The sequence below is a fragment of the Oncorhynchus tshawytscha genome, linkage group LG17 (genome assembly GCF_018296145.1).
Source record: "Oncorhynchus tshawytscha isolate Ot180627B linkage group LG17, Otsh_v2.0, whole genome shotgun sequence".
Lineage (NCBI taxonomy): Eukaryota > Metazoa > Chordata > Actinopteri > Salmoniformes > Salmonidae > Oncorhynchus > Oncorhynchus tshawytscha.
This window is the reverse complement of record NC_056445.1, coordinates 1,422,008-1,542,500: the sequence shown is the minus strand read 5'-3', so window position 1 is coordinate 1,542,500 and position 120,493 is coordinate 1,422,008. Positions and strand designations below refer to the sequence as shown.

Below are 120,493 nucleotides of genomic sequence, written 5' to 3'. Positions count from 1 at the left end.
GGTGAAGATCTCCCTCACACGGATTGCCTCCCGTGCTTCGTTGTTGGCCCCACATCCTTGAAAGATCCTGCAGAGAAGCAGACCTCTCCTCTGACACATGATGACAAGATGCAGATCCCCTCCTGGTCCTCGTGTCCATCCTCATGAAGTTATGCAGGACACAGGTGGTCTTCACACACGCCTGAATTCCACCACGAGGAAGTCCCAGATGGCCCTGGTCACCCAACCATGCAGTGCCCTACACGTTAACTGTAGGTAATCTTTTTGAAGGAATCTCCAGTTGCAAGGTATCTGTAGGAATATGGAAGACAATGTCATTATTAGACTTTTACATCACCAGGTCATTGTGGATTACTAAAGTATAATATCTCTTGTAACAAATCATGATAACATTTGATAGATAGATGCGTGTGAATGTGTAGTATGTGACAACAGCAGGATCATATCAAGGATAACATCACAAATGAATACATAAATACCACTTGAAACTTGATGATGAGTTGATCATCTGAATCAGCTGTGTAGTGCTAAGCCAAAAACTCAAATATGCACCCCTTTGAGTCCCCAGGACCAGGACTGAGAACCACTGATCTTCAGCTGCATCTGCTTTCACAGCTCTCTGTATCTGAGGACATTAAACATCACTAGAAACAGACTTCTTTATACTCAAATTAGACAGCACTGTATATTATGTTACTATTATCTCGGTCCTCACGTTTTAGGGACTGGAACTACACAAAACAACCTGCCCTGTCCAGAATAGCCTACTCTCTCCCTTCTTTGACAGTTGGGGCTTTTATCCTTTCACCCTCCTCCATGGCTGTTAGCTAGTTACCAACAAATTTGGAGTTTTTTTTACAGTGATAAATACATAAAGATAGCTAGCTAATATGAAGTTAGGTAGCTGGTGATATTTAATTAACTTAGCTAGCTAGCTATACGTATGTATAGTTGGCTAGATAGCTAGCTAGCTACGTTAGCAGCTCATTTGAGTTAGCCTGCACTGTAGCTAGTTAGCTAATAATAAAAATGTTTTTTTTTTACATTTTCAAAATGTACTTACTTGAATACAGTAGGTTCTCGCAGCCATGTGGACGATTGGAAACAGGGCAGCAACGTTTGTTTGTCACCAGAGCGGTTTCGAGCATATTAATATTTACCTGTGAATAAATTCATGAAATAGAGAATGGATCAAACTATTTACCCATTTAATAAGCAGACCTTCACAAACACTTCCTATGCTGAATTCTTGATGCACAACCAGACTGCTGCTATATCCTGCCATATGCTCCTAGCACGCTCACAAGTGAGCCGTTCTGGGCGGCCCGAAGCAGCACGCAGCAATTTACCGTATTATTGTACTCAAGCCATAAAGCATTTCGTATCACAGTGCAATGATAAAACTGGTGGGGACAAAAATGCAATTTCAGAATGTGGAGGGGGCATGTCAGGACACCTGAGTGGCGCAGCTGTCTAAGTCACTGCATTTCAGTGCAAGAGCTGTCACTTCAGTCCCAGGTTCCAGACCAGGCTGCATCACATCCAGCTGTGATTAGGAGTCCCATAGGGTGGTCCACAATTGGCCCAGTGTCGTCTGGGGTAGGTCATTTTAAATAAGAATTTGTTCTCAACTGATTTGCCTAGTTAAATAAAGGTCAAATAAAACATGTAAAATGTCCCCAGTGAAAGTTGCACCCCTACTATCCACAGTTACCAGTAGCCCAATACCAGCACATCAATTTCTCAGCAAATGTTAAGAAGAGGAGGATGGACCAGGCAGGTTGTACAATGGAGCAGGCAACATCATCCCTGAATATCTATCTGTTGTGAGTAGATGACCGAACAAAATTACTAATAAAACAATCTCAAACAAAATGCTCCAAAAATCGTTGCTTTATTATTCTTAATTGAACTTTGTCCCTAGTGGATATATTTGCCCATTCTAATTGTCAAAAATGCAACAGCAAGCATTTGATATGTTCCGCTTTGAGGCCAGATTTCATGGATTACATACGGTAACGTGATAAAATGTAGGCCTACATTACACAGGCTTTGTGCCCAAGTCAACAACAGAAGCACTTCGACCCTCCATTATGGGCTGTGCAGTTGATGACTCTACTACTGTCGACAACCTATAACATCGATTCTGCACAATATAATAATAATAGATTTATTTTATATAGCGCTTTCCATTATACAGATCATCTCAAAGACGCAAGTACATGCAGTGCTTGGGTTGGACGATGGTCTTCAACAGAGGCTGGAGCGTCCAGGTCACATCCAACTCTGGTGGGCTGCACATAGGCCACACAGTCTCCTGAAAGTCAGTCAAGAGCCTTCACTCTCCACTCTCAGCACTCTACTCTGCCACGCTGTTCTCTGCTCCTCTGATGCTCTAAAGCAGGCTTGAGTAGGGGGAATCAGTGGTCACATCCAGCAGGGTGGGGTGGGGGGTGGGGGGATGACAAGTCAGTAAGACGGGTCCAGATGATCACCCTAGCCCTTGCCATCCCCAGCTTCTCTGCAGACTCAGTGGGTAGATACTTCTCCAACAACATGTACTGTAGTACCCCCTGGGTGAAGCTGGCATTCGCTAGATTTCGCTAGGGTGACAGAGGCTCACTACACATCAATTATTAGGATAGTCCACCTTGGAGTGAGAGATCCACTCAAAACTACAACAAGCCTCTGTGATGTCCAAGCCTGTGCCATCTCCAGTTTCAAATAAAAACTAACGCTAGCTAGCAATCTAAATGACTTGTCGGATTATCTAAACTAAATTACTGAAAACAAAATCAATGCACTAGAGGAGACAAGAAGCCAGTCCAAGTCCAAAACAGCAAGCCAGAAACACCACTGCCTCCAAACTGAAGTAATGATAATGATACTAACAACTCATCCAAGAGTCTGTTAAACAGCATCTGCAACCCAGAGGCACATAGGTTCTCCACAGTAAGAATCAATTGATAGATTGATAGATCTCCTGAATGTACTGAAGTGGAGTAAATCCTAAAATCAGTTGCATTTGTTAAAATATGTCCCTGGAAGTCTCTTTTTAAAAGTGAAGAACTTTGATGATTGCTTTTTATGTTGTGCTTATTGTAGATATGGTTGCAGACATCAAATCAAATCAAATCAAATGTTATTTGTCACATACCTCTCAGTCTCAGCCTCCAGTATTTATGCTGCAGTAGTTTATGTGTCGGGGGGCTGGGGTCAGTTTGTTATATCTGGAGTACTTCTCCTGTCCTATTCGGTGTCCTGTGTGAATCTAAGTGTGCGTTCTCTAATTCTCTCCTTCTCTCTTTCTTTCTCTCTCTCGGAGGACCTGAGCCCTAGGACCATGCCCCAGGACTACCTGACATGATGACTCCTTGCTGTCCCCAGTCCACCTGGCCATGCTGCTGTTCCAGTTTCAACTGACCTGAGCCCTAGGACCATGCCCCAGGACTACCTGACATGATAACTCCTTGCTGTCCCCAGTCCACCTGGCCATGCTGCTGCTCCAGTTTCAACTTCCACCTGACTGTGCTGCTGCTCCAGTTTCAACTGTTCTGCATTATTATTATTCGACCATGCTGGTCATTTATGAACATTTGAACATCTTGGCCATGTTCTGTTATAATCTCCACCCGGCACAGCCAGAAGAGGACTGGCCACCCCACATAGCCTGGTTCCTCTCTAGGTTTCTTCCTAGGTTTTGGCCTTTCTAGGGAGTTTTTCCTAGCCACCGTGCTTCTACACCTGCATTGCTTGCTGTTTGGGGTTTTAGGCTGGGTTTCTGTACAGCACTTTGAGATATCAGCTGATGTACGAAGGGCTATATAAATAAATTTGATTTGATTTGATTTGACATACACAGGGTTAGCAGATGTTAATGCGAGTGTAGCGAAATGCTTGTGCTTCTAGTTCCGACAATGCAGTAATAACCAACGTGAAATTGTTAGGTTAGATTACTCAACAACTACCTTATACACACAAGTGTAAAGGAAGAATATGTACATAAAAGTATATGAATGAGTTATGGTACAGAACAGCAAGATGCAGTAGATGGTATCGAGTACAGTATATACATATGAGATGAGTAATGTAGGGTATGTAAACATTATATGAAGTGGCATTGTTTAAAGTGGCTAGTGATATATTATTTTCAATAATTTTTACATTGTTCAAGTGGCTGGAGTTGAGTCAGTATGTTGGCAGCAGCCACTCAATGTTAGTGGTGACTGTTTAACAGTCTGATGGCCTTGAGATAGAAGCTGTTTTTCAGTCTCTCGGTCCCTGCTTTGATGCACCTGTACTGACCTCGCCTTCTGGATGATAGCGGGGTGAACAGGCAGTGGCTCGGATGGTTGTTGTCCTTGATGATCTTTATGGCATTCCTGTGACATCGGGTGGTGTAGGTGTCCTGGAGGGAAGGTAGTTTGCCCCCGGTGATGCGTTGTGCAGACCTCACTACTCTCAGCACCCGGGGGTGGCCCGTCAGGAAGTCCAGTACCCAGTTACATAGGGCAGGGTCGAGACCCAGGGTCTCGAGCTTGATGACGAGTTTGGAGGGTACTATGGTGTTAAATACTGAGCTGTAGTCGGTGAACAGCATTCACATAGGAATTCCTCTTGTCCAGATGGGTTAGGGCAGTGTGCAGTGTGGTTGCGATTGCGTCGCCTGTGGACCTATTGGGGCGGTAAGCAAATTTGAGTGGGTCTAGGGTGACAGGTAGGGTGGAGGTGATATGGTCCTTGACTAGTCTCTCAAAGCACTTCATGATGACGGAAGTGAGTGCTACGGGGCGGTAGTCGTTTAGCTCAGTTACCTTAGCTTTCTTGTGAACAGGAACAATGGTGGCCCTCTTGAAGCATGTGGGGACTGGGATAAGGATGGATTGAATATGTCTGTAAAACACACCAGCCAGCTGGTCTGCACATGCTCTGAGGACAAGGCTGGGGATGCCGTCTTGGCCTGCAGCCTTGCGAGGGTTAACACGTTTAAATGTTTTACTCACGTCGGCTGCAGTGAAGGAGAGTCCGCAGGTTTTGGTAGCGGCCGTGTCAGTGGCACTGTATTGTCCTCATAGCGGGCAAAGAAGTTGTTTAGTCTGTCTGGGAGCAAGACATCCTGGTCCGCGATGGGGCTGGTTTTCTTTTTGTAATCCGTGATTGACTGTAGACCCTGCCACATACCTCTTGTGTCTAAGCCGTTGAATTGCGACTCTACTTTGTCTCTATGCTGATGCTTAGCTTGTTTGATTGCCTTGCAGAGGTAATAGCTACACTCTTTGTATTCGGTCATGTTTCCGGTCACCTTGCCCTGATTAAAAGCAGTGGTTCGCACTTTCAGTTTCACGCGAATGGTGCCATCAATCCATGGTTTCTGGTTTGGGAATGTTTTAATAGTTGCTGTGGGTACGACATCGACGATGCACTTGCTAATAAACTCGCTCACCGAATCAGTGTATTCGTCAATGTTGTTGTTTGACGCAATGCGGAACATATCCCAGTCCATGTGATCGCAGCAATCTTGAAGAGTGGAATCAGATTGGTCGGACCAGCGTTGAACAGACCTGAGCGCGGGAGCTTCTTGTTTTAGTTTCTGTCTATAGGCTGGAAGCAACAAAAAGTAGTCGTGGTCAGCTTTTCCGAAAGGAGGGCGGGGGAGGACATTGCAACTCTCATGGAATTGCCTTCATTTCTCAGAACAAGAATAGACTGACGAGTTTCAGAAGAAAGGTCTTTGCTTCTGATCATTTTGAGCCTGTAATTGAACCCACAATGCTGATGCTCCAGATACTCATCCAGTCTAAAGAAGGCCAGTTTTATTGCTTCTTTAATCAGAAAAACAGTTTTCAGCTGTGCTAACATAATTGCAAAAGGGTTTTCTAATTATCAATTAGCCTTTTAAAATGATAAACATGGATTAGCTAACACAACATGCCATTGGAACACAGGAGTGATGGTTGCTGATAATGGGCCTCTGTACGCCTATGCACGTAGATATTCCATAAAAAATCTGCTGTTTCCAGCTACTGTAGTCATTTACTTAACTATGTCTACACTGTATTTCTGATCAATTTGATGTTATTTTAATGGACAACAAATGTGCTTTTCTTTCAAAAACAAGGACATTTCTAAGTGATCCCAAACTTTTGAATGGTAGTGTATGTGTATTAAAGTAATCAAAAGTTTAGTATTTGGACCCATATTGTCACGTTCTGACCATCGTTCGTGTGTGTTTTCCTTGTTTTAGTGTTGGTCAGGACGTGAGCTGGGTGGGCATTCTATGTTGTGTGTCTGGTTTGTCTATTTCTATGTTTTGGCCTGATATGGTTCTCAATCAGAGGCAGGTGTTAGTCATTGTCTCTGATTGGGAACCATATTTAGGTAGCCTGTTTTGTGTTGGGTTTTGTGGGTTATTGTTCCTGTCTTTGTGTTTGTGGCACCAGATAGGACTGTTTCGGTTTTTTCCTGGTTCTTGTTTTGTAGATTGTTGTATTTTCATCTTTATTAAAGATGGACAAAACTAACCACGCTGCATTTTGGTCCACCTCTCTTTCCCCAGAAGAAAACCGTTCCACATATTCCTAGCACGCAATGATTACATTGAGCTTCTGATTCTACCAACTTGTTGGATGCATTTAATGTTCGTTTTGGTTGTGTTTCAAATTATTTTGTGCCCAATAGAAATGAATGATAAATAATGTATTTAGTCATTTTGGAGTCATTTTTATTGCAAATAAGAATATAATAGGTTTCTAAACAATTCTACATTATTGTGTATGAATTGTGAATAATGATGAGGTGAGAAAGTTACAGACGCACAAATATCATACCTCCAAAACATTCTAACCTTTCAGCATTACAAAAACGGGACGTTAGCATTTTTGGGGTGGTATGATATTTATGCCTCTGTAACTTCCTCGCTGCATCATTTGTGTGGGATGACATGTTTACTCTTGCCTTGTTGTCCAAGAGATTAGTTGGTCACCAGTGTGATAGATTTGTGGTCAGAGTCCTACTGCCCGTTTTTGCTCATGAGTGCTGCTTTCGAAACCACTGGCTGAAATTATACGAAGTCTCTCATCACTTTAATTAATAATAATAATAATACATTTAATTTGTATAGCACTTTTCAAAACAGAGGAAAGCAAAAACCAGAAAAGACAAAAAAAATATACAACGAATCAATAACAGTGCTGAAAAAAGTCTTTGCAGCTGGGTTAGTCTGTATCACAATGGTCTTAACTGACTGACAGTCTTTAAACTTTTACCCAATTACAGTCTTGCATAATAACATTTTAGCAGAAAAGCTTAAAATACCTATCTTTGTTGAGTGAACCCACATTCAGAGTGACATTTTCAATTCTCAATATCAAATCTAGCATCAAAGGCCAGCCATTTACCTTCACCAGAATTATGAGGGATCAAAAAGGACTTATTTGAAAAAGCATTGTGGCGAGTTTCTGCACACATATTGACATAATGCAGCGGCAGCTTACAAAAGAGGATCGCGGTTACAGTGCCGTATAGCTGTAGAACACAGTACATTATAACTGCAGTTAGGCTCCAAGTACGGCGGACAAAACACCAGTTATTTGTAGTGCAGTAACTAAGTACTGCATACAAAATAACACAGTACACTGCAGTTACTGCACTACTGTAATATTTTCTGTAAGGGAATGCTGGGAAAGAATCCACGGTTTAACCCTATTACGAGATCTCATGGCATGTTCAGGACTCTTTTCATTGTAAAGGTGAAGGGGGTGGGTATGAAAAAGAATACACATTGATATCCACTAGAGAGTGCTGTTTGCCAATATCAACAGTTTAAAATATATATATATATATTTAACTAGGTAAATCAGTTAAGAACAACTTCCTATCTACAATGAAGGCCTATACCAGCCATATCCAGACAACTCTGGGTCAATTGTGCACGCCCTATGGGACTACCAAATAATACTGGTTGATGATACATCCTGGATTTGAACCAGGATGGCTAGAGTGACTCTAGCACTGAGATGCATTGCCTTAAACCACTTCGCCATTCAGGAGCCCAGATGACCACTGTCTAGTCAGCCCGAGCCAAATAGAGAGGGTGGACTGTGGACAGACTCACGCAAAACTGAAAGCACGAAGCACCGCATTTAACCATGGCAAAGGGACGGGGAATATGGCAGGATAAAAACAGAGTAGTCGTTCCCTCTGCAAGGCAATCAAACAGGCAAAACGTCAATAGTGAGACGAAGTGGAGTTGCAATTCAACGGCTCAGATTCAAGACGTATGTGGCAGGGTTTACAGACAATCATGGACTACAAAAGGAAAACCAGCCATGTCGTGGACACCTGCATCTTGCTGCCAAACAAGCTAAACACGTTCTTTTCCCACTTCGAGGATAACACAGTGCCAGCGACGCGGCCAGCTCCCAAGGACTGTGGGATCTCCTTCTCCGTGGCCAAAGTGAGTAAGACATTTAAACGTGTTAACCCTCGTAAGGCTGCCGGCCCAGACAATATTCCTAGCCGCGTCCTCAGATCATTCGCAGACCAGCTGGCTGGTGTATTTACGGACATATTCAATTTATTTATTTTTATTTCACCTTTACTTAACCAGGTAGGCCAGTTGAGAACAAGTTCTCATTTCCAATTGAGACCTGGCCAAGATCAAAGCAGTGTGACAAAAACAACAACACAGAGTTACACAAAAACAAACGTACAGTCAATAACACAAAAGAAATATATATATATTTTTCAAAAAATATATGTACAGTGTGTGCAAATGTAGAAGAGTAGAGGGGTAGGCAATAGATAGGCCATAGATTGATAGATGTGCAGATGATGATGTGCAAGTAGAGATACTGGGGAGCAAAAAAGCAAGAAGGTAAGTAATAATATGAGGATGAGGTAGTCGGGTGTGCTATTTACAGATTGGCTGTGTACAGGTACAGTGATCGGTAAGCTGCTCTGACAGCTGATGCTTAAAGTTAGAGAGGGAGATATAAGACTCCAGCTTCAGAGATTTTTGTAATTCGTTCCAGTCATTGGCAGCAGAGAACTGGAAGGAAAGGCGGCCAGAGCAAGTGTTGGCTTTGGGGATGACCAGTGCAATATACCTGCTGGAGCGCATGCTATGGGTGGGTGTTGCTATGGTGATCAGTGAGCCTAGATAAGGCGGGGCTTTACCTAGCAAAGACTTATAGGTGACCTGGAGCCAGTGGGTTTGGCGACGGATATGTAGTGAGGGCCATCCAACGAGAGCATACAGGTCGCAGTGGTGGGTAGTATATGGGGCTTTGGTGATAAAACGGATGACACTGTTATAGACTACATCCAGTTTGCTGAGGAGAGTGTTGGGGGCTATTTGGTAAATGACATCGCCAAAGTCAAGGATCAATAGGATCAGTTTTATGAGGATATGTTTGGTGGCATGAGTGCAGGAGTCTTTGTTGCGAAATAGGAAGCCAATTCTTAATTTAATTTTGGATTGGAGATGCTTAATGTGAGTTTTGAAAGTGTGGTTACAGTCTAGGGTGGGTGCGGGCAGCAATCAGTTGAAGAGCACGCACTTAGTTTTACTAGCATTTAAAAGCAGTTGGAGTCCACGGAAAAAGTGTTGTATGGCGTTGAAGCTCGTTTGGAGGTTTGTTAGCACAGTGTCCAAAGTAGGGCCAGATGTATACAGAATGGTGTCGTCGGATCAGAGAATCACCAGCGCCTTGCTGCTGCAAGAGTGACATCATTGATATATACAGAGAAAAGAGTCGGCCCGAAAATTAAACACTGTGGCACTCCCATAGAGACTGCCAGAGGTCCGGACAATAGGCCCTCTGATTTGACACACTGAACTCTATCTGAGAAGTAGTTGGTGAACCAGGCGAGGCAATCAATTGAGAAGCGTAGGCTATTGAGTCTACCAATAAGAATGCAGTGATTGATAGAGTTGAAAGCCTTGGCCAGGTTGATGAAGACGGCTGCACAGTACTGTCTTTTATCGATGGCTGTTTTGACACCGTTTAGGACCTTGAGCATGGCTGAGGTGCATCCATGACCAGCTCGGAAACCAGATTGCATAGTGGAGAAGGTACAGTGGGATTCGAAATGGTCGGTGATCTGTTTATTAACTTGGCTTTTAAGATTTTAGAAATGCAGGGCAGAATGAATGTAGGTCTACAACAGTTTGGGTCTGGAGTGTCTCCCCCTTTGAACAGGGGAATGACCGCGGCAGCTTTCCATTCTTTGGGTATCTCAGACTATACGAAAGAGAGGTTGAATAGGCTAGTAATAGGGGTTACAACAATTTCAATGGATAATTTTAGAAAGAGATGGTCCAGATTGTCTAGCCCAGCTGATTTGTAGGGATCCAGATTTTGCACCTCTTTCAGAACATCAGCTGTCAGGATTTGGGAGAAGGAGAATTGGTTGGGGGGGGATTAGTGCTACAGGAAGTACATTTCTGTTCGAAAAAGCTAGCTTTCCTAACTGACGGAGTATATTGGTTTCTGACTTCCCTGAAAAGTTGCATATCGCGTGGGCTATTCGATGCTAATGCAGAACGCCACATGATGTTTTTGTGCTGGTCAAGGCCAGTCAAGTCTGGGGTGAACCAAGGGCTAAATCTGTTCTTAGTAGTTTTTTTTTTTGAATGGGGCATGCTTATTTAAGATGGAGAGGAAAGCACTTTGAAGAGCAAACAGTCATCTTCTACTGACGGGATGATGTCAATATTCTTCCAGGATACATGTTCCAGGTCGATTAGAAAGGCCTGCTATCTGAATTGTTTTAAGGAGCGTTTGACAGTGATGAGGGGTGGTCGTTTGACCACGGACTCATTACGCACGCAGGCAATGAGTCCGTGATCGCTGAGATCCTGGTTGAAGACATCAGAGGTGTATTTAGAGGGCAAGTTGGTCAGGATGATATCTAAGAGGGTGCCCATGGTTACAGATTTAGGGTTGTACCTGGTAGATTGAGGGCATCTAACTTAGATTGCCTGTTCACCCTGCTACCATCCAGAAGGCGAGGTCAGTACAAGTGCATCAAAGCTGGGACTGAGAGACTGAAAACAGCTTCTATCTGAAAGCCATCACTGTTAAACAGCCATCACTAGCTCAGAGATACTGCTGCGTACATAAATGCAACATTAGTCACCTTAATGTTTGCATATCTTGCATTACTCATCTCATATGTATATACTGTCTTCTATCCTATCTTTTGCATCTTAGCCTATGCACCCTGATATTGCTCTTCCATGTATTTATATATTCTTATTCCATTCCTTTACATGTGTGTAGTAGGTATTTGTTGCGGAATTGTTAGAAATTGCTGCACTGTCGGAACTACAAGCACAAGCATTTCACTACACTCCCAATAAAATCTGCTAACCATGTGTATATGACCAATAAAATTTTATTTTTACCACTGATAAGCAAATTGATCATCAACTTGAACAAGAAGTGTGAATGGAATATAAATGGCTGTATCATACTGCAGACTGTTGAGGAAGTTGCATGTAGTATAAAATTGTATAATAAATTGATGTAGTTTAGCCATGAATGTTTTACAAAAGAAATGTATATACCCTCGAGATAAGGTTGTTTTACATGTAGACCTATACAAATGTTTTGTTTTTCCTCACTATAGATTGTACAGTACCTTAATACATGCAATAATGTTAAACTTTGCCACCAACCAAACTCAAATATAGGTAGGTCAATTATATATATATATCAGAGGTAAAACCATTATTTTGTTTCCCGCAGTAGTTTATGGCACTTAAGGGTTGTCTGTGTTTTTAATAATACAACATGCAAAGCCATGGAGGCTGAATGATTGACAGGACTGCAATTTGTGACATTTGGGATTGGCTGCTGGCAAACGTTGGCTTCAATACTTTACTGTAAACCCCAAGAAATTACAGAGAGCAGTAGCCTTACAGGAGAGAGCCTGTAATTATGAATAAATAAAAAACAAAAAATTGTGTTTTAAAAACATTGAACACCACATTATATTGAATTGCATTCAAGTAGTCAATCAAATGTATTTATACAGCCCTTTTCACATCAGCAGATGTCACACAGTGCTATACAGAAACCTAGTCTAAAACCCCAAACCACAAGCAATGCAGATGTAGAAACACGGTGGCTAGGAAAAACTCCCTAGAAAGGCAGGATCTAGGAAGAAACAGGCTCTGAGGGTTGGCCACTCTTCTGGCTATGCTGGGTGGAGATTATAAGAGTACATGGCCATTTAATGCCAGATTGATCTTCAAGATGTTCTAACAGTCATAGATGACCAGCAGGGTCAAATAATAATCACAGTGGTTGTAGAGGCTGCAACAGGTCAGTAACTCAGGAGTAAATGTCAGTCGGCTTCTCATAGGCGAGCATTCAGAGGTCGAGACAGCAGGTGCGGGAGGGAGAGAGTTGAAAACAGCAGGTCTGAGACAAGGTAGCACATCTGGTGAACAGGTCAAGGTTCCCTAGCCACAAGCAGAACAGTTGAAACTGGAGCAGCAGCACGAACAGGTGGACTGGGGACAGCCAGGAGTCATCAGGCCAGGTAGTCCTGAGGCATGATCCTAGGGTTCAGGTCCTCCGGGAGGGGAGGGAGAGAGGGAAAGAGAATTAGAGGGAGCGTACTTAGATTCACACAGGACACCAGATAAGATAGAAGAATTACTCCAGATATAAGACTGACCCTAGACCCCCGGCACATAGACCATTGCAGTATAGATACTGGAGACTGAGACAGGGGTGGGTCAGGGGACACTCTGGCCCTGTCCGACGATACCCCTGGACAGAGCCAGCCATTTAGGATATCACCCCACCCACTTTGTCAAAGCACAGCCCCCACACAACTAGAGGGATATCAACAGACCACCAACTTACTACCCTGAGACAAGGCTGAGTATTGCCCACAAAGATCTCCTCCACCTCACGAGCCCGAGGGGGCGTAAAACTAGGGACGGCATGGAAGAGCACCAGGAAGCCAGTAACTCAGCCCCCTAAATAGGGTCAGACGCAGAGCATGTCAGTGGAGAGAGGGGAACCGGCCAGGCAGAAACAGCAAGGACAGTTCCTCACTCCAGTGCCTTACCGTTCACTTGAGTCTTCAGTATGGACTTAAAGGTCAAGACTGAGTCTGCGTCTCTCACATGGATATACAGATCATTCCATAAAAATGGATCTCTAGAGGAGAAAGCCCTGCCTCCAACTGTTTGCTTAGAAATTCTAGGGTCAATAAGGAGGCCTGCGTCGTGACCGTAGCATACGTGTATGTATGTATGTATATATGGCAGGACTAATTCGGAGAGATAGGTAGGAGCAAGCTCATGTAATGTTTTGTAGGTTAGCAGTAAAACCTTGACATCAGCCCTTGCCTTAACAGGAAGACACATTTTTTGGGTTCTAGTCAGGATTCTAGCAGCCGTGTTTAGCACTAACTGAAGTTTGTTACGCACGCCTCTTGGAGGGAACAACACCCTGCTACACTCAACTCCCCGTGGAGTGAAAAGGGTATGTGACTGTAGGTGTGGGTAAGGATGACAGTTGCAGAGAATATTACCTCTAACAGGGAATTTATTTTTCCTTCACACGGTAATTTGGGGAAAGGGTCTGGACGGAACCAAAGCAAAGAACGTAAATGTTAAAGAGCCCCCTCTCCTACCTTACCTACCCAATGCCTACTTATTTGTAACGCCACCTGGCGCGCTAAACAAATGCAGGGGGTGATCCGCCCAGGTCTTACCTAGTGTGCATAGACAGAGTACATACTACGGGTATATGTATGCCTGCAGGCCTCTTGCCTAAACACTCCCAAGGTGCCTTCCCCTTCTCCCCTGGGAACAAAAACAGACTAATTACTAACTTCAAGTGAACAATTTCAATAACCCCAAACACAGTCCTTTTAGCATACACATACCTCAGCAGGACCAGCTACAAAATACTTTACAAAAACTGTCTCTGCGCAACAACCAACACAGGACATCAAAGAAGCTCTCTCTTCCTCAAAGAAACACTGGCTTGTCAAGCTGTAGAAGGAGTTTGTAATTGAAAACAGCTGTTTCCCCTGATGAGAGGGAGGGTTCAGAGCTCCAATTGTTGATGGGGCCGACCAATCAGCTGCTTAGAATCCAGGAAGCCATTTCCTAAAATACACACATACAACCCCAAAACAACGCAGAAACGGGGGAAGGTAACATTTAATTAACACTTTATCCAGGTAGCCGGAGAGTAGAGCATTGCAGTAGTCTAATCTAGAAGTGACAAAAGCATGGATTAACTTTTCTGCATCATTTTTGGGCAAAACGTTTCACATTTTTGCAATGTTACAAAGATGGAAAAAAAGCTGTCCTCGTCAAAAGAGAGGTCAGGCTCCAGAGTAACGAAGTAGGTTCATCACAGTTTTATTGGAGACGACTGTACAACCATCAGGATTCATTGGCAGATCCAACAGCAGATCTCTTTATTTCTTGGGACCAAGAACTAGCATCTCTGTTTTGTCCAAGTTTAAAAGTAAAACATTTGCACCCATCCACTTCTTTATGTCTGAAACACAGACTTCCAGGGTAGGCAATTTGGGGGCTTCACCATGTTTCATCGAAATGTACAGCTGTGTGTCGTTCGCATAGCAGTGAAAGTTGACATTGTGTTTCCGAATGACATCCCCAAGAGGTAGAATATATAGTGAAAACAATAGTGGTCCTAACACGGAAACTTGAGGAATGCCGAAACTTACAATTGATTTGTCAGAGGACAAACCATCCACAGAGACGAATTGATATCTTTCTGACAGATAAGATCAATTAGGGTTTCTAATCTTTCCAAAAGAATGTGGTAATCGATGGTGTCAAAAGCAGAACTAAGGTCAAGGAGCACGAGGACAGATGCAGCCTTGGTCTGACACCATTAAAAGGTAATTTACCACCTTCATGAGTGCAGTCTCAGTGGTATGATGGGTTCTAAAACCAGACTGAATCATTTCATATACATCATTTGTCTTCAGGAAGGCAGTGAGTTGCTGAGCAACAGCTTTTTCTAAAATGTTTGAGAGGAATGGGAGATTCACTATATTATAAACTGAAATTTGCTGTCATAAATGTAAGCAACACCTCCGCATTTGCGGAATGTGCAGGGAATATGGCCACTACTGTAACCTGGAGGAGATGCCTCATTTAACGTGCCAAATTCAAAAACAAAAATACTCATAATAAAAATTCACAAAACATACACATCAAAATAAAGCTTAACTTCTTGTTAACCAAGCCGCAGTGTCAGATTTCAAAAAGGCTTTACGGCAAAAGCAGACCATGCGATTATCTGAGGACAGCACCCCGCATACAAACACATGAAAATCTGATTTCAACCAGCCAGGTGCGACACAGAACTCAGAAGTAACTATATAATTCATGCCTTACCTTTGAAGATCTCCTTCTGTTGGCACTCCAAAAATGTCCCAGAAACATCACAAATGGTCCTTTTGTTCGTTAAATTTCTTCTTTATATCCCCAAAATGTCAATTTATTTGGTACGTTTGATTCAGAAAATACACCGGTTCCAAATCACCCAACATGACTACAAAGTATCTAATACATTTCCTGTAAACTTGGTCCAAACATTTCAAACAACGTTCCTAATCCAAACATAGGTATTGTAAAACATAAATAATCGATACAATTTAAGACGAGATAAACTGTGTTCAATACCGGACGGAAACAAAGTGAAGCGCGGTCCACCTGGAGAGACACATGGAAAGAACAGGGCTACTTCTTCATTTCTCAAAAGAAAAACATCAACCAATTTCTAAGACGGTTGACATCTAGTGGTAATAATAGGAACTGCAACCAGATTCCTATTAAAAAGGGATTACCATGGAAAACTAATGGAAAACAGATTGACCTCAAAAATGTTTTTCCTGGATGGATTGTGCTCTGGGTTTCACCTGTCAAATCAGTTCTGTTATACTCACAGACATTATTCAAACGGTTTTAGAAACTTCAGAGTGTTTTCTATCCATATCTACTAATAATATGCATATCCTAGCTTCTGGGCAGTTTACTTTGGACACGCTTTTCATCCGGGCGTGAAAATACTGCCCCCTATCCCTAAGAATTAACACAATAAATGTATCAGGCTTGAGCCATGTTTCAGTCAGGTCAATCACGTCAAGATTATGATCAGTGATTAGTTCATTGACAATGACTGCCTTGGAAGTGAGGGATCTAACGTCAACTAACCCTATTTTGAGATGTGAGATATCACAATCTTTTTCAATAATGACAGGAATGGAGGATGTCTTTATTCCAGTGAGATTGCTAAAGTGAACACCACCATGATTTGTTTTGCTCAACCTAGATCGAGGTACAGACACGGACTCAATGGGGATACCTGAGCTGACTACATTGACTGTACTAGTGGCACACTCCACTGAGCTGTCAGGCTGGCTAACAGCCTGCTGCCTGGCCTGCACCCCATCTCATTGTGGAGCTAGAGGAGTTAGAGCCCTGTCTATGTTCATAGATAAGATGAGAGCACCCCTCCAGCTAGGATGGAGTCCGTCACTCCTCAGCAGGCCAGGCTTGGTCCTGTTTGTGGGTGAGTCCCAGAAAGAGGGTTAATTATCTACAAATTATTTTGGGAGGGGCAGAAAACAGTTTTCAACCAGCGATTGAGTTGTGAGACTGCTGTAGAGCTCATGACTCCCCCTAACTGGGAGGGGCCCAGAGACAATTACTCTATGCTGACACATCTTTGTAGCTGATTTACGCTAAAGCTATGTTGCGCTTGGTGACCTCTGACTGTTTCATCCTAACATCGTTGGTGCTGACGTGGATAACAACATCCCTATACTCTCTACACTTGCCAGTTTTAGCCTTAACCAGCACCATCTTCAGATCAGCCTTTACGTAGCCCTGCCTCCAGGTAAACAGTGTATGATTGCTGGATGATTCTTTTTATATTGTGAGCAATGGAGTCGCCAATGACTAGGGTATTCAATTTGTCAGAGCTAATATTGTGAGGCTTCGGCGGCTCATACCCTGTAACGGGCAGAGGAGAGACCTGAGAAGGCTCGGCCTCTGACTCCGACTTGTTGCTTAGTGGGGAGAAATGGTTGAAAGTGTCTGTAGGCTGAACGAGCAACACCGGTTGAGCATGTTGACAGCATTTCTTTCCAGAAGCCTTTGTCTGTCTGTGGGGACTGTCAAGGCTCAGGCCTAGAAGACCCAGACAGTTTCTAATTCACAAAAGTGTATTAAAAAGATAAAGCACAGGGGGGTAAATGTATTAAAAGTAAAAACTGAAAAGTTAGCAGGCAAACAACAGGTCAAAGGCAGGCAGCGGTCAGTAGTCCAGAACAGAGTCCGAAAGGTACAGAACGGCAGGCAGGCAGAGGTCAGTTAACAAGGGTTGTATAACAAGTTACAGAATGACAGGCAGGTTCAAGGCAGGCAGAACGGTCAAAAAGGATGGAGCGGGGCGGCAGGGTAGCCTAGTGGTTGCAACCCCGTTCCATAATCAAGTCAGATCATTATCTCCGTTCAGTCAGTCACCACTACCTCATGACCGAGGTAGCAGTGCCCTAGGTCCAGGACGACATGCGCCATTTTCATTGCACCTCGAGGAGGGCCCGGGCTGCTCTTCTTCGTGCCTCCACCAGGACCCAACCCCAAGCTGTGGAGAAGGTTTTGTCCTCCACAAAAGAACACTGCAACGGCACGGGAGTCGGAAGGATGGATACACCCTGTAGCTAGGGTGTCGTCGATGTCGGTCTCCAGCGTGTGACTAGTAACCGGAAGGTTGCGAGTTCAAAACCCCGAGCTGACAAGGTACAAATCTGTCGTTCTGCCCCTGAACAGGCAGTTAACCCACTGTTTCTAGGCCGTCATTGAAAATAAGAATTTGTTCTTAACTGACTTGCCTGGTTAAATAAAGGTAAAATAAAAAAATAAAAAAATAAAAACTGGAAGCTAGAAAACAGGAACAGGACAGACAGGTGCTCAGGAAAAACCACTGATAAGCTTAACGAAATAAAACAAACTGGCAACAGGCAAACAGAGAACATAAGTACAATGGGGAAAATGGGCGACACCTGGAGGGGGTGGAGACAAGCACAACGGCAGGTGAAACAGATCAGGGTGTAACAACTATAGGGGATAGGGTGTGATTTGGACACAGATGGTTTTTAATTAATGCAGAATTTATACATACAGTGCCTTGCGAAAGTATTCGGCCCCCTTGAACTTTGCGACCTTTTGCCACATTTCAGGCTTCAAACATAAAGATATAAAACTGTATTTTTTTGTGAAGAATCAACAACAAGTGGGACACAATCATGAAGTGGAACGACATTTATTGGATATTTCAAACTTTTTTAACAAATCAAAAACTGAAAAATTGGGCGTGCAAAATTATTCAGCCCCTTTACTTTCAGTGCAGCAAACTCTCTCCAGAAGTTCAGTGAGGATCTCTGAATGATCCAATGTTGAACTAAATGACTAATGATGATAAATACAATCCACCTGTGTGTAATCAAGTCTCCGTATAAATGCACCTGCACTGTGATAGTCTCAGAGGTCCGTTAAAAGCGCAGAGAGCATCATGAAGAACAAGGAACACACCAGGCAGGTCCGAAATACTGTTGTGGAGAAGTTTAAAGCTGGATTTGGATACAAAAAGATTTCCCAAGCTTTAAACATCCCAAGGAGCACTGTGCAAGCGATAATATTGAAATGGAAGGAGTATCAGACCACTGCAAATCTACCAAGACCTGGCCGTCCCTCTAAACTTTCAGCTCATACAAGGAGAAGACTGATCAGAGATGCAGCCAAGAGGCCCATGATCACTCTGGATGAACTGCAGAGATCTACAGCTGAGGTGGGAGACTCTGTCCATAGGACAACAATAAGTCATATATTGCACAAATCTGGCCTTTATGGAAGAGTGGCAAGAAGAAAGCCATTTCTTAAAGATATCCATAAAAAGTGTCGTTTAAAGTTTGCCACAAGCCACCTGGGAGACACACCAAACATGTGGAAGAAGGTGCTCTGGTCAGATGAAACCAAAATTGAACTTTTTGGCAACAATGCAAAACGTTATGTTTGGCGTAAAAGCAACACAGCTCATCACCCTGAACACACCATCCCCACTGTCAAACATGTTGGTGGCAGCATCATGGTTTGCGGCCTGCTTTTCTTCAGCAGGGACAGGGAAGATGGTTAAAATTGATGGGAAGATGGATGGAGCCAAATACAGGACCATTCTGGAAGAAAACCTGATGGAGTCTGCAAAAGACCTGAGACTGGGACGGAGATTTGTCTTCCAACAAGACAATGATCCAAAACATAAAGCAAAATCTACAATGGAATGGTTCAAAAATAAACATATCCAGGTGTTAGAATGGCCAAGTCAAAGTCCAGACCTGAATCCAATCGAGAATCTGTGGAAAGAACTGAAAACTGCTGTTCACAAATGCTCTCCATCTAACCTCACTGAGCTCGAGCTGTTTTGCAAGGAGGAATGGGAAAAAATTTCAGTCTCTCGATGTGCAAAACTGATAGAGACATACCCCAAGCGACTTACAGCTGTAATCGCAGCAAAAGGTGGCGCTACAAAGTATTAACTTAAGGGGGCTGAATAATTTTGCACGCCCAATTTTTCAGTTTTTGATTTGTTAAAAAAGTTTGAAATATCCAATAAATGTCGTTCCACCTCAAGATTGTGTCCCACTTGTTGTTGATTCTTCACAAAAAAATACAGTTTTATATCTTTATGTTTGAAGCCTGAAATGTGGCAAAAGGTCGCAAAGTTCAAGGGGGCCGAATACTTTCGCAAGGCACTGTATATATGTAATGACCTCCTAATGTTGATCATCTGTGACTTGTCACCCAATGCATTATTTCTGGACTACAAAACTGCAGCAATTTCAGAGGTTCTTCAATTCACTACAGCTGTGTGCTGGTCTGAAGCCAGACAATGCATCTTTGTTTTGGTTTGTAGCCATTGCAGCACTCTTCAATTACTGGCCAGCCACTTACAATATTTGACTGATGCAGTGTATAAATGCTAAAATGTGAGACAGACAGACACACAAGCAAGTTAACAATCGAACATACACACCTCTGATATTTTGTAGCCTACACTAATTGGAGATGTGCAAGTAGGCCTACTTGAGCCCCAGTAAAATCAAACTTTTTCTACAGGATGTGTAATCAGGTGCATTTCTGTAAGTATTAAAAATATTAGGGTGAAGCCAGTATTTCTTATCTTGGCACACATCTGTTGCCCTTCCCTGTGTAGACTATCTCACCACAGTTCTCTTTCCTAGAATTACCCTTCAGCACCCCAACCCGATGCCTAGCCTACAATACATGTTTTTGTCTTGGCAACGGAAGGCATGTGTGTGTGTGTGTGTGTGTGTGAGAGAGAGCGATTTATTGGTTTTCACTTTTGTTTATTATCTATTTCACTTGCTTTGACAATGTAAACATATGTTTCCCATGTCAGTTAAGCTCTTAAATGTAAATGTAATTGAGAGAGAGGAAGGGGTAGAAGGAGGGCGGGGTGTAGTCTGCAGGGTGATTGCGATCTTCCTTCTCGTTCATCCCAGGGTTAGCCGACTGCACGCGTGAAAGGGCTTTTTCTCCCAACGATGGAACATTTTGCTGTAGGCCTATTCTGCTTGCTTTCGAGAGGCACTAGCTTTGGCATTAGGTAATGTTATGCTCTGGCGGGCACAGTCCATTGCGGTCCTAGAGCAACACGGATAGATATGTGTGAGAAAGGTTTAGTATATGTCCTTTTGTTGTTCCGCAGGATTTGAGAGAGCGGGAGAGAGATGGCTTCGCGATCCAGCCACTGGAATCGTCAACAGCAGTGGTAAAGAGTCTGTCGCGCTCGCCCCGCCGTCGATGTTGCTGTCTGTTGCACGATGAGCGTAGCTCTGCAAGATTTGCGGAACAACGTAAGTCTGGTAATGATCATATTTGATCATCTTCTCAAACATAATGTTACTCTTCTCATAATGTATTAGGAGAGAGAGAGCGCAGCGAACTCGCGTACTGTATGTGATCGAAACCCATTGCAATCAATCACCATATTTATTTGATCGGGTTTCTTACAGCTAAAACAATTTACCAGTCATGATTCGAATATGCCTTGTTTATATTCTGCACATGTTATAGGCTATGCGGACAATAATGCTCGAGCAGATTCCCAGGTAGGCTTTGGTCCTCCTCATATCCATCATAAAATACTGTGTTCGGTGCTCACTGCACATGATGGAATTAGTGCGCTTGCTCTTTCCATACAAACGTCGGTATTTTTTCATAATTTATCAAAATGATTTCATAAGAGAAGGTGCAGCCTCAGACACTCATGCTTTTTCCCTGCATAGGACTACATGTTATTTACGTTTAATAATTTGATTGTATATATTTGAAGTTGTTAGAGCACATTGCTTAGTCCAAGGCCCATGGGCTGACACTACCAGTAAATAGTCATAGAAAGGTTGAGGTTTTATTCAGTGTCATCTTGGTGTGGGGCCCTAGGCTTGATCAAACACGGATGGTGTTTGCTACCTCTGTCTACATTATTTAGCCTAGATTAATTGTATTGTGGGCAATTGTAAACAGAGGTGTTTCAGAACCACATTTGCATGGGCTTTAGTGCTGCAGGCTCACACAGTTGTGGAGCTTAGGAGACCCTCGGTCTGAACCTCAGTCGGTTGCACTAGCTTATAACTAACCTAGGCCTGACTTGTTTATTTTTAACTTTTCCATTTTGCTTTTTCATTTGTGCTTGGTTTTGAACATAATGTATATGTTTTTTGTCTCGCTACTGGATCTTGTATTTTGTTGACTGGGTGTGCCTTGCCCAGACACTGTTGCCTATGTAGGCATGGACATGATATGGAACTAGCGTAAAGCCATGTAGGCCGTCATTTTAAATAAGAATTTGTTCTTAATTGACTTGCCTAGTTAAATAGAGGTTAAATAAATAAAATGTATTCTACCATGATAACCAACACACAGCTGTTGACCGGTAACACAGGATAGGTTATGTAGCGATTCCAGTCTGACAGGCTGTACCTGTTGTTGGTGATGTTGCATTGTGTCGTCACCTAAATATTATCGATGTAAAAATGCAAAAAATGTGCATCTGTTAAGTATTGAAACAGTATTATGATAACAAAGTGAAATGTGTGTTGTGATCCAACAGATAAGGCTATCTCGGTCAAATATGGGCTGGATAGTCTCTGTCTGTCTGTCTGTCTGTCTGTCTGTCTGTCTGTCTGTCTGTCTGTCTGTCTGTCTGTCTGTCTGTCTGTCTGTCTGTCTGTCATCAAACTGAGAACAGGTAAAGTAGGCCTACTGTATGGGTTCGGTATGGAGGCATATGGCTCTTTATAGGCCTGTCTGTAATGTAGGCCTAAGGAGCTGGAAGAGCGGTCCCCGACCACTGTCCAATATGCCGTGAATCAATTAGTGCCCTGTAGTCCCCGGGGTGATTTCTGAATATCTTCATGATCTCTCTAATGAACATCATTAATAATGCAATCTGTGCACTGGGTCACAGTCGAGCAGGCTGTCACCCGCTAGACACACCGTGCACTAACTCAAAATTAGCTGAAAAAACTGTTACGAGGCCTCTACTGTTCCCAGTACCTGTGTTAAGAAGACCAATGGTATTTACACTGCCTCAAAGGGCTGATCTTATCACACTTTAGAATGTAGGACATCAAAGCACCTCAGGTCTGTCCCGCATAGTAACATGCATAGACATGCACACGTGTGTGTATGTCATGATATGCTTACTCGCACAGGAGTGAGTAACATACGTTTACATACACTGAACAAAAATATAAATACAACATATAAAGTGTTTCATGAGCTGAAATAAAGGATCCCAGAAGTTTTCCATATGCACATAAAGCTTATTTCTCTTAAACAATGTGCACAAATGTGTTTACATCCTTGTTAGTGAGCATTTCCCCTTTGCCAAGATAATGCATCCACCTGACAGGTTTGGCATATCAATAAGCTGATTAAACGGCATGATCATTACACAGGTGCATCTTGTGCTGTGGACAATAAAAGGCTGCCCATAATGTGCAGTTTTGTCAGACAATGCAATACTACAGATGCCTCAAGTTTTGAGGGAGTGTGCAATTGGCATGCTGACTGCAGGAATGTCCTCCAGAGCTGTTGCCAGAGAATTGAATGTTTATTTCTCTACCGTAAATTGGCTCCAACGTTGTTTTAGAGAATTTGGCAGTACGTCCAACCGGCCTCACAACCACAGACCATGTGTAACCACTCCAGCCCAGGACCTCCACATCCGGCTTCTTCACCTGCAGGATTGTCTGAGACCAGCCACCCAGACAGCTGATGAGACTGTCTCAGTCAGGGAAGCTCATCTGCGTCCTCACAAGGGTCTTGACCTGATTGCAGTTCGGCGTCGTAACTGACTTCAGTAGGCAAATGCTCACCTTCGATGGCCACTGGCAGGCTGGAGAAGTGTGCTCTTTGTGGATGAATCTCGGTTTTAGCTGTACTGGGCAGATGGCAGATGGTGTGTATGCCGTCGTGTGGGTGAGCAGTTTGCTGATATCAATGTTGTGAACACAGTGCCCCATGGTGGCAGTGGGGTTATGGTATGGGCAGGCATAAGCTAAGGACAATGACCGCAATTGCATTTTATTGATGGCAATTTGAATGCACAGAGATACTGTGACAAGATCCTGAAGCCCATTTTAGTGCCATTCATCCGCCGCCATCACCTCATGTTTCAGTATAATAATGCACGGCCCCGTGTTGTAAAGATCTGTACCCAATTCCTGGAAGCTGAAAATGTCCAAATTCTTCCATGGCCTGCATTCTCACCAGACATTGAGCATGTTTGGGATGCTCTGGATCGACGTGTACAATAGTGTGTTCCAGTTCCCGCCAATGTCCAGCAGTTTCGCACAGCCGTTGAAGAGGAGAGGACAACATTCCACAGCCCACAATCAACAGCCTAACCAATTCTATGTTAAGGAGATGTGTCGCGCTGCATGAGGCAAATGGTGGTCACACCAGATACTGACGGATTTTCTAATCCACACCCCTACCTTTTTTGTTAACGTATTTGTGACCAACAGATGCATATCTGTATTTCCAGTCATGTGAAATCCCTAGATTAGGTCCTAATTTATTTATTTAAATTGACTGATTTCCTTATGAACTGTAACTCAGTAAATTCTTTGAAATTCTTGCATTTATATAACTTATTATAAGGCTTATGATAATAATATCTCTGTCTAGCAAATTTAACTGATTTAATTCAGGATCATTATGAGATGATGCTATACTATACATGCTTACAAGGTGGAGGAAATGCACCCCAAAAGCATTAAAGGGAACAATCCAAGCTTCGAAAAGCAACAAAGCCGTCACCCAAACACTTGTTTTGTTGAACAGCTGAGGGGGCTGGAGAAATGTTAGCACTCTGAAATTTATAGACAGTTGTATATTGCCTGTATCCGCTACGGATCCGCAGTCAAACGACCACCCCTCATCACTGTCAAACGCTCCCTAAAACACTTCTGCGAGCAGGCCTTTCTAATCGACCTGGCCCGGGTATCCTGGAAGGATATTGACCTCATCCCGTCAGTTGAGGATGCCTGGTCATTCTTTAAAAGTAACTTCCTCACCATTTTAGATAAGCATGCTCCGTTCAAAAAATGCATAACTAAGAACAGATATAGCCCTTGGTTCACTCCAGACCTGACTGCCCTCGACCAGCACAAAAACATCCTGTGGCGGACTGCAATAGCATCGAATAGTCCCCGCGATATGCAACTGTTCAGGGAAGTCAGGAACCAATACACGCAGTCAGTCAGGAAAGCAAAGGCCAACTTCTTCAGGCAGAAATTTGCATCCTGTAGCTCTAACTCCAAAAAGTTCTGGGACACTGAAGTCCATGGAGAACAAGAGCACCTCCTCCCAGCTGCCCACTGCACTGAGGCTAGGTAACACGGTCACCACTGATAAATCCATGATTATCGAAAACTTCAACAAGCATTTCTCAATGGCTGGCCATGCCTTCCTCCTGGCAACTCCAACCTCGGCCAACAGCTCCGCCCCCCCCGCAGCTACTCGCCCAAGCCTCTCCAGGTTCTCCTTTACCCAAATCCAGATAGCAGATGTTCTGCAAGAGCTGCAAAACCTGGACCCGTACAAATCAGCTGGGCTTGACAATCTGGACCCTCTATTTCTGAAACTATCCGCCGCCATTGTCGCAACCCCTGTTACCAGCCTGTTCAACCTCTCTTTCATATCGTCTGAGATCCCCAAGGATTGGAAAGCTGCCGCAGTCATCCCCCTCTTCAAAGGGGGAGACACCCTGGACCCAAACTGTTACAGACCTATATCCATCCTGCCCTGCCTATCTAAGGTCTTCAAAAGCCAAGTCAACAAACCGGTCACTGACCATCTCGAATCCCACCGTACCTTCTCCGCTGTGCAATCTGGTTTCCGGTCCCGGGTGCACCTCAGCTACGCTCAAGGTACTAAACGATATCATAACCGCCATCGATAAAAGACAGTACTGTGCAGCCATCTTCATCGACCTTGCCAAGGCTTTCGACTCTGTCAATCACCATATTCTTATCGGCAGACTCAGTACCCTCGGTTTTTCTGATAACTGCCTTGCCTGGTTCACCAACTACTTTGCAGACAGAGTTCAGTGTGTCAAATCGGAGGGCATGCTGTCCGGTCCTCTGGCAGTCTCTATGGGGGTGCCACAGGGTTCAATTCTCGGGCCGACTATTTTCTCTGTATATATCAATGATGTTGCTCTTGCTGCGGGTGATTCCCTGATCCACCTCTACGCAGACGACACCATTCTGTATACTTCCGGCCCGTCCTTGGACACTGTGCTATCTAACCTCCAAACGAGCTTAAATGCCATACAACACTCCTTCCGTGGCCTCCAACTGCTCTTAAACGCTAGTAAAACCAAATGCATGCTTTTCAACCGTTCGCTGCCTGCACCCGCACGCCCGACTAGCATCACCACCCTGGATGGTTCCGACCTAGAATATGTGGACATCTATAAGTACCTAGGTGTCTGGCTAGACTGTAAACTCTCCTTCCAGACTCATATCAAACATCTCCAATCGAAAATCAAATCTAGAGTCGGCTTTCTATTCCGCAACAAAGCCTCCTTCACTCACGCCGCCAAACTTACCCTAGTAAAACTGACTATCCTACCGATCCTAGACTTCGGCGATGTCATCTACAAAATAGCTTCCAATACTCTACTCAGCAAACTGGATGCAGTTTCACAGTGCCATCCGTTTTGTTACTAAAGCACCTTATACCACCCACCACTGCGACCTGTATGCTCTAGTCGGCTGGCCCTCGCTACATATTCGTCGCCAGACCCACTGGCTCCAGGTCATCTACAAGTCCATGCTAGGTAAAGCTCCACCTTATCTCAGTTCACTGGTCACGATGGCAACACCCACCCGTAGCACGTGCTCCAGCAGGTGTATCTCACTGATCATCCCTAAAGCCAAACCTCATTTGGCTGCATTTCGTTCCAGTTCTCTGCTGCCTGTGACTGGAACAAATTGCAAAAATCGCTGAAGTTGGAGACTTTTATCTCCCTCACCAACTTCAAACATCTGCTATCTGAGCAGCTAACCGATCGCTGCAGCTGTACATAGTCTATCGGTAAATAGCCCACCCAATTTTACCTACCTCATCCCCATACTGTTTTTATTTATTTACTTTTCTGCTCTTTTGCACACCAATATTTCTACCTGTACATGACCATCTGATCATTTATCACTCCAGTGTTAATCTGCAAAATTGTAATTATTCGCCTACCTCCTCATGCCTTTTGCACACAATCTATATAGACCCTCTTTTTTTCTACTGTGTTATTGACTTGTTAATTGTTTACTCCATGTGTAACTCTGTGTTGTCTGTTCACACTGCTATGCTTTATCTTGGTCAGGTCGCAGTTGCAAATGAGAACTTGTTCTCAACTAGCCTACCTGGTTAAATAAAGGTGAAATAATAAAAAAATAAAAAATAGATGCAAGGACTGACCATCCCTGTCATGAGATCAAAATGCTATAATTTTAAACCATGTTTTTGAAGCAAAACGCGTATACATTGTCATACGTCTCTGTGTGGCCTCAGCCTCAAATAAAGTGTTAGCATTTGCTTTGCTGTGGCCAGTTGAGGGTGTGATGGGAAAGACCAAGACTGAGTGATGGCTGGAGAAGGAGGCCCTTGAGTGACCTGAACCCGGGGTTTATTAGGGCTGGGTATCCTGTGTGTGCGTGTGTGTCCTGCCTTAGGGCGGTGGGGTGAGCTCCTTCCTGTCTGAAGCAAGACTCTCCATCTGTCCTGGATCCATCGGTAGGGCTGGGGAGGTCATTGGCCTTGTTCTAAATAGCACCCTATTTCCTACAAAGGCTGGCCAAAAGTAGTGCACTATCTAGAGAAAAGGGTGCCATAATTTGAGATTTTACACAAAAAAAAATGTAAGAACCCTATGCAGGCTCATCATCAAGACTTGCAAAACACTTCACTTTTGTCGCTGACTCTCATCCACTTTAGCATGTATCCTAAAGTGGGATGGGGTCTGTTTTCTTTTCCTCTGTTTACTGCTTTTTATTTACATTCTCTCTGACATATTTTAAGTCCTCTTCACTCTCTTCCTCCATAACATCTCTCTTGGCAAATCTTACTCCTTCCTTGTCATCTGACAACATCTCTCTCTCTCTCTCGTTCGTTCGTTGTTTAACATTCTGCAAGCTCTGCACTGTAGTGCCTGTGATGGACATGAGAGGAGGGGTGAATAGGCATGAGGGGGTAGTTGTAGGTATGAGCAGGGCCCAAAGTTTGATATTGACCACATGACCTGACCAGAAACAACTCTGGGCCTCAGTTATACACTATAAGCTTAGGCCCCTGTAAGGTCACATACTCAGGGCCCCATAGAAATGAGGTTAAGAAGTCAATTTTTTTGTGACTGGTTTGTCTAGGCTAGTGGAAAACACCATCACCTTTTAGCACTTACCTGCTGGTCTGCATGGGATGGAATCCTCATCCAGCTTTGTCTCACAAATGTCTCCTCAATTCTTTGTCTATCTACACTATCCTGCCTGTGCAATATAATACCTAAAACATACCTAAGGGGAATTACACTTCTCGCCTATGTGTGTTGTCGTCCAATATGTATTGTACATGCTACTGAGTATTTAATGTAAGTATATGTTCATACACTACCGTTCAAAAGTTTGGGGTCACCAAGAAATGTCCTTGTTTTTTTTAAAGAAAAGCACTTTATTTTTTGTCCATTAAAATGACGTCATCAAATTGATCAGAAATACATTGTAGACATTGTTCATCTTGAAAATGACTATTATAGCTGGAAACGGATGATTTTTAATGGAATATCTACATAGGCGTACATAGGCCCATTATCAGCAATCATCACTCCTGTGTTCCAAAGGCACGTTGTGTTAGCTAATCCAAGTTTATAATTTTAAAAGGCTAATTGAGCATTAGAAATCCTTTTGTAATTATGTTAGCACAGCTGAAAACTTTTGTTTTGATTAAAGAAGCAATAAAACTGGCCTTTAGACTAGTTGAGTATGTGGAGCTTCAGCATTGCTGGCCTTCTAGGAGTTGCAAAGAAAAAGCCATATCTCAGACTGGCCAATAAAAATAAAAGATTACAAGATGGGCAAAAGAACACAGACACTGGACAGAGGAACTCTGCCAAGAAGGCCAGCATCCCGGAGTCGCCTCTTCACTGCTGACGTTGAGTCTGGTGTTTTGTGGGTACTATTTAATGAAGCTGCCAGTTGAGGACTTGTAAGACGTCTGTTTCTCAAACCAGACACTCTAATGTACTTGTCGTCTTGCTCAGTTGTGGACCGGGGCCTCCCACTCCTCTTTCTATTCTGGTTAGAGCCAGTTTGCGCTGTATTTCTGATCATTTTGATGTTATTTTAATGGACAAAAAAAAGGGCTTTTCTTTCAAAAACAAGGACATTTCTAAGTGACCCCAAACTTTCGAACGGTGGTGTATAGCCCTTCACATTATTGGATTTGGCTATTTCAGCTATACCAGTTGCTGACAGGTGTATAACATCAAGCACACAGCCATGCAATCTCCATAGACAAACATTGGCAGTGGAATGGCCTTACTGAAGAGCTCAGTGACTTTCAATGTGGCACCATCATACAATGCCACCTTTCCAACAAGTCAGGTAATCAAATTTCTGCCCTACTAGAGCTGTCCCGGTCAACTGTAAGTGCTGTTATTGTGAAGTGGAAATGTCTAGGAGCAACAATGGCTCAGCCGCAAAGTGGTAGGCCACACAAGCTCACAGAATGGGACAGCCGAGTGCTGAAGCGCAAACAAATTGTCTGTCCTCAATTGCAACACTCACGACTGAGTTCCAAACTGTCTCTGGAATCAACGTCAGCATAAGTACTGTTCGTCGGGAGCTTCATGAAATGGGTTTCCATGGATGAGCAGCCGCACACAAGCCTAAGATCACATGCGCAATGTCAAGCGTTGGCTGGAGTGGTGTAAAGCTCGCCGCCATTCGACTCTGGAGGAGTGGAAACACTTTCTCTGGAGTGATGAATCATGCTTCACCATCTGGCAGTCCGACGGACGAATCTGGGTTTGGCGGATGCCAAGAGAACCCTACCTGCCCAATGCATAATACCAACTGTAAAGTCTGGTGAAATGGAATAATGATCTGGGGCTGTTTTTCATGGTTCTGGCTAGGCCCTTTAATTCCAGTGAAGGGAAATCTTAATGCTACAACATACAATGATGTTCTAGATTATTTTGTTCTTCCAATTTTGTGGCAACAGTTTGGGGAATGCCCTTTCCTGTTGACAAAGCATGACAATGCCCCCGTTCACAAAGCGAGGTCCATACAGAAATGGTTTGTCGATATCGGTGTGGAAAATTGACTGGCCTGCACAGAGCCCTGACCTCAACCCCATCAAACACCTTTTGGATGAATTGGAATGCCGACTGCGAGCCAGGCCTAATCGCCCATTATCAGTGCCCGACCTCACTGATGCTCTTGTGGCTGAATGGAAGCACGTCCTCGCAGCAATGTTCCAACATCTAGTGGAAAACCTTCCTGGAAGAGTGGAAGCTGTTTTTGCAGCAAAGGGCGGAACAACTCCATATTGATGCCCATGATTTTGGAATGAGATGTTCAACGAGCAGGTGTCCACATACTTTTGGTCATGTAGTGTATCACTACATGTAGTTCCCTTAATCTTGTAGACTTGCGGACTGTGTACAGTGTGTTTGTACAAGACACCTGGAGAATTGAACACTGTTATTGCACTCACACAGTGGTGGAAAAAGTACTAAATTGTCATATTGAGTAAAAGTAAAGATACCTTAACAGAAAATGACTCATGTAAAAGTCACCCAGTAAAATACTATTTGAGTAAAAATCTTAAAGTATCTGGTTTTAAATGTACTTAAATACAGTGGTGGAAAAAGTACTCAATTGTCATACTTGAGTAAAAGTAAATGCTTTACATCAAATTCCTTATATTAAGCAAACCAGACAGCACAATTTTGTTATTTCATATGTTTTACGGACAGACTGGCACCCTCCAACACTCAGACATTGCAAACACAGTACCCCACCCACCAAAACTACTTAAGGAGTATTTTTATGAAGTACTTTACACCACTGTAAAGGGGCACGAGGGCCTTGAAATTTTCTGTAGAGACGGACATGGTCCTTTTTTCTTATCCGGAATATTCTTCTGATGTCCTCCCCTTTGTCTTTCTTTCACTCTTTCCTCCAGCCTTCTCTCCTTCCTCCCTGTTGTCTTCCCTCCTTCCTCTCTGTAGAGGATAGAGAGAGAAGAGAAAGAGGAGTAACCTTGAGGCCTAGATCAGTGACGTTATTCTCTCCCCATTGGGAGGACCCTACTGTCTCACTCCCTCTCCCCGTCTGCCCCTCCCTCTCTTAAACTCTCACTCTGCTGTTCTCTTTAATTGATGACGCACTGAAGGGGATGCGTAGGGGTCAGGGGAGGAGAGAAACAGGAGAGAGAGATTAACAGAGAGCGTGTATTTTTTTTCAGTGTACACACACTAACAAACAGAGGAATGACATCTGTAATGTGTGTTTGTTGGACTGAGACGGAGAGAGGAAAGAGGGAAATGTGTACGTTTGTTAGTTTGAGCTTGTGTCTCTGTGTGTGTGCATACGTGTGCATTCGCACCAAATTCGTCAGCCTTTTACAGATGCACATCAATTAAAGCATGATAAGCTTAGTGTTCAAACAATACTGGACTACTGTTGCTTATGTAAGATTTTCATAAGAGTTGTGGCAGCCTCCCTGGTTTTGTTTGTTGTGCTTGTTCATTTACAGCGCTCGTAGTGTGCTCAAGTGGCTAGCTTAATTAGGTCAGCCTTTTGTTGTCAGCAGAGAAGAGAATATCCTTTCTGTGCGCGAACAACAACAGTCATGCAGGCTCTGGCTTAACAGTGCATTATATATGGAATAGCGGTCCGTTTGGAATGCAACCTCTCTGTGGTGGCTGACTGTAACCAGGGAGGGGAGGGGGCGGAGGCCGCCCTCTATGGGTAGAGGTATGTAAATGCAAGATGACTGGCCACTGAACAGATGAATGGCTTGGTACACTCTTAGAAAAAAGGTTTCCTAAAGGGTTCTTCGGCTGTTCACATAGGAAAATCCTTTTTGGTTCCAGGCAGAACTCTTTTGGGTTCCATGTAGAACTGAAGAAAAGGGTTCTACCTGGAACCAAAAAGAGTTTTCCTATGTGGACAGCCGAAGAACCCTTTTAGCTTCTAGATGGCACTGTTTTTTTTTTCTAAGAGTGTTGCGCTCCATGGATGAATGGGCATGTTATTATTGTCAGTACAGATACCAAATCTAGGTTTAATATACTCCACAATTTGTAAAATGTTTTCAAGAACAGGAAAACACTGACGAAAAGATGAATTAGCCTTTCTCTTGCCAGGCTTCTATGTATGTCTGTCCTTTTCTCTCTCTCTACCTGTCTGTCTCTCTCACTCTTGGAACATTTATTTACTTTAATTTTTTTATAATAATGCACACAGAAGCAAGCTTTCCAAAGAAAATGGACCCCCTCCCTTTCCCCTCTATGGGCTAAAATGACCCATCCATCTTTCTCTGCTTTCTCGACTTCACCTCTCTATCTCATCGTCAATGCTTGTTTCTGTGTAATTCCCCTTTTCTTACACTTGTTCCTCTCCTTTTCTAAGAAGTATATCAAAATCAGTTTTCATCTCACACTGTCAATCCCTATCCTTTCTTTCTTTGTTTGTCCTCCCCACCCCCACCTCCTTAGCAGAATCCCGCCTTTCCTCGTTCACTTTCTCCCTCTGTTTTTCATTCGCTCTGTCTCGCTCTTGCTGTCTGTCTGCTTTCTCTTACTCTGTAACTCACCCTCTTTCACTCCCACTGTCTTCCTCCTACCCTCCTTCACTCTTCAATTGCTTTGTGCTCAGTGTTTATAGTCATTCACTAACTGCATAGAGAAGGAGAGAGTGGGAGAGGGAGACAGAGAGAACAAGTGTAAGGACTAACTCTTGAATACTTTATTAAAGGTAAGTAAAGTGGAAATGTTCTCATTTATCCTTCCATCTCTTTTTTTTCTTTTTCTCTCCTTTCTTTTTTTCTCTCCTTCTATCTCCCTACTTCTTTCGTATGATTGTTCTAACCTGAGAGAATAAGCTTATTGCGCTTAAACCAGCTGTTGACAGCTGTGCCGGGGTGTGTGTTAGGCTGTTGCTAGGGGCAATAAAAAGTGTGTGTTTGTGTGGGAGGGAGTTGTTGTGACTCTTTGGCGGACTCATTTTCAGAGAGAAGAGAGAGAGGTCACGAATTGAAGAAAAGAGGAAAGGGAGATTGCTGAACCCTGACTTCCGTTTCTAAGTCGCTAGTGAGCAGCGTGCGTGTGTGTGTTTGTGAGCAGCGCTCTGCCCTCCAGTCCTCATAGATAAAGGGGTTTGAAAAGGTACAGGATATGGATCCTCACACACGCACGTGCACACACACACACACATACATATATGCACATCCACACAGAAACACACAGTACCTTTTGAGGGTCCAGTGTGAGTGTCTGTGAAGGTCAAACACTAAAGTGGTGAGAGAGGGACAGGGAGTGTGTTTGCTCTGAGATGTAAGCAAAGAGAGGGACATTATTTACTAATTGCTTCTAAGGATAAAATCGGCCCACAGCTGGCTGCAGGTGTGTGTGTATTTATGTTGGTGATGCAAGGGACAGATTGTTTCGTGCTGATGTTTGTTGCAATATAACTGTTTACACTAAAATATTGACAAAACCATCAACTTGAAGTCGGGGCAAGAAATAATCGATCCTAAAGTTTAAGACAGATTCTAAAGCATTTTTGTTTATTTATGTTAGAGTTCCTGTTTTGTGCTGCTTTGTTTATGTCTGATGTATTTGCCGTTCTCACTATTGACTTTAAACGTCTTATTTAGATAAGCTGAAAGAGACATTTTTGGCATGTTGTCATATAATGTGGGTTGTTACAGATCCAATATCAGAGGTAAAAGGTCAGTTTCCTGACAGTGTTTCTAATTCAATGGCCCTGCCTGTTTCCCCTAGGTACAGATCAGCAACCGTTCAGATGTTCCCAGGGTGCAGTGTCTGTTTGGTTTGTTATCTCACTGTAGCAGAGGCTAGTGTGTGTGTCTTTTCCTTTACTTGTGGAGACCAGAAGTCACCACAAGAATAGTAAAAAAATACAAATTGGACCAGCTGAGGACATTTTGTTAGTCCCCACAAGGTCAAATGCTATTCCTTAGGGTTAAGGTTAGAATTACAGTACCAGTCAAAAGTTTGGACACACCTACTCATTGGGCTCCCGAGTGGCGCAGCGGTCTAAGGCACTGCATCTCAGTGCTTGAGACGCCACTACATACACCCTGGTTCGATTCTAGGCTGTATCACAACTGGCCGTGATTGGGAGTCCCGTAGGGCGGCACACGATTGGCCCAGCATCATCTGGGTTTACAATTTAAAAAAAATAGTGAAGACATCAAAACTATGAAATAACACATGGAATAATGTCGTAACAAAAATGTGTTAAACATAAAAATATATTTCAGATTCTTCAAAGTAGCCAACCTTTTCCCTGATGACAGCTTTGCACACTCTTAGCATTCCAACTAACAGGTGTGCCTTGTTAAAAGTACATTTGTGGAATTTCTTTCCTTAATGCGTTTCAGCCAATCAATTGTGTTGTGACAATGTAAGGGAGTTATACAGAAGATGGTCTTTTACCAAATAGGACTAAGTCCATATTATAGCAAGAACAGCTCAAATAAGCAAGTGCAGTCGTAAAACCAATGCAATGTTGGAACTGGCTCTCATGACGACCACCACAGGAAAGGAAGACCCAGAGTTACTTCTGCTGCATAGGATAAGTTAGTTACCAGCCTCAGAAATTGCAGCCCAAATAAATGCTTCACAGAGTTCAAGTAACAGACACATCTTAACATCAACTGTTCAGAGAAGACTGAGTGAATCAGGCCTTCATGGTCGAATTGCTGCAAATAAACCACTATTAAAGGGCACCAATTATAAGAAGCGACTCGCTTGGCGTAGGGACAGGAGGAACACGGACATTAGACTTGTGGAAATCGGTCCTTTTCGTCTGATGAGTCCAAACTTGAGATTTTTGGATCCAACTGCATGTCTTTGTGAGACAAGTAGGTGAACGGATGATCTCCGCTTGTGTGGTTCCCACCATGAAGTATGGAGGAGGAGGTGTGATGGTGTGCTTTGCTGGTGACACTGTCAGTGATTTATTTAGAATTCAAGGCAGACTTAACCAGCATGGCTACCACAGCATTCGGTATGGTTTGGGATGAGTTGGACCAAATATTGCTACTCTGAGGAATCTAAAATATATTTTGATTTGTTTAACACTTTTTTTGGTCACTACATGATTACATATGTGTTATTTCATAGTTGTCTTCACAACTATTATGATGTCTTCACTATTATTTGACATAGTAGAAAAACCATTGAATTAGTAAGTGTGTCCTAACTTTTGACTGGTACTGTAGGGTTAGGAGCTAGGGTTAATTTTAGGGTTCGGGCAAGGGTACGGGTTAGGGTTATGGAAAAATAGGATTTTGAATGGGGCTGAATTGTGTCCCCACAAGGTTAGTTGGTCAAGACTTTGTGTGTGTGCATGCGCTGTGACCCCAGAGACCTAGAGTTGCATCCTAAATGACTCCCTAGTAGTGCGTGCTCTGGTCAAAAGTAGTGTACTAAGTAGAGAATAGGGTGCCATTTGGGACGCATTCCCGGTCTCTGCTGATTAAGGAAGATCACCTGACCTCTGATCTCAGCTTTCAAGACACCTCGAGGGACAGTGAAACACACCCTGGTGACAGGAATTTATCTGTGGACTTTTTTAACTATTCCTGTGGGGACCAGTTGTAAACAAACAAAAATTTGACCAACTCGAGGTCAAATTCTATTTCTAGAGGGTTTAGGGTTAAAGTTAGAATTAGTGTTAGGGTTTGAATTACATTAAGGTTTAGGACCTGGGTTAGGTTTTTGGGTTAAGGCTAGGGTTAGGGGCTAGGAAAAATAGGATTTTGAATGGGATTGAATTGTGTGTGTGGGCGCTGAGTAATCCCCAGATGCAGCACTGACCCTCTCCATTCACAGCTGACAGGGATGAGCATCTGGAAAATGTCACTCACTACTTCCTTTAATGAGCAAACTGTGTCAATGTGGATCTGTGTGTGTGACTATTTTATCATTGTGTGCATGTGTGGGACTATATATCCTCTTAGATTTAAAGTCCCCTGTTTTCGGGACCATCAAGGTTCTGGTACCGGTTCTGACTTACATTTTCGCTTATAAACTGGTATTTGGATACCATAGATCAAAATGGCTTGCATTGAGCGATGCAGCCCTGATTCTCACGGACACTGCCTGTGTGAAGCAGGATGTGAAATCTGACACCATTTTAAGCTGGGATGTCCCTCCTAGCATTTAATTAGCTATTCTGACTGTCTATCAACTCCTGGCTGATCCATACATACAGCCGGATAGAGTGGTTTCAACACTGTAGCACATTCAGAGATTGATTTGTAGCCAGTAATCAAAAATAATTAATAGATTTTTAACAAATAGAAAGTGCTATGTGCCATAGATGGACAATATTATTATGAGATGAAAGATGAGTTCCTAACGAGTTCAGTGATCCAAGCTAGAGCTCTGTGAGACATTCACAGCGATGAGAACAGATGTTTTGATCAAGAGGGACCTTTAGAAAATATGCACATTTTCTCTAAAGCAAAATATATATATAAATACAGTGCCTTGCGAAAGTATTCGGCCCCCTTGAACTTTGCAACCTTTTGCCACATTTCAGGCTTCAAACATAAAGATATAAAACTGTATTTTTTTGTGAAGATTCAACAACAAGTGGGACACAATCATGAAGTGGAACGACATTTATTGGATATTTCAAACGTTTTTAACAAATCAAAAACTGAAAAATTGGGCGTGCAAAATTATTCAGCCCCCTTAAGTTAATACTTTGTAGCTCCACCTTTTGCTGCGATTACAGCTGTAAGTCGCTTGGGGTATGTCTCTATCAGTTTTGCACATCGAGAGACTGACATTTTTTCCCATTCCTCCTTGCAAAACAGCTCGAGCTCAGTGAGGTTGGATGGAGAGCATTTGTGAACAGCAGTTTTCAGTTCTTTCCACAGATTCTCGATTGGATTCAGGTCTGGACTTTGACTTGGCCATTCTAACACCTGGATATGTTTATTTTTGAACCATTCCATTGTAGATTTTGCTTTATGTTTTGGATCATTGTCTTGTTGGAAGACAAATCTCCGTCCCAGTCTCAGGTCTTTTGCAGACTCCATCAGGTTTTCTTCCAGAATGGTCCTGTATTTGGCTCCATCCATCTTCCCATCAATTTTAACCATCTTCCCTGTCCCTGCTGAAGAAAAGCAGGCCCAAACCATGATGCTGCCACCACCATGTTTGACATTGGGGATGGTGTGTTTAGGGTGATGAGCTGTGTTGCTTTTACGCCAAACATAACGTTTTGCATTGTTGCCAAAAAGATCAATTTTGGTTTCATCTGACCAGAGCACCTTCTTCCACATGTTTGGTGTGTCTCCCAGGTGGCTTGTGGCAAACTTTAAACTACACTTTTTATGGATATCTTTAAGAAATGGCTTTCTTCTTGCCACTGTTCCATGAAGACCAGATTTGTGCAATATACGACTGATTGTTGTCCTATGGACAGAGTCTCCCACCTCAGCTGTAGATCTCTGCAGTTCATCCAGAGTGATCATGGGCCTCTTGGCTGCATCTCTGATCAGTCTTCTCCTTGATTTGCAGTGGTCTGATACTCCTTCCATTTCAATATTATCGCTTGCACAGTGCTCCTTGGGATGTTTAAAGCTTGGGAAATCTTTTTGTATCCAAATCCGGCTTTAAACTTCTTCACAACAGTATCTCGGACCTGCCTGGTGTGTTCCTTGTTCTTCATGATGCTCTCTGCGCTTTTAACGGACCTCTGAGACTATCACAGTGCAGGTGCATTTATACGGAGACTTGATTACACACAGGTGGATTGTATTTATTCGTCATTAGTCATTTAGGTCAACATTGGATCATTCAGAGATCCTCACTGAACTTCTGGAGAGAGTTTGCTGCACTGAAAGTAAAGGGGCTGAATAATTTTGCACGCCCAATTTTTCAGTTTTTGATTTGTTAAAAAAGTTTGAAATATCCAATAAATGTCGTTCCACTTCATGATTGTGTCCCACTTGTTGTTGATTCTTCACAAAAAAATACAGTTTTATATCTTTATGTTTGAAGCCTGAAATGTGGCAAAAGGTCGCAAAGTTCAAGGGGGCCGAATACTTTCGCAAGGCACTGTATGTATTTTACAGTAATAAGGAAGGTAAAATCTTATAGTTAATCATTTAGAAAAAATATTAGTCATTTCAAGCCATATTCATATAGTATTTCATATTGTGTACTATGTTCTTGAGCTTGTGTCCTTCCTCAAAAGTGACTACACCTCAGCAGTTTAACAATTTTTACCAGAAAAGTTAGATTTCAACCTTAGAGTATGCAACATTACTAGTTGTTGTTTATGGCCCTCTCATGATAAATCATTACTTTGGGGAATACGTAGATTACATTTAGTTAAATGTAAGACTTTTGTGACATCTATTGGTTACATTTCCCCAGACAACTTGGCAAGTCACAGTGAAACACAGCTTTAGTATTTGTTTGTGTGTGCCTTTACTGTGTGTGTGCTTGAGAGTGATGCTGGTGATTATTTGTGTTTAGTGAGTTGGACCTCGCCCATGTCTCATGGCGTCTGTGTGTCTGAGCACCTACACTCGGGGAATCAGGGTCCTGTAGTAAACTGCCCCCTCCCTCCCCTTCTCTCTCTCTCTCTCTCTCTCTCTCTCTGTCCCTCTCTTTCCCCCCTTTGTCTATCTCTCTCCCTTTTCTCTTTCTTTACTTCTCCCTCTCTCCTTTTCTCTCTGTCCCCCTTTCTATCTTTCTGTCTGTCCCTCTCTCTTTCTATACTTCTCTCTGTCACCCTCTCTCCTCTCTCCCATAGTCCTCCTTATCTCTCTCTCACGCAGTCCCTCAGTAATTTTCTCTTGCTTAGTATTCTAGTCAGAGAGTCCTCATCTCACCCAGTCAAAGAAGGTTTTGTTTCCGTGAGAGTATGTATAACATGATAACTGTATATGTGTTTATACAACAGAATGTGTATCATCTCTATATGTGTGCGTGTGTATGTGCATGTATGTGTGCCTGCATATGTGTGTGGGGGACTGTGGAGACCTCTGTGGCGATACAGTGGTGAGATGGGGGGTTGACTGTATTTCCAGCTCTTGGGGGCAGAAGGCTGAACTGTGCCAGGGTGAACTCCACCAATGTCGCTTTCCTTCAAAAACACTCCTCAGGAAACCACTTCAAACAATCACATTCCGCACAGTGAAAGTCCCGCACCACTCCTGCAGCTCGGGAAAACCTCTCCCTTCCCTTCGCCTCCCTCAGCACGGGTACTCCCTCTCTCTCTTCTCTCTCTCCTCTCTCACTCACACACACACACGCGCGCACACACACAGGCAAGCACAGGCAAGCACGCATGCAGATTCACTCTTACCCATTTATGTACATAGACACACACTCACACGTGCAGATATACACACAAATACGGAAACTTATACTCTCTGGATCCCGTTTAGGTATAGGTGGAAGAACACCCTGTGGATTTAGCCCCAAGAAGTAGACCTGGTTGTGTCTGTGTGTGTGTGTACAGTACAAGTTTGGACACCTACTCATTGCAGGGTTTTTATTTATTTTTTACTATTTTCTACATTGTAGAATAATAGTGAAGATGTCAACTATTAAATAACACATACGGAATCATGTAGTAACCAAAAAAAGTGTTAAACAAATCAAAATATTTTTAGATTCTTCAAAGTAGCCACCCTTTTCCTTGATGACAGCTTTGCACACTCCTGATCTTCTCTCTAACAGATTCATGAGGTAGTCACCTGGAATGCATTTCAATTAACAGGTGTGACTTGTTAAAAGTAAAAAAAATTGCAATATCAAATCACATTTTATTTGTCACATGCGCTGAATACAACATTAAACCTAGAACCTTACTACAGTGAAGTGCTTACTTACAAGCCCTTAACCAACAATGCAGTTTTAAGAAAAATACAAAAAAGTAACAAATAATTAAAGAGCAGCAGTAAAATAATAGCATGGCTATATACAGGGGGTACAAGTACAGAGTCAATGTGCGGGGGCACTGGTTAGTCGAGGTAATTGAGGTAATATGTACATGTAGGTAGAGTTATTAAAGTGACTATGCATAGATAACAGAGTAGCAGCAGCGTAAAGGGGGGGCAAATGCAGATAGTCTGGGTAGCCATTTGATTAGATGTTCTGGAGTCTTATGGATTGGGGGTAGAAGCTGTTTCGAAGCCTCTTGGACCTAGACTTGGCGCTCCGGTACCGCTTGCTGTGTGGTAGCAGAGAGAACAGTCTGACTAGGGTGGCTGGAGACAATTTTTAGGGCCTTCCTCTGACACCACCTGGTATAGAGGTCCTGGATGGCAGCAAGCTTGGCCCCAGTGATTTATTGGGCCGTTCGCCCTACTGTCACGATCGTTTGCATAAACGGACCAAGGCGCAGCGTACGTAGAGTTCCACATTATTTATTAGAAAGTGAAACTTAGAAAAAACAAAACAATAACGAATAAACGAACCGTGACGACAATGCAGTGCTAACAGGCAACTAAACATAAACAATATCCCATAACCCACAGGTGGAAAATGACTTAAGTATGATCCCCAATTAGAGACAACAATTACCAGCTGCCTCTAATTGGGAATCATACACAAACCCCAACATAGAAAATTAAACCTAGAACCCCACATAGAAATAATAAACTCAACTAAAACCCCTAGTCACGCCCTGACCTACTCTACCATAGAAAATACAGGCTTTCTATGGTCAGGACGTGAGACCTACCTTGCCATTGAAGGCCGAGCAGTTGCCTTACCAGGCAGTGATGCAACCCGTCAGGATGCTCTCGTTGGTGCAGCTGTAGAACCTTCTGAGGACCCATGCCAAATCTTTTGAGTCTCCTGAGGGTGAATAGGTTTTGCCATGCCCTCTTCACGACTGTCTTGGTGTGCTTGGACCATTTTAGTTTGTTGATGATGTGGACGCCAAGGAACTTGAAGCTCTCAACCTGTGCCACTACAGCCCGTCAATGAGAATGGGGGCATGCTCAGACCTTCTTTTCCTGTAGTCCACAATCATCTCCTTTGTCTTGATCACGTTGAGGGATAGGTTGTTGTCCTGGCACCACATGGTCAGGTCATTGAACTCCTCCCTATAGACTGTCTCATCGTTGTCAGTGATCAGGTTCTACCACTGTTGTGTCATCGGCAAACTTAATGATGGTGTTGGAGTCGTGCCTGGCCGTGCAGTCATGAGTGAGCAGGGAGTACAGGAGGGGACAGAGCACGCACCCCTGAGGGGTTTTCTTTCCTTCTTAATATGTTTGAGACAATCTGTTGTGTTGTGACAAGGTAGGGGTGGTATACAGACGATAGCCCTATTTGGTAAAAGACCAAAGAGAAACGACAGTCCATTACTTTAAGACATGAAGTTCAGTCGATCCTGAACATTTCGAGAACTTTGAAAGTTTCTTCAAGTGCGGTCGCAAAAAGCATGAAACGCTGTGATGAAACTGGCTCTCATGACAACCACCACAGGAAAGGAAGACCCAGAGTTACCTCTGCTTCAGAGGATAAGTTACCAGCCCTCAGAAATTGCAGCCCAAATAAATGCTTCACAGAGTTCAAGTAACAGACAAATCTCAACATCAACTGTTCAGAGGAGACTGAGTGAATCAGGCATTCATGGTCGAAGTGCTGCAAATAAACCACTACTAAAGAACACCAATAATAATAAGAGACTTGCTTGGGTCAAGAAACACAAGCAATGGACATTAGACCAGTAGAAATCTGTCCTTTTGGTCTGATGAGTCCCAATTTGAGATTTTTGGTTCCAACGCATTATCTCTGCATGTGTGGTTCCCACCGTGAAGCATAGAGGAGGAGGTGTGATGGTGTGGGGGTGCTTTGCTGGTGACACCACTGTCAATGATTTATTTAGAATTCAAAGTACACTTAAACAGCAAGGCTACCACAGCATTCTGTAGCGATATGCCATCCATCTGGTTTGCGCTTAGTGGGATTATCAAATGTTTTTCAACAAGACAATGACCCAAAACACACTTCCAGGCCGTATAAGAGCTATTTGACCAAGAAGGAGTGTGATGGAGTGCTGCATCAGATGACCTGGCCTCCACAATCAACCGACCTCATCCCAATTGAGATGGTTTGAGTTGGACCACAGAGTGAAGGAAAAGCAGTGCTCAGCATATGTGGGAACTCTTTTCTGGTGGAAGACTGGTGGAAAAGCATTCCAGGTGTAGTTGGTTGAGAGAATGCCAAGAGTGGGCAAAGCTGTCATCAAGTCAAAGGGTGGCCACATTGAAGAATCTAAAATATATTTTGATTTGTGTAACTTTTGGTTACTACATGATTCCCTATGTGTTATTTCATAGTTATGTCTTCACTTACTATTCTATAATGTAGAAAATAGTAGAAATTAAGATAAACCCTTGAATGAGTAGGTGTCAAATTTTGACTGGTACTGAATCTGTGTGTGTGTGAACATTGCAACTCCTAAATGTAACTCTAACCTCTACCATAGTAATTTGTTGCACATACTCTAACCAATGGAGGCTGCTGAGGGGAGGACGGACATTCACTCCATTCCAGACATTATTATGAGCAGTTCTCCCCTCAGCAGCTTCCACTGACTCTAATTTCAGTGCAGGCCTCTCTCTGTGTTGTTCAGCCTAACTTTACTTCACTGAGTTTCTGTTCTATGTACTAGTTACTCCTCATACACTAGATTAAAACGTTAGTAAGTAAGCCTTGTCCGAGCCAGAATTGCCCATAGCGCATTATATACAACATTTATCTCAGGGAAATTGTCATCAACATTTTACTGGAATAACGAAATATAATAACAATAATAGACTTTTACAACTTTTCTTTTACAACATTTCTTCTGTATATACTGTACATTCGACTAGTAAGGATCCTGCCTGGCTATCTCCTGTTTCTGCAGAGTGAGGTAGCTTGATATACAGTTATCCCCCCCTGGACAAGATACTGGTCTATTATGTAGTTACTCTGCATACAGAGTTCGGGAAATGTTTAGAAACGGTTTACTTCTCATACAGAGTTCTGGGGATTGTTTCTCTGGTGCTGTCCTACTGGCACCGTTGCGTTCTAATTTCCAGTAAAGCAACCACACATGTTCAGCGTCATCCCCGTTCCTATGACCCCACCTGAACCCTCCAGCTGTTCCCGCAACAGCCTATGCAATTGGCTGCTCCACATTCATGATTCATATAATAGCCTCGGTGAAAAGACTGCTTGTCCTTCCTGGCCATACAGAGTTCGGGAAATGTTTAGAAACTGTTTACTTCTCATACAGAGTTCTGGGGATCCAGAAATAAATGATAATGGTGGTAATAATAATCACAAAACAGGATCACTTTTCACTACAAATGGCTGTGGGTATTTACTGCATTTCTTTGTTTGTGGTTACTTCCAAAATGGTACCCTACTGTATATCTTACATAGTGTTTTGACCAGACTAGAGGTCGACCGATTAATTGGCATGGCCGATTTAATTAGGGCCGATTTTTCAAGTTTTCATAACAATCGGTAATCAGCATTTTTGGACGCCGATTATGGCCAATTAAATTGCACTCCACGAGGAAACTATGTGGCAGGCTGACCACCTGTTATGTGAGTGCCGCAAGGAGCCAAGTTAAGTTGCTAGCTAGCATTAAATGTATCTTATAAAAAACAATCAATCTTAACATAATCACTAGTTAACTACACATGGTTGTGTGATATTACTAGTTTAACTAGCTTGTCCTGCGTTGCAAATAATCAATGTGGTGCCTGTTAATTTACCATTGAATCACAGCCTACTTCGCCAAACGGGTGATGATTTAACACACGCATTCGCGAAAAAAGCACTGTCGTCGCACCAATGTTCTTAACCATAAACATCAATGCCTTTCTTAAAATCAATGCCTTTCTTAAAATATACACAAGTATAGTATTTTTTAAACCTGCATATTTAGCTAAAATAAATTAATGTTAGCAGGCAATATTAACTAGGGAAATTGTGCCACTTCTCTTGAATTCTGTGCAAGCAGAGTAAGGGTATATGCAGCAGTTTGGGCTGCTTGGCTCGTTACAAGTGTGAACTGTGTGAAGACCATTTCTTCCTAACAAAGATCGTAATTAATTTGCCAGAATTTTACATAATGATTACATAACATTGAAGGTTGTGCAATGTAACAGCAATATTTAGACTTATGGATGTCACCCGTTCGATAAAATACGTAACGGTTCCGTATTTCACTGAAAGAATAAACATTTTGTTTTCGAAATTGTAGTTTCCGGATTTGACCATGTTACTGACCTAAGGCTCGTATTTCTGTGTATTTTATTATATTATAATTAAGTCTGATGATTTGATATTTGATAGAGCAGTCTGACTGCGTGGTGGTTGGCAGCAGCAGGCTCGTAAGCATTCATTCAAACCGCACTTTCCTGTGTTTGCCAGCAGCTCTTCGCAATGGTTGGAGCACAGCGCTTTGCACTTTTACTTTCAGCTCTAACACTGTCTTTGCATTATTTAAACCAAATTGAACATGTTTCAATATTTATTTGAGACTAAATAGATTTTATTTATATATTATATTAAGTTAATTAAGTGTTCATTCAGTATTGTTGTAATTGTCATTATTACAAATATATAAATAAAAATCAGCCGATTTTTAATCGGTATCTGCTTTTTTTGGTCCTCCAATAATCGGTATCGGCGTTGACTGATTATGATTTTTCAATCTCTAAACCAGACCCCTATAGGCTCTGGTCAAAGTAGTGCACTAAATAGATAAAAGGGTGTAATTTGGTACGTAGCCTGGGTCTTATACCAAGTCACAGTTTAAGATGTGATAACAATATACCCACTAGCTAGGGACATGAAGTGTGCTCAGTATCTATAGTATGGTAGTATGGGGTTTTGTTTATGGACTCATAGAGGAAGTGGCTGTTGGAAGAGACCAAGGTTTACCAGGCATACATCCTTTTCCTAGCTGGGTCGTGATCAGGAGATCGCAGCGTACTGAATATTGTAGATAGAAATGCCATGAATAGAGCTCACATGATTCCTAGAAAGCTAGTCTATTTTGTGGTGATGGCTTTGGATTGGATAGGAGGAAACGAGTAGTGGGGGGTGTAAAGGAGAGAGGAACATGGTCAATGGGTGTGATGTGGGTGGATGAAAGGAAGATTTTGAGAGTAGCCTATTAGAAAGGTCATACAGAGAGTACTTTGCGTGCAAGTGTGTGTGTGGGTCTGTTAGTGTGCAAGCGTGTGTCTCAAGGGATTTTCCCACGTTGTTTATATGGTTTCTTTTCAACCAGAAAATGTTGTCATGAAGACATCACGTTCCAAATTCTGCCAGCTGGAATGGTTCTTACAGGGAAGTGTTTCCAAACTGCCTTCTGAAGGGACACGTTGTGCTTATGTCAGTGTGCTCTTTCTGAGGCTTGTTGATGAGTAATGTTCTCATGGAGACAACGGCCCATTACGACCCTCCCCACTGTAGGATCTAAAAGGGTTGGAAGTTGGAACAGGTCACAGATGGAACCTAACATTTACCTTTAGAGAGAATGTTGTTTAGATGAGTCGGGAAGTTCATTGTTTGGAATGTCATCCCCGAGCTCGTCTTCCAGACAAGCCAGTCTAGCATGAGGGCATTCTTAGAATTAGTGTCATACAGAGACTGTTATGGAGTTATCTGTGATGAGGAGAGTGCTTTTAACTGGCAGAGGTATGTGGTATGTTAAGGGCTTTGGTGAGGAGCGCGCTGGTGTTTCTATGCAACGATGTTTGTATTCACAGAAGACCGTTAATGTAGTTGAGGGAAGGTTGAAGAACTGATTCTTTCCCATGGATCTAGGTTTAAAATAATGAAGGTTAACGCAACGTAATAATTCCATGCTGAGCATTCGAAAACAAACACATTCATTAGACCAGTGCATTAGACCATTCAACACATTTAAATAAATAGAATGGCAGTAAAACAGTTATGCTATGTGTTTGAGTAGTTAGCTGAAATACACTACGGTTGTGTTTTCTTTTCTACTTTGATGGCGAACTTTCTGTATGGCTACCATTCACTCCGTCATTTTCGCTCCGGCGCTGGTCCAATGAATTTGTTTCATTTCTAACACTTCTGCTTTGAATTATTATGTTGTCTTAACTTTAGTTGTTTTTAACCTCTGGGTTATGTGGGACGCTAGCGTCCCACCTGGCCAAAAGCCGGTGAAAATGCAGAGCGCCAAATTCAAATAAATTACTATAAAAATCTGACTTTCATGAAATCACACACGTAAGAATCCAAATCCAGCCCAACATGTCAGATTTCAAAAAGGCTTTTCAGGCGAAAGCAAACGTTGCTATTATCTGAGGGTAGCACCTCCGTAAACAAAGAGAGAAAGCATATTTCAACCCTGCTGGCGCGACGCAAAACACAGAAATAAAAATAAATCATGCCTTACCTTTGACGAGCTTCTTTTGTTGGCACTCCAATATGTCCCATAAACATCACAAATGGTCCTTTTGTTCGATTAATTCCTTCGATATATATCCAAAATGTCCATTTATTTGGCACGTTTGATCCAGCAAAACACCGGTTCCAACTTGCGCAACGTGACTACAAAATATCTCAAAAGTTACCTGTAAACTTTGCCAAAACATTTCAAACTACTTTTGTAATACAACTTTCGGTATTTTTTAACGTAAATAATCAAAAAAATTGAAGACTGGAAGATCTGTGAAAATACTGCCCCCTGTCACCATGAAATGAACCTAACCATGCATGAGGAAGTTATTTAGATTTGCCTGTGTAACTCAAACATTACTGTAGTTATCCATTGTTAAATAAACACTGTGTGTATGTCGTGCTTGTGTGTGTGTGGTATATTATAACCTGAGAAGGTTAATTAAACACAAGGATTTGGATCCATCCCCTGACGCTCCTGTATTTAGTCTGCAGCTCTGTTCTGAGTGGGGGGTGTCTGGCTCAGCTCAGGGGCCACTCATAAGGGGGCCATGTTACAAAGACGTAGTAGTCACATGATGATCATTCTACAAAGGACAGAAATGATGATCATCAAAGTTTCACAAAACGCATCAAGATCAGGACACACAAACACATACTCCTGTGTTCTGTTTTCCATCACTAAACACACACACACCTTAGTGTGTGAAGAGGGGGTAATGCAGTGTGACGGAATGGCAGGGATGAGAAACCCAAGGGGGATCTCTCTCCTTTTTCCATTCTTCTCCCTCTCTCTCTCATGTGTGGCCTGGTTGTTTTCTCTAATACATTCCTTCATTCCAAGTCGGTACTGCTGTGATGTCCTGTAACTTCTCTGTACTGCTTACTCTCTTTCTCTTATTTTTTAAATTGATCTATTATTATTATTGATGCAAACTCTTTTCTTCCTTTCTTCCCCATGCAGATGTCCAGCTACAAGCGCGCAACATTTGAGGAGGAGGAGGCGGCAGAAAACCCAGACGATGGAGGGATGTCTCCGGACAGTGTGGAGGTCAGTCTGAGCTCATTGGTTGATGTGTGGGGGTAAGAGGTCAATGAAAATGGAGAGGCCACACAATGTCAGTGTGTTATTATAGGACTAGGGTGAATTCGACTTGTACGCCGATCATGGGTCAGTTTTTCATTTTCCCCACTAATGGTTAAGGTACCTAGGGGAAACTTCACCCCGGAGCATTATTACACAGAATCTGGGCTTAAACTCCTGTTCTATTAGCCCAACAATAAGTATTTTCTGTTTCTCAATCAAAGTATGATGTTATGTGGGAAACCATAAAAAAGGAAGAACAATGGATTTGTGAACAATGGATTTGTCATGTCTGTCTCTTGCTTTCTTTTGAATTTGGTCCCTGAAATGTCATTGTAAACAGTCAGAACTAAGTGTCATCATAGATGACAGAGCCCAGTGACACATAGATGTACAGTACTGATTTTAAAGAGGACATTATTGTCTGAGGAAAAGTGTATAGAAGGTTCAGTTGATTATTTCTGCAGATGAACAGTAGTAGCACATTACCTTTAGACATGTAATGTGTGCAGAGCCTGTTGTCCAGCGGTATCGCTCCTGGCTTGTAACAGGGATTGCCATTGAGGGTTGCCTTATTGCCCGTAGCAATTGACCTTGAGCAGTTGAGCAAGTTGAGCCTGCTCTGTGGTTGTCCCATTGGGCAGGTAATAAAACAAGTTAAAACCAAACGGCAAAGAATTCCAATAGCCTTAAACTGACATTTCTGGTTCCTCCTCATTGTTTAAGTGAAACAATTCGTAGCATTTATGGCAGTTGGGAAAGTTGAGTCTGCTCTGAGAATTGTTTTACTGATAACAACCAAAATACAAATACAATTCCAAAACATTAAGAACACGTGCTCTTTCCATGACAGACTGACCAGGTGAATCAAGGTGAAAGCTATAATCCCTTATTTATGTCACTTGTCAAATCCTCTTCCATCAGTGTAGATAAAGGGGAGGAGACAGGTTAAAGAATGATTTTTTTTTTTAGCCTTCAGACAATTGAGACATGGATTGTGGAACCCAATATTAGGAATGTGGTCTTAATGTTTGGTATACTTAGTGTATATGGCACTTCTGGGTGTAAATAGCTCATTTACATTTTCAGGCAAGTGATCATAATGTTCGTGCAACCAAAAAAATACTCCTGGCTTATGCGATTAGGAGGTGTCTTTCAGACTCTAATGTCAGTCTCTGAGTCACATACTGTATGCTACCCCATTTTAAATGGACATTTTAGTAATTTAGCAGACACTCTTATCCAGAGAAGCTTACAGTTAGTGCATTCTTCTTAAGACGGCCAGGTTATCAGAACTCACGATAAGACCCAGATGCAGACAGCTAGAATCACAGATGGTTATTGACCCAAACAGGGAGAAGGCAAAAGAGAGGTCAAGGGCAGGCAGAGGTCCGTAATCCAGGGCAGAGTCAGTAAGGTACAGAACGGCAGGCAGGCTCGGGGTCAGGGCAGGCAAAATAGTCAGAACCGGGGAAACTAGGAAACAGAAACTTGAGAAAATGGGAAACACACTGGTAAGACCTGACAAGACGAACTAGCAACAGAGAACACAGATATAAATGAAAGGGGATAATGGGGAAGATGGGCGACACCTGGGGGGTTGGAGACAAGCACAAAGATAGGTGAAACCGATCAGGGTGTGACATAGGTGGGACAACTACATAGCTCAGTTATAGTAAGTTAATTGTTCCTCAATAAAGTAGCTATCAGCAAAGTTAGTGTTAGTAATTTCATATTTATTTTTAATCCCCACCCGAGACCGGGGTTCAACCCCCACATCCTCCCTTACTAAGTGCAAAACAATGTTATTGTTTACATTTTTTTTAAACTACACTAAATTGATACTTCATAGTAGTGCCTCGTGACAGAGTGAATGCCAAATCGAGAGCTGGCCAATGATCATGCGAAATTGGGTTCTCGGTTCCGAGACTAACCTCATAGCGGTATTTAATTCATTAGAAAGTCACTCGGAAAGAGGAATGGAGGCTTAAAATGTGTGTATATATATTTTTTATATATATTCAGGCAGGTGGGAAAAAACTGTAGGAAGGGTGAACACAGGAGTCAAACCCCGGTCTCCAATGGGGATTTTTGTATATGCGACATGTGCAGGGAGTGTTAGAACTCCACCACAGTTCTGCATGAATGGAGGCCCTCTTGGCTATGTATGTGGTACTTGTGATGTGATGTGATGTCATCCCATCCCATCCTCTCTTCTGTCTCTGACTCATGTATTTCCACAGGTTGGCTTCCGGAAGGGCGGCATCCAGCTCCTCAGTCCCCTGGGCAGGAGGACGCAGATGGAGGTGGTGCTGGCTGGCGTGCTGCTTGCCTCTCTCCTCGCCCTGTTCGGATGTGCCGTCACACTGGGCATACGCTACAACAAAGGTGAGAGGCTTTTGGTTACATGCACTCACGCATGAGCACACACACACGTGTTACGTCTTTATAATACGGCTTATAATATGTTATGGTCTCTCTGTGTATCAACATTTCAACTGGCTGGTGTTTAGCAGTATCGTGATGAATGATTATTAAGACATTATGGAGCCATACATGCTTGTGACAAAAGTCTTGTGACAATGCATTATAACAACATCATGAAGCATTATACCAGCAGGCTTTATAAAGCATTACATAATTCTGTTTTTCTACCTTGACACCAGACCCAGCGCGGAGCCTGTGTCTGACCGAGGCCTGTATTACGGTGGCCAGTAAGATCGTAGAGGCCCTGGACCGCAGCGCCGACCCCTGCCAAGACTTCTACCAGTATGCCTGCGGGGGCTGGGTCCGCAAGAACCCCCTCCCTGATGGACGCTCTCGCTGGAGCACCTTTAACAGCATCTGGGACCAGAACCAGGCTGTCCTTAAACACCTGCTGGGTGAGTTGGAACCAAACACATGCACAAACATACCGTATTACCATATCAAAATATGGAAGTAATCTACTGATTAGTGGTACAATTTGGTGACAGTTGAGTGTCTAAACGTGTCTGAACAGGATTGTTGTCTGAAAAGCATCGAAACAATGTTTTGTATTGATGGGGAAATGAAGGTGTTGTAATGTAAAAGATACATGCGAACTTCATCTTAACATCACACAGAAAACATCCACGGCCAAACTCATTTCATAAACCAGTCAAAATAGCAGGTTGTGCTGACAAAAAAACAAAATGTAAGTTAGCGACCTAACAGCTAGACTTGTTTATAATGTACCACATCTCTGGTGAGCACAAGGAAATATAATATTGTTTCGAAAAGAGGTAAGCTAACAGCAGATATGTTCTTTATTATGGCAGCCACGTTTGTTTATGTTTGACAAGTGAAAACTCCCTAATCCCAGAATGCCATTCACTATAAGATGCAAATAAACAAAGTCAAAGTTGAAGAAGGCAGCGCCCATTGCCCGAAAAATATGAACTTAGTTTGGCCACTTTTCAGCATATTACAATATTCGATTTACTTGTTACATTGTAGACAAGAACTGGAGCACATGACTTAACAAGTCATTTACAGTTTTTGATAAATCACAAAGCAAATAAAACGTTATCACCTCAAAGATCATCAACCCACATACAAGCCTACTGCATAGCCTAACCATAGTGCGAAAGCTAAACAGGGTTGCCAGATTTGGTGACACTATTTTAGGGGAGTTTGTGGGGGATTTCAAGTCCATGGGGGGTAGAAATGGGGGAAGGTATCGTGGGGGGATATAAAGCAGAAAATATTACTATAATAGAGGATTTATCAATACATGGGGGCCAAACACAGGAAAAGTTTATAAGCTAAATAAAACCCCTGGAAAGGGGGTCTGAGCTGTCAACCCTGAGTAACGAAAGTTACAATTTAAGTCAGTTGAGTGAATTATCCCTTCACCTCGTTTTGTTGTAACATATTTGGTCTGATAAATGTTCACATGACAACCAGAATGCATTGTATGGTGTCAACAAACATAGCTAGAATTTGGCTTAGCGAACCATCAAACAGGCAAAGTGTCAACACAGGACTAAGATCTGGCTCCGACGCTCATCGGATGTGGCAGGGCTTGCAAACCATTACAGACTACAAAGGGAAGCACAGCCGAGAGCAGCCCAGTGACACAGACCTACCAGACGAGCTAAACCACTTATATTCTCGCTTCGAGGCAAATAACACTGGAACATGCATGAGAGCACCTGCTGTTTTGGACGACTGTGTGATATCACACTCTGTACACACTCTGCAGCCGATGTGAGTAAGACCTTTAAACAGGTCAACATTTTACAAGGCCGCAGGGCCAGACGGATTATAGCAGGACGTGTACTGCGAGCATGCACTGACCAACTGGCAAGTGTCTTCACTGACGTTTTCAAACTCTCCCTGTCTGAGTCTGTAATACCAACATGTTTTAAGTAGATCACCATAGTCCCTGTGCCCAAGAACGTCATGGCACACATCAACACCATTATCCCAGAAACCCTAGACACACACCAATTTGCATACCGCCCTAACAGATCCACAGATGATGCAATCTCTATTGCACTCCACACTGCCCTTTCCCACCTGGACAAAAGGAACACCTATGTGAGAATGCTATTCATTGACTACAGCTCAGCGTTCAACACCATAGTGCCCTCAAAGCTCATCAATAAGCTACGGCCCCGGGAACTAAACAGCTCCCTCTGCAACTGGATCCTGGACTTCCTGACAAGGCTGCCATGCTGATGGCACATCCGCCATGCTGATCCTCAACACAGGAGCCCCTCCACATTGCATGCTCAGTTCTTTCCTCTACTCCCACGACTCCAATCATTAAGTTTGCCGATGACACAACAGTGGTAGGCCTGATCACTGACAACGACGAGACAGCCTATAGGGAGGGGTTCAGAGACCTGGCCGTGTGGTTCCAGAACAACAACCTCTCCCTCAACTACATCAAGAAAAAGGAGATGATTGTGGACTACAGGAAAATGAGGACCGAGCATGCTCCCATTCTAATCGACGGGCTGCAGTGGAGCAGGTTGAGAGCTTCAAGTTCCTTGGTGTCCACATCACCAACAAACTAACATGGTCCAAGCACACCAAGACAGTCGTGTAGAGGGCACGACCAAACCTATTCCCCCTCAGGAAACTGAAAATATTTGGCATGGGTCCTCAGATCCTCAAAAGGTTCTACAGCTGCACCATGAAGAGCATCCTGGCTGGTTGCATCACTGCCTGGAATGGCAACTGCTCGGCAAGGCACTACAGAGGGTAGTGTGTACGGCCGAAGCTTCCTGCCATCCAGGACCTCTATACAAGGTGGTGTCAGGAAGGCCCTAAAAAATGTCAAAGAATCCGGCCACCCTATTCATAGACTGTTCTCTCTGCTACCGCACGGCAAGCGGTACCAGAGCTTGGTACCGAAAGTCTAGTTCCAAGAGGCTTCTAAACAGCTTCTACCCCCAAGCCATAAGACTCCTGAGCATCTAATCAAATGGCTACCCAGACTATTTATATTGCCCCCCCTCCTTTTACTCTTCTGCTACTATCTGTTGTTATCTATGCATAGTCACTTTAAAAACTCTACATTCATGTACATATTACCTCAATTCATTTGTCAGTATCAGCAGATTAGGCCTACCCTGTAATTTTTGTAGTATGCCTATTAATTAAGGATTCTGATGATGATTCCATACATGTAATACGTCATAGAATTGCATGAAATGTGTTTTATAAAAGGCATATTTTTTCCAGGATCCTCTTAAAATGTTTTCCTCTAGTGGGGGCTAAGCTGCTTCCCCTAACATGGATCTCACGCAGCACCTCTGATGTTGTGTAGCCTATTTCATTATGTTTGTGTTTTTAGTGTTTGCCTCGGACAGTAAAGTTTTAATGTCACATGCGCAAGTACAGTGAAATGTCTTTCTTGCAAACTCAGAAGGCAACAATGCAATAATCAATAACAATGTATTACTTAAAAAAAAACATGAGAAATAAGAAATCTGAAATGCACAATAAAGTAAGTAAGCATACCATATACAGGAAATAGTCCGTTCCAATACCATACTTAAATGTGCAGGGCTACTGGAGTGATGGAGGTAGGGTAAGGGGACTAGGCAACAGAATATAAGAAACAGAGTAGCAAGAGCTTGCATGTGAGTGGGTGTACAGGTGTGTAGAGTCAGTATAAATGTATGTGCATATTATGTGTGAGTGAGGAAATTATGGACTGAGTGTTTGTGTATGTTGGAGTGACAGTGTGTGTGAGTGTGTAGGGCCATGTGAGAGTGCATAGAGACAGTGCAAATGTTTTAATTAAAGGTCAATAAAGATACAAGGTAATCTTGTTCCATGTAGCAATTTGCTATTTATCAGTTGTATTGCTTGGGGATAGAAGCTGTTCAAGAGCCTGTTGGTGTCAGACTTGATGCATCGGTACTCGTAGCGATTTTAGTATGTAAATGTTGATGAGGCAAACTCCCCCAATTTTTTGGATTGATGCCAGCAAAATCACTAGACAAAACAACACTAAACAATACATTCATTCCACTATAACGGTGACAAACGGTGCCCACAAACTGTTAGGGCCTACGTAAAGCTGTCCCAACAGCAGAGCTTTCTTTTCAGCACCATGGAGTGAATCCTACTCCTGGCTATCAGCGGAGCCTTGTCTTGCAGTGAAACAGTTCATTCAGCCTCATGTACTGCCTTTAAAAAAAACAGCTGATATGGTTGACTTGCTTAAACAAATGTTATTTCGACTGACAATTGAGATGTACAAACTATGGCATAAGGGAACGGCGAGCGGATAAGAGGCACTCCTTGATTTCGATTTAAGACATTAATGAGAGAGAGGACGGACGTAGTCAATATATAATAATTTGTTCAGCATTTATTTAAATCTACAGCGACAGAACATTCAGAACATGGGCCGTTCTTACAGTATTCTCCCTGTACACCAAGTCAGAACCGTAGGATAATTAAAGGGGGCATATAAGCAGACAATGAAAGCTCTTACAAAATGCAATGATTACCTTTCTCTAAAACAGACTATAGGCTACATGTGCACCACCATGTCAGGAAAGTAGGCTAAGTTAAGAGGGGAGAAAGGGGCCAAATTATTAAGGTGAGGCACATGGGCTACTAACAGCTCACTACACAACATACACTTAGTATTACTTTCTTAGCTACAGCATATATATCTCCCTGGCATATTACATGATTATGCAGCAGCATTTTTGGACACGGCGGGCCTTCTTGTGGGCAAATGTTGTCATGAAACTTTGTCATCAAAGTCTAGCATTCTCTGGATTTATGGTGCTTTCAAGACAACTGGGAACTCTGGGGGAAAAAACTATATAGAATCATGATGTTAGTGATCTTCAGGTTGCAGCTCTAGAAAGAGGTCCGAGTTCCCGACTTGGAATTCCGAGTTGGATGACCGTTCAAAATGTATTTTCCCAGTCGGAGCAAATTTTTTTCAGACTTCCCAGTTGTCTTGGAACTCACTGAAGTCTGAGATTTCCCAGTTCAGAGTTTCCAGTTGTTTTGAACGCGGCAGAAGTCATGCTGAATTGACTTCATTGTCCAATATATTCAACCTTTTCTGGCCCATGGTGTTGTATGTTAATGTTTAGCCTTTTAAGCTTGAAAAGAAAGAGGCCCGTAAACACAGAAGTGGGCCACAGACCCACTCCACCGAAGCAGGCTTGTGATTGCTTTGCAAGCTTAGTTAGCAACCGATTCCTTCCAAACCACTCATTGTTGAATTTGTGATTTCTTTGTGTAATGTGAATGGCCAATGAGCACCGATACATTTTATCTAGAATTTCTCTTCATATGACAAGGATTGAACAGGATTTGCCAGTAAATTGTCGACATGATTCATGATGACGACTGCTTGTCTAGCTTGCTAGCTAAGGTTTAGAGAGTGATGTTGACATGATCAGTCCAATCAAAGCTATGGTAGGTATAACGTGATTTCACATTGCCAATGACCTTGAGCTTTCCTGGATGGGCACTTCTAATGTAACCATGGCAGCACCCAAGGGGCTTGAATTTTCAAGCTTTCCCCATAGATGTTGCCGTTACGTAATGACAGAACACGGATCCAATCACGGTGCAACTAGAGAACATTACCAACCCCTATGCTCAGTATTTTCCGCTGCCTGCCCCACCACCACAGAAAGCACTGAGCTAGGCTGAAACATCTGCATTTTGGAGCTTCCTTACTCAAGAAAGCAAAAAAGAGACCATGTTTGTATTGTATTAACTTTAATAACTCAATATATATATTTTTTACATTGTTTGCAAACTAATGTGAGACACCATACCAAAATAACATACAAGACAGACAACAAAGAAACCAATTATATTGATTTATTTATATTTAGCTAAACAGATGGGGCCCAAACAGGCCCTGAATGACAGGTCACCACTGACCGGTACTTCTTGCCGTGTGGCAGCACAGAAAATAGTGCATGGCTTGGGTGGTTGGGGTCTTTGACAATTTTCTGGGCCTTCTTTTCACACCGCCTGATATAGAGGTCCTGGATGGCAGGGAACTCGGCCCCAGTGATGTACAAGGCTGTCCGCACAACTCTCTATAGCATAGCGCCATGCGATCCAGGGTGGTGCTATTGCCATACCAAGCAGTGATGCAGCCAGTCAATATGCTCTGTGGTACAGCTGTAGAACCTTTTCAGGATTTGAGGGACCATGACAAACTTTTTCAACCTCCTGAGGGGGAGAGGCCCTGTCGAGCCTTCTTCACGACTGTGCGTGTGTGTTTGGATCATTTTAAGTCTTTAGTGATTTGGACATAGAGGAACTTTAAGCTGTCTACCTGCTCCACTGCCACCCCGTTGATGTGGATGGGGATGTGCTTGCCCCCCGTTTCCTGTAGTCCACGATCAGCTCCTTGGTCTTGCTGATGTTGAGGGAGAAGTTGTTGCTCTGGCACCACACTGCTAGGTCACAGACCTCCCTGTAGGCTGACTCACCATTGCCGGTGATCAGGCCTACCACCGTCGTGTCGTCAGCAAACTTGATGATGTTGGAATCGTGCATGTCCACACAGTCGTAAACAGGGAGTACAGGAGGGGACTAAGAACACACCCATGTGGGGCCCTTGTGTTAAGGGTCAGCATGGTGGAGGGGATGTTGCCTACCCTCACCACCTGGGGTTGACCCGTCAGGTAGTCCAGGATCCAGTTGCAGAGGGAAGTGTTCAGAGTCCTAAACTTGGAGGGGATAATGGTGTTGAACACTAAGCTGTAGTCAATGAACAGCATTCTCGCATAAGAGGAATGCCTATCTAGGTGGGTGAGGGCAGTGTGGAGAGATATTGAGATTGCATAATCTATGGATCTATTGGGGCGGTATGCAAATGGGAGTTGGTCTAGGGTGGTTGGGATGGTGGAGTTAATGTTTATGATTACCAGCCACTCAAAGCACTTCAGATGACAGAAGTGAGTGCTACAGGGCGGTAATTATTGTGGCATGAACCCTTAGAGTTCTTAGGAACAGGGATGATTGTGGTCATTTTAAAACATGTGGGTATAACAGACTGGGACAAGGAGAGGTTGAAAAACGTGAATATGCCTGCCAGCTGATCTGCTCATGCTGGACTACTGTCGGGGCCCACGGCCTTGCGGTTGTTGACCTGATTTAAAGACCCTTCTCACATCGGCCTCGGAGAGCGAGATCACCCAGTCCTCTGGGTCGGTCACAGCCCTCACATCCGGCTCAATGTTGTCAAAGCGTGCATTGAGTTTGTCTGGTAGAGAGACATCGTTGGGCAGATCATGGTTGGGTCTTCCTTTGTAATCAGTAATGGACTCTAGCCCCTGCCACATGCGTTGGGCGTCGGAGCCTGTGGAATATAATTCCACTTTATTCCTGTATTGTCCTTTTGCTCGTTTGGTGACTCTGCGGAGGTCATAGCGGGCCTTCTTGTAGTTATTCCTGTCTTCGGTCATAGCATCAGGGTTGTCTATGATAGCTCTGTGTGCGGTAGTCCTGCTCTTTAGTTTAGCTCCAAACTCTGTTAATCCAGGGCTTTTGATTGGGGAAGCTCCCCCCCTGCATTTGCTAATGAAGCTGGTGATGGAGGTGGTTAGCTCGTCAATGTTATCGGCAGAGTCTTGGAACATATTCCAATCAACGCTAGCAAAGCAGTCCTGTAGCATACCCTCTGATTCTGGTGACCATTTCTCAACGGAGCGAATTGCGGGTACTTCCTGTTCCAGCTTCTGCTTGTAAACAGGAAGCAAGAGTACGGAGTCATGATCTGATTTGCCGAATGGCGGATGAGGGGGGGCCTTGTATGCTTGCTTGGGGGTAGAGTAGCAGTTGTCTAGGACTTTATCGCCCCTAGTGGCATTGGAGACGTGTTGATGGAAGTTGGGCATCACGTGTCTTAGGGACGCCAAATTAAAATCACTGGCAACCAGAAAGGCAGCCTCTGGATGTAGGGTTTCCTGCTTGTTTATAGCCATGTACAGTTCATTAAGCGTCAGCTTGTTATTTTTATTGTCCTGAGGTAGAATGTATACAGCAGTCACGATAACAGCTGAAAACTCCCTCGGGAGGTAGAAGGTTCGGCATTTGACCACCAGGTATTCCAAGAAGGGTGAACAGTGAGTCGACACTTCCAACGTGCTGGAATTAGTACACCAGTTGAAGTTGATGAAGAGGCAAACCCCTCCCTCCTTCAATTTCCACAACTCCACTGTCCTGTCCACCCGGTGAATGGAGAATCCATAGCCGTATCTTGTCTGAGAGACATGTTTCCGAAAAGCAAAGAATAATGCTGTTCCAAGAGTCCCCTTGCAAGCAAATCCACGATCGGAGGTCATCCATCTTATTGTCAAGTGACTTAGCCAGTAGAATGGAGGGAAGAGGTGGCCGGTTTTCCCTTTGCCTTAATCTCACCAGGATGTCCCCCCTCTTGCATCTGTAATGCCGGCATTTCCTCTTGGGTAGCCCGAGAATTGGGTTGGAATTACAGAAAGAGCCCAGGGCAGATGAGTCTAAGTAGAAGCCGGATTTGGGGTAAGTAACTGCCGATCTGATGGTCAAGATTTGTTGTTGGTTGTAAGAAATAATAGCAGATACATTTTGTGAAAAAAAGAGTAAAAATAAACAATAAAATAATCACAAAATAGCAAAGTTGGGTCTGAGCTTACAAAATGGAAGCCATCCAGTTTTGTCAGCGGGGTTGTAAGCGGTTGTAACTTGTGTAGTTGTGCTGCCTACTTGGCAAATGGCCTAATAACGGGCTTGTTTTCCAAGGGAAATTTGTGGTGTTTCTTGGTCGCATTTATTCTGCGTTGTGTTAAATGATGCAATGTGATTGCACTAATTTTCACTTAAATATGTTGGGGTATTTTTACTGGAAAATGTTGGTCCAGCCATTTTTACTCATGCCCAGCCACACAGCAATTTTTGCCTACGCCACTGGAGCAGGCTAGTCAGCATTTACAGTACGTTGTGTTTTTTTAGGCCAGCTGATTCAGCTTGTCTTGCTAAGTGGGCAGAACAGGGATGAATACCAAATGGCACCCTATTCCCTTTATAGTGCTTTTTACTAGGGCCCTTGTGTACTATAAATGGAATAGAGTGCCATTTGGGACACAACCCAGACCTGGGAATGCAGGCCACTCACAGTGCAGTTCTGATGAATACCTGGCTACCTCTGGTGCCAGTTATTGTAAATGTAAATTTTCACTTGTCTGACCGCTTGCATGCTGACGAGTTTCTCACACAACTGGCCTATCTGGGTGATTGTTTTTTCTCGCCTGAATGATCTGAATCTAGGAACTATATTCAATGTGCGGGACAAAATTGAGGATATGATTAAGAAGTTGGAGCTCCCCTCTGTCTGCATTACGAAGAACAACACAGAGGTCTTTCCATCATTGTATGATTTTTTTGTGTGCAAATGAACTCAAGATTACATACAATGTCAAATGTGATATAGCAAAGCACCTGAGTGAGTTGGGTGTGCTGTTACGCAGGTACTTTCCCAAAACGGATGACACAAACAACTGGATTCGTTATCCCTTTCATGCCCCTCCTCCAGTCCACTTACCGATATCTGAACAGGAGAGTCTCATTGAAATTGCAACAAGCGGTTCTATGAAAACTTAATTTAATCAGAAGCCACTGCCAGATTTCTGGATCAGACTGCACTCAGAGTATCCTGCCTTGGCAAATCGCACTGTTAAGACACGGATGCCCTTTGCAACCACGTACCTACACTACCGTTCAAAAGTTTGAGGTCACTTAGAAATGTCCTTGTTTTTGAAAGAAAATATACATTTTTGTTCATTAAAATAACATCAAATTGATCAGAAATAAAGTGTAGACATTGTTAATGCTGTAAATGACTATTGTAGCTGGAAATGGCAGATTCTTTTTTTCTTCTGGAATATCTACATAGGTGTACACTAACCATCACTCCTGTGTTCCAATGGCACGTTGTGTTAGCTTATCCAAGTTTATCATTTTAAAAGGCTAATTGATCGTCAGAAAACCCTTTAGTCATTTACAACATTAACAATGTCTACACTGTATTTCTGATCCATTTGATGTTATTTTAATGGATAAAAAAGGACATTTCTAAGTGACCCCAAACTTTTGAACGGTAGTGTATGTGAGAGTGGATTCTCGACTTTCACTGGCATGAAAACTAAATACAGGCACAGGCTGTGTGGAAAATGATTTAAGACTGAGAATCTCTCCAATACAACCCAACATTGCAGAGTTATGTACATCCTTTGAAACACACCCTTCTCATTAACCCGTGGTGATTTATTCGCAATTTTAAATAAATAGCAAAATTATTGATTATTAATTGTGCCCTGGTCCTATAAAATCTTTGTCACGTCCCACAAGCCAGGTAGTGACAAACTCACGCTCATTCTTATGTTTAATAAATGTATAGTGTGGGTGTGGCAGGCTTACAATGATGGCAAAAAAAACAACATTTGAGAGTGCGCTGGCCCTGGTGCTAGAGGGGGTACGCAGCTGGAGGTTGAATGTTTGAAAGGGTACGGGACTATAAAACATTTGGGAACCACTGCTCCAGACCACCGCAAGGGGGAGTTAGAGGGATGATTTTGGGTCCCAAGGCGCTAATGTATCTCTACTTAAATGAATGAATTGTGCACGACTTCAAGCCGAGCTGTTATCCAACAATTATTATTATTATTAACCCTGCATTATACTTATATAAAGGCCCCCTAGGGGCTTACATTTTGCATGTAAGGTTTTACATTTCTAACTCAATACCACCGAGCAGATTTGCCCTAACGAAAAATGTATCAACCCCTACAAATATGTTCATTCATTATTAACCCTGCATTATAATTGTATAAAAGTCCCTTTAGATATTAATTTAGAATCCTCCAATCCTCTACATTTTTATTAGATCTACAGGGACATTTTATTGATCTGCAAGTATTTGCATTTAGTGAGTTCCGAGAGCCATGTCATACCAATTATTATTGGATTATTCACCATGACAACCACCTGTTAGTATACAATTGAAAGTTAGGCGTTTAAAAAAAATCTAATTCAATCATATATTTGTACCACCTATAGATGCTGTTTTATTATTTACAGTAGGGATGGACAGCTGGAGGCATTTTGTTTTTCACAAGCGTAGCAGGCTGTGAATTCTGCAAACAAGGTTACCATGATGAGCTATTAACAGGACAATAGACTCTTCATACCTCCATTTATTTAAAAAAGGATGGTCTAATAGCTCGGCTAGGTGTAAAACAAAAAAGCCCCCCAACTTGCAATGTATCAAGTGCTCTAAAGTAACATTTCTAATTCCAAACCTCATGCAACCTCACAATGTTGGATAAGCATATACTGTACAGTATTTGTTCATCAACATCTTTATGGTTTTGTTAATAAAGTAATGATAAAAATACTCTTTCAAAATGCAGATGTTTATTTCAACTACTGTACATCTCAGCTACATTTTAGTTCCACTTCCCTCCAGCTCCGCAATCACGGGTAAAACATTGCTAAGATGATCAATGTATTCGTTGCATTGTTGTATCCTCCCTCAAATACACAAGCATTGAGCATGTTGCTCTACCAAGGAGAGAAGGTAGCATCGAGACCAGAGAATGTCCCAAAACCTTGTACCATGTCCAAGTGAGAGGGTATAGACTCCACAGGGCTAGAGATGTATAAAAGATTGTCTACGTGAGTTATGTTGCCCCTTAATATTCCCTTAATCCTCTCCTCCGCCCACAGGGCGATAGCAAGAGGCTCAATAGCCATATCAAATAGGAAAGGGGATAAACAGCAACCCTGCCTGGCCCCCCTGTGGAGAGGGAAGTAGATGTAGGTAACATTGTTGATGCGAACAGAAGCCGCTGTGGACGAGTACAAAATCTTATTTGAGGAAAGGAATGAGAGGCCAAACCCAAATCTTTCTAGGTACTGTAAATAGATATTCCCACTCAACCCAGTCGAAAGCCTTTTCAGCATCAAGAGAGATGACAACCTCTGGCTGTAGAGTTGTGTGCAGAATAAATAATGTTAAATAGCCAGTGCATATTGTATAAAGATTGCCTACCTGAGATAAATCTGGTTTGGTCAGAGCTAATTATATATTAGGCATCACTGTCTCTAATGTCCTCTTGCACCCTTTAGTGAGCATTTTATAATCGCAGCACAAAAGGCTTATACGGCATTGTGAGCCACAGTCTAGGGATTCTTGTTTTTTTTAAGCAAAACCAAAATAGCTTTACCGCTCTGCATGGACTGGATTGCCAGATTAGCTTCATCACTTGAGGCATCCATGTTGGTTTGTTCAGCTGAGTTGAGATGTCCACATTGTCTAGAAATGCATGCATAGGAGATGTGTCAGGAAGAGCCTCTGACGAGTAAAGAGCAGAATAGAATTGCTTAAGTTGATTTCTTTGGGATTAGTAGAAGTTAAATCAGCTGCAACACAGATTTCAGGTATGGTGGTGCTCGCAGCAGATTGTCGAACCTGGTGAGATAACAACTTGCCAGCTTTCTCTCCGTGTTTATAGAATTTTTGCCTCGACTTCAACAGAAGCTGCTCTGTTTGTTTGAAAGATTGTCAAATTCCAATTGGTGTATCAGTAGTTGAAGAGGAATATCTAGAATGAGTTGAGATACACTGCCGTGCCAAAGTTTGGAGCCACATAGAAATGTCCTTGTTTTTAAAGAAAATAAATGTTGGTCCGTTAACATAATATCAAATTGAAATACAGTGTCGACATTGTTAATGTTGTAAATGACTATTGTACCTGTGTCACACCCTGACCATAGTATGTTTCTATGTTTTGGTTGGTCAGGGTGTGATCTGAGTGGGCATTCTATGTTGGTTGTCTTGTTTGTCTATTTCTATGTCTGGCCTGACATGGTTCTCAGAGGCAGGTGTTAGTCATTGTCTCTGATTGGGAACCATATTTAGGTAGCCTGGGTTTCAGTGTGTTTGTGGGTGATTGTTCCGGTGATTGTTCCACGCAGCGCTTTGGTCCGCCTCTCCTTCAGATGAAGAAAACCGTTACAACCTGGAAACGACTGATTTAATGGAATATCTACATAGGTGTACAGAGGCCCATTATCAGCAAGCATCACTCCTGTGTTCCAATGGCACGCTGTGTTAGCTAATCCAAGTTCATCATTTTAAAAGGCTAATTGATCATTAGAAAACCCTTTTGCAATTATGTTAGCACAGCTGAAAACCTTTGTTTTGATTAAAGAAGCAATAATTATAATTTGATTAAAGCAATAAAATAATTTGATTAAAGAAGCAATTGCTGTCACGTTCGTCATAGTGAGGAGACCAAGGTGCAGCGTGTTATGAACACATTTTTTAATTAACGAAGAACACTAAAACAAAACGAACGTGAAGCTAATACAACGAGTGCTGACATGCAACTACACAGACAAAAACCCACAAAACCAAAATGGAAATGGCAACCTAAATAGGATCCCCAATTAGAGACAACGATAAACAGCTGTCTCTGATTGGGATCCAATTCAGGCCACCATAGACCTATAATAAACCTAGACTAACAAAACCCCTAGATATACAAAAAACCCTAGATAGGACAAACAAGCATACCCACCCTCGTCACACCCTGACCTGACCAAAATAAAGGTCAGGGCGTGACACTTGCCTTCTTTAGACTAGTTGAGTATCTGGAGCATCAGCATTTGTGGGTTTGATTACAGGATCAAAATGGACAGAAACAGCCCTTTCTTTCAAAACTTGTCAGTCTATTCTTGTACTGAGAAATGAAAGCTATTCCATGCGAGAAATTGCCAAGAAACTGAAGATCCAGGACAATGCTGTGTACTACTCCCTTCAAAGAACAGCGCAAACTGGATGGACAAAGAATGTGCTTTTCTTTCAAAAACAAGGACATTTCGAAGTGACGCCAAACTTTTGAATGGTAGTGTGGCTCCGATAAGTGTTTGGTGTGCTGTTTGTTGTCATACGCTGTGTATGAAATAATTCAGCCCCTTAGAAATGCTTTTAACGACTCCCACACAGTAGAGTGAGACACGTCAGGGGTGCAGTTGATCTGATATGTATTTTCTAAAGGCACTACAGGATAGTAGTTTGTCAAGTCCCCACGTGCTTTGGGACACAGTTCTGTCTGGAAAGCGAATATCTAGCTGAACAGGGCTATGGTCTGAGATAATGATGCTGTGATATTGGCTATTAGTTACAAAAGGAAGAATTCTATTGTCCAGCAGGGAAAAGTCAAGCCTAGAGTATGAGCGGTGTACTGGAGAGAAAAATGAGTACTGTTTAGCAGTGGGATTGCTCCTCCGGCATTGATCCCCAAAGTTATGATTCTAGATATTAGTTGATTATTGCACCCGATTTTGAAATCATATTGTTGGGCTTCGGTCTAGATCTGTCTCGACTTGGATGCAATACTGTTACGAATCCCTTTTGGCCCGACAGTCTAGGGGGGATGGTAATGAGACCCGTAACATAACTCATGCAAATAATAGTGACAAAGTAAAAGTGTGAACGAAATAACCACGACAACTGAAATCTACCGTCAAACTCAAGGTTTATTTATAATCACACGGTAATGGGGGGAGCAGGAAAAGGGGCTGAGCTGGACCCAAGGAAAGAAACAATAAGTATTCAAAAAACACCCCTAAGCTAGACTACTTTATCAGCTAACTAACCAAAAATACAGTGGGTGGTCCGCTCAGTTCTATAACTAGTGTATTTAACAAAGTCTACCTACGGGTAGTGTATGCCCATGGGCGACTTGTCTTGGTTTCCCCACCAGCAAACAAACACCATAACCAAAAACAATACTCAAAGGTGATGAGAAAGTGCTATGGAGGTGCTCAAACAAAAGAGAGGTTAATACACAAAGAGAGAGTGAAACAGAGACCTACAGAGAGATTGCGCTCTAGAGCAAACAACTGACAGGGTTTTTAAACCAAGGGAAAGGAACTGTGATTGGGTAGGAAACAGGAGGAGGTGTGTCTTCTGATTGATGATTGATTGTTGACTGATTGGGGAGTGATGATTTTCACCTGTGAGGGGAGAAGGAGAGAAAAGAAACACACACACAGGATACACACACAGGATACTTGTATCCATAACAAATACACATTTGAAATCTCCGCCCACAATAAAATGATGAGTTAAGGTCAGGAAGTGTTGCGATGAGGTCAGAGAAAAATTGTGTTTCATCCCAATTAGGACCATAGAGGTTAGCCAGAATAACCTGTGTGCTAAACAATTTCCTCATCACTATAATATATCTGCCATTAGTATCTGAAATTACTTTGGAGGAGAAAACTGGGTGCATTTTCTGATAAGGATGGCTGCCCCTCTGGCCTTAGCACCAAAGTTGGAGTGAAATATTTGGTCTACCCATCCTCTCTTTAGTTTATCATGGTCGCCAGACCAAAAATGGGTCTCTTGGAGATAAACTATGTCTGAACTTAAGGACTTAAGATGAGCGTAACACTCGGCTACACTTGACCACCTGGTTAATTCATTTCACATTCCAGCTGATAAAGCATGTGGAGCCTAGAGTATATAGTAATCAGAAATGAATGTTAGTGCAATCACATGGCCAGTGTGCTGAAAGGTCAAAGTAATAAAATATAAAGAAAATAAAAAACTGCTAAGAACAACAAAATACTCAGAAAAGCTTGGACACCTATGCTGGCCTTCCCCCTGTTGGAAGGCTGCTATATTTACCTCTCCTAGACTAGAGCAAAATGCTACCATGTTAAACTGAACCTCTGTAGAGCTCTATCCAGGGTGAACATTATAAAGTTTAAACCGACGGAAGGGATTCATTCTGGAGGGAACCACCTCAGTTATCTAAGATAACTTATGCATATTTAAAGTATAGTAAAACAATATATAAAAAATGTGGTATATGCTGTCCCCCCTAGTGATATACACTGCTCAAAAAAATAAAGGAAACACTTAAACAACACAATGTAACTCCAAGTCAATCACACTTCTGTGAAATCAAACTGTCCATTTAGGAAGCAACACTGATTGACAATAAATGTCACATGCTGTTGTGCAAATGATATAGATAACAGGTGGAAATTATAGGCAATTAGCAAGACACCCCCAATAAAGGAGTGGTTCTGCAGGTGGTGACCACAGACCACTTCTCAGTTCCTATGCTTCCTGGCTGATGTTTTGGTCACTTTTGAATTCTGGCAGTGCTTACAGCTTACACTCTAGTGGTAGTATGAGACGGAGTCTACAACCCACACAAGTGGCTCCGTTAGTGCAGCTCATCTAGGATGGCACATCAATGTGAGCTGTGGCAAGAAGGTTTGCTGTGTCTGTCAGCGTAGTGTCCAGAGCATGGAGGCGCTACCAGGAGACAGGCCAGTACATCAGGAGACGTGGAGGAGGCCGTAGGAGGGCAACAACCCAGCAGCAGGACACTACCTCCGCCTTTGTGCAAGGAGGAGCAGGAGGAGCACTGACAGAGCCCTGCAAAATGACCTCCAGCAGGCCACAAATGTGCATGTGTCTGCTCAAATGGTCAGAAACAGACTCCATGAGGGTGGTATGAGGGCCCGACATCCACAGGTGGGGGTTGTGCTTACAGCCCAACACCGTGCAGGACGTTTGGCATTTGCCAGAGAACACCAAGATTGGCAAATTCGCCACTGGCGCCCTGTGCTCTTCACAGATGAAAGCAGGTTCACACTGAGCACATGTGACAGACGTGACAGAGTCTGGAGATGCCGTGGAGAACGTTCTGCTGCCTGCAACATCCTCCAGCATGACCGGTTTAGCGGTGGGTCAGTCATGGTGTGGGGTGGCATTTCTTTGGGAGGCCGCACAGCCTTCCATGTGCTCGCCAGAGGTAGCCTGACTGCCATTAGGTACCGAGATGAGCTCCTCAGACCCCTTGTGAGACCATATGCTGGTGCGGTAGGCCCTGGGTTCCTCCTAATGCAAGACAATGCTAGACCTCATGTGGCTGGAGTGTGTCGACAGTTCCTGCAAGAGGAAGGCATTGATGCTATGGACTGGCCCGCCCGTTCCCCAGACCTGAATCCAATTGAGCACATCTGGGACATCATGTCTCGCTCCATCCACCAACGCCACATTGCACCACAGACTGTCCAGGAGTTGGCGGATGCTTTAGTCCAGGTCTGGGAGGAGATCCCTCAGGAGATCATCTGCCACCTCATCAGGAGCATGCCCAGGCGTTGTAGGGAGGTCATACAGGCATGTGGAGGCCACACACACTACTGAGCCTCATTTTGACCTGTTTTAAGGACATTACATCAAAGTTGGTTCAGCCTGTAGTGTGGTTTTCCACTTTAATTTTGAGTGTGACTCCAAATCCAGACCTCCATGGGTTGATAAATTTGATTTCCATTGATAATTTTTGTGTGATTTTGTTGTCAGCACATTCCACTACGTAAAGAAAAAAGTATTTAATAAGAATATTTCATTAATTCAGATCTAGGATGTGTTATTTTAGTGTTCCCTTTATTTTTTTGAGCAGTGTATGTCCCACCCTTAGGTAGCAACTTGGTTAATTATTACCCTGCCACCTAGCACCGTTGCTGTACAGCGCCAGCTAGTTGGTAAAAGCTAATTGTGCCATGTATTGTAAATAAAATGCTATTCAAACTATATTGTCCTTGTGAGAATGTCACCCTATACATACCATCCTTGTTCATAACGTTAAGTTACTGGATAAATTTTTTTGGGAGGGCAGCAGGGTGGAGGCACGTTTCTAATCAAGATATGAATTCACTAGTTGGTCCTTGGTCGCGTTAGCATGTCTAGAGCAGGGTCACAGTATGTGCCCACAATGGCTAGTTAGTATTATGTTGCCTGTCCTCCTGTGGATGTAGGTGCGCGACAATGTATTCTTTGGCCTTGGTTGGGTCTAAGAAGGGAGCAATGATCTTCAGTACAGCTGGGTAAAGAATGCCGAACTTGGTGTCCAGACAGCGGTGTAGGAGCCCCCTCACCTCGTTGACTGACCTCTTCTTCATGACTGCCGCTGTGTGAATATGTGAATATTTTGGCCGTTGTGGGTGATGGGAGCCGCTCGCACTGTCTTACGGAAGACATCCTCCTTCTCCTGAAGGTAATGGAATTTAACTACTATGGGTCTGGGCGGATACCCATTCTTCGGTGCAGACTGTATGCTTCTGTGCGCACAGTCAAGGGTGGGGGCATAATCGAGGCCTTGAATTTCCTGTAGCAGTTTAGCCATGAACAGCGTAAGCCGCATTCCTCCTATGGTTTCGAGTCCATCTCTCACGCCGAAAATGCGACCTTTCCACCAGCGCTGTCTGTTCTCAAGGTCCTCAACCTTGGAAGTGAGTTTGACGACATCTAATGATAGCTGGGTGACTTGCTCTTCCAGTGTCACCACTTTGTCTGAGTAAATATTTGCCCCATCTACCATGCTATTCAGATGGGTGTCATGTCGCGCCAAGTATTCGTTAACGGAGTCGAACTTTATGTAGACCTCGGTGGCAAGAATAGCTATTTGTGCTGATAGGTCAGTGGATAATGACTCCACCTTAGACAGCACAGTCTGTTCAGATTTAATGATAGCTGCATTCCCATGGATAGTTCGGGGGGGATCAGAGTCTGTGTCAGCTGAGCCCGAGGCTTCAGCAGAGGCCTGCTCCTTTTTGACCCACGGCCGTTGTCTCGACATTTTACGATTAGAAAGCCAAATATTTCAGGAAAAAAAGACAAATTAGTAATTAGTGGGTTAGTGGGTTTGATTCCAAATTGTTACAAAATGAACATGGTGGGGAGGTATTAATAGTAAATTGTTCGCCCTGGATCAGAGCACGGAGAAAACGCGTCTTTACATGTTGCTGCTCACCAGCGCCCCCCGGTTTACCGTTTATCTCTGGATTAATTGTTGGAGTAGAGGACATTGTGCATTTCACGGAAAATACCAACCTAATGTTTATATTCCAGGACATATTAGCTAGAAACAGCAAGCTAGCTAGCTAAATTGCAATAAATGTTTAATGCTTTTCAACTTGTCCCCAAATTAATATAATTGGTTCAGAGTTTGTTTTGATATTTCAACCTGAGTGTCCTGATCGTGTCTGGTGTGGGGGTACAAAATCAACATGCATGTGTCCGGTTTGATCAGCATGTCACATAATCACATTAACCTCTTCTCCTCCTCCTCATCCATCTTTCCATCTTCTTCCCTCCCCCTCTTTTTCTCTACTACTTTAGAGAACGGCACGTTCAACTCCAGCAGTGACGCCGAGAGGAAGACCCAGTTCTACTACCTGTCCTGTCTCAACGAGCAGCACATCGAGGAGCTGGGAGCCACGCCCCTCATTGACCTCATCGCAAAGGTCAGCTTCGCTTCAGACACCGCCCCCTTCACACACACACACACACACACACACACACTGCATCCCAATAAACTCTCATTTCTCCAAAAGTGTGTATACTTCAAGGATTTGAAAGGGAATGGTTTGTACATGGAAACTCCCTCTAGGCCAGTGGCCAGAGTCAAGATACAAGCCTATGCAACATTAATAAATGAAAAACAGTTCTGTAGTAATGAGGTTTGTGCAGTAGGCTATAGACACAGTACATTTTCACTCCGTATTGGCTATGCTTGAATTGCCCTGCCAATATTGATCTTCTCAGACCACTGTATATGATCACATTGGTAACAGATAACAGATTGTACTACTTGTGAGGCACAGCTAAGTGAGCACAATATATATATACAGTGGGGCAAAAAAGTATTTAGTCAGCCAACAATTGTGCAAGTTCTCCCATTTAAAAAGATGAGAGGCCTGTAATTTTCTTCATAGGTACACTTCAACTATGACAGACAAAATGAGAAAAAAAAATCCAGAAAATCACATAGGATTTTTAATGAATTTATTTGCAAATTATGGTGGAAAATAAGGTGACCAATAGTAACAACGCAAGCTTATCGGAAACACTTTGCAATACTCATTCATTCCAGCTGCAGTGCTGGTTGTAGTGTGAGTGGAAGTAAGAAGAACACACATTTTTTTGGCTTATAAAGGTGTTGAACAAAGTGTTGCCATAAAAAAGAGCAGCTCTTTTCTGTATTCGTTGAGTCTCTCTAGTGTGTGTGTGTGTGTGTGTTTGCAGACAGGGGGCTGGAACATCACAGGGCCCTGGGAGAAGGACAACTTCATGGAGGTTCTGAAGACAGTGTCGGGCCCCTACCGTGCCCAGCCATTCTTCACCATCGGAGTCAGCGTGGACCCCAAGAATTCCAACAGCAATGTCATCCAGGTCAGTTGCTCTGGCTCTGGGTCTTTTTAAATGAAAATATATGTACTAGCATACACAAACAAACATATAGGCATGCATGCACAGACACAGACAGACACACGTGGGCACACGTAGACAGACGTACACGTGCACATGCACGCACACACAAACACACACACACATATTTTAAGCTTTTATATAATAACAGGTGCCGAATATGATAGTGAATGGACTCCGCACACTGCAATTCATTCTCCCTTATGATTAGTGTGTTTGCTCACCTTTTGATGCATTTCTGACAGGTGGATCAATCGGGGCTGTTCCTCCCCTCGCGGGACTATTACCTCAACAAGACAGCCAATGAGAAGGTGAGTAAAGTTCAGGTGGGTGGGGGCCAGCCAGTACATGTGTGGTCTTTTCCTACCTATGGCTGTCAACATGAGGTACCATAATAAATTAAAATACAGTAAATTACTGTCACAGGAGGCTGCTGAGTGGAGGACGGCTCATAATAATGGCTGGAATTGAGTAAATGGAATTGCATCAAACAAATGTAAACCATGTGTTTGATTTGTTGGATACCATTCCATTGATTCTGTTCCAGCTATTACTATGAGCCTGTCTTCCCCAGTTAATTTATTATCCAAAGCTTAGGAATTTCGTTCAAAATGTCAAGCTTCACAACATCATTAAAACACAATATCATCATGTAGTCATACATGTACTGTCTGCAGAAGATGGCGGCTTCCCCTCCATATAAATAAAGGTGAAATAAATAAATGTATCTGCACAGGATTCTGTGGAGGGGGTCATCCATTATCTGTTTATCTAAAGGTTGACGTGTATCTTGTTGTTCCATTCTAATTTACCCTCCCTATAGCCTGTCACAAATCTCTCTGACACAACCCAGCATATTTTAGCAGGGTGGTGGTCACTTTACAGCAAACTAGAAAGACTGAAACCTTCCACTGAAAATGAAGCCAGCAGCAAGTGTTTAATTTTGATTGCTCTCATTCTCTTGTGACTATACCACACCAGAGTAGAGTCGGGAATGTTTACTAATAAATGGTGTTTCACCTGGAAGAACTCTGAGCCTTAGTTATAGTCACTGTAGCCAGAGTTTTTTTTCTGATCCGGTCATGTGGTCAACAACAACTCTTGTGTTACGGTTTTCTAGTGGTGATGAAGGAGAGTCGGACCAAACTGCAGCGTGTCGATTGAGATTCATGTTTAATCAAATAAAGAAACACGAACACTACACAAAACAATAAACGTAATCAAAACCGAAACAGCCTATCTAGTGCAAACTAACCGAGAGTACACATAGGACACTAAGGACAATCACCCACGACAAACTCAAAGAATATGGCTGCCTAAATATGGTTCCCAATCAGAGACAACGATAAGCACCTGCCTCTGATTGAGAACCATTCCAGACAGCCATAGACTTTGCTAGATAACCCACTAAGCTACAATCCCAATACCACCACCAAAACCCCCAGACAAACACACCACAATTACAAAAACCCCATGCCACACCCTGGCCTGACCAAATACATAAAGATAAACACAAAATACTTTGACCAGGGCGTGACAGAACCCCCTAAGGTGCGGACTCCCGAACGCACAACCTAAACCTGTAGGGGAGGGTCTCGGTGGGCATCTGTCCGCGGTGGCGGCTCTGGTGCTGGACGTGGACCCCACTCCATAATTGTCTTAGTCCACCTCCTTAGTGTCCCTTGAGTGGCGACCCTCGCCGCTAACCTTGGCCTAGGAAACCTAACAACGGGCCCCACTGGACTGAGGTAGCTCGGGACCGAGGGGAAGCTCGGGACCGAGGGGAAGCTCGGGACCAAGGGGAAGCTCAGGAGTGAGAGGAAGCTCAGGAGTGAGAGGAAGCTCAGGAGTGAGAGGAAGCTCAGGAGTGAGAGGAAGCTCAGGCAGGTTGATGGATCTACCAGATCCTGGCTGGCTGGTGGTTCCGGCAGATCCTGGCTGACTGGCACTTCTGGCGGATCCTGGCTGACTGGTGGATCCTGGCAGACTGGCGGATCCTGGCTGACTGGCGGATCCTGGCTGACTGGCGGATCCTGGCAGACTGGCGGATCCTGGCTGAATGGCGGATCTAACTGATCCTGGCAGACTGGCGGATCCTGGCCGACTGGCAGTTCTGGCGGATCCTGGCTGACTGGTGGATCCTGGCAGACAGGCGGATCCTGGCTGAATGGCGGATCTAACTGATCCTGGCAGACTGGCGGATCCTGGCAGACTGGCGGATCCTGGCCGACTGGCAGTTCTGGCGGATCCTGGCTGACTGGTGGATCCTGGCAGACTGGCGAATCCTGGCTGACTGGTGGATCCTGGCTGAATGGCGGATCTAACTGATCCTGGCAGACTGGCGGATCCTGGCCGACTGGCAGATCCTGGCCGACTGGCAGATCCTGGCCGACTGGCAGTTCTGGCGGATCCTGGCAGACTGGCGGATCCTGGCCGACTGGCGGATCCTGGCCGACTGGCGGATCCTGGTCGACTGGCGGATCCCGGTTGACTGGCAGTTCTGGCAGATCCCGGCTGACTGGCGGATCTGGAAGAGTCTGGTTGACTGGCAGATCTGGAAGAGTCTGGTTGACTGGCAGATCTGGAAGAGTCTGGTTGACTGGCAGATCTGGAAGAGTCTGGCTGACTGGCAGATCTGGAAGAGTCTGGCTGACTGGCAGATCTGGAAGAGTCTGGCTGACTGGCAGATCTGGAAGAGTCTGGCTGACTGGCAGATCTGGAAGAGTCTGGCTGACTGGCAGATCTGGAAGAGTCTGGCTGACTGGCAGATCTGGAAGAGTCTGGCTGACTGGCAGATCTGGAAGAGTCTGGCTGACTGGCAGATCTGGAAGAGTCTGGCTGACTGGCAGATCTGGAAGAGTCTGGCTGACTGGCAGATCTGGAAGAGTCTGGCTGACTGGCAGATCTGGAAGAGTCTGGCTGACTGGCAGATCTGGCAGATCTGGAAGAGTCTGGCTGACTGGCAGATCTGGAAGAGTCTGGCTGACTGGCAGATCTGGAAGAGTCTGGCTGACTGGCAGATCTGGAAGAGTCTGGCTGACTGGCAGATCTGGAAAAGTCTGGCTGACTGGCAGATCTGGAAGAGTCTGGCTGACTGGCAGATCTGGCGACGCTGGGCAGACTGGCGACGCTGGGCAGACTGGCGACGCTGGGCAGACTGGCGGCGCTGGGCAGACTGGCGACGTTGGGCAGACTGACGGCGCTGGGCAGACTGGGGGCACTGGCGGCGCTGGGCAGACTGGCGGCACTAGCTGCTCCATATAGGCTGACAGCTCTGGCGGCTTCTTACAGACTGACAGCTCTGGCGGCTCCGTGCTGACTGGCAGCTCCTTGCAGACTGACAGCTCCGTGCAGACTGACAGCTCCGTGCAGACTGACAGCTCCTTGCAGACTGACAGCTCCTTGCAGACTGACAGCTCCTTGCAGCCTGACAGCTCCTTGCAGACTGGCTGCTCTATGCAGACTGACATCTCTGGCTGCTTCATGCAGACTGACAGCTCTGGCTGCTCCATGTAGGCTGACAGCTCTGGCGGCTTCTTACAGACTGACAGCTCTGGCGGCTCCGTGCAGACTGGCAGCTCCTTACAGACTGGCAGCTCCTTGCAGACTGGCAGCTCTGGCTGCTCCATGCAGACTGACATCTCTGGCTGCTCCATGCAGACTGACAGCTCTGGCTGCTCCATGCAGACTGACAGCTCTGGCTGCTCCATGTAGACTGACAGCTCTGGCTGCTCCATGTAGACTGACAGCTCTGGCTGCTCCATGCAGACTGACAGCTCTGGCTGCTCCATGTAGACTGGCAGCTCTGGCTGCTCCATGCGGACTGGCAGCTCTGGCTGCGCTGAACAGGCGGGAGACTCCGGCAGCGCTGTAGAGGAGGAAGGCTCTGGCTGCGCTGAACAGGCGGGAGGCTCCGGCAGCGCTGTAGAGGAGGAAGGCTCTGGCTGCGCTGAACAGGCGGGAGGCTCCGGCAGCGCTGTAGAGGAGAAAGGCTCTGGCTGCGCTAAACAGGCGGGAGACTCCAGCAGCGCCTGAGAGGAGAAAAGCGCTGGCTGCGCTGAACAGGCGAGGCACACTGAAGGCCTGGTGCGTGGTGCTGGAACTGGTGGTACTGGATCGAGGACACGCACAGGAAGCCTGGTGCGGGGAGCTGCTACCGGAGGACTGGAGTGTGGAGGTGGCACAGGATGGGCTAGACCGTGAAGGCGTACTGGAGATCTTGAGAGCAGTGTTGGCACAGGACGTGCAAGGCTAGGGATGTGCACAGGAGGCCTGGTTGCGTGAGGCTGGCACCAACTTCACCAGCCGACTAACACGCACCTCAGGACGAGTATGGAGCGCTAACCCAGGTGCCATCAAATCCCCAACACGTTCCGTCGGGCGAATTCCATGCAAAAAGCACCAACACAGCAACTCCCTCATTTCTCTCTCCTCCAATTTCCCCATTAACTCCTTCACAGTCTCTGTTTCGCTCACCTCCAACACCGGCTCTGGTTCTGGTCTCCTCCTTGGCTCCTCACGATAAACAGGGAGAGTTGGCTCAGGTCTGACTCCTGACTCCGCCACACTCTCCCTGAGCCCCCCCCCAAGAAATTTTTGGGGCTGATTCTCAGGCTTCCATCCGCTACGCCGTGCTGCCTCCTCATATCTGCGCCTCTCAGCTTTCGCCGCCTCCAGTTCTTCCTTGGTGCGGCGATATTCTCCAGGCTGAGCCCAGGGTCCTTTACCGTCCAGTTCTTCCTCCCATGTCCATTTCTCCAGGTGGTGCAGCCTCTCCCACTGCAGCTGCTGCTGCTCCTGCTGCTGCTGCCTGTTAACACGCTGCTTGGTCCGTTGGTGGTGGGTGATTCTGTTACGGTTTTCTAGTGGTGATGAAGGAGAGTCGGACCAAACTGCAGCGTGTCGATTGAGATTCATGTTTAATCAAATAAAGAAACACGAACACTACACAAAACAATAAACGTAATCAAAACCGAAACAGCCTATCTAGTGCAAACTGACCGAGAGTACACATAGGACACTAAGGACAATCACCCACGACAAACTCAAAGAATATGGCTGCCTAAATATGGTTCCCAATCAGAGACAACGATAAGCACCTGCCTCTGATTGAGAACCATTCCAGACAGCCATAGACTTTGCTAGATAACCCACTAAGCTACAATCCCAATACCACCACCAAAACCCCAAGACAAACACACCACAATTACAAAAACCCCATGCCACACCCTGGCCTGACCAAATACATAAAGATAAACACAAAATACTTTGACCAGGGCGTGACATCTTGGCCCAACTGGACACCAACTAGATGTGCAGCCTTACTATGACACACCTGATTCAGCTAATTAAGGTCCTAAGGAGCAGCTGATTAAAATCAAGTGTGTTAACACTAGTAGTGGTCGGTGCCATTTAAGATGAGGGAGGATTTATTTTATTTTATATGAACATGGCCTTATTTCTATTACAGCATTTTGGATGACTGTCATTCATATTCCATTCCCCCAGCTCAATGTAACATCGATAGGTTTAGGCTACTACATGATACTCAAATTTTCCCTGTACCCATCATGAGGTTGCTACAACCTAGCCTATGAATGAAAGTTTACAATGTAGGCTCAGAGGTCGAGAGCATTTTGAGTAATCAAGGTGACTGATAGTGGCACATTCAATACCACCTTGCACACTCTTGACTGCATCTAGCTGATCTAGAGTGTCATCATTAGTCCAACATTTGAAAACAAGAGTTTCTATTTGACAAATTCAGGTATGTTTATCCCTGTTTTGTTTGCTTCTGTTTAATAAATGTTTTTAAACATAATCTGTGGAATGAATACACCCCAGATCACACGCAAAAACAGTTCACTTTCATACCAGACACATACAAACAGCTCATTGTATATATAATACATTTTTGCATCTATCTACTGGCTCTCCTCCTTTCACCTTTTCTCTTCGTTTGTGGACTTCAGTGCACAACACATCAGCTGTCTGTGACCAGGTAAAACAAACTTTCCAAGCCAAACCTTCATATCATGACTGCTAACTGCTACACACAGCCTACATCATTGTCAATTCATAGTCAACATAGCTACTGGAACTAACGCGTTAGTAAACCCGCTACAATCATGCAGTACAGTGTAGTCCACAGCAATCAGTTTAGCAGTTACATCAGCGAGCCCTGGTTGCAATACATTAATACAACCAAAAGCTTACCTTGACAGTGTTGGATAGCCATAGCCAGCTAGCTAACATAGCATCACTCTCTATTTGAGCCAGATGTTTAAGTAGGCTAAACTAGCTAGCTACATTTGACAAAACAAAAAACTATGAAATATAGATAACTCTCTCTCTCTTTGTTCAAAACTGTTCAACTATTGTCTTTATCTCTTTTTGAGCTAACTACTCACCACATTTGATGCACTCCAATGCTAGCTATTTGTAGCTTATGCTTTCAGCACTAGATGCATTCTCTGGTCCTTTTATTGGGTGGACAACATATCAGTTCATGCTGCAAAAGCTCTGAGAGGTTGGAGGAAGTCCTCTGGAAGATGTCATAATTACTGTGTAAGTTTATGGAAGGGGGTGATAACCTTGAGCCTCCTAGATTTGACATAAGCTAGCTGTCTGGCTAAACCATGGTACTACCCCACAGAGTGCTGCTGAGGCTCCTGTAGACCTTCATTGCGAAGCAGTTTGTTTTAATCAATTATTTGGTGATGTAAAATATATTTAGAATAGTTTTATCTAAAAAGGATAACTTTTTTTTACTGTTTCAATATTCGTTTTTTTCTTAAATTCAATGGGGATGGTCATCCACTGGAGCCTCCACTGGTTAACATTAACTATAGCAGGCCTAAAACAAAATCCATGTGGAGGGTTTGCAATGAAAAACTAAAACGGGTGTTTCTCATTGAACAAATTCAGATTGCACCTCCCCGTTTCACTCTGCTTCGCACCGTTGTCTTCCATTTGGTGGCAAGTGAACACAACCCTGTGCTTATCCTGTGTCCCCTCCCAGGTGTTGAAGGCATATCTGGACTACATGGTGGAGCTGAGCCTGCTATTGGGGGGGGATAAGAACTCCACACAAAGTCAAATGCAGCAGATCCTAGACTTTGAAACGGCGCTCGCCAACATCACCGTACCGCCGGACGAACTTCGCGATGAGGAGAAGATCTACCACAAGATCACCATCGCCGAACTGCAGGTGTGTATGCGTCTGTTGGGTGGGGGATTACAGAGAGAACATGTGCACTTCCATGTGCAAGCAGTTGCTTGGATGTGAGTATGTATGAGAGAGAGAGGGGGCGAGAGAGAGGTACATATGTGAGGTGGATTTTTTGTGGGGTGGATTTTGAGTGGATCAGAACCCCATGCCATCAGATCAGGCTGTAAAGTTTGTTCTTAATCAAATAGTCTGTTCCCACATTTTCTTCTGTCTCCATTACAGTGTCAAAACATGCATGGCTTTTTCTCGCAGTCTCTCCCACACCAACTCACCACCACCTTCTGAAAGCCTCTTCACACATTTGTCTGTGTACTCTGCCTCTCCTGCAGTCCTCATTTTTGTTTTGGAATGTTTCCCTGGTTGCCAAGGTGACTGTTGCCAAGAGCTGTTGCTAAGCTCTTCTATCTCCAAGGCTGCAGCAGAACTGCAGAGAGATAGTGAAGGGAATGCTAGTGGTTGGTGGACATGGAGGAGCCTTTCATCAACAAACGGATAGAATGAATGAATGGAGAGTCAGTTGAGATGGTGCTCTGTTTCATAGGAATTGAAAGTCATCATTTGTAGGATGGGTTGAATCAGTGAAATGGGTGGTAATGGGTAGATTGTATATACTTCTGAAATTTGAATATAATCACCCTAGAAAATCAGTCTGTTCATCTTAAGCCTGCAAACACAGTCGAGTTGATAAGGCATGAATTTGAATGGCAATGTCGTAAATCCTTTGTTCTGTTTCTGATGGTTCTAAACACTGGATCATTACATTAAATCTCCAGGGTCATGTTCATTAGGCACCAAACAGAAGCAAATGGATTAAAACAGGGAAGGACTAGCTGGACTTGTCCAATAAGAAACACACATTTTCGTTGTCTGTAGCAAAAAACATCTTAAATGGGGGAGTAAATTATCGATGAGCAAAGCTTTTAATGATGACATGACAGGCCCCTAACGTTTTCTACTACAACTCCGGTATACATAGACATACTGTAAATGAATGGGAGCTACTATGATCCTATCCTTACTAGTGTTGCACATTACACCGAAACGGTTCATCTATCAAATGTGTCTCACGTTTGCAAATCAACTAAATGTATTGAACTTATTAGAAAAATGTATTTGTCAAAGTTTATCATAAGACATTAACAGAATGCATTGTATTCCCTGCAACTTTCTGAAGAGGCAACCATACTGGAATGCCCCTGCCTGTGAGTGTGCAGTGCGCATATGTTTACCACTTTGTGTAACCGTTAGCGATGATAATGACAACCATCTTCAGGTAGATGGAAAGGCTTTGCCAAAACCTCAATTAAAAGTTAAGTACAAAGTAGCATGTGCCTACCTGGCAGAATAAGGATTATTTGTATCAATACAGTAGCCATATGATCTGGAAACTCCATCACATGTGCGCTAAATATCGATAATCAAAAAACGGTGTTTAGTGCAGGGACACTTGAATTAAAGGGTATATTTCAGACTTCAAAAGTGGACCCAAATATCAAATCATTTCTGCGTAACAATTCAAGTCGAACTGACAGCGTTTTAACTACTTTGCAGACAATCATAACATCAGTAAATAACATCAAATTCCCAGTTCATGCTTAAAAACAGGTTTTAAAAATAGCTTCTATTTGACTCAAAATTCCATGACGTGAAGTAAAATATTATTGGCAGAATAGATGGATGTAGTTCAATGTATGATTTAATATAATTCACCAATACATTTCTTGGTAGTCCAAAAATATTTATATCAGGTTGTAAATCACAGCTGGCCTGGTACATTGTTTGCTGCCTCCACCCATTCGGGACTGGAGTGTTTCAGTTTCATTGACTCAATATTTTGAACAAAAACGGACGACTTTAGCTGAGGCTGGGAATGTCAAAACAATCAAGCTAGCAAGGGTAACGATCACAAGTCAGTCATAATGTGGCTAATAGGCTAGCAGACGTGTCAAACACAAGGACCGAGGGCCGAATAGGACACACAAGCGAGTATAAATGAGTCAACAGTTGAGTCATCTACTATATGATATTACAGCCTGATGCGCTCGCATCGGTGTGTCCCATTTACAGCCCGCAGTGGTTTGTAAAGTGTACAGGCACATGCCAAGGTCCTAGCTAGGCTACTGTCCAATTTGGGTCGCAGTTGCATGTTTAAAAAAAATTCTGTCCCTTGAGTTCATTGTGTTTTTTCAATATGGACTGTGTGTTGAGTTTGACACCCCTGGGCTAGCGTATTTATTTAGCAAGCTAAAAATACCCAACTTAACATTAGCTAGCTAGCTGCTGGGAGGATGGCATGTCATTGGAGGAGTGGGTGAGTGACCAACTTTTTTCCCCCTCATATCGTTTTTTGGTGGCTACAGCTAGAGAGGCAGGTGTCATTTGGTTAGCTAGCAAGAAATGTGAATCCCTTTGCTAGCTAGCTCGCTATGTTGAACATGAACGACTGTTATCCACAGTTGGAATATCTCTTTGTCAATAAAATGTATTTGGCATCGATCAAATGGGCGGGCAGGCAAGTTCCCATTCAGTTGTCAAACATGGGTTGGGACAAGCATACATTGGCAGGCAAGCTGCAGAAGGTCGAGCAGGCTACTTTTCCCAACCGTTTCAGTGCAATTTTGACGGCCAACTAGGTTAAATAGTTTGAGAGGGTTTATCTAATGTTCCCTTGTTCGATTGTAGCTTATCTAGCTTTGACTAACATTGATATTGTTGTTGTTGATGGTATTTACATGTGTATTTTGTATCTTTTGGCGAATGCGTTCTAAATGGTCTAAAGTCGCTACTGCCTGAAACAACACAGTCCAGTTCAAAGTGAATGACGGCAGGCCTGTGTGACAAATGGCTTATTTGCATATAGGCCTACAGTAGCTGACTATGGCACACCGGTCTGCATAGATAGACTCCGGTCCTAGACAAGACACATGTTTTTATTAGGTTTTATTTACTGCCGTGTCTATTCATTGTCTAAACACACTGCCTTTTTCTCTATATTGCTATAGAATTTTCACAAATGCCTTACTATGAATTAATGAAAATGTCAGAATTATTATTATTTAAAAAAACTAAGTGTCATATTCTCCCTGGGCATGTATATGGACAGATTTTAATACGATTTATATTGCTAAAAATCTGTCAGTTCCACTTTCAGTACCTTACTGACATTGTTTTCAATTTTAAAAAATATTCTAAAAGAAACAAAAATTAGCAAGAGCAATTTCTCAAGCAAGGATTTAGCTAGGACTGTCTGGGAGTGGTCTGAGTAGGGAGGGGGAAACTGAAAACGAGTACCGCATGGTGATCTCACCAGGCAGGCCAAAACAGGCTGAAATATTTTCAAACAGCTCTTACACTAAAAGGAAATCATCATTTTCACAGTATTATTCCAACCTCCTAGTGTAGAAATATATATTAATCACAGGAAAATCATGTTTTTGAGAATGAAAACAGAATAAAAAAATCTCCCCGCTTTCTTTTTTTTTGCCATGGTACTGTTTTGGTATTGAGTATCATGATACTAAATCTGGTACTAGGGTAGTGTCAGTCATGAAAATTTGTCAGCTGGTAACTGTCATGCAAATAACTGCCGGTCTCATTGTAATTGACCGTTAGTTAACATAAACACGTTTAGCATCTCCGGGCTTCCACTCTAGCCTTAAAGCCACTGATGCAGACCTTTTGGAACATCTACATTTTTAAAGAGTCTAATACATCCATTTAATATAGCCTATCACAATAAATCTATTTATTTAGGTCCGGTCTAAAGAAACATTATGATTTGAAGAAAATGTAACCTATCTCAGAAGAATAGAATATTCTGAGTCGTCCTTATGTTATAGGCCCTGATCCGGCTATGCCATATGGCTGTGTGCTACACTAGTTCATTTTGCAGACAAGGTTTGCTTATAATTCCTGTGTCATTATTTTATAGTAAGAAGAATACAATTGAACATAGCATGAATAAAATAGAAAGGATGTTTTCCCTAAGTTATTACCGAGGGAGTGCACACATGCTGCTATTCTGTGTTGAGCGGTTAACCTCTCTGGGATATTCGGGATGGTAGCGTCCCACCACACCAACAACCAGTGAAAGAGCAGGGCGTCAAATTTAAAACAACAAAAATCTCATAATTAAAAATCCTCAAGCATACAAGTATTTTACACCATTTTAAAGATACAATTCTCATTAATCCAGCCACAGTGTTGGATTTCAAAAAGGCTTTACAGCGAAAGCAACACAAATGATTGTTAGATCACCACCACGTCACAGAAAAACACAGCCATTTGTCCAGCCAAAGAGAGGAGTCACAAAGAGCAGAAATATAGATAAAATTAATCACTAACCTTTGATGATCTTCATCAGATGACACTCATAGGACTTCATGTTACATAATACATGTATGTTTTGTTTGATAAAGTTCATATTTATATCCAAAAATCTAATTTTACATTGGCGTGTTATGTTCAGTAGTTCCAAAGCATGCAGTGATTTTGCAGAGAGCCATATCAATTTACAGAAATACTCATAATAAACATTGCTAAAATATACAACTATTATACATGGAACTTTAGATATACTTCTCCTTAATGCAACCACTGTGTCAGATTTCAAAAAAACTTTACGGAAAAGCATACCATGCAATAATCTGAGTACGGCGCTCAGAGACCAACAGCCAAAGAGATATCTGCCATGTTGTGTAGTCAACAGAAGTCAGAAATAGCATTATAAATATTCACTTTCCTTTGATGATCTTCATCACAATGCACTCCCAGGAATCCCAGTTCCACAATAAATGTTTGATTTGTTCGATAAAGTTCATAATTTATGTCCAAATACCTCCTTTTGTTAGGGCATTTGGTAAACAAATCCAAACGCGCGTGCAAGTCCAGCCGAAAGGTCGGACGAAAAGTCCAAAAGTTTATATTACAGTTCGTAGAAACATGTCAAACGAAGTATAGAATCAACCTTTAGGACGTTTTTATCATAAATCTTCAATAATGTTCCAACCAGAGAATTCCTTTGTCTGTATAAATGCAATGGAATGCGAGCTAACTTTCACACGACCCCGCATGTGAAAGTGACAATCTGCCAGACACCTGGCTCAATCCCCTCTCATTCTGCCCCCCTTCACAGTAGAAGCATCAACCAAGGTTCTAAAGACTATTGACATATAGTGGAAGCCTTAGGAAGTGCAAAATGACCCATACACTGTATATTGGAATGGCAATGAGTTGAAAAACCTCAGATTTCCCACTTCCTGTTTGGATGTGTCAGGTTTTCGCCTGCCATATGTGTTCTGTTAAAGTCACAGACATCATTCAAACAGTTTTCGAAACTCCAGAGTGTTTTCCATCCAAATACACTAATTATATGCATATTCTAGCTTTTATGGCTGAGTAGCAGGCAGTTTACTCTGGGCACCTTCATCCAAGCTACTCAATAATGCCCCCCAGTCACCAAGAAGTTAACAAAGTGATTATTTGAAACAGGTCCTCCTATTTGCTTAATTTAGAGTTATTTATGCAACATTAGTTGTGATACAAACCTTAGGCTATATGTTTTGATTTCTAATACATTCTAAGCCTGCATGATGCAACTCTAATGATGATTTGAAAAAAAGTTGCATAAAGGGATGTGCTCTGCTCTGTTTCTTGCACAGGTTGCACAAAGTGCTTGATAATATTCTCACCCATCAGACTATTCTCAATTTAATCGGGTCTTTACATAAAGCCTACTAATATACAGTAACAGTCAAAAGTTTGGACACACCTACTCATTCCAGGGTTTTTCTTTATTTTTACAATTTTGTACATTGTAGAATAATAGTGAAGACATCAAAACTATGAAATAACCAAAAAACAAATCCAAATATTTTTTATATTTGAGATTATTCAAAATAGCCACCCTTTGCCTTGATGACAGCTTTGCACACTCTTAGCGCCGCCCTCTGGTGACAGGTGGAACCATGACAGTACCCCCTTCTAGGGCTACCACTATGAGTCACGGATCCAGGATGTCTAGGTCAGGCACCCATGCCCGCTCCTTGGGGCTGTAGCCCTCCCAGTCCACCAGGTACTGCAGGGTGCCTCTGACCCGACGAGCCTCCAACAGACGCAGGACAGTGTAGGCCTGGCGTCCGTCGACAAGTCGAGGGGCGGAGGGGCAGGTGTGGGGGGAGAGAAGAGACTGGTCCTTACCAGCTTGAGATGGGAGACATGGAAGGATGGACAGACCCTCATAGACCTGGGAGGCTGGAGACGATAGGCGACTGGGTTGATGCAACTCAGGATCTTGAATGGTCCTGTGGAGCGAGCTTCCGCATGTCCACCTTTAAGAGAAGAACACGGGTGGACAGCCGCACTCGTTGACCAGGTCGGAGGAGCCTGTACAGGCCTTTGGTGCCAGTTTGCCTGGTGTTGGTGTCAGGCAGATGAGCAGAGCAAGGAGGATCACTCTCTGATCCAGGGGGAGGACGAGGGGGAGGACCCGAACTGACACTCAAACGGCGACAGTCCAGTGGACGAGTTTGGCAGTGTGTTGTGATCATACTCCACCCAGACAAGAAACTTCTCCAGCTCCTGGTTGGCCCACTCCATTTGCCCATTTGACTGTGGTTGGAACCTCTAGGAGAGAATTACAACACCCCGAGCAGGGAGCAGAAGGCTTTCCAATACTGTGTGGCGAACTGGGGTCCACGATCCGAGACAATGTCCTGGGGAGGTCTGTGTAGTCGAAAGACATGGGTAATCATGAGATCATGAGATCAGCGGTCTCCTTTGCTGAGGGCAACTTAGGTAAGGCAATGAAATGGTCGCCGACTTGAGGACTTGCTTTGGGCACAGGTGGAACAGGCCGCAACAACAGAGCTCACATCAATCATGTTGGGCCACCAGAATTTCCGCCTCAGGAACTCCAGTGTTCGATTAACCCCTGGATGCCCAGTTAATTTAGAGGAGTGTCCCCATTGTAAGCACTTGAACGGGCTGATCACGGAACATAAAGTCTGTTAGTGGGACCCCTGCCGGGCTCAGGTTCTCGGGTCTGGGCTTGTCGTACCGTGGTCTCTATATTCCAATACACGGGAGCCACAATGCGGGAGCTGGGGATGATGGGCTCAGAGTCCCTCTAATCGTGTTGGCAAGGAGAGGGACATCGTGTTGGTGGCACAGGACATCTGCTTTCTGATTATTGGATCCCGGGTGATAGGCAAGAGTGAAGTTGAACCTGTTAAGAAACAGAGCCCACCTATCCTGGCAAGCGTTCAACCTCCTGGCTTCTTGAATGGAGACCGTTCTTATGGTCCATCCAGATCACAAAATGATGAGGTGCCCCCTCCAACCAGTGTCTTCACCCCTAAAGTGCCCACTTGACTACCAAAAGCTCATGTTTGTCAACATCGTAGTTGTGTTCTGCTGGCGAAAACCACTTGGAAAGAAAGGCACATTTGTGAATTCTGTTGTCCCGCTCGTGCCTCTGTGAAAGGAACCGCCCCTGCTCTGGTGTCCGAGGCGTCCACCTCTACCACGAAGGGACAAGTAGGATCAGAATGAACGAGGATGGGTCCGGAGGTGAAATGTCCCTTGAGCTCTATGAATGCCCTGTCAGCCTCAAGGGTCCAGCCAAAACGGGTCTGAGAATTGCGGGTTAGGGCCGTGAGATGCGCTGCCACCACACCAAAGTTGCATATAACACGCATGTAAAAATGGGCAAACCCGAGGAACCGCTGGACTTGTTTGAGTGAAGCGGGACGGGGCTAGTCAGTGACCACCCTAACCTTAATAACGTGTTTGGGATAGGGGGGCAGTATTTTCACATCCGGATGAAATGCGTGCCCAAAGTTAACTGCCTGCGACTCAGGCCCAGAAGCTAGGATATGCATATAATTGGTAGATCTGGATAGAAAACATCCTAAAGTTTCCAGGATTTTTTTTTTAGTTCACTGTGCTTTCAATTGGTTTTCTATGGGGAACTAGAGTTCTGAGGCACCTGGTTGCAGTTCCTATGGCTTCCACTAGATGTCAACAGTCTTTAGAAATTGGTTGATGTTTTTCTGTTGAGTAATGAAGAAGCAGGGCTGTTCAGACTTAGTGTCAAGCCAAGTGGACACTTTTGTTTGGGGGGCGCGACCTGGCGCTTGCTCCACATTGCTTTTATCCGCTATTGAACAGAGTATATTCCGTCTTAAATTGTATTGATTATTTACGTTTTAGGACAACTAAAGTAGGATTAGGAAAGTTGTTTGAAATGTTTGGACCAAGTTTACAGGGAATTTATTAGATAATTTGTAGTCATGTTGGGTGAGTTGGAACCGGTGGTTTTCGGAATCAAATGCGCCAAATAAATGGACATTTTGGGGATATAACGAAGGAATTTATCGAACAAAAGGACCATTTGTGATGTTTATGGGACATTTTGGAGTGCCAACAGAAGAAGCTCTTCAAAGGTAAGGTATGAATTATATTGTTATTTCTGACTTTCGTGGTGCATCTCCCTGGTTGAAAATGTTTTTTTTTATGCATTTGTATGATGAGGCGCTGTCCTCAGACAATCACCTGGTTTGCTTTCGCCGTAAAGCCTTTTTGAAATCTGACATTAGCTGGATTAGCAAGAAGTTAAGCTTTTATTTGGTATATTGCACTTGTGATTTTATGAAAGTTAAATATTTCTAATAATTGAATTTGAATTTCGCGCTCTGCAATTTCACCGGATGTTGTCGAAACCAATAGCGGAACGTCTAGCCATAACAGGTTGACAGGGTCCAATTGGATGCCGGCGGTAGAGATAATTTGGCACAGGAAAGAAACTTGGGATACATAGAACTCACACTTCTCAATCTTGACGTATAGTTGACTCTGCAGGAGGCATCTCGGGACGTGCAGGATGTGTTCCGGAAGGGTCTTGGAGAAGATCAGGATGTCGAGGTAAACAAAGACTAACTGATTAAACATATCCCTAAGAGTTTCATTGACCAATGCTTGGAAGACTGCCGTTGAGTTCGATAGTTCGAATGGCATGACTAAATCATCATAGTGGCTGCTAGGGGTGTTAACCTCACTAGCTTCCCACTTGGCCAACATCCAGTGAAATTGCAGAGCGCCAAAAACAGAAATACTTATTATAAAAATGCATAAAACATACAAGTGTTATACATCGGTTTAAAGATGAACTTCTTGTTAATCCAACCACGGTGTCAGATTTCAAAAAGGCTTCACGGCGAAAGCATACCATGCGATTATCTGAGAACAGTGCCCAGCTGACAAATCATTACAAACAGTTACCATCCAAGTAGAGGAGTTACACAAGTCAGAAATAGCGATACAATTTATCACTTACATTTGATCTTCATATGGTTGCACTCACAAGACTCCCATTTACTCAATAAATGTTTGTTTTGTTCGATAAAGTCTTTATATCCAAAAACCTCTGTTTTGTTCGCGCGCTTTGTTCAGTAATCCACAGGCTCAAACGCAGCCACAACAGGCAGACGAAAAATCCAAATAGTATCCGTAAAGGTCGTAGAAATATTTCAAGCAATGTTTATAATCAATCGTCAGGTTGTTTTTAGCCTAAATAATCTATAATATTTCAACCGGACAATAACGTTGTCAATATAAAAGGTTAACAAGAAAGGCACGCTCATAGTTGTGCGCAGGAAAAATCTCTGGGACACTCATTCAGAGTGGTCTTACTCTAATTTTTCAGAATACAAGCCTGAAACTATTTCTAAAGAGGTTGACATCTAGTGGAAGCCATAGGAAGTGCAATTTGAGTCCTAAGTCAATGGATACTGTAATGGCATTCAATAGAAAAGTACAAACATAAAACAATCCCACTTCCTGGATGGATTTTTCTCTGGTTTTCGCCTGTCAAATCAGCTCTGTTATACTCAGACATTATTGTAACAGTTTTGGAAACTTTAGAGTATTTTCTATCGAAATCGACCAATTATTGCATATCCTAGCTTCTGGGCCTGAGTAGTAGGCAGTTTACTTCGGGCAATCTTTTCACCCGGAAGGGAAAATAGTGCCCCCTACCCTATTGAAGTTAAAGGCAGTTTTCCATTTGTCTCCCTCCCTGATTCTCACTAGATTGTAAGCGTTGCAATCTAGTGAGAATTCTTCTTGGAAGAAGAATTGGCCTGATGGGCCAGGTCCAAGTCAGCGGACATCAGGGATAGGGGTAACGATTCTTAATCGTGATCTTGTTCAGCCCTCTGTAGTCAACGCAGGGATGCAGACCTCCATCCTTCTTTCCCAGGAAGAAGAAACCTACACCAGCTGGGGATGCTGAGGAGTGAATGAAAGGCGTCGTATGGACGATGAGGAAGGAGGGTGTCGGGTTGCCTCTTACTGAAGGCATTCAAAGTATTCAGGAGGGGGAGCAGAAAAGTCTTGGTCTTCAATGGAAGCAGGGGAATGCGGTAAGGCTCTAGGTGGGGGTCTTAGACATTTAGTCTGGCAGTTCTTACCCCAGTCTAGTAGGTGTCCTGTGGATCAGGAGAGTAGTAGGTTATGTAGCGCTAGCCAGGGGTACCCTAGGATAAGGAAGTTCTCGGAAGCCGTGATCAAACGAAAACTTTATGAGTGATTCACCCCAACCTGCAGTAGAATGGGCTTGGTCTGATATTCCACCTGGCCGGAGCCAATGGGGCGTCCATTGAGGGCATGAATCTGCAGAGGGATGGGACATTTCACACACGGGATTTGTAATTCTATTGTCGAAGTCTTGATTATCTGCAGCCCCGGAGTCCATGAAGGCTTGAATCTGGTGAATCCCCTCCGCTCTGGGCATGTAGCACGGAGATGGCTGAGACCTCCGCAGTAGAGGCAGCAGCCTTCGCATGTGCTTGTCATGCTCCTGTGGGCTCAGCCATGTGTGGGCTCAGTCATGTGTGTTCCAGCTGCATGGACTCCACAATGGTGGGCTTGGGGTGCTCAGGAAACCGGGATACGGGGATGGTGTCAAAAATGCGCTGTCTCACGCGTTCTGGGAGGTGGTTGTCGATCTTGATTGCCTGCGTTATCAGGGCCTCAAGATCCTCTCCCAGTTCCAGAGAAGCCAGAGAAGCCAGTTACTGCTTGGAGTAAAACAAAGCCAGGTGGAAAACAGTGACTAGGGCCTCCGTATTCCACCCACTCTTTGCGGCGATGGTGTGGAAGTTGATGGCGAAGTCAACCACTGGTCTGTTCCCTTGGCGGAAGTTGAACAGTCAGCAGGCCACTTCTCGTCTGCCAACTGGGTGGTCGAAGACTCATCGCAGCTCTGCAGTCAAAGCTAATATGGAGTTGCAGGATGGTGGCTTCTGTTCCCACACCGCCATTGCCCACGCCAGAGCCTTGCCCGAGAGTAGAGAGATGATCATGGTCTGATCAGTGTGGAACGAGGAGGACTGTAGCTCGAATAGGCAGTAGGAAACCCTTGAACCCCTGGCCGTCCTACCGCTCCGGGGCTGGGATCTTGGGTTACCTGTGCAGGTTCCCTGGAGGAACTATGGCGATGCCTGTAGCACTGGGCGATGAGACATAGGCATAGACTCCTCCTGGGTTGAGGTTGGACTGTCGTTGGAGGGAGTCGGTAAGTGCCCGGAGAGTCTCTGACATTTGGGAGAGTTGTTCTTGCTGCTGCACCAGCAGTGCTCCTTGGTGGATTACAACATTCTTGATCTGGTTGATCTCTGCTGGGTCCATGTTTGGCAGAAGCTTGCTGTGATGTGGTGAGGTTGGACCCATGTGCAGAGAAGAGACCAGACGAGGAATCATTATTTAAGGATAAACATAAATACTTTACTGAGAAACGGTAGCCAAAGGATCACAGTACACTAGAAAAACAACAAACACTAGGTCTCAAACTCACTCGGGAAACAAACACACACAGGAAATAAATTCAAGCTTCTGCAAAGGACAACAGAAAACACACCTCTTTCAGAGAAATCATAATGACTAAATAGAATACACCTGAGTTTTATTAATGCCACTAGGACAGTCTCTGCTGCCCTATAGTGACAGGTGGAACCATGGCAGTGGGAACTCCTTCAAGACTGTTGGAAAAGCATCACAGGTGACTACCTGGTTGAGAGAATTACTGGAGTGTGCAAAGCTGTCATCAATGCAAAGGGTGGCTACTTTGAAGAATCTCAAATATAAAATATATTTAGATTTGTTTAACACTTTTTTGGTTACTACATTATTCCATGTGTGTTATTTCATAGTTTTGATGTCTCACTATTATTCTACAATGTAGAAAATAGTAAAAAATAAAGAAAAACTCTTGAATGACTAGGTGTGTCCAAACTTTTGACTGGTACTGTATGTGTAGAATCATTTTGTATTTAGAATGGGGCATAATCATACACCTATCAGAACAGGGGCAGGTGAAAATGACATGTCATCCGACAACGCTTTTCCCACTGTTCATTTTCATGCCAGCCAGGTAGGTAACGTGCTTTATTTTAGGAAAGTTGAGAAATAAATATATTATGCCAAGGCTATAGAAAACTAGTGGGATCCTCCTCTTTTTAATAGAGACCATCAAACTCTGTTTTCTCACATAATTGCATAGCCTAACCTATAGAAATGTTGGCAACATGGGTTAATAGGAACACTTATTTAATTCCATGCATCAAGCAGCTTTGAGATGCTGGCTCTCGTTGCGCAACAGGTGATCCTATTCCGCTTAAACACTGAATGCCAGGGCTCTCATGAAGTGTTTGACTTAATTTTCAATTGCATTTGCATTGATGTCAGAGTGATTAGACAATAGAGCGTTGAGTTCCAGGCCATTAGGTACCGGCATCAGAATGCAGTTTTGGAGATGCTTAGTTACGGTCACATGGAATTTGATGGCAGTCATGACTCGTGGCGGTAATATATATTGTGTCAAAATTCTGGTATTGTGACCACACTAATTATTAAGCATGTTACAATGCATCATAAGGATTGTCAGAAAAAACAGGTAGTCATACTATATTTGTATTTATTTAATTTAATTTAACCTTTATTTTACTTGGCAGGTTTTTATTTACTGTACTTTTTTGTGCATTAAAGACCAAACAACTAAACGACAGCCTCCATCCCATCATCTTTCTCCCTCCCTGCTCTGTCCTCGGCTCCCACGTTCTGGATTAAAGCAGTTTGGATGTGGGTCTGCGGCTGAGGGCTGAGGATTTTACTGTAATACCCCTTCTTACCTTCCAGGATAGGGGTGGCTGTGATTGCGTCTGGGACTTGGAATACAAATTTATGAGGGCTGCATGGTCCTCTCACTGTTTTGTCTCTCTCTCTTGCGCTCTCTCTTTCCCTCGCTCTCTGTCTAAATATTATGGATAATTTGGTTTAGTTTTAAGGAATAGTTTACAAATCAAAGGTTGCATTCAGATTCTCTACCCTTCTCCAAAAGTGTGCACTTGTTCACTCCCACTAATGCATTTAAAATCATTGGTTTGGATCAAGCATGGCTGGAGGGAATTTCCCCCATATTCCTTACGTGAGTCCATTCCTTTTAAGTCCATGGGGGGAGTGTATTAGTGCAAACTTTGGGAGAAGTGTAGAGAATTGGAATGTAGCCTAAATCATGTAGCCATATGGTATTGTGGTTAGTCCACCATCTATATGGAGGGAATTCCAACAGCTTAAAAAAACAATAAAATGTTGAGATCTGTTGTGTGGATCCAACAATATGCCTCATGAATTGAATAGATACAAAATTGTGTCTAAATTAAAAGATGCAGTTATGTGGGACACTTGAGTTCTGAAAATGTCTAAAAACATTGTTTTTGTGTTGAACTGTCTTTTTCATAAGGGTGACCCCTGACCTCTAACCTCTCTCGCCCTCAGCTGTTGGCTCCGGCAGTGGACTGGCTGGACTACCTGTCCTCTGCCCTGTCCCCTCTGGACCTGAACGACACAGAGCCTGTGGTGCTATATGCCAAGGAGTACTTGCAGCAGGTGTCTGACCTGATCAACAAGACCGAGCGCAGGTAAGGACCTGGACGGAACTCAACCTGGTCGTACTGATCCCCCGTCAGCCAAAGGTCAGGTCACGTGGTCAGGAAATACTCCAAGGTCCATCCGTAACACATTGTGACATAGCTGAATCGGCAGCCATGCTTCTGCGCTACCAGTTTTTTTCATGTCTTGTCCTGGAGGCAGAACTGCGATTTTTGCTACACAAGGTCAGGTTTAAAATGTAATGACTTTGTGGCTGTGCCAGCAACTGACAATTCCGCAGAGCTGCCTCCAGAACAAGATTCATGACAAAAAACACAAACCTGCTATAATAGGAGAACATTTGGCACGTCTTTATGACCCTAATGAAGCTAATTTCTTAATCAATCCCATATACTACGTTCTTACAAAAAAGTTTTTAAATTCTCTAGTAATGCCAATATTGAAGACTATCAAATGCTTCTCAAAGATGCCCTCTGGTGGTCAAACTAGCACTAACTAGCATTAATGGTAAAAATGTCTTACAATGAAATAACGTGCCATAGAATTCTGCAGCAACCCGCAAGGTGTGCTGCAGTATGACGCAACTTTTAAAGGAGGAACCACTATTGGTAGAGTTTTTAAAGTGACTATGCATAGATAATATAACAGAGAGTAGCAGCAGTACAAATAGTCTTGGTAGCCATTAGATGTTCAGGAGTCTTATTGCTTGGGGGTAGAAGCTGTTTAGAAGCAACTTGGACCTAGACTTGGCGCTCCGGTACCGCTTGCCGTGCGGTAGCAGAGAGAACAGTCCATGATTAGGGTGGCTGAAGTATTTGACCATTTTTAGGGCCTTCCTCTGACACCACCTGGTATAGAGGTCCTGGATGGCAGGAAGCTTGGCCCCAGTGATATACTGGGCCGTTCACACTACCCTCTATAGTGCCTTGCGGTCGGAGGCCAAGCAGTTGCCATACCAGGCGGTGATGCAACCAGTCATGCTCCATGCTCTCGATGGTGCAGCTGTAGAACCCGTTGAGGGTACAACTGAATGCCTTCAACTGAAATGTGTCTTCCGCATTTAAACCTCTGAATCAGAGAGGTGCTGGGGTCTGGAGTACAGGTGGGGACTGAGCATGTACACCTGATGGACCCCCATGTTGAGGATCAGCGTGGCCGATGTGTTGTTACCTACCCTTACCCCCAGGGGTGGCCCATCAGGAAGTCCAGGATCCAGTTGCAGAGGGAGATGTTTAGTCCCAGGGTCCGTAGCTATTGATGAGCTTTGAGGGCACTATGGTGTTGAACGCTGAGCTGTAGTCAATGAATAGCATTCTCACATAGGTGTTCCTTTTGTCCAGGTGGGAAAGGGCAGTGTGGAGTGCAATAGAGATTGCATCATCTGTGGATCTGTTAGGCTAGTATGCAAATTGAAGTGGATCTAGGGTTTCTGGGATAATGGTGTTGATGTGAGCAATGACCAGCCTTTCAAAGCACTTCATGGCTACAGACGTGAGTGCTACGGGTCGGTAGTCATTTTGGCAGGTTATCTTAGAAGATGAGCGACCCAGGAATGTGTGTGCTTTGGGGACCTTTAACAGAATGTGAATGGCAGAACGGGGGTTGTATGTGGAGGATGAGGGCTGCAGTAGATATCTCAGATAGGGGGGAGTGAGGCCTAAGACGGTTTTATAAATAAGGATCAACCAGTGGGTCTTGCTACGGGTATACAGAGATGACCAGTTTACAGATGCCTATAGAGGGCAGTGATGTGTCCTAGGTACTGGGAGACTTGTCCGGATCAAGGGGAAGATGAAGGGAGTACAGTACAGAGAGATCCTTGATTAAAAACCTGCTCTCAGATCGGGGCAAAGGTTCACAATCCAACAGTCATACCCAAGTAGACTCGAGGCTGTAATAACTGCCAAAGGTGCTTCAACAAAGTACTGAGTAAAGGGTCTGAATACTTATGTAAATGTGTAATTTTTTTATACATTTGCTGTTTTTCCTTGTCATTATGGGGTTTTGTGTGTAGATTGATTTTTAGAATAAGTCTGTAACGTACAAAGCCAAAGCCCCCCGATGGGAGAGCATAAACTACAAGGAAATTCTCAAAGCTGCTAATGAGTACCTTGAAGACCTTAGCCGGTGGGAATTCCTGTGGGGTACCCCACTCAGGCAGTGATTCTGCTGGCAACACTAGCTGCAGTATCCCATGGGGAGGGGGCCACACTTGGACATTCAGAGATGGTGCATATTATTGTGGACCTGGTGGCACAAAATCATCAGAGGTCTGACTGCACAGAGATCCTTGGGAATATGGTCACAACTGGGGATCAGCGTGTGTGTGTTTCTTGGAAAGGGGTTGTATCTGATCTCCATCAGCTAGGACTTGACAATGGTTAATCCATTTTTGCCCGTTTTTACTCAATTATGCATGCCTTCTCATACAACTGCAACTTTATATATATTTGTAATCAAATCCTTTCTTGAGTTCTGGGATGAAACAACTGTTGAGCATCTGAGTGTCTGGTTGCTTGTGGGGGAAAGGGTTGTGTGTGTCCCACAACTGTTACTAGGGAGTAAAGTGGTTAGGGACAATATACGATGAATCACAATAATTGTTTCCTAAAATAATAATTGCTTGCCAAAGTGTAATTTTTGTAATGGCAATCCTGGTAAGAGGTAACAATCCTTTGCAATGTATGTGTGTATGTGTATGTATATGTGTGTATACATGTATGTATGTATGTATGTATGTATGTATGTATGTATGTATGTGTGTGTGTGTGTATGTGTGTATACATGTATGTATGTATGTGTGTGTGTATGTATGTGTGTGTATACATCTATGTATGTGTGTGTATATATGTATATATATATATGTGTATATATATATATGTATATATGTATATATATATACGTATATATGTGTATATATATACGTATATACAGTGCCTTGCGAAAGTATTCGGCCCCCTTGAACTTTGCGACCTTTTGCCACATTTCAGGCTTCAAACATAAAGATATAAAACTGTATTTTTTTGTGAAGAATCAACAACAAGTGGGACACAATCATGAAGTGGAACGACATTTATTGGATATTTCAAACTTTTTAACAAATCAAAAACTGAAAAATTGGGCGTGCAAAATTATTCAGCCCCTTTACTTTCAGTGCAGCAAACTCTCTCCAGAAGTTCAGTGAGGATCTCTGAATGATCCAATGTTGAACTAAATGACTAATGATGATAAATACAATCCACCTGTGTGTAATCAAGTCTCCGTATAAATGCACCTGCACTGTGATAGTCTCAGAGGTCCGTTAAAAGCGCAGAGAGCATCATGAAGAACAAGGAACACACCAGGCAGGTCCGAAATACTGTTGTGAAGAAGTTTAAAGCTGGATTTGGATACAAAAAGATTTCCCAAGCTTTAAACGTCCCAAGGAGCACTGTGCAAGCGATAATATTGAAATGGAAGGAGTATCAGACCACTGCAAATCTACCAAGACCTGGCCGTCCCTCTAAACTTTCAGCTCATACAAGGAGAAGACTGATCAGAGATGCAGCCAAGAGGCCCATGATCACTCTGGATGAACTGCAGAGATCTACAGCTGAGGTGGGAGACTCTGTCCATAGGACAACAATAAGTCATATATTGCACAAATCTGGCCTTTATGGAAGAGTGGCAAGAAGAAAGCCATTTCTTAAAGATATCCATAAAAAGTGTTGTTTAAAGTTTGCCACAAGCCACCTGGGAGACACACCAAACATGTGGAAGAAGGTGCTCTGGTCAGATGAAACCAAAATTGAACTTTTTGGCAACAATGCAAAACGTTATGTTTGGCGTAAAAGCAACACAGCTCATCACCCTGAACACACCATCCCCACTGTCAAACATGTTGGTGGCAGCATCATGGTTTGCGGCCTGCTTTTCTTCAGCAGGGACAGGGAAGATGGTTAAAATTGATGGGAAGATGGATGGAGCCAAATACAGGACCATTCTGGAAGAAAACCTGATGGAGTCTGCAAAAGACCTGAGACTGGGACGGAGATTTGTCTTCCAACAAGACAATGATCCAAAACATAAAGCAAAATCTACAATGGAATGGTTCAAAAATAAACATATCCAGGTGTTAGAATGGCCAAGTCAAAGTCCAGACCTGAATCCAATCGAGAATCTGTGGAAAGAACTGAAAACTGCTGTTCACAAATGCTCTCCATCCAACCTCACTGAGCTCGAGCTGTTTTGCAAGGAGGAATGGGAAAAAATTTCAGTCTCTCGATGTGCAAAACTAATAGAGACATACCCCAAGCGACTTACAGCTGTAATCGCAGCAAAAGGTGGCGATACAAAGTATTAACTTAAGGGGGCTGAATAATTTTGCACGCCCAATTTTTCAGTTTTTGATTTGTTAAAAAAGTTTGAAATATCCAATAAATGTCGTTCCACTTCAAGATTGTGTCCCACTTGTTGTTGATTCTTCACAAAAAAATAGTTTTATATCTTTATGTTTGAAGCCTGAAATGTGGCAAAAGGTCGCAAAGTTCAAGGGGGCCGAATACTTTCGCAAGGCACTGTATGTATATACGTATACATATATACGTATATATATATATATACATATATGTGTGTATGTATGTTTGTATGTATGTATGTGTGTGTGTATATATATATATACGTATACATATATATATATATATTTACATATATATATATATAATGTGTGTGTGTGTGTGTATATATATGTGTGTGTGTGTGTGTGTATATATTTATATATATATATATATATATATATTTTTTTTTACCTTTTATTTTACGAGGCAAGTCAGTTAAGAACACATTCTTATTTTCAATGATGGCCTGGGAACAGTGGGTTAACTGCCTGTTCAGGGGCAGAACGACAGATTTGTACCTTGTCAGCTCGGGGATTCAAACTTGCAGCCTTTCGGTTACTAGTCCAACGCTCTAACCACTAGGCTACCCTGCCGCCATATATATGTGTATATACGTATATATGTATATATATATATATATATATATGTATGTATGTATGTATGTATGTATGTGTGTGTGTGTGTGTGTGTGTGTGTGTGCGTGTGCGTGCGCATACATATATATACACGCACGCACACACACATACATACACACACACACAGAGACAGATATATATCCATACAATTAGCTTATATATAATATTATTTTTTGCTTCTAAAGCCATGAAATCATTTTCTGGAATATTCCAAGCTGTTCAAAGGCACAGTCAATTTAGTGTATGTAAACTTCTGACCCACTGGAATTGTCATACAGTGAATTTTAAGTGAAATAATCTGTCTGTAAACAATTGTTGGAAAGATTACCTGTCATGCACCAAGTAGATGTCCTACCCGACTTGCCAGAACTATTGTTTGTTATGAAGAAATGTGTGGAGTGGTTAAAAAATGAGTATTAATGACTCCAACCTAAGTGTATGTAAACTTCCGACGTCAATTGTAAATGGAGGCTTACATTTCCAGACCTAGTGAGATATACATGGTGGAGGCTCAATCAATCTAGTCGACTTGATTACTTTCTTATGTCATTCTCTCTGGCACCAAAAGTTTAAAAAGTGTTGATGGGGACAGAATGCGGTCGGACCATCACATAATTGGCATATATATTTTGCTTACGGAGGTTCCACGTGGTCGAGGATATTGGAAATTGAATCAAAGACTATTGGATGATAACTTGTTTTTAAATAGGACAGAAGAATTTATAACTGTCTTTTTCCGACATAACATAGGTAAAAGCAGATCCCCCTAATTGTATGGGACACTTTTAAATGTGCCTTAGAGGCCATGCAATTCCATACTCATCTCTAAAACAAAAGAAATGTAGTTCAAAAGAGTTCATATTTACAAAGAAAATGAAAGGACTAACAGTATAGATAGATATCAATTTAACTGTACCATAGAGGCTCAAAATAAGTTAGAGGCGAAACAAAAAGAAATGGAGAAATTTATTCAAGAAAGATCCAGCGTAATATATTAGAATAATAAATTGAACTGGATGGAATAGGGTGAAAAATGCACCAAATTATTTTTTTATCTTCAACATTGAAATGCTACCAAAAATTATTTACAGAAAATGTACTGGGAGTCGCCCATCATTCAGAAAACAATATTTTGAAAGAGGAAGTAAAATACTTTAAGAATATATTTTCGTCTTAGTCTCCTCCATCTCCACTAACCAAAGCTAATTGTATGGATTTTTTCCCCTATTACTGTAAAATTAACAGCTGCACAGAAGGACTCATGTGATGGCCAAATTACAGAGGAGGAACTTCTTGATGTAATTAAAGCCTTTGTCTGGAAAAACTCCAGGGCTGGGTGGCATACCAGTGGAGGTATACCAAAACCTTTTTTATATACTCAGAGGACTGTTATTAACATGTTTTAACCACTCCTGTATAAATGGTAGATTATCGGACACTCAACAAGAAGGTGTGATTTCATTAATACTGAAACAGGATCCAATGTAAAAATAATTGGAGGCCTCTTTCACTTCAGTGTCTTGATGCTAAAACTATTAGCGCATAGAATTAAAAAGGTATTGTTTGATATTATGCATCCTAATCAGACAGTTTTTTTTACATGGACAATACATTGGAGATAATAATAGACAAGTACTGGAAACAATAGAACACTTTGAAATATCTGGGAATCCAGGCCTGGAATTCATAGCTGACTTTGAAAAGGCCTTTGATAAAGTATGACTGGAGTTTATATATAAATGCCTGGAATATATCAATTTTGGAGAATCTCTTATAAAATGGGTTAAAGTTATTTATACTAACCCTAGGTGTAAAATAGTAAATAATGGCTACATCTCAGAAAGTTTTAAACTGTCAAGAGGATTAAAACAAGGTTGTCCACTATCGGCATATATATTTATTATTGCAATCAAAATGTTAGCTGTTAAAATCAGATCCAATAATAAAATCAAGGGATTAGAAGTCCAGGGCTTAAAAACTGTATCATTGTACAAATGTATCATTGTACTGTGATTCATATTTTCTTTTAAATCCACAGTTAGAATTCCTCCATAGCCTCGTAGAAGATCTATCGATAACATCTTGCTACCATGGAAAGGAAAATACCTGTCTATTTGTGGAAAATTACCCCGATTAACTCTTTAGTCATATTATCAGCGCCGTATGTATAGGTGGCAGGGAAGTCAGGCGCAGGATAGTCAAAATGGAGTGTAAATGGAGTCTTTTAATAAATGTCCACGGAACATGCTCCATAACACAAAGTACAGACATGAACAAACATGGGTACGAGGACCCGTCGCGCACCAACACAACAAATAAACACTGACAATAAAACAATCTCTGACAAAGACATGAGGGGAAACAGAGGGTTAAATACACAACAGGTAATGAATGGGATTTAAAACAGGTGTGTGGGAAGATGAGACAAAACCAATGGAAAATGAAAAATGGATCAATGATGGCTAGAAGACAGGTGACGTCGAACGCCGAGCACCGCCCGAACAAGGAGAGGCAACGACTTCGGCAGAAGTCGTGACACATATCCCAGTTTACCAATTTCCTTATGGTTTTGCCTACACCTAGCGACCTGCTTTTTAAATTGTATGAGCAAAAAATATTTGATTTGATTTGGAATGGCAAGCTAGACCAAATTAAAATGGCCTATTTTATATAATGAATATGAATTTGGGGGGCAGAAATGATTAAATATTAACGCATTAGACGTCTCACTAAAGGCGTCAGTCATACAAAAGTTATACTTAAATCCATACTGGTTCTCTATTAAATTAGTAAGAATGTCTCACCCCATGTTCAAGAATGGCCTTTATTCAGATTACAACCCCTCACTTTCCGATATTTGAAAACGAAATCATCTGTTTCTCAAACTAGACACTCTAATGTACATACCCTCTTGCTCAGTTGTGAACGGGGGCCTCCCACTCCTCTTTCTATTTTGGTTAAAGCCAGTTTGCGCTGTTCTGTGAAGGGTGTAGTACACAGTGTTGTACAAGTTCTTCAGTTTCTTGGCAGTTTCTCGCATGGAATAGCCTTTATTTCTTAGAACAAGAATAGGCTGAGGAGAAAGTTATTTGTTTCTATCCATTTTGAGCCTGTAATCGAACCCACAAATGCTGATGCTCCAGATACTCAACTAGTCTAAAGGCCAGTTTTATTGCTTCTTTAATCAGGACAACAGTTTTCAACTGTGCTGACATAATTGCAAAAGGGTTTTCTAATGATCAGTTAGCCTTTTAAAATGATGAACTTGGATTAGCTAACACAATGTGCCATAATGGGCCTCTGCATGCCTATGTAGATATTCCATTAAAAATCAGCCATTTCCAGCAACAATAGTAATTTACAACATTAACAATGTCTACACTGTATTTCGGATCAATTTGATGTTATTTTAATGGACCAAAAACAAGGACATTTCTAAGTGACCCTAAACCTTTGAATGGTAGTGAATGTTACACATGCAGCTAACACAAATATATGGAAATCCTTGCTCTACCCAAAATTACAACCAACTAATTGCAGCCTTACTACAAAAATGGAAGAGGTAAGTGGAAGGGGGAAAAAGTAAGGAACATGTCTGTTGGCCCTTCATTAAAGACCCAAATTGTTTAAAGAAAAGTGTGAAAAATAAAAATATATACCAGTTTCATTTAAGGGCCAAAACATTTACAGATGTGCCATATAGATTGCAAAATTGTTGGGAAGAGATTTTCGATGTACCAATTCCATGGCACATGGTTTATGAATTGACATGCAAACGACGCCGGATTCGAAACGTAGAATTTTTCAATTTAAATGATTATACAACATTTTTACAATAAATAGGATGTTATATGAGGGAAATAAACTTCCCAGCTCCGCAGATTTTGAAGCGAGGAGGTAGTCATTAGATCATTTATTTTGTTACTGTCCATATGTAGCCATATGGTATTTGCTGTTTTTGGTATGTTATTAGGATCCCCATTACTCTTTCTGGGGTCCACACAAAACATGAAACATTATACAGAACGTCAATAGACAAGAACAGAACCACACACATTTTTGGGGGTGAGGGGGGGTACTGTGAAAAGACCCTTGGTGGCATGTCTTGTGGGATAAGTGTGTGTGTCAGAGCTGTGTGGAAGTTGACTATGCAACCAATTTGTGATTTTCGACACATTCGACACGCTAGCGTCCCACCTCGACAACAGCCAGTGAAATTGCAGGGCGCCAAATTAAAAACAACAGAAATCCCATAATTAAAATTTCTCAAACATACAAGTAGTTGTGAACTGGGGCCTCCCACTCCTCTTTCTATTTTGGTTAAAGCCAGTTTAAATATATACTTCTTGTAAATCCAACCACAGTGTCCGATTTCAAAATGGCTTTACTGCGAAAGCACACCAAACAATTGTGTTAGGTCAGTACCTAGTCACAGAAAAACACAGCCATTTGTCCAGCCAGAGGAGAGGAGTCACAAAAAGCAGAAATAGAGATAAAATTAATCCCTAACCTTTAATGATCTTCATCAGATGGCACTCATAGGACTTCATGTTACACAATACATGTATGTTTTGTTCGATAAAGTTCATATTTATATCCAAAAATCTCAGTTTACATTGGCGTGTTATGGTCAGAAATGCATTGTCTCAAACAAACATCCGGTGAAAGTGCAGAGAGCCACATCAAATAACAGAAATACTCATCATAAACATTGATAAACGATACAAGTGTTAAACATGGAATTATAGATAAACTTCTCCTTAATGCAACCGCTGAGTCAGATTTCAAAAATGCCTTTTGGCGAAAGCACACTGCGATTATGTTTGGTCAGCTCCAAGCCACAGAAACCCATACAGCCATTTTCCAAACAAGGAGAGGTGTCACAAAAGTCAGAAATAGCATTAAAATTAATCACTTACCTTTGATGATCTTCATCTGGTGGCACTCCCAGTTCTCGATGTTAGACAATAAATGTTTGTTTTGGTTGATAATGTCCCTCCTTTTTGTTCACGTGTTTTGTCCAGTAATCCGAATGCAGAAGGCGCGGGCACGAATTCCAGGACTAAAAGTTAATAAAAGGTACAATAAAAGTTAGTAGAAACATGCCAAACGATGTTTAAAATCAATCCTCCGGTTGTTTTTGTCAAAAATAATGAATAATATTTCAACTGGACAAAAGCTTTGTCAATAGGAAACAAGGAAACAAGGAATAGGAATAGGAAACAAGAAAGGCGCGTTCACGATCAGGGCGCATGGCTGATGAATGGAAATTTCCACTGGCCACTGATTGACAGTGCTGTATCTCCCTCATTTTTCAGAGTAAAAGCCTGAAACAATGCCTAACGACTGGCTACATGTGGAGGAAGACACGGAGCTCGTGAACTGGGGCCTTATTCTTTGTATGGTGGATAGGCTTTCAATGGAAAAATAATAGTACTTCCTGGTTGTATTCTCCTCGGGTTTTCGCCTGCCATATCAGTTCTGTTATACTCAGACATTATTGTAACAGTTTTGGAAACTGTGTGTTTTCAGAGTGTTTTCTGTCCAAATCTACTAATTATATGATTTCATGCCTGTCAACATCAGAAGCCTCCTCCCTAAGTTTGTTTTACTCACTGCTTTAGCACACTCTGCTAACCCTGATGTCCTTGCCGTGTCTGAATCCTGGCTCAGGAAGGACACTAAAAATTTGGAGATTTCTTTACCCAACTATAACATTTTCCGTCAAGATAGAACTGCCAAAGGGGGAGGAGTTGCAGTCTACTGCAGAGATAGCCTGCAAAGTAATGTCATACTTTCCAGGTCCATACCCAAACAGTTCGAACTACTAATTAAAAAAATTACTCTCTCCAGAAATAAGTCTCTCACTGTTGCCGCCTGCTTACCGACCCCCCTCAGCTCCCAGCTGTGCCCTGGACACCAATTGTGAATTGATCGCCCCCCATCTAGCTTCAGAGTTTGTTCTGTTAGGTGACCTAAACTGGGATATGCTTAACACCCCGGCAGTCCTACAATCTAAGATAGATGCCCTCAATCTCACACAAATCATCAAGGAACCCACCAGGTATAACCCTAAATCTGTAAACAAGGGCACCCTCATAGACGTCATCCTGACCAACTGGCCCTCCAAATACACCTCCGCTGTCTTCAACCAGGATCTCAGCGATCACTGCCTGTATCCGCTATGGAGCCGCAGTCAAACGACCACCCCTCATCACTGTCAACCGCTCCCTGAAACACTTCTGCGAGCAAGCCTTTCTAATCAACCTGGCCCGGGTATCCTGGAAGGATATTGACCTCATCCCGTCAGTTGAGGATGCCTGGTCATTCTTTAAAAGTAACTTCCTCACCATTTTAGATAAGCATGCTCCGTTCAAAAAATGCAGAACAAAGAACAGATATAGCCCTTGGTTCACTCCAGACCTGAATGCCCTCGACCAGCACAAAAACATCCTATGGCGGACTGCAATAGCATCGAATAGTCCCCGCGATATGCAACTGTTCAGGGAAGTCAGGAACCAATACACGCAGTCAGTCAGGAAAGCAAAGGCCAGCTTCTTCAGGCAGAAATTTGCATCCTGTAGCTCTAACTCCAAAAAGTTCTGGGACACTGTGAAGTCCATGGAGAACAAGAGCACCTCCTCCCAGCTGCCCACTGCACTGAGGCTAGGTAACACGGTCACCACCGATAAATCCATGATTATCGAAAACTTCAACAAGCATTTCTCGACGGCTGGCCATGCCTTCCTCCTGGCTACTCCAACCTCGGCTAACAGCTCCCCCCCGCAGCTACTCGCCCAAGCCTCTCCAGGTTCTCCTTTACCCAAATCCAGATAGCAGATGTTCTGAAAGAGCTGCAAAACCTGGACCCGTACAAATCAGCTGGGCTTGACAATCTGGACCCTCTATTTCTGAAACTATCCGCCGCCATTGTCGCAACCCCTATTACCAGCCTGTTCAACCTCTCTTTCATATCGTCTGAGATCCCCAAGGATTGGAAAGCTGCTGCAGTCATCCCTCTCTTCAAAGGGGGAGACACACTGGACCCAAACTGTAACAGACCTATATCCATCCTGCCCTGCCTATCTAAGGTCTTCGAAAGCCAAGTCAACAAACAGGTCACTGACCATCTCGAATCCCGTACCTTCTCCGCTGTGCAATCTGGTTTCCGAGCCGGTCACGGGTGCACCTCAGCCACGCTCAAGGTATGAAACGATATCATAACTGCCATCGCTAAAAGACAGTACTGTGCAGCCGTCTTCATCGACCTTGCCAAGGCTTTCGACTCTGTCAATCACCATATTCTTATCGGCAGACTCAGTAGCCTCGGTTTTTCTGATGACTGCCTTGCCTGGTTTACCAACTACTTTGCAGACAGAGTTCAGTGTGTCAAATCGGAGGGCATGCTGTCCGGTCCTCTGGCAGTCTCTATGGGGGTGCCACAGGGTTGAATTCTCGGGCCGACTATTTTCTCTGTATATATCAATGATGTTGCTCTTGCTGCGGGTGATTCCCTGATCCACCTCTACGCAGACGACACCATTCTGTATACTTCTGGCCCGTCCTTGGACACTAACCCCCAAACGAGCCTCAATGCCATACAACACTCCTTCCGTGGCCTCCAACTGCTCTTAAACGCTAGTAAAACCAAATGCATGCTTTTCAACCGTTCGCTGCCTGCACCCGCACGCCCGACTAGCATCACCACCCTGGATGGTTCTGACCTAGAATATGTGGACATCTATAAGTACCTAGGTGTCTGGCTAGACTGTAAACTCTCCTTCCAGACTCATATCAAACATCTCCAATCTAAAATCAAATCTAGAATCGGCTTTCTATTCTGCAACAAAGCCTCCTTCACTCACGCTGCCAAACTTACCCTAGTAAAACTGACTATCCTACCGATCCTCGACTTCGGCGATGTCATCTACAAAATAGCTTCCAATACTCTACTCAGCAAACTTGATGCAGTTTATCACAGTGCCATCCGTTTTGTTACTAAACCTCCTCATGCCTTTTGCACACAATGTATATAGACTATTTTTTCCCCTACTGTGTTATTGACTTGTTAATTGTTTACGCCATGTGTAACTCTGTGTTGTTGTCTGTTCACACTGCTATGCTTTATCTTGGCCAGGTCGCAGTTGCAAATGAGAACTTGTTCTCAACTAGCCTACCTGGTTAAATAAAGGTTAAATAAAAAAAATATTAAAAAAATAGGCATATCCTATCTTCTGGGACTGAGTAGCAGGCAGTTTAATTTGGGCACTCGTTTCATCCAAAATTCCGAATGCTGTCCCCTACCCTAGTGAAGTTAATGTTTCTTATAATAAGAAGGGATGCAGTTAGTTTCTCCTCAACTCTTAGACAAGAGAGACTGGCATGCATTGTATTTATATCAGCCCTCTGATTACAATGAAGAGCAAAATGTGCTGCTCGGTTCAGCCACACCATTCATTACCAGATTCAGCTGAGGTCTAGCTCTTAAGGAATGATTTGTACCAAATACAATGCTCTTACTGTAGATGTAGAGATGTTTAAGACCAGTTTAATACTGGCCAGCCATTCCAAAACAGACTGCAACTCTTTATGAAGGGTTCCAGTGACTTAATTAGCTGTGGTTGCTGATGTTGTATATGGTTGACTCATCAGCATACATGGACACACATGCTTTAATGCCAGTGGCAGGTCATTGGTAAAAATAGAAAAGAGTAGAGGGCCTAGAGAGCTGCCCTGTGGTACACCACACTTTACATGTTTGATAGAAACTTCCATTAAAGAAACCCCTTTGAGTTCTATTCGATAGATAGCTCTGAATCCATGATATGGCAGAGGTTGAAAAGCCATAGCACAAGTTTTTTCAATGACAGGTTAATGGTCAATAATATCAAAGAATGCACTGAAATCTTAACAGTTCAGCTCCCACAATCTTCTTATTATCAATTTCTTTCAACCAATCATCAGTCATTTGTGTCAGTGCAGTACATGTTGAGTGCCCTTCTCTATAAGCATGCTGAAAGTCTGTTGTTAATTTGTTTACAGAGAAATGGCATTGTATTTGGTCAAACACAATTTCTTCCAACAGTGCTAGGAGCTGGCAGCAAGCTTATAGGTCTGCTGTTAGAATGAGTAAAGTCCATTTTGGCTTCCCTCCAGTACTGAGGACAAAGACTGTCCTCTGGGCTTAGAGAAAAAATATGACTGTTAGGAGTGGAGAGTCCGCTACCATCCTCACATCCTTGCTACTGACATATTATCAAATGAAATATCTAAGTGAGTGGAACGAATTACAAAAATATCTGAAGCTGGAGACACATCTCCCTCACTAGATTTAAGCACCAGCTGTCAGAGCAGCTTACAGGTCACTGCACCTGTACATAGCCCATCTGTAAACAGCCCATCTATCTACCTACCTCATCCCCATACTGGTATTTATTTATTTTGCTCGTTTGCACCCCAGTATCTCTACCTGCACATTCATCTTCTGCCAATCTACAATTCCAGTGTTTAATTGCTATATTGTAATTACTTCGCCACCATGGCCTATTTATTTCCTTAACTTACCTCATTTGCACTCACTGTATAAAGACTTTTTGTTTTCCTTTGTTCTACTATATTATTGACTTTATGTTTGGTTTATTCCATATGTAACTCTGTGTTGTTGTATGTGTCGAATTGCTACGCTTTATCTTGGCCAGGTCGCAGTTGCAAATGAGAACTTGTTCTGAACTAGCCTACCTGGTTAAATAAAGGTGGGGAAAAAAGTATCAGAAATGGCTAATATATGAATGTTATCTGATATTAGCAAGTGGATTTCATGAACCTTATTTCTAAGGCTACATATGGGCTATTTTCAGCCCTTTCCTGGGTAGCTTATCAAAAAAAAATGCATTCAGCAGTCCATTAATCAATTGATGTGTGTGTGTGTGTGTGCTGCGGGGTTGAGGCTATGAACCATGGGCTTTGCTCTGTCATCCCTTCCAGGCTTCTGGGACCATGAGCCTGTCATAGCGGACGTACGCAATGTCCCCACGGGCTCTGGCAGCGTTCATGGCTGGGATCAGGTCTTTCCTCTTCTGGCGCATAACTTCAGGATAGTCCTTATTGAGGAAGATATACGTTCCTCTCAAGTTCTTGGCTCTTTCCAGAACAGCTACCTTGAACCTCAGGAACTTGACCACTATCGGCCTGGGCCTATCACCTAGGCCGGTGGTGGGTTCCCCAGTCCTGTGGGCACTCCACCTCAATCTTCCTGTGGTCCATCTTCAATTTCTCAGAGATCATTTCCCTGACTTTGTCCTCAGACTCCGTCCAGTTCTCGTGGAGATTCTGCAATTCCATCCACAACCATGTTGTTCCGCCTTGATTGTCCCTCGAGATAATTTGATTCATCAGTCATTGTTATCATGGATTCACACACACAACTGATGTCCTCTCTCAATGACTTACAGGTTGCTCTCAGCTTGCCGTTCTCCTGTTTCAACTCATCGAGCTGACTCTGGGAGAACTGCAAACTGTTCTTCAGGTTCTGGACCTCTCTAGTCAGGTTGTCCATTCTTTTGTTAGCAGAATCCATGAGTATTTGGACAAAACACTTGAAGCTATTTTCTTGTTGTCGTAACAACTGCTTGTAGGTCTCTTTTTGTTCATTTAAAATATCCTTCATGTGTGAAAGAGAGACACCACTGTCCTCAACGGTACTCCCGCCGGCTTAGGTCTTTGTCATGGTAGCTAGCAAAGTATGTTACACTGTTACGCCTCGCAGTTCCAGACAGGGCAGATCACGGGGAAAATTGAAAACAACAAACAACAGTGATCTAGACAGCCACAATGGCAAACCGTGTCGCGGGCTGCATTCAAGAAAACCTCTCTAGCTTAACATCCAGCTAGTTTAGCAGCTAGGCTAGCTGCGACGCCAAATAGCTCCTCAGACCCGTCCTTGGTTGGCAGGATCACTGGAAAGAGACATGCAAGCCCAGCAACTGATGCCAACTGTGTCGCGGGATCCAAACTAAGAATCAACAATTACCTAGAGCTAATGCTGCAGATAGCAAGACTGGGTGATTTGAAAAGTTATAGTCAATCGAGCAATAATAAAATAATACTTTTAGCAAAAAAAATGTATCTTTAATTTACAATCTGTAGAAACTATGAGAATAGAAAGGTTCAGAGCTTTTGTGAATCATCACAGTACAGTTGAAAAATATGTGGCAATTAGAAATCCAATGTGGATGGTGTTAAGAGATAAATTGGGGTTGAATGGAGCTGAAGGGTTGGACTGATAACAACACTTGAAGTGAACCTCGATTTGAACAGGGCTACTTCTTCATTACACAAAGGAAAAACCTCAACCAATTTCTAAAGACTGGTGACATCCAGTGGAAGCGGTAGGAATTGCAAGAAGGTCCCTTAGAAATCTGGATTCCCAATGAAAACCCATTGAAAAGAGTGACCTCAAAAAAAAAAAGTTTTTCCTCAGGGTTTCGCCTGCTACATAAGTTCTGTTATACTCACAGACATGATTCAAACCGTTTTAGAAACTTCAGAGTGTTTTCTATCACAATCCACTAATGATATGCATATCTTATCTTCTGGGGATGAGTAGCAGGCAGATGACTTTGGGCATGCATTTCATCCGGACGTGAAAATACTGCCCCCTGTCACCAAGAAATGTCCTTATTTTTGAAAGAAAAGCACATTTTTTTGTCCTTTAAAATAACATCCAGTTTATCAGAAATATAGTTGTTAATGTTGTAAATTACTATTGTAGCTGGAAATGGCTGATTTTTCATTGAATATCTACAGTTGAAGTCCGAAGTTTACATATACTTAGGTTGGAGTCATTAAAACTTGTTTTTCAACCACTCCACAAATTTATTAACAAACTGTAGTTTTGGCAAGTCGGTTAGGACATAATTTTCCCAACAATTATTTACAGACAGATTATTTCACTGTAACAGAATTCCAGTGGGTCAGAAGTTTACATACACTAAGTTAACTGTGCCTTTAAACAGCTTGGAAAATTCCAGAAAATTATTTCATGGCAAACTTATTGTGGGAAGCTTGTGGGTGGCTCCCGGAGCGTTTGACCCAATTTAAACAATTTAAAGGCAATGAATGCCACCAAACACTAATGGAGTGTATGTAAAATTCTGACCCACTGGGAACGTGATGAGATAAATAAAAACTTAAATAAATCACTCTTTACTATTATTCTGACATTTCACGTTCTTAAAATAAAGTGGTGATCCTAACTGACCGAAGACAGGGGATTTTTTACTCTGATTAAATGGCAGGAATTGTGAAAAACTGAGTTTGTATTTGGCTAAGGTGTATGTAAACTTCAGACTTCAACTGTACATAGGTGTACCCATTATCAGCAACCATCACTCTTGTGTTCCAATGTCACGTTGTGTTAACCTATCTCTTTAAAAGGATAATTGATCATCAGAGAACCATTTTGCAGTTATGTTAGCACAGCTGAAAACCTGTTCTGATTTAATTAATCAATACAATTGGCCTTCTTTATACTAGTTGAGTATCCGGAGCATCAGCATTTGTGTGTTCGATTACAGGCTCAAAATGGCTAGAAACAAAAAACCTTCTTCTGAAACTCTGCTATTCCATGCGAGAAACTGCGAGGAAACTGAAAATCTCGTACAATGCTGTGTACTATTCCCTTCTCAGAACAGCACAAACTGGCTCTAACCAGAATAGAAAGAGGAGTGGGAGGCCCCAATGCACATCTGAACAAGAGGACAAGTACATTAGAATGTCTAGTTTGAGAAACAGATGCCTCACAAGTCCTCAACTGGCAGCTTCATTAAATAGTTCTCAATGTCAACAGTGAAGAGGTGACTCAGGGATGCTGGCCTTGTGGAAGAGTTCCTCTGTCCAGTGTCTGTGTTCTTTTGCCCATCTTAATCTTTTCTTTTTATTGGCCAGTCTTAGATATGGCTTTTTCTTTGCAACTCTGACTGGTTATTTGCGCATACTATTTAATGAAGCTGCCAGTTGAGAACTCCTTGGTCAAATAGCCCTTTTACAGCCTGGAGAATGCTGTGGTAGCAGTGCTTGTTAAGTGTGCCTTGAATTCTAAATAAATCACAGACAGTGTCACCAGCGAAGCACCATCGCACCTCCTCCTCCATGCTTCACAGAACCACAAGTGAGGAGATCATTGGTTCACCTACTCTGCATCTCACAAAGACTCAACAAGCACAACACTTACACAAATTACCGATGATTGGCTGAGAGAAATTGATTGTGGGGGCTGTCTTGTGAGACTTCAGTTCAGCTTTTGACATTATCAATCATAGTCTGCTGCTGGAAAAACATATGTGTTATGGCTTTACACCCCCTGCTGTAATGTGGATCAAGAGTTACTTGTCTAACAGATCACAGAGGGTGTTCTTTAATTGAAGCCTCTCAAACATAAATCAGGAATTCCCCAGGGTAGCTGTTTAGGCCCCTTGCTTTTTTCAATCTTTACTAATGTCATGCCACTGTTGAGTAAGGCCAGTGTGTCTATGTATGCGGTTGACTCAACACTATACACGTCAGCTACTACAGTGACTGAAGTGACTTCAACACTTAACAAAGAGCTGCAGTTCATTTTGGAATTCGTAGCAAGGAATATGTTAGTCCTAAATATTTCCAAAACTAAAAGCATTGTTTTTGGGACAAATCATTAATTTAACCTCAACTACGTATCGTAATGAATAATGTGGAAATTGAGAAAGTTGAGGGGACTAAACTGCTTGGAGTAACCCTGGATTGTCATGGTTAAAACACATTGATACAAAAGTAGCTACGATGGGGAAAAGTCTGTCCATAGTAATGCGCTACTTAACAACACTGTCAACAAGGCAGGTCCTACAGGCCCTGGTTTTGTCGCACCTAGACTACTGTTCAGTAGTGTCAGAAGTCCAGAACAGACTATGAGAGGCGCACAGTACTACATAGAGCCTTGACTACAGGGATCTCTATTCCACATCAGGTAACTCGTGCAAGCAGTAGAATCAGATTGAAAAAGCAAGTAAAAAGACACACTTATGGAACTACAAGAGACACACGCAAAGGTACAGACACATGCATACGCACACATTGTGATATTGTTGTATAGAACATTTTGTGTTGTGGATATGTGGTGGTGTAGGGATGTTATATGATGTACTGTTTTATATTTAGCTAATTCAGTACAAACAGTTCACTGTTTTATCTTTTGTTTTGTATGTCATGTGGGTGCTTTGGTGTGTTTGAACCCCAATACAAAAAAGACATGGCGGTTGGAACCAAAAATCTCAAGTTTGGACTCATCAGACCAAAGAATCGATTTCCACTGGTCTTATGTCCGTGTTCCTCGTGTTCCTTTGCCCAAGCAAGTCTCTTCTTATTGGTGTCCTTCAATAGTGGTTTCTTTGCAGCAATTTGACCGTGAAGGCCTGATTCACTCAGTCTTCTCTGAACAGTTGATGTTGAGATGTGTCTGTTACTTGAACTCTGAAGCATTTATTTGGGCTGCAATTTCTGAGGCTGGTAACTCAGAGGTAATTCTAGGTCTTCTTATCCTGTGGCGGTCTTCATGAGAGCCAGTTTCATCATAGTGCTTGATGGTTTTTGCGACTGCACTTGAAGAAACTTTCAAAGTTCTTCAAATTTTTCCCGAATTGACTGACCTTCATGTCTTAACATAATGATGGACCGTCATTTCTCTTTTCTTACTTGAGCTGTTCTTGCCATAATATGGACTTGGTCTTTTTACCAAATAGGGATATCTTCTGTATACCACTGTATATCACAACACAACTGATTGGCTCAAATGCATTAAGGAGGATAGAAATTCCACACATTTAACAAACACAGCTGTTCATTGAAATGCATTCCAGGTGACTACCTCATGAAGCTGGTTGAGAGAATGCCAAGAGTGTGCAAAGCTGTCAAGGCAAAGAGTGGCTACTAAAATACATTTTGATTTGTTTAACACTTTGTTGGTTACTACATGATTCCAAATGTGTTATTTCATAGTTGATGTCTTCACTATTATTCTACAATGTAGAACATTGGTACGGTTTTCTAGGTGTGAAGGAGAGTCGGACCAAACTGCAGCGTGTAGATTGCGATCCATGTTTAATCAAACAAACGTAACACGAATACACACAAAACACTACAAAACAATAAACGCAACGAAAACCGAAACAGCCTATACTTGTGTCAACTAACACAGCGACAGGAACAAAGACACTAAGCACAATCACCCACACCAAACTCAAAGAATATGGCTGCTTAAATATGGTTCCCAATCAGAGACAACGATAAACACCTGCCTCTGATTGAGAACCACTTCAGACAGCCATAGAATTATCTAGAACACCCCACTAGCTACAATCCCCCATATATACACACCACATACAAAAACCCATGCCACACCCTGGCCTGACCAAATAAATAAAGATAAACACAAAATACTTCGACCAGGGCGTGACAAACATAGTAAAAAATAAAAATATAGCAAAGATAAACCATTAAAATAGTAGGTGTGTCAACTTTTGACTGGTACTGTATATTGCTGTGTATTTAAAATATATATATTTAACCTTTATTTAACTAGGCAAGTAATTTAATTAAGAACAAATTATTATTTACAATGACGGCCTACTGTAAGGGTTTTCTTCTGGTGAAAGAGAGGCGGACCAAAATGCAGCGTGGTGGTTATTCATGTTTAATTTATAAAGACACTATACATGAATAAACTAACAAAAACAATAAACGTGCGAAAACCTAAACAGCCCTATCTGGTGCAAACACAGAGACAGGAACAATCACCCACAAAACCCAACACAAAACAGGCTACCTAAATATGGTTCCCAATCAGAGACAATGACTAACACCTGCCTCTGATTGAGAACCATATCAGGCCAAACCTAGAAATAGACAAACCAGACACACAACATAGAATGCCCACCCAGCTCACGTCCTGACCAACACTAAAACAAGGAAAACACATACGAACGATGGTCAGAACGTGACACCTACATTATGCATATGGTCTTCGTAGAAAGTGTTACCAAAATTCTTTATATAACCTGGCCTGACCATAACATGATGAAATACGTCATAAAAATGTCCATGCAACCAGCTTTGCCCATGAGGAAACACAGTCATTGGATTGCCCCAACTATTGACTGTTGTTGTTTTTTCTTTTCTTATTCTTGTCACCAACTTGTCCTCATGTTGCCTCTTCCTCCCGTCTCTCCTCATCTCTCCCTGCTTCTCCCTGTCTCTTCTGTCTCTCCCCACCCTCAGCCTGCTCAACAACTACATGATCTGGAACCTGGTGCAGAAAGGAGCGTCCAGTCTGGACCAGCGCTTTGAGAACGCACAGGACAAGCTGCTAGAGAGCCTGTATGGAACCAAGAAGGTGTGTTTTTAGGCTACTTTTGGCTTTGGTTAAAAGTAGTGCCCTAGGGATAACCTTGCTTCAGGAAATACCTTGTTAGGGCCAGTTTCCCAGACACAGATAAAGCCTAGTCCTCGACTAAAAAGGAATTTCAATGGAGATTCTCTGTTGAGCATGCTTTTTAGTCCAGGACTATGCTTAATCTGTGTCAGGGTAACTAGACCTGGTGATTTTTATGTGAGACTCTGTTTGGGCTCACAGCAAGGAATGTGTGCTGCCTCAGCACAGTAAACAGCTGGTGAGAAACTTATTGTGTGTGTGTGTGTGTGTGTGTGTGTGTGTGTGTGTGTGTTCGCTCAGTCCTGCACACCACGATGGCAGACCTGCATTGGGAACACAGATGACACGCTCGGCTTCGCCCTGGGAGCACTCTTTGTCAAAGCTACGTTTGATAAACACAGCAAAGAGATTGTGAGTATAATAGGCGCACAACTGCATTAGAGTCTATTCAAGTGTTTTACCATGGTGAACAATCCATGACTGTCCCCTAGTGGTTACCATGTATAGGCCTAATAAAAGGTAATCATAAAATGATCTTATTTGCTAGGACATTATTATAATCATGAATAATCTATTTTAAATGCTTAAATGTTTATGAATACTTATGAATGCTTTGTATAATGTTATAAATGCTTATGAATTGTAAAGATAATGTTTATATATTTCCTGTAAATTATTATAAATGTTTACATTTAATTAAACACTAATTTAGTAATAGTTCTCTGTCCTGCAGAGGGGAGAGACCAATATACGAGAGAAAAAACATTCTATTAAAATGGAGAGATTGTAATTGGGTAGAGAAAAGAGGGGCAAGTAGAAGAGAGAGACGTGGAAGGGGAGAGAGAGGAGGCACAGAAGAAGGTCTGGTAGCTTTATACAGGTTGGAAATAGACTCTCACGTGCAAGTGTTCTTGGTTTTTATTATAATTTGCGAGGGTTCAGATTGCCCCGGGTATTTAGTCCATATCTAAGTGTAATTGTCAAAGAAGGATCTACATCATCTTTCCCTCTTTCTTGCTTCTTACATGTAATGTCTGTCTCTCACCCCACAATAAGGCAGAGGGGATGATCAATGAAATCCGTACTGCCTTCAAAGATGCTCTTGATCACCTCAAGTGGATGGACAAACAAACGCGACAGGCAGCCAAAGACAAGGTCAGAGATGATGTCACCTACTGGATAGGCTATGTTTGGGTGCCAGAGGCTATCTATGTCTGTGAAAGAATGTGTGTGTGCGTACGCTTGTGCACATGCATACCTGTGCACACCTGCGCACATGTAAGAGAGAGAGGACAGGGAGGGAGTAATATGGGTTTAGAGGTTACAATACAGTAGTTAGCCCTCTTTTTCCAGACCTCCAAATGTTGAAACCAGGAGGTTTCTTGTCCCCTTCCTCCATCTTCCCCTCTCTTATCACTTTTGCTCTCTTGGTCTTCAGGCAGACGCCATCTACGACATGATTGGATTCCCTGACTTCATCCTGGAACCCAAAGAACTGGATGATGTTTATGACGGGGTGAGTTAGTACCTTTTGTTGAGATGTGTCATGATTGAACACCATACATTGAGCCCCATACATTGAACCCTGTGAGTTCTTCAAACATGTTGAAGGTGAAATGACAAGGACACCTTTTAATGTTTCTAATCAGTGAGTAATTATTTATTGCCCGTCTTTCTGTCTGTATGTCTGTCTCTCTCCACAGTATGACGTCTCGGAAGAAAACTTCTTCCAGAACGCACTCAACTTCTACAATTTCTCCGCCAGGGTGATGGCCGATCAACTCCGCAAGCCACCCAACAGAGACCAGTGAGTCTTCATCAGCTGCACTCATCATCATTATCAACATCACCATCGTCAATTGATCTGAAATTGCGCTCTATTCCCTATAAAGTGCACAAATTTGACTCTGGTCAAACACTACATTAAGTTGGATGCTTTTTGCTCCAGTGTTGTCTGGTGTCACGGAGGACAGGCTCATTGTATTGGCTTGAGCACAATGAATGGAACGGTATCAAACACATACTATTCCATTAAGCCCATTTCAGAATGACAATTAGTCGCCCTACTCTCACCAGCTTTCACAGGTTTGCTTTTTTATACACATCTCTGCCACCATCCTTCTAGATGGAGTATGACCCCTCCCACAGTCAACGCCTACTACATGCCCACCAAGAATGGCATTGTCTTCCCAGCTGGAATCCTTCAGGCACCCTTTTATGCCCAGGATCACCCCAAGTGAGTGTGTGTGTGTATGTGCGCGTATGTGTGCTCGCTTGCTTTTCTGACCCCATGTGAATTCTCTGCAGAGCACTGAACTTCGGGGGGATAGGGGTGGTGATGGGACACGAGCTCACTCATGCCTTTGATGACCAAGGTTGGTGTCCACATTTAACAGATTCCACAGAACTCATGGACGCATCCTCACAAAACACCAACTCACCAACACACACTAGCATGCATGCACAGACATGATTACTAGGTGTGCATGTTTGTAAAGATTAAGCATTTTTAAGATGATTTTTCCTTAATCAGGCAGGGAATACGACAAAGACGGGAACCTTCGACCATGGTGGCAAAATTCCTCTGTGGAAGCATTTAAGAACCACACGGAATGCATGGTGGAGCAGTACAATGGGTTTACAATCAATGGGGAGCATATAAATGGCAAGCAGACGCTGGGAGAGAACATTGCTGACAACGGAGGCCTAAAGGCAGCCTATAAGGTGAGTAGGTCTCCCTACTTGATAATGCATTACATTTAGTTGCTCACATACTAACTTATTTATCACTGTAATAATTATTAACTGTAGTAAAGTTCAGTTATTTTGTAACAGTAATGGGGTTGAGCAGTTATAGCTCAATCCATTACTGCCAAATCCATTGCTATGTATTTATAAAGCAATTGCATAGTTACTACTATGTAACAACATGTTACTATGATGTTATTACAGTTTTATTTCACATGGTGTCAGTGGTGGGATCCTGGACAGCATGACTCTTATTATGCTATACAATAGTCTTACTATACTTCACCTCAGGGCCATCAGAGTGGCGGATAATGTTATTATTGTAAAAACAAATGTCCTGTTGTGTTCAGGCGTACCAGGCGTGGGTGCAGGAGAATGGTGAGGAGAAGAGGCTGCCAGCGGTCAACCTGACCAATGACCAACTATTCTTTGTGGGATTTGCCCAGGTAGGTGATGGGAGTGTCAACTATATGCGTTACACACATCCTGATAAAGTTCACGTATCAAATACTTATGATTAGGGCTCAGGGTTTGCATGACAATATCATAAGCTATAAAACTAGGGGCCCAAGTTTTTTAAGTCAGGTCACACTCTCAGGATGAACTCCTACATCATGATATAAGACAAGGGGGTGAAATGAGAGGGAGTTCACATGCAATTGGGGGTGAAAGTAACAGTGGAATATTAAAACTACTGTTGGAGAAGTGGATGAACAAATGTGGGTACAAATGAATAAAACACTATTTTGGAAACAGAATGAGTATAATATGCAACTGGGAACTGGGAAATATGCAGTTGGGAAGCTAGAGAGGAGAATAATCTAGCTACTGCCTGTTTAATTTATCGGAAGATCCTCTCTTCTCTCAGGTGTGGTGTTCCGTGCGAACCCCGGAGAGCGCCCACGAAGGACTCATGACGGACCCCCACAGCCCCCCAAAATACCGCGTCATCGGCACCCTCTCCAACTCGCCAGACTTTGCTGAGCACTTCCAATGCCCCACTGGCTCCCCTATGAACTCGGGTCACCGCTGCGTGGTGTGGTAGGGCCTTAGAGAACCAGTGGGGGGTGCTGTCTGTGGAAGCTGCTTGGAGAATCAAGAGGAGGAGGAAGAGAACCTCTAACTAATCATCTGATGTTTTTTCTTCTAGTTTTCTTTTCTTTGTACATGATGCTGGATTACTAGTGGTTTGTAGGTAGAGCAGGACAGACTCAGGTGAGCGAGAGGGAGGCACTTCACGTGGAGAGAAATGTTGTAATCTGCTGATGTGTGTGTAATTCCAGTGTTATGGTATTTTTCCTCTTTCTCCATGCCCCAGTCAACCCCTCCACCGGTGGGGCACAAAGGCACGTTTTATTTATTATTTGCTGGACTTGGTAGGGGGCCGGGGAGGAGGAGCCACTATAGACTGTCTATCCCCTCCCCTTTCTCTGTGCTACTGTGTTGTCTCTGTACTCGCTGTGTGTCCTGTTTACAATTTAAACTGGAGCCCTCTATTGACTGAGGGCTCTCACTGAAACCACTGTAACATCACAGGATGGGTTCAGCTGCCTCTATGACCTCACAGGAAGTGCAGAAACTTCACTGTGATTGAACATTGTATATGGCTTTATCTCAAATGTCATCCCTATTCCCTATATTACTTGCCTTGAGGCACATAAGGCTTCCACAAGAGAGCACCACTGCTTCCGGCCTGCATTTCTGATATAGTATACACATAGTACAATGTGGCTGATGGAGCCATATAGACTCAGCTCTCCCTCTTTCTCTGTTGCTTCACATGAAGTGCACTGGCTTCTGTGAATCCTCACAGACACCACTCAGCTCCCTCTGTGACATCACAATTAATCTTTTTGAATGTGCTTTATTGTGACCTCATAGCAGGGGCGAGGATCTTAATATTCAAAATATACAAAATCAAAATCATCATACACAAAATCAATGGACAGGTGAAAGCAATATTGAAGCCTACTGATAGGCCTTGCCACCATATTGCTTATAGCTATCCCATTTCTTAAAGATTGGTGGAGAGCAGTTTGAGTACATAGAAAAGATACATAGGAAAGCCACTTAACAATGTTGATCCAACCAGGAGTAGGGTGCGTTGCCCCTAGATGCTGATCTTGGTTCAATTTAGCATTTTCCCCAACAATGGTTAAGATTAGGAATAGGGGAGGGAAAGCTGATCGTAGATCTGTATTTAAGGGAAACTTCACACTGAAGCATCCAACCACAAGATGAGCAGAGGTCCATCTGGGACCTACAGACAGTGCTGGACTGGCTGTGACTCCGGTTGTAGGGACACTCACCACTTGCTTACCTGTGTGTTTTAGTTGTTGTTGTTTTTTATTGTCATATTCTGAAGTTGACAAAGTTAAAATGACATTCTCATTTTTAAAACTGCTTTTTGCCAAAGATATTATTATTATCATTTTTTGTTCCTTGTCTCCAGTTGATTCTTTGTTTCTCTGTACGCTAAGGGCCCGAAGTTGTGTATGTGTGTATGAACAGCCTTCGAAGCTTGTTTGATGTTTACTGTGTTTAAGCTGTCAGCTTCATTGCAGAAGGACAGTTTCTGCATGTGTGTGTATGCTTGCGGTTGTGTGGGTGCGTGTGTGTGTTTGAGCTTGTATGTGTGTGTGCCTGTTCGTGGGTGCATCCGTGCATAGTGTGCATATGTACACGTGTGCATATGTTTGCAGATTGCTTTGATACTTCATCCCCACTTATGTTGGACTATCAACAATGTCAAGTCAGCTGCAGTGATTTCACCTCACATTCCAAAAAAATGTATTTGAAATGACTGGATATGTTGAAGAAGAAATATGTTCCTAAAGAACTCCTTGTTTGTACATGCTCTACTCCAAAGTGCTGCAAGACTGTCTTTTCGTGAGGGAGGGTGGGTACAGGATACCTTTGTTAATCTGGATATTGTTGGACTCTTGTTCAATCAAGCTATGTTAATGTTTTATCTCTACTTGCTCCTGTCTGCACTTTGCAAAGTTGTTTCACTAGAAGACATGGAGATGTGTCATTACTCATGAGCATACTAGCACTGCACCCCACCACACCATACACCAAATCCTAACCCATACAGGACAATCCCATTGTATCACGACAGGTAGATGGAGTTGTGCTGTCTAATGTAAGACCATGAGGTTTAACCAATTACAGTCAGTTGATATTGGCTTCAATCAGAAGCCCTCCTGTTAGGTGAACTGCCCTGGAAAGATCTGCCATTCAATTTCACAACAATAAACGATGCTGATGATTCATCCTCTCAGTTCATTATACCGGTCAGTATAATACATTTTGTGGAATCAAATATCTAACACAGAGAGAGTTAGCTATGTCTATTATGCACTACACATTTAGAATTGAGCGTTGTGCCCTCCAAACTCCATGACGAGGTACACAAGGCCAGGGGTTAGAAGTCAGGGGGAAGTGCTTTCACATAGAGGGTTGGTCCGGGTTAGCCTTAAATATTTACTTCATGAAATAAACAGGTCTATATTTAAAGTGCAAGCAAAAATTATAACTTGAAAGTGTGTAAAAGCCTTTAATTAGCCAGCTAATGTCATTAAGTGTTCTCTATTTGGTCTGATGTGCTGTGCACCTGTCTGTCTCTGTCACTCCACAATTCTCTTATTTCTTCAGCCATCTAGTCATATACTTTTCACACTATCTGAACTGTATTAAAGCCTGGTGAAGAGAAAGCTATCATTTTACTTATTTACTTACTTAGGCTTTTTTATTCCAATGTGGAACATTATGCTAAAAGCTACCGGACGGCATTTCTTGGAGATGAGTGTTGAAATTAAAAACTGAAGTCAAAATAACTTTTAAGGTCCATTTTGAGCTTTGATAGTAGAAACAGGGTTGCCAGCGAGACTAGACAAAAACCACCAGGGTTGTGTTCATTAGGGCATGCAACGGAAACCATTTTAAAAAATGGTTTGCAATGTAAAAAATGAAAATGAGCATTTGTTATTGGAACAAGTCCAGGTAGGCCCTCACTGTTTCAGCCCATTTTCTTCTGTTTGGTGCCTAATGAACACTGTCCTGTCAGTCAGCACCTGCCTAGCGACTTGCTAGTGCCTCTCTCCATCTCTCAGTGAGAAACAACTAAGCCAGTCTGCTGTCAAGGGATCACGGTCTGAAAAAACCTGTCTCAGGACAGGGTACATACATACATACAGCAGGCAGGCACTTCTGTGTCTTAAGTATGTCCCAACTGTATCTGGCATGGAAGACTTGTGCGAGAGCTGGTGTGCCATCCTGAACAAATGTTCTATTGATTTAATGACATTAATTGTTGACCGGTTGAAAAAGGATTGTATTGAAATGGATAACACGATTGAAGAGAATCGCACAGCTCTGCAAGGAGATGTTAATGATGGCATATTCAATGAAGTAATGAAAACTAATCAAGCACTCCAGGACAAGTAGTCTACAGAAACAAAGGAGCATAAAATCAAGAAATTAACCCAAGACAAAGGCTACTTCTGGAGAAACCCTGATGAAAGAGGTCCTGCTCCTTCTCTCCATGACAGATGTTTGAGGGTGTCCGCTTACTTCTATCCACCCCTGTCTGACCAACACTCTAAAACCAGCGCCTCAGACTGGGCCGACAGAAGCCCGGAGGTGGCCCCGGACACATGCGACGAGATGCCACACCGAGATGCCACACCGGACGGGGTAAGAAGAAACAACTACCAGAGGCAGAGGGGACCGTTCACATGGTCCCAGAACCCACGGGACTGAGTGTTTTCAATTTATCACGCAAGATATTGAGCCCTGCCCATGTCTCCTTGCTTGATAAAGGGTTATCTTTTGTGCCTTACAACTCCGTGCAACGG

At 43.0% G+C, this 120,493-nt stretch overlaps 1 protein-coding gene across 4 annotated transcripts; it reads left to right on the top strand.

The window, feature by feature from the left end:
- Positions 1-20,542: 20,542 nt before the first annotated feature.
- Positions 20,543-118,907, top strand: LOC112216690 (endothelin-converting enzyme 2). 4 transcript variants are annotated; one of them, XM_024376674.2, is made up of 20 exons: positions 20,543-20,702; positions 20,805-20,952; positions 47,309-47,395; positions 49,672-49,816; positions 50,095-50,310; positions 69,150-69,274; positions 70,056-70,202; positions 70,484-70,549; positions 77,260-77,448; positions 91,303-91,445; positions 112,733-112,847; positions 113,187-113,297; positions 113,943-114,041; positions 114,325-114,402; positions 114,590-114,693; positions 115,012-115,122; positions 115,194-115,261; positions 115,420-115,610; positions 115,985-116,080; positions 116,503-118,907. In XM_024376674.2, exons 2-20 carry the CDS (start codon positions 20,920-20,922, stop codon positions 116,677-116,679), a joined length of 2,301 nt encoding a protein of 766 aa, XP_024232442.1. In that variant the 5' UTR covers positions 20,543-20,702; positions 20,805-20,919; the 3' UTR covers positions 116,680-118,907. The 4 variants fall into 4 exon arrangements, with proteins under 4 accessions (XP_024232442.1, XP_024232441.1, XP_042155941.1 ...); XM_024376673.2 differs by having other exon boundaries at positions 20,805-20,961; XM_042300007.1 differs by lacking the exons at positions 20,543-20,702; positions 20,805-20,952 and adding exons at positions 32,437-32,646; positions 32,902-33,056.
- The last annotated feature ends 1,586 nt before the right edge of the window (positions 118,908-120,493 follow it).

What these genes read in the sequence shown, in the direction of transcription:
- LOC112216690 (XM_024376673.2), top strand. Translation starts at nt 20,920, where the DNA reads ATGAGCGTAGCTCTGCAAGATTTGCGGAACAACGTAAGTCTG. An exon ending in GGGCATACGCTACAACAAAG is followed by an intron (nt 49,817 to 50,094) that starts GTGAGAGGCTTT and finishes CCTTGACACCAG; the next exon opens with ACCCAGCGCGGAGCCTGTGT. An exon ending in TATGCCCAGGATCACCCCAA is followed by an intron (nt 115,123 to 115,193) that starts GTGAGTGTGTGT and finishes AATTCTCTGCAG; the next exon opens with AGCACTGAACTTCGGGGGGA.